Genomic DNA, 144,179 nt, shown 5'->3' on the forward strand with positions numbered 1-144,179 from the left:
TGTAATTTTGCTGTTTGTAAAGACATCAACATGCACTGAAAGCACACATGGTGATAAGGAAGTAACCCTTTCTCTATGTATAAGGGGCTATGAAATGGAAATATCTCTGCTATAAGGGGAAAACATTATTAGTATCTTCTACATAAAATTAATAGCTCCTACAAAACGTCCTCAATAGATTATGACACAATCTTTTAAAAAATCATTTAACCATTGCTGGCTAGCTGAATTCAACTTTGTTGATACTCAATCTGGTGTTTTGTTTTGTTTTTCTAATATTCTTGGAGCAAGCTGGGAGAATCTATCACAGCTGAATTTGTGAGCATAGTCTTTCAGAAATAAACAGGCGGGCAAAGTAATCTTTCTTTGCAAATCCAACCTATACCAGACACATGAAATAGTGTAGTAGTTTTCTAATGGGTAGGTTAAAAATTATTTCATAATTTGAAGGTTTACTTAATAGCTTGATTTAACTAGTTATTATTTAATTATTAAAACAATAATAATCCATTCGCTTATGTATTAAATATGTTTGAGGACAATTATATAGAAATGAAATAATCAATGTATAATAATCACTTATCCTGGTCCCAACAGAGTTTACAAAAGAATAAGAAATTTGCCAATACACATCAATCACCATAGCATAAGCTGGAATCATTAGAGATGATGTGCAGCAGAGGGAGGGGTCACTTGGTCAATGGTGAGTAGGGAGTACTTGCTGTGGGAAGTGACATTTACACTGTGTCTTATAGGATAAACAGGTTCTCTAGGCAAAAATAGAAGGGAATGCAGGGAATGTCATTTAAAAAAAAGACGGACTGAGAAGATGAGACATCATAACACATTTTTGAAGATTGTTCAGCATAATATAGTCTGACCCATTCTTCATGAAGTAATAAATGTAGTTTTATATAATACCATTATGCAATAATTTATTAAATCTATGATTTACCTTAAAAAATAATAAATTTTTTGGCAGGTTTCACTAACTTAAACTGATACCTTTTCCCAACATTTTTATGAGCAGGGTAATTACCTCTGTACCTAAAAAAAAGTAATTATAATTTTAATTCCAGCGTTTTACTAAAATATTATGTGGATCACTGTTGATGCTGTGTGTATAAGCAATCAATGTGTCAAATCACTGTCTTTCTACTAGTTCTGCACTCCTGAAAAAGTATTTTCAAACTTTGAAAGCTTCCAATTTTCTTATAAATGTGCTCAAATTAGAAGTATTTAAAAGAAAGCGGCAATCTTATCAAGGTTAAATGAATATGAATCAAGATGCACTCTATCTTTAATATCCGCTAACCAAATATTTATCTTGATTACAAAGAACCAAACTGTATACCCATTTTTATGGTGAAAATAAATATTCATATTAGAATTTGACATTATAGGGGAAAAAATATCAGGGACCATTTTTAGGCATACAAGTGCACATAAACTAGTTTAGGTATGAAACCTTGTGCAATTCCTTTGGTAACTTATGACACTGAAGGGTCTGGTAGGTTGTAGCACTGAATCCCACCCATCCTCCTTTACATCAAATTCATGAAGCTGGACTCCCTACCTCAATACTCAACATTCCCCCATTATACTCTCTCGCCCTTTCTCTACTAGAAGAAAATGGTAATGAGGACTATCATACAGCCTTCACTCTCCTGAATTACTCAGTCTAAATAAAAATGACTTAGGCCTCAAGCTCAACTCTTCATGCATTATACCCCTTAGGCATTCTGATGAAGTCCATGAACCTCTTCCCAGAATAATGTTTTCCTATGCACAAAATATGACTCAGAGTATTAAAAGAGAGCTATTTATTTTGAAATTCTATTATTACAATAAAAATTCAGTATAATAATGTTTCCTTATTAACCTCTCAAATGGCAATATCTAGCCTGGCCAGTGTGGTTCAGTGGCTGAACATTGACCTATGAATCAGAAGGTCATGGTTCAATTCCTGGTCAGGTTACATGCCCGGGTTTTGACTCAATCTACAGTAGGGGGGTGTGCAGGAATTAATAAGGAAGATTCATTCAGGTATTTCTGGTTTTGGTGAACTCTTTCCCTATGTGCAATCAATGATTCTCTCTCATCATTGATGTATTTTTCTCCCTCTTCCTCTCTAAAAGCAATCCTATCTAATAAAGAGGGAATATGCTAATTGACCCTCACACCATAGCAAAGATGGTGGCACCCACAGCTAATAAGGAGGGAATATGCTGACTGCCCCACCCTCAAAGATGGAGGTGCCCACAGCCAATAAAGAAGGGATATGCTAATTGACTGCCCTGCCCTCAAATATGGCGGCTTCCACAGCCAATAAGAAGGGAATATGCTAATTGATTGCCCTGCCCTCAAAGATGCTCCTTGAGGAGAGTTAGTAATTGTGCAATATACAAGCTCCTCAATGCATAGCAAGGTACTTTACACATAGTATTTCTTGAGGATGAATTGAATGAATGGGTGAATGGATGAATGAGGAGAGAGGATTTTGCAGCATTACATATTCTCTGTGTGTACTTAAATGTTTGATTAATGAGCACTAGATTGCTGGGTGAGCAGGGGCCAAGTAATTCATATGCCAGTCATATGGTCAATATGATCTTCTCAGTGAAATTGCCTTTTAAATTATTATATTTAAATGGTAAATATGTACACAGAGCTATTAGGGGAAATAATGAAGATGTAAAATCATACTAAACCCCCATAATACAAAGAATCTAAATAGAATTGCCTGGTTTCTGATGCAGTATGACAAAGTGATTAAGTACATGGGATTTACAATAAAGCAAGCCCCGGTGCAAATCCTGGCCTGTCACATCCAAGCCAGGTAACTTTGACAAATTACTTACATTCATTTTTCTCACCAGTAAAATAGTTATTAAATAAGAGGTATTGTGAGAATTGAAAGAGAGATAGTATCTATAAAGCTCCTGGCTTACTTAACATAATGTTTGCTTCATAATCAGTAAATATAATAAGCTACTTACAATAATGCTGTGTCTGTTATTATTAAAAAAAAAGCAACAATAACTAAACCACTTGATGTTGAGGAATGTGCTGGGCACTAATCTAAGATTTCTTCAGCTTCAACAGCAGAATTAGTTAACTCTTCTGGTAATTTTTGAAGTCAAATGCAATTTTGTAATTGTCCCCATTCCAATTATTTTTAGCTGTGTTCAAGAGGTACAAATTAAGCCATATGAGACATCTGTAGTTCAATGAGATCATAGGGGAAAAAAATTCCAGTATGTTATTAGAAAAAAGAAGTTGTCAAATCAGTTCTACTGTAATCCCACCCATGGCACACTTTTACATATTTTATTCTAAATTGTGAGGGAGAACTGGTGGTACATACAGTTCATGATAGTTTTTATCGCTTCCCATCAGGAAAATGTAGTATAGACAAGTTATTTCAAAGATTCATTTAACTATCTTAAAATTGTACCCCAAAAATGTGGAAACGCTTGAGACTATTTTGTTAAAAGGATTGAGTTCATTGAATAGGATGCTGTCCAAAAACTAGAGCTGGCTTTCAGCATTGCTGTGTCAATTTTAAGTTGGAACAACCATCTTTTCTTTTTTAGTGTTTGTGATTGCCCGAGCCTGGTGATTAGTTTTTGTGGGACCGATTGTGGTGTAATTTCTCCCTTTGTACTGAAGGCCTTATCAACAATTGTGTGGACATTTTAGCTCCACATAAACTCTGAGTACTGTGAGAAATAGAACTTCATCAAAGGGCAAACAAGATCCCATGCTGTTCTCTCTCCCCACATTTATGGGTAATCAATGTCCATTTAGTTGTGTTCTCTAATGCATGGTGTTTGCCCTATTACATAAAATGAATATTTTGTATGCATGTTAATAGCATTTATTGAGCTGTTTCTAGTTTCATAAAACTAGAAAGACAATATTTTTTAAGTAACTCTTGTGATTGTTTTATTGCAGGAAGTGAGGAGCCACGAAGGCCTAACACATGTGTGTTGCGTGTTGCTCCTTAGCCACCCAAGACATTCCAGCTCTTGGGTCCCTTCCCCCCTCCAGGGGCACGTACACATCTCCATCCTTTCAGGACAACCCACTACATAGCCCGTGTGTCAGGCCCCCTTTCATTCATCCACCTGGGTACCACTACTGAGCAGAAGTGAAAGACCAAAGAGAAGACATTTCTAATTGCTAATACATATAATTCTTTTCCTGTCAAGAACATACAAAGCTTATATTCCTAAATAAATGCAGCCTAAGGGTATCAGTCCCCAGGAAGTCTCTGTTTCAGAGTTGAGGTGCAGAGGAGATGAAAGGTGGGAAAGACTGCATTTGGAAGGGACATGAAAACCTCTGTAGGCAGTCAGCTCCTCCCTGTCAATAGTACATCTCCGGGGAGGGACTGCTATGTTTTCCTTTTCTTTGTTGGAACAACCTTTAAGTTGATTCTTTTCTAGCCTGATAGAGGTCCCCACATCCAATTCAAGAGTAGAGAGATCCAGAACAGGAGTTGAGGGTTGGACTACAGAGAATGTGGGAAGAAATTTGCCTTATGACTGAAATGGGAAGAAACTGATCCTCTGTCCTGGCAGGTGGACAGGTGAGAAGTAAAAGAGGGTAAGAAGTAATGTGTTCACACCTCCCTCCACAAGCTCCTCTACTAAGTATTCATGTTTTCATGCAAACAAACAAGAGACAGCAAGTGGAAAACAGGTGAAGCTGTATGGCCACACATTAACATAAGGTTATCTCAGTTACCAATAGAGTTTTATATCTATTAAGGAAAAAATGCATCATATTACCACGGTTTATCAATAGACATAAATATTTTTTTCTGAGGACAGTCCAGAATAATTTCCCCTGGAGTATGAATATTTGCTAAAATTAAATCTCGTTTGGTGTTGACAGAGTTCCTATCCACCCCATTCCCATACTGCCTCTGTAAAAATGATGTATTTAAATATTTAAATGAGGTCCTTAGGGACTAGGGAGTGCAGAGCATTGATGAATTCAGGGAATAGACTGAGATTTGTTTGAAATAGGCTTGGTTTCAAACATTCAATTCTATAGTTACCCCATGAATTTCAACTGGCAAAATACAGTCAATTGAATGAGGCAAAGACACAGAAATGAGCAAAGGTGGGAGTGGGTAGGGGCAAGAATAGGCAAATAATTTACTTATTGTTTCAATTTTCCTCTCTGCTAGATTCTTCATTTGCTAGCCCCCCTCCTCTCCTTTCTCAATCTGAGGAGTTCCTATGTGTGTTGTGTTTGTTTGTTTTTTAAATCCATGCTGTTTACAGGTTTTCTCCATTGTGAGCCTGTCCTAAAAAAACCCATCCCACTCTAAAGGAAAATTGTTTCTTTGTTTATGAACACAGAGAATTTTGTTCCTGTCCTGAACACTTAATATTTGTATGCAAATATTTGTGCTTATACCCATCTGACCTTCCCTGGGTCTTTACACACCTGGTACTTAGCATAGTCGCTCAATAAATAATCGTTAAATGGAACGAAGTAAAAGCAGTGGAGAACTTGTGGCTGAGCGAGCACTCTTCACCCACTCGCCATGGTTCTTTCCCATTCCACTCTCACTCACCTCCCCTTTCTCCACTCTTAGTCCTTTCTTCCTTTCCTCTGGTATCTTTTCATTGTTGTTGTTCCTTATCGCCTGTCATTTTCTTCTTTCTGTTCTTTTCTGTTTTTCATTAAAATTGTTCATTTTTTATGAGACATAAGAAATCTGAGTTTTAAATTTACTGTTAAAAACATTTTATATTAAAAAGTCTAAGGTTTTATTTATGTAGGAGAATTTGATCTTAACATTTTAAGGAATATAAAGACATGAATACTTTACATTTCTTTGCCTCTATTCCCATTTTCCCTGATCCAGTCCATCCTCCCAATATTTATTCACAATGAAATCCAACTAAAGGTATTTTGTTTTTAAATGCAACCAATTTATATCTATGAAGAAGTAGCCACACACAAAAATCCACAAACCAAAAATCCACCAGGTTTCTTCTGCTTGGTGTGCAAGAATGCTTATTTTGGGGATCTACACATGCTCTTAATTAATTTGAGGGTTTCGCCTTCTTTGTAGATTAACTGTATCCCTGTACAGAAGAATTTACCAGGACCCTACCATAATCCTGAATTTTTATCTTATGCCAAATGGAAGATTGTTGATTGGCACTTTTTATTTTAACTTAATTCAAAATTGAAATCAAATAGGCTTATGTAAAAAACTCTGCAAGTTTTTTGTTTTTTTCTGATAGGCTAATGAACCTTTTAATCAGCCTTTACATTCGAATGCATTTCAAAATAAATCATTTTTTAAAAATTTGATATAGAGCATGTTCCCTCACCTTAATAAAAATTACTTACATGTCAAACCAAATGTGGGGTATATTTCTGCAGTTTGGTACTTAATGTAACAACCTATTTTCTTTGAGAAATAGACTTGTTTTATGGAGGATGCATTGTTCAAACCAAAGGATAACTTACAATACCTGCTCATACCATACACTTTGTTTTAATTTATTGGAGTGAATTGGTTAATAAAATTGCATAGGTTCCAGGTATAAAATTACATAATACATCATCTGTATTGTGTATTCACCATCCCAAGTCAAGTCTCCTATCACATTTCTTCCCTTTATCCTCTTCTGGTAATCACCATACTGTTGTGTCTATGAGGGTTTATTTTTCTTTCTTGCTTATTCTCTTCACCTTTTTCATCCAGCCCTCAAACTTCCCTCAAAATGTTCTCTGCATTTATGAGTCTGTTTCTATTTTGTTAGTTAGTTTATTTTGTTCATTAGATTTCGCATATGGGTGAAATCATATAGTACTTGTCTTTCTCTGACTGGCTTATTTCACTTAGCATAATACTCTCCAGATCCCTCCATGCTGTTTCCACATCTATACATATTGACACATTTAGTGTTCACAATAATCCTGGACAGAAGTATTAATAATATCACTCCCATTTTACAGATGGGGACACCTGGGCACAGAAAGATTAAATTACTTGCTCAGTGTCTTAATCTAGTGAAAAACAGAGCTGGGATTTGAACCATGGCTTCCTGCTTGCAGAGTTCTAGTTTCAAACCACTCTGCTACTTTGCAAGCCTAAAACCATCAGTGACCAACTCCTACAAAAAAAAAAGTATGCTCTTTTTTTATAATGGTATATGATGAGGCCAAAGCTCAAAGAGGTTTAGAAAAATAGAGTAATGATGATATAAGATAGAGATAACGTTAAGGCCATTATTTAGGCTCTTAATGCTGTTGACCCTATACCTGGCTCCATCTCTAATTTTCCCAGCTATATGAATCAATGAATATCCTATTATTTATCCTGATTTGAGATGGCTTTTCATTTTTTAAAAAAATGTGTCCACTGAGTTTCCAAAAAAAATAAGGGAGCTTTAATACCATCATTTAGTGATCTAAGCTTTATTTAAGAAAGGTCCTAGAAAAGTGTGTGGTACTATGGCTATGTTTGACTCCGTAGGAAGAAGATGTTCAGGCATCTTTATCTATAACAACATTTAGTGCTAAAGCTTTTCAGAAGGTTAAACTTTTTGTGTCATGCATTGGAATATATTAGATAGTACAGAGAATCCAAACATTGGTGATTGGTTTTTAAAATACAGATACACATCATTATTTTAAATTACCATTAAAGATGATATTTAGTTTCAGCCCAGTTTTTTCTCTGATCACCATTCTCAGCTAGTTTTTGAAATAGTTCATCAACAGAGTTTAAATTGTAACACTACAGGGCATCATATTATACTTACAAACATACTTCCAGTGCTCTAGCTTGGGAAAAACCCACAATGAGGGGAGAATTTATCATTTTTTGCATATTTGAAATATCTGTTTTACTAATGCTTGAGTGACTCCAACCACAGAAATCTATTTAGAAGTTTAAATTTATTTCCAAAAATAAAAGTTGGAGGACTTCAGAGGTGGGTGTAGGGAAGTACAAGAGAAGAATTTGGATGATCCTGCAGGTAATTAACACAATAAGTAATGCCTTCTTTGCATGAGTTCTCTATTCCCCACAGAGCCAAAATCAAAGTCTTTTCATCTTTTATTGCACTCCATTTTCTAAGGGAATTTTCCTTTATGCTTCCCTAAAAAGTCCTTTATTTCTCATTAGTGCTTTCAGTGCAAAGCTAGTTCTAGTGATGATATAATTTTTAAGTCTAAATTGGGTTTCATACAGAGCATTATAAAGTCAAAAGGCAGAACTCGTGCTGTTCTGTTATTTTACTTAGTGATTATATGAATGAAGAAACATGGAGTTTCAGAAGTTTGTTTTTCTTTTCTAAAATTTAATTTTGTAGTTGACTTAGCATTTGTTAGACTAAATATAGCAGAAGTGGTCAATTTTGATTATTCCTATCATTAGAACTTTTACACTTGCCCAATTTGAAAAGGTTACATAGAGTTTCATTCAACTGAGAGTATAACCAAGGAAGGAACCATATAAATTTTGGTACACATTTTCTGTGTATTTGCATCATATGTGGTTTTATCAAACTTACTGATGTGATTAAAATCAGTTTTTATTGGTTTCTTGCTTTCATGATATTTTGATTAATCTGAATTATCTCATTACTGATACAAAACTTGGCCAAACACTGAAATGCTCATCAAAAATTTAAATCAGTTAATTTGTATTTTCTGTGTTTTAAAATTCTAGCTATTCATAAGCAAGCATGTATTAAATATTTGTTTGGAAACAACATTACATTAAGCACAATTAAGGATACAAACATATCCTCTCAATAAATGTCAATTAATAATGAAGATAATATACACTAAACACACCCACACACCCACAGTCTTTCTTTCTCTCCTTTGTCTATCTATCTAGAGGCTAGAGGCCCGGTGCACAAAAATTTTTGCACTGGCGGGGGGGGGGGGGTCCCTCAGCCCAACCTGTGCCCTCTCACAGTCTGGGACCCCTCGGGAGATAACCACCTGCTGGCTTAGGCCCACTCTCCAGGTGGCAGATGGCAGGCCCAGATCCCGTGCTGGATCACAGAAGGCAGGCCCAGATGGCGGCGGGGTGGGCGGCGGATCACGCTGTCCTACCCCGCCACCCCGGGCCGCACATGGGAGGCCCAGATGGTGGTGGGGCGGGCGGTGGATCGTGCTGTCCCGCCCCGCCTACAGTATGCAAATTTAACGGCCATCTTTGTTGGGTTAATTTGCATACTCTTCTGATTGGCCGGTGGGTGTAGCGAAGGTATGGTCAATTAGCATATTTGTCTTTTATTAGTGTAGATATATATCATATCAACTTAGCATGTGAACTCTTGGTTTCATATATATATATCTATACTAATAAAAGGGTAATATGCTAATTAGACTGGACGTCTTCCAGATGACCTTCCAGACAACCTTCCAGATGTCCTTCCAGGCAAAGCCATGGTGGTAGGGCCGAGGCAGAGGTGGTTAGGGGCAATCAGGCCAGCAGGGGAGAGCAGTTACGGCAATCAGGCTGGCAGGGGAGAGCAGTTAGGGTTACCAGGCTGGCAGGCAGGTGAGCAGTTAGGAGCCAGCAGTCCCAGATTGTGGGATTGCGTCAAACGGGCAGTTGGACCTCCCCCAAGGGGTCCCGGATTGGAGAGGGTGCAGGCCGGGCTGAGGGACCCCCCCACCCCATTTATGAATTTTGTGCACCAGGCCTCTAGTATATATATATATATATATATATATATATATATATATATATATATATATATATATATATATATATATATATATATATAAATCAAGGCACACATGTATATATTTTTTAGTATTTTTACAATACTTTTTTATATCTATTTTAATTGCCCATTTAATATTATGGGTAAATAATATTATTCAAGTCTTGGTAAACACAGTCATTTCCATTTCAAAAAAATACAGGGTGTCCCAAAAAATGTATATACACTATACACATTAACAGCAGATAGCTCAAATGATGTTTCTTTTTTTTCAGGTTTAACCCATTGGAATTAATAATTATTCAAAGTGTATACATTTTGGGGGACACCCTGTAGTTAACTAGGGATTCATCTCTTCCCTGAATGCTTTCTAGGAGGTAGCTAAGTCCTAGGATTTATTTAGCCTTAATTGGAGCATTGTGTGGTTGGGGAGAGGGCAGAAGGGTATTTGGACCTTGTCATCTACATCTGTTTATATGCGGACATGATGTTCATTCTCCTGTCTGGCCTCGGGCAAGATCATCCACCTGTCCACCGACATTCCGTCTCAATGTCAATCTCCAGTTCATTCCCATTTTGTGTAATTCATCCACACTTAGAGGCTACTCCTGCTATTTTGCTGTACCTGCCTGGTAAACGGGAGACTTCAGTGTTTCATATATTACTTTAGGGCTACGGAAGACTTAGGGTCATTTCAACTTAGCATGTGAATGCTTGGTTTCATCTTATTACCTGCTTTTCCTCATTCTTCCATATCTCAGTGAATGACCCCAGGATCAACCCAGTTGGTCAGGAGGAAAATTTAAAACTCTTCCTTAATTACAGACCTGAGTCCTCTTTCTTCCTACTTCTTTTCTTTTTTAAATATATTTTATTGATTTTTTACAGAGAGGAAGGGAGAGAAATAGAGAGTTAGAAACATCGATGAGAGATAAACATTGATCAGCTGCCTTCTGCACATCTCCTACTGGGGATGTGCCCGCAACCGAGGTACATGCCCTTGACCGGAATCGAACCTGGGACCCTTCAGTCCACAGGCCGATGCTCTATCCACTGAGCCAAACCGGTTTTGGCTCTTCCTACTTCTTATCTCCCAGCCTCAGTCCTGATCTGAGCCTCCATTATCTCTCACCTGAACTACTGCAATAGCTTGCTTAGTGGTTCTTTCCTAATCTTTAGCTCTCTCCAAACTATTTTGCACAGTTACTCAATGGTTTCCCATTGCACGGAGAATAAAATCCAAGCTCCTTCCCATGGCCTCCACATGGATCTGTCCTCTGCTACTTCTACAAAAATACCTCAGTCCATCCCCCAATCACATTTGCCCCACCCCACTATCCTCTGGAGAGTTTATTCTTCTTCCAGCTGTATAATCAAGAATATCCCACCGAAACCGGTTTGGCTCAGTGGATAGAGCGTCAGCCTATGGACTGAAAGGTCCCAGGTTCGATTCCGGTCAAGGGCATGTACCTGGGTTGCGGGCACATCCCCAGTAGGAGATGTGCAGGAGGCAGCTGATCAATGTTTCTAGCTCTCTAGCTCTCTATCTCTCTCCCTTCCTCTCTGTAAACAATCAATAAAATATATTTAAAAAAAAAAAAAGAATATCCCTGCCTCCTCTTTGCATAGGATACTTCCTTTTTAAAAAAACAAACAAACATATTTTATTGATTTTTTACAGAGAGGGATAGAGAGTTAGAAACATCGATGAGAGAGAAACATCAGTCAGCTGCCTCTTGCACACCTCCTACTGGGGATGTGCCCGCAACCAAGGTACGTACCCTTGACCAGAATCGAACCTGGGACCTTTCAGTCCACAGGCGGACACTCTATCCACTGAGCCAAACCGGTTAGGGCTATCTAAACTCTTTGAGATAACTTCTCCCTCCTGGACTTCCAGAAAGCATCATTATCTGCCTCCTAGGCCTTACTTTCCTACTTTTTTCTGGCCTATTCCTACTTTTCCTTCAGGAATCAACCTAAACATTCCTCCTGAAGAGGCCTTCACCAACACTCTCAATTATACCAATTCCTTCCTCAACATCTTCCAGGGATGTGAAATTTTCCATCATAATATCTCTCATAATTTATTGTAATTCTTTGCTTCTCTATATAACATGCCAGACTAAAAATTATATGAAAGTAGGGCCTAAATTTGATCTTTTGCCCTAAATAGCTTCAGTACCTAGCAAGCACTCAATAAATATCTATTTAAATAACTTCCAAACTTAGACATGAGACTCCGACCTTCACAGTTCCAAAAAGAACGCATGTGCAACTAGGCATAAATGTGTGCACAAATGTGTGTACAAGTGTGTGCATGCATGTGTGTTCTCACCAAAGAAGCCATCAGATAATTAAAACCATTGGCAGCAAATGAATGATTGGACCCTGTTCCCAACAAGCTCTGAGAATCCTGGAAGAGGGACACTTCCATTTCCATCTCCTAAAATGAGATCATAAGTATTTATTTCCAGATTCGATCTGCCAGTGGGAACCCTCCTTTTCCTCCCCCTGCCCCTGGCAGTCCTTGGAGAAGAACTTGAAAACATGAGAAGAATTTCTTTTATTTAGAGGCCTTTCTGCACCCAGCATCCATGGGGCCTAGTTTTTCCAGAGAAGTCATAACATCACACAGAATGCCTCACAGCCTTTCTAAGTGCACTTGCAGAATTCCAGCCAGGCATTCTGATGTTGCTTCAGAAAATGTGGACATTGGCCTGACACAGAACCATTCTGAGAGCAGGCTGCTTCCTCTGAGCCACTTTTAGAACTGGATCATTGGGAGAGAGAACAGCTTCTATGACTTGTTTCAAGTTCTGTGTTCCTTTCTCTCTGCCTTCACTACACCTGGCATCGGGTGTGGATGGGGAGAAAGCTGGTCTTGCATTAAAGGAGCCATACTGCTGTCCCTTAAATTCTACCTTCTACAGCTGCATGCTCCACTTCAGGTATTAAGTGAAAGACTGCATAACAAGCACTCATCATATCACTCTATACTTAGTAAACCTCTATAAATGTAAGTACGATTAATATATTAATTTAGTTGAATAAACAATAGAGGTTTAGTAACTTCCCACAGGTCTTAATGCCACTTTACCTGATCATTTAATATCCGTAAGGAGAACTGAGACATACTTTTACTGGATTTCACAGGTTTCTTTCAACACTATATTAAACTAGGAAAAATGAAATTCTTATTACTTCAATTATGCCATCTTAGTCATTCTATAATCCTTTAATCACTGTTCATATGCATGTCAATATGCAAAATACTAATTCTTACAAATAATCAAAATGGGGCTTTTTTACTATGGAGTAGTTTCAATTTTAAATTAATATTTATTTCTGAGGAAAGATACTCATGCCATGTTAATGCATGAATCAAAAGCATAAATTAGACAGAGTTGATTAAATGCTACATATATTATAAATGGTAACTGTAATGATAAGAATAGGCTTACTGCCTTTCTCTTTTCTTTACTGGGAATGTACCTGTGAATTCAACATACCAAATACTAACATACCTTAAAGAGAATATATAACAAACTACAAAATTTGAAATAGATTTTTAACTGCCCAAATCATTTATATCTTGGGTGAAATTTTTTGCTATTTTCTTTTCTTTGTCTCTGTAGAAAACTAGAGGGCTAAAAAAGAAATGATCTGTACCTTTTAGTTCTTGAAAAAGAGAATGTTAAAGAACTAACATTTAACTGCCTGGCCACAGGGAGCAACTCTCCCTTGAAACATGGGTTATGAATTTTCTAATTTCAAATATGTATTAGTGACCTAAATGACTAAAACATGTTTCCTGCAACACAAAGTACATCAGTCCAGCCAGTTATCAAATCACATAGTTGGCATATTATGCTACTATATTATTTCTACACTGTACTTGTAAACATTGTACTTGAATAGAGCTGATCTAAGAAAGCACAGTAGTTCTTGCTTATCCTTGGTTTCAATCTCCTCAGTTTCAGTTACCCACAGTCAACCACAGTCTGAAAATATTAAATGAAAAATTCCAGAAATACACAATTCATAGTTTTTAAATTGTATACCATTCTGAGTAGCCTGATAAATCCCATGCCCTCCTGATCCATCCTGCCCAGGACATAAATCATCCCTTTGCCCAGAGTCTCCATACTGTATGCACTACCCACCTGTTAGTTGCTTAGTACCCGTCTCGGTTATCACATCAACTGTAGAGGTATCATAGTGCTTGTAATCAAGTAACCCTTATTTTACTTAATAATGACCCAAAAGGCAAGGGTAGTGCTGCTGGCAATTTGGATATGCCAAAGAGAAGCCATAACATAAAGTGCTTGCTTCCTTTTAAGTAAAAAGTATGAGTGTGTGTGTGTGTGTGTGTGTGTTTGTGTGTGTGTATACTAGTATATATATATGAAGAAACATAGTTTATATAGTACCTATCTATTCCCTGCATCAATGAGTTTCTCTGTTTTTTAGATTTCATATGTGAGATTATACAGTATTTGTCTCTCTTTGCTTGACTTATTTCACTTAGCATAATGCTCTCAAGGTCCATTCATGTTGTCGCAAACAGAATTTCCTTCTTTCTCATGGCTGAATAATATATACCAGTAAATTATTCATTTCGAACAGAGGTGGGGAATGTGTGTGTGTGTGTGGGGGGGGGGGGGGTGGATGAAAGTGGTCAAAAGGTACAAACTTCCAGGTATAATATCAATAAGTTCTGACTATAGTCATTAATACTATTAGTATATTGTATTTTGAAGTTGCTAAGAGAGTAGATTTTAAACGTTCTCATCACAAGGAAAAAAATATTTAACTACGTAACATGATGAATGTTAACTAAACTTATTATGGTAATCATTTCATAACATATACATATACCAAATCAATAGTTGTACACCATAAATTATTACAGTGTTATATGACAATTATATCTCAATAAAATTAGAAAAAAACAAACACGTATACAAGGTTTGGAACCATCCGAAGTTCCAGACATTCATGGGGGTCTTGAATAGACCTCCTCCGAATCAAATTGGACTACTGGGCATGAGAAATAAAATATATTAGAATCAACACAACTTTTCTTCAGTTTTGACTATTTAGGAAATCTTTTCTTTTAAAACATTTAAGTAATTACAATTATAGTGAGTTAAAGGAAACAATCATTATACTGAGAAACATCATTTAGAGGGTACCCTACATAAATGCTTAAATTAGAACAAAAAAAAAGCTCAAAATTAACAAGCTACGGATACAATTTAAGCAGTTAGAAAAATATCAGAATAAATTCAAAGAAATTAGAAAGAAGTAAATAATTAAGATGAGAGTAGTTATTAATTAAAGAGAAAACAAAAGTATAATAGAGAATAAAAATAAAATCAAAATTTTCTTCTTTGAAAGGAAAATGAAATAGACAAATCTCTGGTCACCTTTCTGAAGAAAGTAAAACAGAAAAGCATAAATTAAAAATAAATAATATTAAGAAGAAAAAGTGATAAATACTAGTAAATGCAGATTCAGAACGATTAAACTAAAACATTAGTAATAAAATGAATAATATATATTTTAATCATGATAATAAATGAAATGAGCAAATTTATATATATCTTGCTATATCTTGCTATATATGCTACAAATATTTTCTTCTCATTTGCCCTATAAGTTCACTTTTCTTATTGAGTTTTTTGATGAGCAATGTTCTAAATTCCATGTAGCAAAATTTAGCAACCATTTGTTTCATAGTTAATGCTTTCTATGTCTTACTATCTATTTATTATTGGGTCACTTTACATATATATAATCTATACCAGGGGTGGGCAAACTTTTTTGACTCGAGGGCCACAATGGGTTCTTAAACTGGACTCAGAAGAAGGAGCTGTGGCCGTGTTTCCCAACGTTGCCATGCTAACACTGCTGCTGGTGAAGGAGTGGAGGGGAGAGCAAGAGAACCCTCCGCTCTTTCGGCTCCGTGGGCCAGATAGAACAGCCGAACGGGCCGGATCCGGCCCACGGGCCATAGTTTGCCCATGGCTGATCTATACTAATAAAAGGGTAATATGCTAATTAGACCAGATAGACTGGATGTCTTCTGGACATCCTTCCAGACAAAGCCAAGGTGGCAGGGGCAGTTAGGGGCAATCAGGCAGGCAGGCAGAGTGGTTAAGGGCAATCAGGCCTGCAGGGGAGAGCAGTTAGGGGTGATCAGGCCAGCAGGGGAGCAGTTAGGGGCATCAGGCAGGCAGTCAGAGGGGTTGGGTGATCAGGCAGGCAGACAGAGTTGTTAGGGGCAATCAGGCCTGCAGGGGAGAGCAGTTAGGGGTGATCAGGCAGGCAGGCAGGCAGGCAGAGTGGATAGGAGGCAGCGGTCTCAGATTGTGAAAGGGATGTCCTAGATTGAAGAGGTTGCAGGCTGGACTGAGGGACCCCACACATGCCCATGCATGAATTTTGTGCACCAGGCCTCTAGTTTGTATATAATTATATATATTTATGTTTCATAGAATTTATATAATTATATTATACTAGTGACCCAGTGCATGAATTTGTGCACATTGAAAGGAAATTAATTAGAAGGTGGCCGGCGGACAGGGCTGTGTGAAATGGGCCAGGCACACACTGGAGCCAACCTCTTGTGGTCCTTCCCCGGTGTTTGCGGAGTGAGTGGGGTCCCTCCGGCAGGTGGGGTCCCTCGGCCTGGCCTGCGAGGATTGGGCCAAAACCGGCTCTCCAACATCCTCTGAGGAGTCCTGGAGTTCAAGAAGGCACTCTGCAACGTTGCTGTCATATAGGGTGTAGAATGCAAATGCAAGTGTGCAGTAAACCAGATTCAGGGCAAACAGTGCCCCAGCAACAACATAATGCATGGCTGAAGGTGGAATCGTGCAGCCCCACAAGAAATCAGGCTCCCTCCTCTCTGGTTTCTGGGTGCATCACCTAAGAACCGCCCCTACCAAGTCACTGCAGCTCAGCAGCTCCCGCATTGAGCATCTGACTTCTGGTGGTCAGTGTGCATCATAGCGACCAGTTGGATGGTCAGACACTTAGCACATTATCCTTTCATAAATATAGATATTATATATTTTATAAATAACATATTTACATATTATACTAATGTGAATATAAACATGGAAAATATATAAATTGTATATACAGTACACAAAGACACAATAAGGAAAGTGGACAAGGCAATTAATTCAATAAACTGAGTAAATAGGAACTAAATTCCACTAATTTCAAATAGCTTCTCTACATTTGACTTCAGCAAATCATTTGTGGCTCATGACATGAAAGCTATACACTACCAAAGAGAAAAACATTAATGTCGTATTTTGTAATTAAAAAAAAGCTTCCTCACTCTGGCCTGTGTGACTCAGTGAGCCTGCTGTGGGGGTAACTGTCATTTCTATACTGAAAGAAAGCCACTTACTGATGCTCACCTATAAAATGGGGTGATGGAGGAATAACTGCCCTAAAGGAAAAGGGACCAGTGTAGAAAGATGACAGCCCTTAGCCATTAATCAAAAGTTGTATATAACTTATACAACCAAGGATTGGAATTATTGGTAGCTTAGCCACATGACAAGAATCTTTCCAACATTATGATCATGAAGGCAGTGATGATACTGGTGATAATAATAGCTGTCATCTATTGACAGCTTACTTCTTGCCAAGAATCATGTAAAAATTTTGCATACTCCCAATTGTTACTGATCATAGTAAGGGTTATAAGTATTTATAACTCTAATTTACAGATTCCAAAACTGAGCATTATGATTATAATTTCTTGACATGAAACTTCTAGTAGCCATTTTCTTGCCACATACAGAAAATGTACCTGGAAAGAGGCCATATGGCGTCAAAAAGAACTGAGATCTTGAGAAAAAGTCATTGAACTGATGAAATCGTTTAACCCCTGAACCAGCCATGCTTAAAGCTAGATCCCCTTTTTGATCCCTCCTAATTTATAGGTCAATGTCATTCCTTTCTAGGTTAAGCTAGTTTGTCTTGGGGCTCTGCACTATACTATCAAATGAGTCCTATTATGAATGGTTGGACACTCACAAAATTCTTGAGATGTATCCTTCACAGATGATAATATTTGTCCTTCACAGAGTAAGTTTAGAATGTCTTTGAAATAAGAATCACTAAAACCTTGGGCTCTCTTTAAAACACACTTCACTGAAGCATTAAAGCACAGTACCCTCGCATACTTTAATGCCACTCATACACAACAGTCTGAGACTTCGTACCCCAGGGCACCATCTTAAGACTCTTAAGACTGGCTCCAGAGACATCCAGCCTGTGGCTGAATTCTGAGAGTGGCACCAAAGTCAATTTTGTACAAAAAGATAAATGTTCCCTGCAATATCAGAAGTCAGAGGTTAGGGCATGCCAATTTCTCCCTAAGAACTTATTATGGGCCTTATTATTCAAAACTGTATCTAGGTCAGTATCTTCCAAAGTGTGTTTTACAAAAGAATAATTTGTGAGATAAGACAAGGCAAGCACTGTCTCTCCTATGGGTCCCCTTGCTATTTACCCAGTACCTAGCACAATGGCTAAGTGACATAATAAATACTAAATAGATAATATGTGCTTTAATGGGATTTTTTAAGAGATAATGGTCTTTGGTCATATGTGGACCCATCCGATATAATAAAAGGCTAATGTGAAAATTGACCAAATGGCCAAATGACCAGTCACTATCATGTGCACTGACCACCAGGGGGCAGACGTTCAATGCAGGAGCTCCTCCCTGGTGGTTAGTGCACTCTCACAGGGGGCGTGCCACTCAGCCAGAAGCCCTGAGTCGGGCTTATGGCTGGCAAGAGCAGTGGCTGTGGTGGGAGCCTCTCCCGCCTCATTGGCGGTCATATATTCCCCGAGGGCCCTTGGGCTGGGAGAGGGAGCAGGCCAGGCTGAGGGACCCCTCCAAGTGCATGAATTTCGTGCACCAGGCCTCTAGTTGTATATAATTGTACTTGTTGATCACCGCAAAATAGTACCTGCTTAAGGTGAGTGAGGTCTGAGATCCAGGAAGTGCTTTGCTGAACTTTATTGCAGGACTTCTCAGCAGCCTGTGAATTGTGGATATTTTAAATGGTGGTTGTCATACCAGATAGATCTTAAATTCTATTTAACTAGACACCTTTTCCCTTATAACCTCAGAAGAAACAGAATTAGCAGCTAGCCTCACAGGTCGTAGAAGTGACAGTTCTTTGCCAATTCTTTTTCTAACTAATGAGATTCTTAGTGATGGTGTCTCTGAGGAGAAAGTATATCCACTGTGCTGGATATAGCTGTCAATAATTTTTAAGCATGTCTATCAGATATGGTAGCAAAATGATGTGCAGTAGTGTTCATGGCTGAGGATGGAGCTTTCCCCTTCATTCAATCACTTCACTTTGATGGTGTTAGAGTCTTCCCTCCTTCATTGACTTCTCGGAAAGAAGGCTGTGAGTTTTTCAGAGGAGTGTTTTCACATACAATAGTATCTGATGAATTGATGTTTTTTCTCTCTTAAAACATTCTATAAAACAGTTGTTTGTGACATACTGCCATCTTTTTCATCCTTTTCTCTTTTTAAATAGAATCAACTTTCATCCCCCCCACAAAAAAAACCCATAAAAGTCCTGAGATCAGATCATCACAATCTTTTTGATAGACAATGGTGGTAAAACATCAGAGTCTTTAGAAATGACTGTGAATAAAGTGTAAAAATGTCTTTTTCTATGTAAAGTATAATGTATTCTCCATAGATCAAAAGATTTTAACACCCTCCCCAAAACAATGCAGTTTACTAACCCATGGACTGAGTTCATGAGCTAATCAATCATTGAGAAACTATTCATTTACATAAGCTTAATTTCCAATATCTATATGGGATGAATAAAAAATTCATTTTCAATGTGTTTCCTCTTATTTATTCCTTCTCCCTATCCTATTCTCCTTTCTATCAGATAAAGGGTGGGAACTGACCACAACAGCTTAATTTCATAACCTCCTGAATCCGGGTCATTCAGCAGATCAGCCAAAGAGAGGCATTGATGAGAGTTTGTAAGGCATGAGGAAAAGGGAAGCCTCAATGTCTCTGTCCCTTCAGTCCCCAGATGAGTACGTCTTCTTACTATTGCTTATCTCTGGACTGACTGACTACCCTCTGTTGCCTTCTCTGCTCCTCCATCACCCAAGTAACCAATTCCTTTCACTACAGTCTTTCTTTTGAAAACACATAAAACAGTATTCTTTTTTTATTTATTTACTAAATACCAACTGACTTAATTCTAAAGTATGCATTTTGAAGAGACTTTATAACGATGCATTGTAAAACCTGGGGAATCCTTTTCATTGGTTAGAATAGAATGAGAAAGACTAACATTGGGAAGCAGGAAAGGGCACCAGCCCTATCTTCAAGGTCTTTCCTGTTCCTTCCTTATGTACATTCCCTAAAGACACCCAAAGAAAGAAGCATTTTTCAAGGGAGGGGAGGTGTCAAGCTGTGATTCAATGAGCTACATTGGGACTATTTTCTCTTTCTCCAGAAAAAAAACTACATACAATAACCAGTTTAAACTGGAACCCATCAAAAGCACATAAAAGGCACATGCTTCTGATTGAGAAAAAAAGAAAACCAGATCTCAGTGCTTACTGTATTACCCAATTTCAGATACATGTTCCTGGCTGGGCTAGATGATCTTTATGGACATTTTTTTCTTGTATATTCTTAACACAAAGTACTAAAACTACATACATGCAAACAGAGACAGGAACTCTTAAATCATACGCACCAGATGTAACTAAGAAAAGCCACAGTAGTGAAACATGGGTTCATTGTACAGACTTCTTCTTGTGGGTTCTTGTCCAATGAAAATGAAGAATAAATTTGTAGACTAACAGATTTCTTTAATAAAAATGCAGAAGTTTATTGGAAGCATATACAAACTCCATCTTTGCAGGGGTTACCCCAAAGGGGACCCCCTGGGGAGAAGTCCCCAAATGGGAAAGGCCTGGTCTTTCTCTAACGGGAAAAATTTTAAAAATCCTGCCTTGTGTCCCTTTGTCTTGGTTTATATATGCTGCAGTTCTTTGTTTGAACCTGACCCTTTCTAATTGGACCTTTCATTAATTTAGGACCCCCATGCTCTCTTCATTGATTATTTTGTTACATAGTATCAGTTTCAAAAGCCAAAGTTCATGTGATGCCCCCCATCTCACTTTATAACATTCCTCTATTCTCTGTGAAAATATGTTTCCTTCTTTCCATTATCCTGTGACTTTTCTTTAACCTGTGAATGTATGTCTGCCTTCCCCCCCACCCCCACCTTTATCCTATGGCCTTTTTCTATCCTTTGTATAAGTAAGACAAGCATTTTGGTGTCTCCAAGCTGCTCAGGGCAGGGCTGCTTTTGATCTATGTTATAATTGCTTTAATTGCTCAGGCCAGAGATAGCGCTGTCCTTCACATATGCATTCCTTCCCCATGGACCCTCTTTACTCTCTAAACCAGCCTATTTTGTCACTAGAATTCCTTTCAGTTGTATATTCTTAACACAAAATACTAAAACTACATACATGCAAACAGAGACAGGAACTCTAAAGATATACACACCAGATGTAACTAAGAAAAGCCACAGTAGGAAGAGACCATCTAGTCATCAGTTAAATCAATTCTACAAATAGTGACTTAGTCCCTAGAGTGGGCAAAGGAATAGGCCAATTAGTATTTTTGAAGGTTGACAACTCAGGGCCTTTGGATAGTAAATAGAACCAAACATGCTCTTTAAAGCTGTAAAAATAAAAAGCAACATCATTCAAAGGAAGACACTGACTCACATAATTTTCTTATTCCCTTATACTTCTGTCCCAACTGGTCTCTGTCTCTCTTTTAGCTCTTAGTCCATAATTGCTGAATTAACATATCTTGTACCTTCCCATGGGGCTTACTATTATTATATTTTTTCTTTTCTTTTTTCCTCAAATCATTTGGATCAGTTTCTTCACCAGTTGGGAGAGTTAGAAGGGTAGGGAATTTTAAAACAGTAGAATCTAAGTCTACAATCTAGAATCTCACACCACAATGTGAAAATGAAGTCCAACAACTCTTGTCCATTTACATAAGAAGGACAGGTTGGGTCAACCTAATCTCATTAAGTGTTTTTAAACGAAATGTTAGTCATCTAACATTTTAGTACATTATTATCTATTACTTCTTCAGTCTTCAGCATCTAAGGAAGGTTCCGAAAGTGTTTTAACACCTTTAGCAGAGACACTGCTGGTGTCTTGCCCATGTCACCTCACCTGTGCAATTTCAGTGGACATCAACCTGATATCCAAATCCCAGAACCTGCTTTTCTTTGGCTGTGGCTCTTTTTCTTGACACTGGAACCTGCTTTTCCCGACAGTATGCCAGATCAGAACAGCCAGGGAATTCATGGACCCCAGGAACAGCTCTCAACCAATGAACTTCTTTGTCCTGTGGCATATACCTGAGGAATGTATCAACAGTCTAATCCCCAACAGAGGGATTAGAACTAGTCACCTCTGGTGGTGCTTTGTTGTTAATGCACCTTTACTGTCCATCTTCACTGCCCTGTATCACTGCCCCCTCCCTTCTCAGTGTTCCCTTCACCCACAATTTGCATTCAAAATCTTTTCTCAGGGGCTGCATCTAAAGAAACCCAAACTGAAATAAAACCAAACCATTTCTCATCTCTCTGGGGGGTCATCAGCCAGTCTCAATAAAGTGAATCAGCCTCGTGTATTTTTTCCAGGAAGGAACCATGTGAATAAAGCTGCAGCGATTGATGGAGAAAACAAGAGTTACGGCAACACTCCACCTTTCCGTGCTCCGCTTCCTCCCACGCTCAGCACACCTGGCTTATGTAATCAGGGCGTCTTTGGGCACAATGACATAGAAAACCCCATGCTGAAAATGAAGATGAAAAGTACCCAGAAACAAAGACCACGCATCTCCCACCACTGTGGTTATAACCGGCCATGCTCACTGACTGATCAGCTTTGCTTCTTCATCTATTAGTTTGCCATTTAAGATGCCGGTGGATTATGAAAACATACTATCCTTTCCCGACCATTATTTTTGGCTTTCTGTCTATAGAAAACTAAAAGTTAGATGCAAATTAGTGCCAACTTAGCTGACTTTAGAATCTCAAGCAGTGAATTATGAAAGGATTGTGATAAAGTGCCTTTATTCCATCTGACTCATGGCATCATGTTGTTGTTTGGGGGGAGGTAAATATGTTACCTTTCCAAACACAGTCTTGCAGCTGATTTTTATTGCCTCTACACAAAGTGCATTGGCTTCCAAAAATAGGGGTGTCTATGTGTCAAGACTGCACTTCTATTGTTGGCCTCTAAGGTTTTCCATTACTCACCATCTTTTCCACATTATGTGCTATTAAATAGAACCACAAAGAGTAGTTATTTGCTGTGGAGAGTTACTTTACTTTTGTGTTCAGATTGAAAATTAGTTTTAGACAAATGAAAAGAAACAAAACGTTAGCTTATTGAGAGAAACAATAATCTATTTCCATTGCTTTTGACTAAACATAAACAAGCTCTGAATTAAGGAGGAATTATTTGGTTGAAAAAAAATTGGAAAGATGCTAAATTGGCATTTCCATTGCTTTTGTTGTCTAAAGTCCTCATTGGTCCTAGAGAGAAACCATTTTGTTTACAAACAAATGCAATGGACTTTTCGGACAAGTGCCATCACACTGTGAACTATCAAAGTCAAAAAGAACATGGTTATGAGATAAAAGTAATGACAAGCAGGGAACTTGAAAGGCATGTGGCCACTCTCCTGTTCCCTCTGTTTTCATCTGCTTGGGAATGTAAAGAAAGCAGGAGCAGAGAGCCTGGGATAAAACAAGAAAGCAGGCTGATCACAATAACAAGGTGAAGAGTGCGCTGTCACAGAGAACCTCGCGCCACTTAATTTCAATTTAAGGGGTTACTGCAATGCATGGCCTATGGAAATTTAATGATACGTTATGGTTCATCTGAACTTGTCAGCTGGCCCCATGCTGCGATAATCAACTTTTCAATGTCAGACTCATTTACTCCTCGAAGAATCCTGAAATAGCCGTTCTCTCCCCATGACTTTCCCCAGGAATTGGCAGCAATCTGCACAAAAACAACAACAACAAAATGAAAAAGTTGAGTATCACACTTTGATATTTTTAAATCCTGCCTGTAAAAACAAAGGGAACTCATAGATAGCTTTACATATCTTTAGACTTATTATAAATTGTAATTATTAAAAACCTAAATATTTTCTAAATAATAATAAAATGGTTATACCATTCATCAGTTAGATGACTATACATGCACATTTATGTTGGCAACAGCCAGAATTGGTGGCCTCAGGGGACATACAAGCTACAGTTATCTACTATGTGACTGGCCCAGTGCTAGGCATGTGAGCAAAGATAAATTATGCATTATGCTGTGTTTAGGGAGCTTATATTCTAATGAAATGCAATCAACAGAAGGCAAGTGCTGAGGTAGAAAGGTGCAGATGTGCTCTGGAAGTCAGCAGAGGGGCATCTCGCCTATCTGGATGGTTCAGGGACGTTGTCATGCGGAACATGCCACATGAGATGCAGGTTAGAGCTTGAGCATAAATTAGCCAGATATAAAGAGAAGGAGGGAGATTCAGGTAAAAGGAAAAAGGAAGAGCAGAAACACCTAAGCATGAAGCAGCATGAAACTGAAATTAAGCAATGGAATTGTTATAAAATTAGATCATAAAACACAAGCAGGTGGTAGGCTATGAGGCTGGCATGTGAGGTAAAGAATTCCATACTGAGAAAATAATAGTGAAGATAATGTCAAGTATTTTAGTTGCTTCCAGCATGAGAGCAAGCTGGATTAAAATTTTCCTTGCAATATTTTGTAGGAAATGAGATGGATGAATTTAAGAAGGTAGACACAAGAGGAAGGGAAACTAGCTAGTAAACTTGTCATGATTAAGTTGGAAGGCTTAGCAGAGGCAGGAAAAATAGGAAGAGAAAGAGAGATGTTCAGAAAGTGAAGCCATTAAGAATTAAAAATGTTTTTTTTTTTTTAATTTTTAAAATATGAGTATGTTAGCAAAGGGGTTGGGATAGGTCCAGAATGACTCTTGGGTTTAGAGCTTGAGGGAGTACGTGCATAGGAAAGCAAAGCACATCAACGCGGTGTATAAAGAACAACATGAAGGCCAAAAGGGCACACAGAAGGGAGTCAGCTGACCACAACTGAATGCAACTGAAAAGCCCAGTCGGATAATAGCTGCAATTGTTCATGGGCTGGTAAATTAGAGATTTCACAACAAGAGCCTCTACACTTGCCTCACATTCACCCTACACTGAGCCTGAGATGGAAAATTGTCTTGGATGTGATCTACAGTGATATTCTCAAGGCATATATTGTTGCAGTGAGTTTTTTACTGTTTACTACCATGTAAGAGAGGGCAGGTTTACTCAGCATCAAAATTGTCGGCTTTAAAAAAAAATCTGATTTTCATAATTTCTTTTAAGATTGGACTCTTTTGCCTGGACTCTTTTGTATGAATTTTAGGATTGTTTTATCAGTTTCCGTAGAAAATATCTAAGTATCCACAGAGCCTAAGTATCTTTTTATACTATTGTCATAGGACTTTTTGGTGTCTCTTTTTTAGATAGTTTGTTCTTAATGTGTAGAAATGCAACTGATTTTTGTGTTTATTTTGTATCCTGCAACTTTACTGAATTTATGTATTAGTTCTAATAGATTTCAATGAAGTCTTTAGGGTTTCCTATATATAAGATCATATTATTTGCAAACAGAGACAGCTTCCCTTCTTCCTTTCGAATTTGGATGCTTTTAATTTCTTTTCCTTGGCTGATTGCTCTGTTAGGACTTCCAGCCCTATATTGACTAGAAGTAAGAGCAGACATCCTTGCTTTGCTCCTGATCTTAGCATGAAAGCTTCCAACCTTTCATCATTGAATCCAATGTTTACTGTGGGTTTGTCACATATGGGCTTCATTATGTGAAGGTATGTTTTTTCTAGTCCCAATTTTCTGAGTATTTTTATCATAAAGAATGTTTGTTGAATTTTGTCGAATGCTTTGTTGTACCAAATGAAATGATCATATGAACTTATATGAATTTTATCTTTTGTTTTGTTAGTATGGTGTATTACATTCATTGATTTGCATTTGAACTATCTTTGTATTTCACAGATAAATCTAACTTGATCATGACAGATGATCCTTTTAATGTACTGGTGAAGTCAATTGGCTAGTATTTTGCTGATAGTTTTTACATCTATGTTCATCAGGGATGATGGCCTACAGTTGTCTTTTTTTTATAGTATTCTTATCTAGCCTTGTATCAGGGTAATGCCGGCCTCATAAAAGAAATTTTGGAGTGTGCCCGGCTCTTCAATTTTGGGGGGAGAATTTGAGAAGAGTTGGCATTAATTATTCACTTAATGTTTGCGGTAGAATTTACCAGTGAAACCGTTTCAACTCGGGCTTTTCTTTATTAGGAAGCTTTCGAATACCGACTCAAGTTCTTATTCACTGTTCTGTTAAGATTTTCTATTTCTTCGCGATTCAGGGTTGCCATGTTGTATGTTTCTAGGAGCTTATCTATTTCATCTAGCTTATCCGATTTGTTGGGGAAATGTTAGTCAAGAGGTACAAACTTCTAGTTATAAGATGAATAAATTCTGAGGATTTAATATACAGCATGATTATAGTTAAAAGTAATGAAATGAAACCTTGAAAGACGGCAAGAGAATGTATCTTAAATCATCTCACCATACACACAAAAAATAATAACTATATAAGGTGATGGATGTGTTAGCAAACCTTATTTTGGTAAGCTTTTCCAATACTTAATGTATATAAAATCGTCACTGTATGCACATTAAACTTACTTCAAACTTAGTCTCCTGACACACAAATTATACATATGACATAAAGATGGGTGATGTTTACTTTCAGAAATACTTTATATTCACATACACTGAGCATTAGACTGTAGACATTTGTCTAGGTAAGTGATCTGATCCCAAAGGATAATAAAATTTCTTTTATCTCCCCTAGAGAGCCAACATGTTAGAGACCAGACAAGGTCCTAAATTAAGAGCCAGGGTGCCAAGAGTATTGGAACATTATCTCCCTTGGTGTTTACCTGTCAAAAAGGATGAAACCCATCTTTTGAAGACATTATCTGGTATTTATCTGGCCCTTGAAAAGACACATTTATATTCCTAAGGGCAAAGGTAAGAACAAGGTACTTTTTTCAGCTCATCTTAATGGAATAAAAGGATATGTGTGTGTGTGTGTGTGTGTTTCCTTTCCTCCTAGGGAAGGAGGAGGTTGCTTGTCTCTCTCCTCTATATAAATGGAGAAAATCCATTGTTTTCTATCGTTCATTTATGGAGTGTAAACTGCTACCTCTATAGAAAAACCCCATTGGCTCTTAGGCTCTGTCACACACAGCACCTGCAAGACTCAAGGGTGGGGAACTAATGCTGTGACATCTGGCTGCTGATTTTATTGTACCAATAGGAACTCTTTTCTTCTGACCCAAATGCCTAATACCACTAGGACATCTCAGGCTCTTCACAATTCTTGACAAAACAGTTCAACAGTACTTAAATATGTTATAGCTTAATTAAAGCAATGTTAAATTTTATGCAAAAGTAAATCATTTCAGTGACTTGATTGAATGCATAGATTAATGTTATTCATTCACTCATTAAACAAATATTGTTTATGTTCCTACTATGTACTAGTAACTTTGCTTTGTTTTTTGGATACATTGGTAAATAAGGCAGGTATGATTCTGGCCCAAAATAAATATATATACAGTTTAGTAGAGGAAAAAGTCAGAGCATTTTTAATAAAACAAAATATGATAAATTTTCAGTCTGATTCTTGTATCCTTACAACTTATGTTAAACAATTTATCCCAAAGAATCATATTAAAAGGAAATCCTGCCCTTATCCCCATGGAATAAACTTTTCTTTAAAAATTTTTTGATAAGTAGTAAGTTCAGAATTGGTAGTAACAACAACAAAAGAAGTTTAAAAGGATAGTGTACATGTTTTGAATATATGAGTGTGAGTGAGTGTGTATGCATTGTGTGTGTGTGTGTGTGTGTGTGTGTGTGTGTGTGTACTACCCATGGGGCTCTAGGATGGAAATGATGAGGTTAAAGATAAGAGAATCACAGTTTTCCTTTGCACTTAACATTCATATTCATATTTACTCAACAAATTGCTATCAGACGCTATATGCTAAGAACTGTTGTGAGATAAATATATTAATCAAAATACTTGCTTTTTCTTTAAATACTATATTATTGTACAATTGAATAGCTATTCAAATTCACTTAATAAAAATCTCATTCAGAAACTTAATAGTAGATATTCAAATAACATAGCAAATTAATTTTAACTCTTTAACATTAATATTATTGGCTACTTCAAACTTTATTTTAATGAGAAAAATGATATTTAAGAACGCTAATTATGTACAAAGATGCATCATTCTACTTTAAGCTCCCATATATGAAGACAGATACAGATACATTCTTGGGTGGTTGATTTTGTGAGTAATTTGTGGAGAAACCTAAATAACATGTAACTCTGGTAAGTACAAGTCCTAATACATAGTGTTTTATAAGTTATAATAAGCCCTCTATTGTATGCATTCAAGCAAATATTATCACCTTTTATACTATTTCTAAAAAAACCAAAAAGTGTATCAGGACTTGAGACAATTCATCATAGTTTATTGGAATCAACTGAATATTTTAGATAATATATTTTAATATTTTAAAACTGTTTCTTATATGTAACTTTCTATTATTTTTCACACTAGACATCTTCTCTTTTTCCATAAAGAAACCTGTGTATGTTATAATTGGCAAAAACAAAATCAAAGCACTTTACCCCTATATATAAATAATTGATGCAAATGTTACAAAAGCATAATACATAGCAAAAATTCTGTAAGAAGACAAAATTGATTGACATATATGAGAGAAGTCTAACCATTCCTTTACTTTTAATAGAGATGATAATAGAAAAAAATTTTCTGATTCTCATTTTGAAATCTTTTTTTACAATTTGAAATAATAGTCATTTAGGAAAACTATCACTATAACATTAATTATTGCAATGAGTTTTGCATTGGAGAAAAATACCAGTATTACAAACAATAATTTGGTGACTTAAGATGTGATGAAATAATACAAAGCAGGGGATAGAGACACAGATGATTCTAAAATGTTCACTTCACAGCAGAAATTCAAGTAGAGTTACATACCCAAAATTTTTCTTTTCGCCCCTGGGCTCCTCTCAGTGTGCCCCATCTACAAATAATAATAATGGTAATAATAATAATAATAATAATAATAATAATAATATTGGCATACAAAAATATGCTTGTATAGTTTTTTTAACTATATCATTATTTACTTGCTCAGAATATGTTCATCTATAGCCAAAAGTTTGAAATCAAACTCACTGACTAAAGGAGGTAAGTTTTAAGACAACTGGGTTATGGAGGTTTATTTTTTGTTTCTATTTTATTTATTAATGTTTATTAAAGTACACTTGGCATAAAATAGTATGTCAATTTCAGATTTAAAACAGGGATTTGGTAGATAAATGGATAAAGAATATGTGGTGCATATATACAATAAATATTATTCAGCCATAGAAAAAGCTCACCATTTGTGACAACATGGATAAATCTAAACAGTATTATGCTAGAGAAATAAATCATACAGAGAAAGACAAATGCTCTATAATTTCATGGAGGTTTTAATGTATTTAAAGATTCCTCCTTTCTTTATATCTAGCCCTCTGAAACTCTACATAATAGCATAAATTACAAATCTCCAAGACTAATGATAAAAAACAATGTAAATATGGATCATTGTTATACATAAAAGAATTTATGTAAAAGTATTCATATGTATATAGTATTTTATACATCTAATGTGGAGTTTCTCTATACATGTGTATGTATGGAAATAAAATCCTATATTCCCAGTAATGGCCCATTTTCAGTATAACAGTTCATAAAGAACTCAAACCTACAATATCTCATTTTTTTCTCTTGACGAAAACCAGTGAGGCAAATGTTACTAATATGTTCTATTTCCCAATAAAATAACAACAAGACTTGTCCAAGATCCTAGAGTGAGAAATGTTGAACCAGGACCTCTAATCCCATGCTCTTTTTAATAAGCTGCTTTTCTTATAGATTCCCCAACTGCAATGTGTCCTGAACAGCATCAGTTTCCTGTTGAGAAACCATACTGACTATGACTTTCATGGGACTTAATAGATTGTGAGAACACAGTTCTGCCCACATATCACCCCATCAACCCATCCCTAATCACCCAGATCTCAACATCAGAGCTCCTTTGAGCTAAATCGTGGCATGCCATAACATAACGAACATTCCTGGAAGAGACACACATTTCTTGTTCAAATATTTTCAACATGTCAGTTTGCAGAAAGTTATTTTTCGTAGGGTACAGAATAGAATAATGGGGCCAAGGCACATTAAAGATGACAGGCTTATGGCAGAGATCTTGAGGCATTTAGGAAAATATACTAATGCAATTGGTTCCTTTGGCATGAGAATGAAAGGATAAAGGTGATTTGGGATAGAAAAACACTAAAGAACAATGTTTCTTTCTCTTGTTCCTGACAGAGGCTAAGAGTGCAATTACACTGATTGTCATCTCTCTTTTAGTTCTCTGCTGCACAAAAGGGGACACTTTAAGGTTTCAAATATCTGGGCAGTGTAATGGGTAAGTTTAAACTAGTTCAATTTCCAAAATCATTTTTGTACTTTTGCAATTGCATTTACATCCTTTTCATTTTTCTAAAATGCCGTCATTATTGATAAAAATGAACAGTCCTATATGTGTGTCCAAATCTTTAAAGGACATTTTGTACTTCAAGGAGTAGATCGTATCTGAAACTTCGTCACTCATTTCTACTCTCTTTTTTATCATGGCTATCAAAACAATTTCAGAAGTTTTACCACTCAATCAAACTTGCTTTTAGATGCTTTGGCTACTAGTTACCTAACATAAAATACATTTATATTTTCTCTAAACATCACTATTTATGCTCTTCTTTCCTCCATTTATATCTCTTCCTTATAAGACTAGCATTTATTTAGACAGACTGAAACCTTAATCTTACTCTTCTCTGATTGCATCTTTAAACTTGCTGCTCTAAAGCAAGTTGTACAATAGGTTCATGAGCTTGAGAGATCTTAATAGTGGCTTTTTTAGCTTCAAGTGACTGTACTTCATGTGAAGTTTATACTGCTCTTTTGAACATTTTTCTACCTCATTAAATTGTTTCAATTATTTGTTAAGATCCTTTAATGCTTATTTTCTCTTAAAATTTAGTGACATCCAGGTAAATGCCAATGTTTTTTAAAAATCTGGGCAAGTCTTAGCTCATGTAACATATTTCCCAAGGATGTCTGAGAACTGAAGGTTCCCTACATTGAGTTTACTCTCACTTCAAGCACATGATCATTTAATCTCTTCCTTCTGTATTCATTTTATATGCTCACTTTTAGATAGTTCTGGAAATACCTTTTTGCATAATATCAAAGGTCTTAGTGGAGAAACCATAAATTCTGTAGAATAAATCCTGAAAACTCATTAAAAAATAAGGTAAGATTTTATATTGCTAAGGTTATGAATATTTTTTAAAATTTTGTTGATTTTATTGGGATGACATTGGTTAATGAAGTTATATAAGTTTCAGGTGTACAATTCTATAAAACATAATCTGTATATTGTATTGTGTGTTCATCATCCCAATTCAAGTCTCCTTCCATTACCATTTATCCCCCTTTAACCCTCTTTTTCCTCCCCCTATCCTTCTTTCCTTCTGATAATCACCAAACAGGTTATAAATATCTTTGTACATGTTCCATTTTAAAAGAATGTTGTTCTTTTCAGATCACCATGATAAACAATACTATATTTCTTAAAACCCTATTTTAAACTATGTCTAGATAGTAAAATTATTGGAACCAAATAACTACTTTGCATAAGATTTTAAGTGATAACTTTTTCCTCACTTGGTTTTGATTTTCCCAAATGAGTTCAATATATTCAGTGATTATCATATTTGACATGGTAAAAAACGAAAATTAAGGTAAGCCTTTCTTAAAGTAATATTCATACTCCCATTAATATCTCGTTTTTAAAGGAGAGCACAGAATAAATACTCCATTTATCTCTGATTTTATTCAGCAAACTACTGTTTAGTATAAAGAAGATATATCTTTTGTCTTCAGAAGCTGACAATCTAATAGGAGTGATGTTGGGAAATGAAAAACAACGCATAAAATAAATTGAATTCTTTAGTTGCTACTTTTATAAAAGCATGTTTTAAATATGTCTATAGGTTACAGATGAAGAAATTAACTGTCTGTGGAAGGCAAAGACAACTTCCTTCACGTAACTGAGCTGAAATTCTTCAGCTAGAAACAGGAGTATGGAATGTTAGGCCCAATCAATTAGTGCAAAGTCAAAAGAGAGCCAGGAAAAGCTTATCTCTGCCTCATCTAAGAGCAGCCCTTGGTCCAGTGTGACTGGAGGACAGCGATGGGAGACAGGAAATCAAGTGGGGAAAGCAGATTTGGCTGTCAAGAGTGTACAAGCCTAGCAAGCTTGGCATTCACAAAGCTGGTGAGAGACATTTGACTACAGGAGGTGACATAATCCAGTTTTTCCTTCAGAGAGACAACTCTGGTGTTCCTGTGACGGATAGATTCCAGGGGCAGGAGGCTGAAGACATGAGATGAGTGCTAGAGTTAAAGCAAGAAATAATGAAATCCTGAGTAAGAATGTAAGACCCACAAAGCAAATATTGTTTATTTGTTTAACAGCTGAATCTCCAACACCTAGAACTGAGACTATTGCATAGTCAACCCTAATTAGATATTTGCTGAGCAAGGGCACTGAAGTACACTTGCAGTGGGCATGGACAGAAGGGCACAGATTTGAGATCTACTTTGGATATAAAGGTAATGGAATTTCTGGGCCAATTTATACCGACAGAAAGGGAGAAGACAGAGTCAAGGTTAACTCCGGGATTTCAAGGTTGAATGAGTAGGCATATCAAATGTGTCATTACTTGAGGTGCACTGCACGCTGCACAGAGATGTGTTCCCGACGATCAAGTTGATTTATCATTACCAAAGACAGTAATAACAGAGGGGCTTCATCTTCTTTGAGTTCTCTCTACTGATAGTGGTTCTGCACTAAATTCATGGCTTTTCAGGGTTTCTGACAGTTAAAACACTGTTAGAACCAAGGAAAGCTGATTATTAAAAGAAATTGTGGAAGAGCCTATCTGCACAGCTAGGAAGTCTTCTGTGATGAGAGTAATTATTTCCTAACTCATGTGTCAAGGTCCCAGGGGCTTAGGAATCAAGTTCCTTAAAGCAGGTCTCACATCCATCAAAGAATCTGGAGTTACAAGAACAATATCATGTTTAGTTTATACTGATGGTAGGCACATTGCACTGTAGCAGAATCGACTGGGCTCAAAAGCTGTGATGCTTCTGATGATTTACTGCTTCTCAGGTCCCCGCATGTGCCCCATAGACTTGAGGATAGGAATTCTAACTCCTGTTTTCTGGGCAGACCAATTCTCTGTTAGTGAATATAGATCCAGACAGATAAAAACAAAGTTTCTAAAAAAAAATGTATGTAGTACAGCCGACTAGAACAGGAAATTTCAAAGGAAAACAAAGTACAAATGCATAAGAAAGTCTGATACAGAACTCCTAACTTTCTTATGAAGGAAATGAAAGTCAGATAGGATACAAGCATAAAGAAATCACCAGATAAGCCTCCAGTCAATAATAATGATATGACTACTCTGGGCATAGGATTTTGTGTTCAAAGGTGACGGCAGATACATTCTCAGCTCTCTTTACACAAAAATTTGAAAAATAACTGCAGTAACAGTGAGGCAAAGATATGCAGGTTGTGGCTGCTTTATGAAAGTTCTACCAGGGACACTTAGTAACGTCATAAAAAAAATAGATACTCACACCTGGTGAGTGTGGTGATATTGAATATAATTGAGAGCTATCAGAATGTGTGAATTAATAGATCAAAGGTGAATGAAAATAGACTGCCTAGGAAAGCACCATAAAATGAGAGCATTCTCCCCTCCCATTTCATTTTTTTAAAAAAAGATTTTTAAATTGATTTTTAGAGAGAGGAAGGGAGAGGAAAAGAGAAAGAGAAATATGTGCACGGGACGACACCCAGCCAACTGAGCCACACCGGCCAGGGCTAAGATCAGGTACTTTTATTGATATGTTCTGCATAGGAACTACAAATTTTATCAAAGATTGGAGAAGCAGAGGGAGATTTCCAAAAGATGATTTTTGTATGACAATGTCAGAGGTAATTGTGTACTCCTAACATAAATTAATCATCTAATCAATGATACTTATTGAGTTGCTGACATATCTCTAATCCTACTGTATCCTAAAATTCAGGAAGCAAATATATTATAAGTATAATATCCCATGTAATTTGACCAATAAATAAAGTATGGAGGAAATTGACAACAAGGTTGTACCCAGTTTATGCTCTAGTCAAAATGATCTGCTGTTGAACTGCATTTACTATATTGACAGAACATACATTCCACAACCATGGGAAATGTACAGGGGAAAGAGGGCAAGGCTAAAACCAGTCATTATCATCAATGACAATTAATGGGGTAATATCTATGAGGCTATACTTTGAGGAAAACCTTCAGTTCTTCGATGTTAGAAATAGAAATGGCTTTTTACTGTCTCATAAAATCTTAGCATTGGAAGGAAACTCAGAGATTATAGTATACTCCAGGGGTTGGCCAACTATGACTCACAGGCAAAATTTGGCCCACTGCCTGATTTTGTAAATTAAGTTTTATGAAACAGTCAGGCTCATTCATTTCTGCATCACCTATGTCTTCTAATGGCAGAGTTGAACAGCCAAGACCATATGGTTCCCATAATTAATCGAACTCTTATCCAATTTCTTTGCTTCATACATAAGACAACTGAGGCTAAAAGAGGCTAAGTAACATTTCAAAATTTATGGTAAGTGGACAAATTGTCACAAGTGTCTAAGGAGCAATTAATAACAAAAGTGCTAAAAAGTGAGAGAAGGAGGAGGCAGAAATGGAGAGGCATGGTGGGCCTTGAATGATTTGTAGTCATCCCAAGAGGAAATGAGGACATACCTGAGAGAAGAGCATGACCTAATGCCAGGAGTCAGCCTTTGTGCATTCATAGAGAAATCATGAAAGTTTGGAGGGAGTAGAACTGTAGGCAGCCATAGAAAAATTAATCTGGTAATGGTTAACAAGAGGAACTAAAATGGAAAAGTATGAGGTTGGAGGCAGGAAGAACAGCTTGGTCATTATAGCAATATTCCAACTAGGGTTGCATTCATTCAACCATCTCATTTGTAAAATAATGAACATAATTATTACAGTGATGGTATTAGCAAGAATAATATTAAGTGCATCAATATCACAAATAGTACTGATCCATCATCTGCAAAATTTGTTTCCCTGCAACCGTTCCCTTTTTATTGCAACATAAACTTGACCTGACCTTCTCTTTGATCTTATTGAAGTAGTCAGTAATATTCTACATGCTTTTTGTTCAGGGAAGACATTATAAATAGCCATAGCCACACAGGCCTTTTAAAATTTCCCGGTTCATTCATTCATCAGAATTGTCATACATGTCACATTCCTGGAATACAGGATAATATCCCAATACAAGATTCTGAAATGGTAAGCTTGTATCATATGCTTTTAAAAATGTACAGTGATTACCCTGAAAGCACGCTCTCTTGTCACACTTCATTTGACAGAATGAAGTCAGAAGCTACTATATGGTACTTCCTACTCCTGAGGACCCCTCCCCCAATCAACATCTCTGGAAAGTCATAAACATACATTTTATCTGATCTCCATGTCAATTCTATCATATTTGGCATTTTGAGAGCAACATCTACCATAGAAGCTATTAGATTACAAAATAAAACCTCCAGAAAGAATTTATTAAGCTAATTTGGAAGGTAGCACCGTATCAGGAGATATTAAAACTTCATCACACAGGCCCCCGAAATATGAAATATCCACAGACATTACAACTCATCTCAGCAAGAGGTAAAGTATACTTTCTCAGTAAAAGTATATTTCTCAATAAAAATATACTTTCTCAGTTCTCAGCCTTACTAGAACCCATTGCTCTCTCTATATAAATCTAAGGGATTTGCCTACACTCGCTGTCTTCAATTGGACCATTTGTTGATGTACCACATCCTTCCTTGATGTTTATCAACTAGGAAATTGTTATTTCCAACCCACTTATTTCACACAATGGGCTAGAGTAAAAGACCAAACTCCTATGACTTACGTAGCTTTCTTGGTAAAAGTAGAATCATTATCTAATTTCATGAAAATTTTGTCACATTTACCAAAGAAATTAATCATTTCCTCCTACAGTCACATTTCTCCTTTCCTTTTCATCCTAACTCATCTACTTGTGTTCTCAGAGTAAGTTGGATGAAAAAAATATTAAATAACAATAAATTGGAATAATATGTATATTATATCATAGATAGTATTCATTAATGCCATAATTAGAATCAGCTCCAAGTTATACTTACAAAAATAATTCTGAAAGGAGATTCAGAGTGATAAAGAAAAAAATGTTAAGTATGAATTTTTGTAAAATTAAAGGAAGTGTAAAGCAAGTAGCCTACTAGGTGGCAGTACACTGTTTCATTTTATCCTCACAAATCAGTGAGGAAACCATTTATTATGCCAATGTAATAAATGAGAAAACAGATAGAGAGGGATTAAATAGCCTTCCTGAGATCACACAGGGAGAAGGGCAGAACTAGCATCTGAACTTGAGTTTGACTCCAAAACTCATGTTCTTCATGCTCCACAGCATGACCTCCAAACCAAGGTGAGTCCTGCACTGTCTGGAAGCAAAACAATCTTAGAGACCTTTGTGTGTGTACACATATGTACATGTTTTATACATGTTATAAGCATGTTTATAAGCCACGTTTTTATGAATGTTAAGATTTTCTAAGAATTCTTTTTAAAAGAACATGTGCACCATGACTTCACTTAAAGAAAAATAAAGCTTTTCTTTTTTGCCATTGTTGCTCTGTTTTCTATGAATGGCAATTACAGGGTAGAACGGACCTGGTCAGTGTTTGAAATGACAAATCAATGAAAGACCAATGTCAAACAAGAGAAGACAAATGGAGCACAAAGTGTCCTGTCAATATGATTCAGTGCTGACAGAGAAGGCAACACAATTCAATCAGCACTGAGAATACAGGAAAAATAAAAGCCATTTATCAGTTTCACTGTCCCCAGGTCCCTCTCCACCTCCACTCTCTGTCAATGAGTTCAGGTCAAAGGATCCCAAAAGTCTCTAGAACCTCCCAGTGGCTTACTGGATGACAGATTAATAGCTTTCCATCGTTGTGCCAAACCAGTGACCCCTATTTTATTTTATTTGTAAAGACTCTCCATGTTATTCATCTCAGTAACTCCAGCACCTAGCAAGGTGCCTAGTACATGATTATTGCTCAATAAAATTTGTTTGAAAGTTTGAGTTGAGAGTAAATTTGGGGAGCATCTATGTCAACTGAATAATTGCATTGTTCACTTTCTAATTAAGGTTCAAATATTTTTGGAAGTCATCCTATATAATAAAAGCCCAGCGATCGAATGGTGGAATGACTAGAATGACTGGTTAACCAGTCACTATGATGTGTACTGACCACCAGGGGGCAGATGCTCAATGCAGGAGCTGCCCCATGGTGGTCAGTGTGCTCCCACAGTGGGAGCACCACTCAGTTGACTAGGATAAGCGCTGCTGCTGCAGTGGGAGCAGCTGCTTAAAGGGCAGGTCCACAGCCGCTTGGCTGACCGGGATGAGTGGCTGCTCCTGCAGCAGGCAGATCCTCGCAAGCCACACCCACCACCAGGCACAAATCCTGTGCACTGGGCCACTAGTTCAGTATAATAGCCAAAGGATTTTCTTAGCCTTCATATAATCATAATGACTTTGGAAAATTTTTCATCAAATTTAATACATACACAATATGAAAATATATGAATGGCACATAAGAGAAATAAAATTCAACAGGACTTAAGATGAAGATAAAAGAATATTCTAAAGTAATTTGCACCTACAATTATAATAACTGATACAAACACAAAGACTGAGCAAGAAGAAACAACTTCCTATTAGTCTTTCTTTTTCTACAGACTGGGATATGTGTTTTATGTGACCTCTAAGCAACATTTCACACTAACCATTACCACTTCTTGGAACCCTCTCTCTTCCAGGTCTGTGTGACACCAAGGCTGGTTCTCCCTCTCTCACCAATTTTTGTTCCCTTTACTATTCTCTCCTTCATATTTGATCTTTAAATGTTGGGGTTCTTCAGGTTTCAGTCTGTAATCTTCCTATCTACTCCCATGGCTTTAGCCCATCTAAGTGATAATCATTTTCAGTGGCTTCTCTTTGGACTTACAAAATTCTATGGTTTCGCTCCGTAAATGTGTGTGTGTGTGTGTGTGTGTGTGTGTGTGTGTGTGTGTGTATTTTACATTTCCATTGGGAAGTCTCCAGAAATCTCAAACTCAATATATCTAGATTAAACTCTTGCTTTCCCTTATACCTCCATCTGCACCTCTTCCATTGTTCTCCAACTGTACAATGTGTTACTCAGAGCATCTGTGTAATGTGTTACTCAGAAAAGATACTTAGTACCTACCCTTGACGCCTGTTCAATATGTTACTCAGAAAAGATATGTGGAACCTACCCTTGACACCTTCCTCTCCAATGACTATCCCTTCCAACAAATTACCAAATCCTGTCAATTCTACCAAAAAGTATACCTCATGCTTGTTTATTCATATTCAAAACGTGCAACCTAGTCCCAGCTACTATTATTTTTTTTATTAGGACCTCCCACATTACTTTCCTAATTGTTCTTCCCCTTCCTCTTTCATCTCCATAATTTCATTCTCTAAGGATCACATAAAGTGATCTTTTTAAAAAATGCAAAATAGGCAATTTTTCTGCTGAAATTCCTTGAAAATAACTTCCCTAACACTTGGGGTGAGGTTCAAAGCCCTAACTGTAACTAAGAAGTCCCTGCAAGCTTTGTCCTGTGCCTACTTCATTTCTTGGTTTTCAACCACATTATTCATACCTGTTTCTCAGCTTTCCAATAACTCCCAGAAAACACCAAAACAGTACCTGAGAGGCAAGAATGAAGCATAATATTTGGGGCAACATAACTGTTCTAAGAAGAGTGTAATAATTTACTGTGGAATAGGAATATTTGTCCAGTAATGACGAATGCTGATTGGCACTTGGCATCACGGGCCTATCTCAGTGCAGCAGAGCTTGAGTGAAACAGTCAATATATCAAGGTAATGGAGCCAGCAGCTGTACACATCATTGTGAACTTGAATTCAAAATGTAGGCTGGGGGTTGTACCAGAGACCAAGGAGATAATAGGTGATGCTAAGAACAATCTACAACACTGTCTCTTGACAACTACAAAGTCTGGATAGATTTCTTTCTGTTCATGGAGGAGATAAAAGAGGGAACCACTTTTTAATTTGATTTTTGGTAAGAATATTTATGCATCAGAAAACCGTTACATCTGTTATTACAATAATAGTAAATATGCCAAGTATTTTAATATTACCTAACTTAATATTCTCAAAGTAAAAAAGGAAATACAAAAACATTATTATCTTGCAATGCAAGATGAACACTTTTATATATTGTATTTTTATCCCTTCTACATTCCCACACACAACTTTGTAAAAAACAATACACATGAAAAGGAAAATGGGGGGGTGGGGCTTGCAACCTAGTTTAGCATCTGGTGAAAACTGTAGTCTTACTTCCCTACTCTGATTTGGGCGGAGTTGTGGAGCCTAACGCCAGGGTCCTGCCAGCTGACTTGGAAGGAGCTGAGGAGCATGCCCCAAAAGCTCCACCAAAACTGACTTGGGCGGAGCTGTGGGGTCCCTCAGGGGCCCGCCACAGGAGGAGATATATAGGTCAGAGCCTCCCCACAAGTTCAGTTCAGGCTTTGAATCCAGAATTCCCCTGGACTAGCAGATATGAGAAATAAAGGTTAAACTTTCCTCCCTCAGAGTGCTGGCTGATCGTGCCCCCCGCACATTCTGCCACAACACCACACATACATAGAATAATATCCACATATGTATTATATAATTAAATATATATATATATACATATATATATATATAAATGGATATCATCCTCAGTTTTTTATTTAAAACATCAGAAGCCTTTTGTTAAAATGCTTTTTAAAATTTATGCACTTTAAAGAATATCCTATCAGGAATAGGAGTATGATATTGAGTTCATGGATGTGAAGCACTTAAAATAGCGCCAAGCAATTTAAACACTATACAGAGGAGTTAGCAACAATTGCTACTACTTTTCCCGTCATCATCCTGGTTCATGGGTCAGTGCTCAACCACTGAGTGACATCAGCCAGGAGACCTCACTTATTTCTTACAAACACCCTTCCATGTCCAACTTACAAAAGGCTAAACACAGCTAACTAAATAGTAGCAATAGGTTTTTGATATAGATGTGTCTGACTTCAGTACACATATTCTTAACGCTGTGTTGTGTTCCAGTGGTTTTACAAAAAAGATTAGTGGTGAAGTGCCTTGAGCTGAGTATTGATTCTACAACTAACCAGTGTGTAATCTTAATCTCTGGAAAAACTCTATGCCTGTGTTATCTTTTATAGTAGGTTACTGGGTTGATAAAATCCATGGTCCTTTTTTAGATCTTAGATAATAAAATATTTCAAGTTTGGAAAATGGTAAATTTTTAGACATTGAATCAAATTATTATTTTAATGCTTCTTTTATATTTAATATTATTTACTATCAAAATACTTAAAACTGGTAACAAAAGTGAAATAAAATAGTTTAGCATTCAAATAGCTTCAACTTTGAAAGTTGCGTTTCAGAAAGATATAAAGATCTGAGGGTATAGAGAAGAGGGGGGAAAGGATTACAAAAGTAGAATCCTTAAAAAATAAGTACAGGCTACTAAATAATAATCTTCAAAAGGCTAAAAAGGTTATTTTATCTTTTATAAAAAAAACATACTGACTCCAATTTAAGTTATTTTCTGACTCTTTTTAGTATTACTGGGAAAATAAATAGTAAAAATAATTGGATAAACAGTGAAAAAATGAAAGCAATGAAGCAATGTAAACACCATCTAGCATTAAGATAAAGTGGTAGAAATTGAATAATAGATTGAGACTATTTTGAACAATACACACCAGAATCAAGAAATTAAGAATTTAATAAGCCACAAAAATGTATTATAAAGAGTAAGGAAAGGGTGGATTATCCCATTATGTGACCCTGGTGCTTTTAAGCTCAGAGTTTGGAGGAAAAATTAGGTAGTCACTATACATCATTCACCCAAATATCTTTCAGGTAGATTGTTGACCTAATTATTTTAAAAATAGAACATAAAACCTCCATTAAAAGTTAAAATATTGTTCAGGTCAAAATCATTAAAGATAAATTTATAAAAGCCAATCACAAACGGGGATTTAGTCAATATTATAAAAGGGCTAATGCTTCCAATGCATTATGAGCTCATAGACATCCAAAATTTAAAAACTGAGACTCTATTAGGAGAATGAATAAGAGAAAAGAATAAAGAGTTTACAGTAGAAAAAAAATGCAAAGAAATAATTGAAAATTCAGCTTTTTTTTTCTAGGGTCATATCCTTCTCTACTCCCCACTTATTTAATCTCTAATGCACCAATACACTCTTAGGTGAGGTTCCCCTTCTCTCTGCCTCTATACACTTTCACCTTATTCATTCCCAAACCACTGACTTACATTATATGTTTAAGAGGATGTCTCTCCTACCACTGCATTTTAAACCCTTCAAGTGGAGGCAAGTATTTGTATGTATTTCTCAGAGCTCAGACCTGCCAATGTGTCAGGGGAAGAAAGATTCTTTTTCCATTTTGAAAGTCATTTAGTTTCTGCTACTTGCCTTGTAGCAGAAAATGAATTTCAGTTTATTGAAATCCCATTTCTTTTTTTTATGACAATTTCTGATTTCAGATATGTCTCATCTGAAAATAGAAGGATTCAGAACTAGGATGCTGAACTGAACTGTGTGAAAATGTGAAAGATTATTTGGTCTCTTTATTGGGAACATCACTTCACAGGATGAGAGGTAGAGGGGTGTCACACAGACACTTCCTGGTACTCTCACTGTAAAGCAAATTATGTTGAAGCAAAGACGCACAAATTGATCTAGAGATAACAGAGGGATGTTAAGCAACTCAGAGACAGTGAAATAGTCAGAGTTAGGCTAATCTCCAGGATAAGTCATTCAATAGAAGAATGCCCCGCTGACTTGGCCTACTTCTTAGATTCATTTTTCATTAGACTCTTCCTTCTATACTCAATCCATATTAAGTTCCTTCCAATTCCTTAAGGATGCCATATTCTCTCTCACTGTGAGATTTTGCATTTGCTGCCCATTCTTCCTGCAGTATGCTTTTCTCTTTCCAGAGACCTTCTATAATTCCTACTTGCTAAACTAAACTACAAAACATGTGCCACCTCTTTCCAGTCTTCTCTGGCCCCAGAACTGGGGTCATGTGCCTTCCTATATGAAGTACATCCTCACTAGTCAGTATAAATTCCTGTCCTATTTCCATCTCCATACTTAAGACACTGTTTATTAGCATCTGCTTCTTTCTCTTTCCAGCCTCCTCCCTGCCCTCCTTGTTTGAGAACAGGAGAAGTATATTATTATATTATTGGCATTTGTATTCTTAACATTTAGCACAACACTTCATACCTATTATGTATTTAAAGTTTCTTTTTGAAAAATTAAGCAAAAGTCTTTTTTAAAATACATGTTTATTGAATTTTAGAGAGGAAGCAAGAGGAATATATAGAGAGAAACCTAGAGAAGAAAAAAACATTATCAATAGTTTGCCTCCTTCTCACCCCCTACTGATCAAGCTCACAACTCAGGCATCTGTCCTGACCAGGAATTGAAACTGAGACCTTTTGATTCCTGGCTTGACAATCAACCACTGAGCCACAGCAGTCAGGCACAAAAGTCTTTATATAAAGATTAAAGATGTACGGTCAAAGCAAGTGAGAATAGAATTTTAGATAGAATACAAGAATGTTTATTTCTTCCCTAAGAAAATCTTTATAAAAAGAAGAAATATAGCAATTGCTTGAGAAAATCTATGTAGTAAACAGACACTGAGTGGACTATGACACTGACCTTCCTTTTTTACATAATGTGAATGTAGAATTGGAAGAATATCAATTTTGAAGTCAGAAGGATTTGAAAAGTTTTCTAAAACACTCTCAGTTTCTTATATCTGGTAAAATAGAATAATTTCCATTACATAAGGATTTTACCTGGTAAAAATGAGGACTGTAGTGCTACCTCAGTGTCTATGGATGTTAGTTATTACAAAATATATTTATTAATTTAATCAATCTCATAGAGCAGTAATTCTCAAAATTTCTCTAAAAGCGGAACACACAATCACAGAGGGCCTGGGAAATGTCAACCAAGTCAGCATTTCACAAATTTGAGTCTTTGGTTCTTTTCCGATAAATTTATATATGCAAATTTGAAATTCTACCCCACTATTTAGCTCTGTTTGTTCTGATATTAATTTAAAATGTTCTTGCCAAATCGTTTACATTTCCCTGTCACCTTTGCAACTGGGCCAGAGCCATGTGAATGGGTTCTAGCCAAAGGAATGTGAATGGAGTGAGAAGAACCATTTCTGAGTGAAGGCTTTAAAAGAAGTGAGTGTAAGAAACCCTCTTCCTTGCCCTAGCTGGTTTGGCTCAATGAATAGAGCAAGGGTCCTGGCTTCAATCGGAGTCAAGGGCACATGCCTGGGTTACAGCCTCAATCCCCAGTGTGGGGAGTGCAGGAGACAGCCAGCCAGTGATTCTCTCCCATCATTGATGTTTCTATCTCTCTCTGCCTCTGCCTTCCTCTCTGAATCAATAAAAAAATATATTTTAAAAAATAAAAATAAAAGCACTACATTAAAAGAAACCCTCCTCATGATCCTCTTCATTTTCAATAGGCTGAATGAGGTCACAATATGTAATCCTAAAAGGTGGCAGATCAACACAATAGAAAAATTTTGAGGTCCCTGAAACCATATGAAGAAGAACTACCCTAAAACTAGAATCACCCACCTTGAACTATTATGTAAACAAGAAATAAACTTCTATTAATATATTTGAAGTATTAATTATTTTGAATCTATCTGTTATCACAGCTACTCAAACCAGGGCACCCACATCACCCCCAAAAAAGAAAAAGCTAAACATTGTGCAGTTGAAACATCTCCCAAGACCCAAATTAAATGTTTTTGTATTACTTATACCAATTATCACACATTTATTTTCATTTTATAAGTAAGTGTAGTTGAAATGTTTATTAAACTGTCTTAGACCTTGTCATGCATTCAAAACCTCTAATTAAAACATCTGCTTGGAATTGATCAATTTGCCAGGGGTTAAACTTAACATAGCATGAAAACTCAGGCTTAACATTCAGTGGTTATTCAGAAAGAAAGAGGGGGGAATAAAGATGAACGAGAAAATACAAGTGATGACCCCAATAAAGCTTTGTCAATAGCACTACATAAGAATCTGTGCTCCTGGAATCCTTGATACTTATGGTAATGTATAGAAAATATAGGAAAGATGTATTAGAAATTTAACTCTGAAGCATTATTTTTATATTCTCCTAGAGGAAAAGTACCTTCACATAGGTATAGATAGGTAGATGAATATCAAAGATTTATGACTATAAAGTAGAAAATCAGTTGTTAATATAATTAGGCATTAATATAGAAAATTATGGTTCTATAACACTGTATTTATAATATTTAAAATATCAGTTCACATAATATCATTATTACATGATTAATTTTTTCTCAATAAAAAAATCTGAAAGGTAAAAATAAATTAGAGAATCATAAAATCACTGAGATTAGAATTAGCACAGCCTCTACTCCAATAATTTTTCTCCAAATCCATCAGTCCTCTTTTCATCACTCTTATTAAAGCTTTCTGTCATTCAGCAATACTTACATTAATATTCATATCCTAAACCTTTTGTTTTTCTGACTCTTCATTGCACCCATCTGGAAAACTCAGTTGGGTAAATTCAACTACCCAATGCTCTTTGTGTACACACAAGCAACTAACTACTACACACAGGAGGGCAGAATGGTAGCATTAGCAATGCATGGCAATCTCTTTGGGTTCCTCTGGGCAGCTCTCTCTCCTAAACATCTAGAGAACCATTGCAAACCATCTCTATTCTCCTCTAATTTCTGATAATGCATCCCTCCTACCATCTTTTCCCTCTACAGATAACCTTACCTTCTACTATCTGAAGATAAAAAATGAAGGTATCTGGTAGGACTTTTCCTCAACTTACCACTATCTTAAATGTTAAAACAAATTCATTGAAACTTGTCCTCTCTGCCTTTTCTCCTGATACAATAGAGTTGACAATCTCTCTCTAAGACCAATCCTCAATCCTTCCAACTTTCTGAAAAATCTTACAATAGCAACTTTTAAAGTAAAATCTCCTGGCCTCTTCTCTCTTTTTGTAGGCTCATCGTTTTTTTAGCCAATCTTTAAATATTGGATTTTTTTTCATGGCTTAGTCTCAATCAATCTTTCTGTTTTTCTTACTCTGCTCAGTCCTATCCATCTTCAGCACTTATCTCTTATGACCTTGAGGTCAGTATATCTATCTTCTCTGACACCTATCTGCAATCTTATGTCTTAAAGACACCTCAAAAATCATCACGCCCAATATTGAACTTTCCTGTCTCATTGTCCATGCGCTATTCCAAATCCACATCATGTCTGCCAGCTTTTCTCCTTCAATATTTTTGATCCATTCATGTCTCCCCAACTCTCCCACCATCTTACCAAGTCTAGACTGTTATCTTTTACTTAGGTACTACAATTTGCCTTTTTACATAACATTTTTATAGTAAAACAATCTCTCAGAGATCATGCCACCTTTCTATTTAAAAAAACTTCAGTGAGCCTGGCTGCGGTGGCTCAGTGGTTGAGCATTGACCTAGGATGTCACAGTTAGATTCCCAGTCAGGGCATATGCCTAAATTGCGGGCTCAATGCCCAATCAGGCAGAAAGCAATTGATCACTGATTCTCTCTCATCACTGATGTTTCTATTTCTCTCTCCTTCTCCCTTCCTCTCTGAAATCAATAAAGACATATTGAAAAAAAGAAAAATAAATAAATAACTTCAGTGACTTCCCTTTGCTCTTAAAATGCTTAACTAAATGCGTAACATGCTTCACTGTATTCTGTAAAATGGCCTACAAGTCTCTGCCATCTGAGGTTCAGCAATCATAGCACTGTGTTCATACAATGTTTTGTATCCTTCTGACCATAGGTTTTTTTTTACGCAAGCTGTTCCCTTTGCCTGTTCTTAAACAACCCATAAATCTCAGCTCAGATTTTTCTTCCTCAGGGACATTTCTCAGATTGTAAAGTCTAGATCAAGTATTGTATACCCTCTTACCACTTTCAACCCTGCTTTTGTAAAATGTATAATAACTTTACATTTGTTATGTGTTTTTGTTTGATATCTAGTTGCATTGGGAAGTCAAGGACTATTGTTTTATTTTTCACACATTGCCTATTACCACAGCTCTAGGAACAACATGAGTTCTATTTTTGTTGAAAACACAGAAAAAAACAAACTTAGAAATCATTCTATCTGTGCCCAAATTTAAGTCATCATGATAGATATGCACCAAGGTTTACAGAAATCTCTTCCTTGATTTTTGGATGGTTCACTAAAGCAGATGCCTTCACAGTCACTTATTGGAAACTTGTTTAATTTCTATAATTTTGCAGCATTTTAAAATGTATTTTGGGGTGTTCAATTTAATTTTAAAAACTGGCATTCTCTATCATTCATTGTGTATTTGAAAAACATCTTTGTTATTTTGTAATTGGTTCTTCCTGGATTCTTTTCATGTTTGCTTTCCTTTCAGCTTCCATTTCACAATGGTCTGTCTTCTGTCTGAGTCACTACACAATATTTATATAATGTGAAAAAGTTGATACTGTTGACATGGGGCACAGACACAAAAATTAGCACCCAAGCTCGGGTCCTTTATATAACACAATTTTAATTGTGCAGCTATGCATCAATTAGTAGAATATAAGTTTAATGAGGACCAGGATCTGTGTCTATTTTGTTCACTGAGACATCTCCGGTACCTAAAACAGCACCTGGCACTTATAGGTACTCTATGAAAACTTGTTAAATAAATAAACTTTCACATAAAATACTATTAAACAATGGAAAAATATGTCCTGAAATTATTATTCTCTTTTGACTATTTCATCAGTAAAATGCTGTCCCATAAGCAGGGGTAACAATATGAAGAAAATTCAATGTTTACCCCAATTATTTATTTTAATTGTCTAAATTTTTTTAAAAAAATATATTTTTATTGATTTCAGAGAGGGATGGAGAGGGATAGAGAGATAGCAACATTAATGATGAGACAGAATTATTGATTAGCTGCCTCCTGCATGCCCCACCCTGACCAGGAATCGAACAGTGATCTCCTGGTTCAAATGTCGACCCTCAACCACAGAGTCACACTGACTGGGCAAGTTTCCAAAATTTATACTTGATAGATTTTTTTATTCAAGACTTTTTATTCATATGATTTGCATATTAAAATCATATGCAAAAAGTAAATGGCATTAATGCACTACATTCTCAACTTCTGACTTAAATTTTTAAAAAACTCAGAACCCTTTCTGAACAGGGACACTGGATAAACTGTAATAGATATGGAGAGAGATACTTATGGAATAGAACCACATAGTATAGAGAACATTGACCGGGATAAATATCTCAAATACCAACCATATTGTGTTTATTTCAATATACTTTTTTTCTGCATATTTTAATATCTCTAAAATTGAGAACCATCTAAAAATCAACGGAGTTTCTTAGTTTAATGGGTAATATTTCCTTATTATTGTTGTGTAAAATAATGCCAGTCTCATAATATGACATTTTTTATTCAATTAAATGCTTTTATAAGTCTAGTATCCATAATGGGGATAAACAGACGTTTTAGAAGGAGAAGAGGGAGGACTAAAATAAAATTATTTACTAGGAGCAAAGAAATCTTTGTTTTTATAAGTTGTTATCTACCTATCACAATCCTGTCCTTTATATATATGGGAATATATAGCATGTATTACCTTATGCTGGTGTCAGTTGTGAATGTGTCTGCCTCATTCCCTAAAGTCCTTAAGAGTAGGACTATGTAGTTATCCTCTTTCTGTTTCCCAGTGCTTGGCATGTGGTAGAACTTTAAATTCATTTGTTCAAGTAAGTGCAGTCTAACAGCGTTGTTTTCTACAGAAAGAGCAGCAGATAGATGTATGTATTGCAATAAATTTGTAAGGTACTTGATAGGAGTATATTCAGTTCTCTGATAAGAAACATTAACTTACTTGGGCTATTTGATTACTCTCTAATTCACTGATGCATTAATTTTCTGCATGTAGTAATTACCAAATCAGGAATTACTAATGAAGACATGAATTAAAATCTACTTCTCCAGGGTCCCTAACAATGCCCAGGGGACCTAAAATATTTCTGAAAAATAAACATGTGCTCCAAGAGTAATTTGTGAGAATTAGTCTTGTTAATTGTCACACATGTGATATATATTTATAAAGGTCTCAATTTTCTAAATGTTTATAAAAACGAACACACTACTGCAACTGACACATTGAACATGGAAAACAGATGGTTTCAGAGTGATTAAATGTAAACACTTCCATATCTTGTACAACGCCAGCATGAACAAATTTAGGAGTAGACTGAAGGTAACACAACCAGCATGGCTAAGTAGGTGATAGAGATGATAAATGATCAGGTCTAATAAATGAAGAAAGAAAGACTCCACATCAATGTTGGCACTTTCAGTGTTCTCTGAATGATAGAAAAATTTATTTCAATCATCAAGAATGTGGTGGAAAAAAATTTCCAATCAAGGACATCACTAGAGAAGACAAAAACTGATCCTGAAATATACATAAGAAGGAGAGGTTTAGAAGGAATTGGACTTTCAAAGTGAAGGAAGATAAAAAAGAGATGAATTTCCAGTTACAGTGGCAGCATAAAAGCATATTTGTTCCATTCATCTTCCTGAAAAGTAACTAAACTATTAAAAATTTAAGAAATAGCCCTAACCGGTTTGGCTCGGTGGCTAGAGCGTCGGCCTGCAGACTGAAAGGTCCCAGGTTCGATTCCGGTCAAGGGCATGTACCTGGGTTGTGGGCACATCCCCAGTAGGAGATGTGCAGGAGGCAGCTGATTGATGTTTCTCTCTCATTGATGTTTCTAACGCTCTATCCCTCTCTCTTCCTCTCTGTAAAAAATCAATAAAATATATTAAAAAAAGAATTTAAAAAATAAAAACCCAAATGTAAAACCTCAATACTTTCTATCATTAGTAAACGAAGCAAACAGCTGTAATCCCAAATAACAACGGAGGAATAACAGAAAAATACAGTTTGTTCTCTACCAAAGCAAGAGTAGATGCTGAGAAACAACAGTAAAATCCTTCCCCTCTATCTCCAACCTGAATAGGAGAAGTTTGCCCTTAAAAGTATATGACAGTCCAGGAATATCCCCTAATGAGGGCCAATAGCAGGTACACAGCAATCAAACTATGTCGGTCTGTTCCCACACAACCCATCGGAGTTCTGCTGAGGAAGAAATCACACTGGAAGTCCACTAGACTGCCAGAGTCCTGGCCAACCATCCGGGGGCAATGGTTGAAAGATAAAGCAAGGTGAAGCAGAGAAGAAAGGCAAAGAATCGCACATGACAGCAAAGATACCTTCAAGGGCTGTATTATGAGTCCTACCAAATGCTCCAGCTATGCACGAAGGGAAGAGTTGATTTGGCCAGAATGGGTCCAAGAATTGCACACTTCAATCAAAGCTGAGGAGTGCTTCAGCTCTCTCCTCCAACTTCTGCTTACTCTATTTTTCACCAAAAAGCTGACCCATTTAAAGAAGAGTACCAAATGAGAACTAGCATAGAACATGTGCTAAAAAGTTTTTCTGACTAGAGAAAGCAGTAAGTATTTTATAGATCAGCATTGTGTTAGGTGGTGTGGCTACATCAGTGAATATTACAGATGCCTGCTCTCATGGAGCTTCAATCTAGTAGGGAGAAAAGACAATATACTATTAACATACTACAAAGATAATAAATTAAGCATGTGTTAGAAAGTAACAATTGTTATAAAAATTAATAGATCATGTAAGAGGGATCAGACATGCTGGAAGAGAGAATAGTTAGCCGTATTAAATAAGACAGTCAGGGTAGCTACACTGAACAGATTAGATCTGAATAAATACTCAATGAAAGCACAGAAACTAAGAAATCAGATGTCTGAAAAAGCATTTTAACTACAGAGAAAGACCCAGATGTGTGGGTTCCTGAAGCATTAAAGGAACTAAAGCAGGAAGAACAGGCACAGATGAACAGAAATTGAGATCAGAAAATTGCTGAGGGTGCAGGTAGGCAGGTGGGGGAGTCCTCAGATCATGCAGGCCTTTGTAGGCCATTGTAAAGACTTTGGGTTTTGCTCCCATGGAACTGGGGAAGTAGTGCATGGTTCTGAGTAAAGAAGTAACAAGATCTGACTAGTGTTATAAAAGGAACACTCTCGTTTCTCTGTTGGGAATAGACTTTTGAGGGCAAATATAAATGAAGGAAGACCAGTTAGAAGCTACTTAAGCAGTCCACATACATAATATTGGGTAATGGTAGGTCAGGCAAGAGTTGTGGTAGTTTGAACAGTAAAAAATGGTTAGATTCTGGATATAAGTTGAAATTACAGTTTCTCACACATTGAAAGTGAGTTTCAAGGAAAGGAATTTTGAGGATAATTTTCAGGTTTTCAGCCAGAGCATATGGAAGGATGTTGTCATCAACTAAGATGGAGAAAGTTGGCATTGTTCAGCAGGTATAAAGGCAGGAATCAGGAGCTGAGTTTGGAAGTGCTGAATTTGATTCATTTATTAGGTACCTACATGGGGATGTCAAGAAGGCCATGGGATGCATAAGTCTAGAGTTCAGGAGAGAGATCTAGGCGGCAGATAAACTAGTAAATCCAGTTTGTGTCAGGTTTAGATGGTTCTCAAAGCTGAGATGAGTTCAGAGACTGATGAGTTCATCAGAGAATGAGTGAGAATAGAAGGGAGAAAAGACCTAAAACTGAATATGGACACTCTAACATTAAGAAGTATACAAGTACAGGGAGGGGAAAAAACTAGCAAAGAACACTGAAAAGTCACAGCCAGAAAAGAAAGACCAGCAGGAAATGATGGGCAGGTGTGCATTCTGACAGATGACTATTGCAATGTGGAGGTCATTAATAACCTTGAAATAAATATTTTCATGAACAGGAGCAGGGAAATAAAAGTGTTTGGAGAGGTTTAAGAAAAAATGGGTGGAAAACATTGAAGAAAGTAAGGACAGACAAATCATGCGAGGAGTTTGCTGTAAGAAAAGACCATGAATGGAGTGTGGAGAAGCAGAGTCAAGGGAAAGTTTTTATCATCATAATATCTGAGATATAATGGCATGCATGTATGTTGGTAGAAAAGGTTGATTATAAAGTAGAGAAAGGGAAATTGCTTCTGCACATTCTTAAATAGTGAAGAAGGTTGGTGTCCACACTACAGAAGGGAAGATTTAGGTAGGAGCATGGTGCTTCACATATGTAACAAGTAGAAGGAAGAATATCAGAGAGTTCATGCTGCGAGGTGGTATGAATGATACTTGGAGTTATTTCTGATGGCTTTAAATTATTTTGGTGAAATAGGATTCAAGATTATCAACTAAGAGCAAGGGGGTAGAGGTATTGGGGATTCAAGACAAAAGAAAAGGTTTTGAGATAATCACCTGGAATGGGACAGTAAACAGAATAAAAATCCAGAATAAAATTGCCTGGCAGTATTAAGCAACTACTTGAAATTTCTGGTTATAAATAAAAGTGGAACCAGCACACTTATTACTTTTTCTGGCTGTGTTCAGATGCACAACTACAGGTACGAAACAGGCTGATTTTAATTTAACCAGATTTGAGATTTTGCTAAGCCAATATGATGAATCAAGCAAGGGCAGAGGAGTCCAGGGCGTGTGTAAGTGATTATAATGAATCACCACAGATTTTTAACTAAATAACAAAGGGAGTGGCCATCAAGCAGAAGAGAGACAGTTAAGTGGTGGTCAGATTGAATGGAATGATTTATTGAAAGTATGTATGTGACTTAAGGACAGTTGAGGTCAAAGTAGTAGAGGGAGTGGACTGGAAGGAGGAAGTGATAGAGAGTAAAATGCAGATTAGAAATTAAATTTCTTTTTATGTTTTTCAATCCTCATTGGAGGATATTTTTCCATTGATTTTTAGAGAGAATGGAAGAGAAAGGGAAAGACAGGGAGAAATATAGATGTGAGAGAAATACTTCAATTGGTTGCCTCCTGCACATGCTCAGACCAGGAGCCTGCAACCTAGGTACATGCCCTTGACCAAAATTGAACCTGGGGCCCTTAGGTCCCCAGGCCAATGCTCTATCCACTGAGCAAAACCCACTAGGGCAGCAGTTCTCAACCTGTAGGTCGCCAACCTGTGGGTCGCGACCCCTTTGGGGTCGAACAACACTTTCACAGGGGTTGCCTAAGACCATTGGAAAACACACATAATTACATATTTTTTTGTGATTAATCACTATGCTTTAATTATGTTCAATTTGTAACAATGAAAATGCATCCTGCATATCAGATATTTATATTACGATTCATAACAGTAGCAAAATTACAGTTATGAAGTAGCAACGAAAATAATTTTATGGTTGGACGTCACCACAACATGAGGAACTGTATTAAAGGGTCGTGGCATTAGGAAGGTTGAGAACCACTGCACTAGGGTAAAAGTGTTTTGTTTTGTTTTGTTTTTAAAGTCAGGCAAAAGACACATGAATACTATACAGCTCAAAAGGAACTATTCAGGGAAACTGGAGAAGTCAGACATAGACTCAAAGAAGACCTTAAAAGACAACCAAAAGAAAGGGAAAAGAAAAAATGTAAAAAAAAAAAAACATTTCAGAGGCAAAAGCCCTTTGGAGAATGAATGCCAAATACTACAATAAATATTCAGAGATAGATGGGACCACGTAGAGAAAATCATACACAATGAAATAATAAAGAATTATAAGTAATATTAAAATATTAAAGCAGATATAGATGATCCAGCATATGTATAATATATACTTTTTTTAAAAAAAAAGTGAATAAAGCTAATTCAAGAAAAAAGAAAGATTAATATATGTATTTGAGTAGAAAAGATTATGTCACTTATAAGGAGACAAAACATCTGGATGGCCAGAGATTTTTCTGCAGGAAAACTCAATGCCAGAAACTCTGGAGCACTATTTAGAAAGTTTTAAAGGTTCTAAAATCCCAGGATTTTATACTTATTAAAGTTATTCCTGAATAAAAATAAAACAAATACTTTCACAAATGTGTAAGAAATTAGGCACCACAGGCATAAGATCCTGTCTTGATTAAAAATAAAATAAATAATGAAAATTAAATTCAAGAACAGAAAAGTGAGCATCAGTATTTGCTTATCATTGACTTTATTAATATATAAGAAATTATAAACTATGTATATTATGGTTTCAGAGAAGAATGCAAATTTTGTAATCCTTTGATATATAAAAATAATATTACTAACACATATAAGGTATATGAGAGGAGGTAAGGTAGAAAAAGTGGAAGAATGAGGAATTTCTTCATCTTGGCTGTTAATAAATCAATATAACCTGAAATTGAAATATGAAGTTAAAAATGGATTATTACTCCAACCACTAATTTTTACTATAATTTTTCTCTTAAGAATAAAATGTTCTTTTAGAAACTAGCATCTCTTGTCTTAAATTCAAGTAAAATAAATCTGAATATTAGTATTTTAAAATGCCACTATCCCATATTATCTTTCTATTTTTTATTTGTCTCTCTAACTTTTCAGGAGGAGAGAGAGAGAGAAAGAGAGAGAGAGGGAGACTTACATGATATGATTTCACCACCGGTTAATAATGATTTCGGGGGAATTTAATATGACTTAAAGTAAAAGTAAAATATCCAGTGATTAAAAGAATATTGAAAAATTGGTATTCTTATATACTGCTGATGAAAAATTTAGCAAACTTTTTGTTGTCATAAAATTTTAAATACTTTAGTATCTCATTTTCCTGTTAAATACATCTAGTGATTTATCTAGCCATCTTTCTCTACAGCTATATAATTAGGAGACATATAAAATTACTCCAAATTCTTGAGCCATGTTATCACTGAATAGTGAAATTACCTATTCTACATTAACTTGAAATGTATTTCAATTTTAAGATGCACATATTTTCACATCCATGAAATCAAGAAAATCCATAATCAGTAGTTTCTTACATTCAATAAAATGTAATTTTATAGTGGAAATACCAGAGTATTTCAAATAAGGGAGGTATGATGTTTAAAGAGACATCATAGAGGATAACTGTTCTACATACCTTGGAATTGACTAAGAGAGTTCCAAAGATCAGTAAGGAGAAAGTAATGATTTGGTTGTAGCAGAGGTTGCTTGTGTGTGGGTTCAATCAGATGAGAAAAGTGAGGGTTTGGGATGGAAACAAAACAAAATAATTCCCAAAATCTTATCAGTAGCATTTCATTTGAATTGGAGTGAGACATTATGAGAACAGACTTGCAATAATATATCTCCCTTGCCCTTGGAACAGATTCTTAAGACACACTGCTAATAGGTTAGAGACAGGAAATGGCCATTTTATTTTTTAACAGAATTTTAAGTTACCTTTTCACTGAATTTTAAAATAGTAACTGAGGATTATTAAGGCTTAGATAATTTTTAATTTATATCAGACTGTCTCAATACAAAGCAGAATTTTGGTACCAAAATGCACTACAAACACTTTCTTTTAGTTTCGTTTTTTAAAAGTGTTAAATAAAGATTTTTAAGAATTGCCTTACCCAGTGAGCTTGACTGCATGTGTCCGAAGCTTTCGATATTTTTCTGATTCTTCATTTGCATTGGTCACATGTCTATATATCCCCGACTTATAATGGAAGAAGTCCTCATGGACTTGCATTATGGCTAAAATAAAACCCAATAGGAAAAAATGACACAGTTAAAAACATTAACTTTATAAACCTCCAGAAATTCTCACAAAACAACCAATGGGTAAATTGCCAGGAATAGAATTTAAGAAGCAATCTTGTAATACAGACTAATTTTGATTCCTGCTTAATTTAATTGGTTGCAATATATTTTTTTGTTATTGTTGAACTTATTGGGATGACATTGGTTAATAAAATTATATAGGTTTCAGGTGCACAATTCCATAATATGTCATCTGTGTATTGTACTGTGTGTTCACCAACCCAATTCAAGTCTCCCTCCATCACCATTTATCCTCCTTTTACCCTAATTTGCCTCCCCGCAACTCCCTTTCCTTCTGGTATCACCATTCTGTGGACTGTCCATGAGTTTGGTTTTTAGTTTGTTTGCTCATTTTGTTTTATTGCTTAATCCCTTCACCTTTTTCACGAGGCAACCCTCCCCGCCTCCCCTCTGACAGTAGTTAGTCTGTTCTCTGTATCTATGAGTCTGTTTCTATTGTGTTTGTTAGTTAATCTGGAGAATATTATGGGAAGTGAAATAAGCCAGAGAAAGACGAGTGCCCTATGATTTCACTTACGTGTGGCTGCAATATTTTCTTCTTCTAAGAACAACTTTTAGCTGTTTGAGTGTTACTTAAATTCACATTATACCTTTAAAACACCAGGTATTCTTAATTGACAGAGACACTATTACGAGGAATTGAGTCTTTGCAGTGGAGGACCTTGGCACTTGGCTAGTGATTTGCGATTTCTCCATTAACCTTATGCTTCACCACAAGCCTCTTAAAACTCTAATTAAGCTAGCAGCACCGAGTGAGCCCAGCAAACCGGGCTTAAAGTAATTGTCCTTAATCCTTAGAAATAAATACAAATCTTTCCTTGGTGAGCTTGAATAGAAAGCAAACCCTTGGCAAAAGAATATTCTGACAAGATCCCAGCCTCCCAGCTCTGGAGAGCTGAGCCAATGTTGTATTCTTTAGAAAGTGAGAGCTTATGCTTTATAAAGCTCTCCTTCATTTCCTCACCTAGATTACTTCTTTTCTGTATTGTGGGCTTTGTTGAAGGGCTTGGGAAATTCAGAATGAAGACTTTAAACTTCTAGAAGATGTGAACTGAAAATATTTTTAGTTGGGGAAGATTGGTAAGCCCCTTCATAACTATGTACCCTGCTTGTCTATCTTAGTTTGACATGCATTTTACATAACATAAGCATTTGATAGCTACTAACATGAAGCTTCTATTCCAAGGTCAAATATCACTTTTTAATGTTCCATTTTTATTTTATTTTTAATGTTCCATGCCTTTTCTGATGCCATTCAAATATTCTCAAAAGATGTTAAATTTTCTTTATCGACTTTATAAAACATTCCCATAAGTTTTTAAGAATTTATATAACTGTGCTCTATACAGATCTTTGCTTTTCTATTTCCATAACCTAAACTTATTTTTCATTCTACATATTGTAGAAAAATGCACACAGTGTTATTTAGTCAGCATTCTGTTGCCTTTTCTATCCTGTTTTATTGAGACTGGGGGGAAATGCAACAATGGGTAGACATCACTTTGCATCTATAGCAAGATGAGTCAATCAGCATTTATAAAAATGGGAAGATAGTGTAAACTTTTTTTTCCTTTTTTATAGAACCACTAGAGGCCCAGTGTACGGATTTGTGCACATTGGAAGGAAATTAATTAGAAGAAATATTTTAGAGGCCGGGGAGGGACCGTGGGAGATTGGCCAGCTGGGAAGGGACTGTGGGAGGGCACCAGGGCGTATCAGGCTCATCTTGCCTAGTCTCAATCTGCCAGACCTCAGCAGCAAGCTAACCTACCAGTCAGAGCATCTGCCCCCTGGTGGTCAGTGCACATCATAGCAACTGGTTGAAAGGTTGAACATTTAGCATATTAGGTTTTTATTATATAGGATATAGGATTAGCTTCTGTAGCTTTTCTAAACTCTGTTAACCATCATGAATAAAATATTCTTCATTGCAGAAAAAACACAGCCAACTAAAGAAAGCCATCAAAATGAACATGGAGGCAGCTCCTTTCTTCCATTCCTGACACCAAAACAGATTTGATGAACCCACAAACATCTAACTATATAAGCTACTGTAGTACAATTTTATTTTGAACCTGCAGAAAACTTATGCAGAATTATCATATGCTTGAGGGCAGGATGAAGCTCACCTTCACTGTGCTCTTTCACTCCCGGCTCAGGCTGGCAGGAGATAGCTTCTCAACAAACATTTGTTCAATGGGGGTTGAATACTTTGCCTTTCAATTTTATTATTTTGAAATTTTACCTCTTTACCTTTGATTTGTTGTGTGAAATTTATGAACATTTAACTGTATGACCATATAAGAAACCTAAGGTGTTCTGTTTTAAATAATTATGATCCCAATTTTTTTTTTGACATAGAGAACTTATGACGGTAACTAGATCTGAAGATTCAGAGATGGTTAAGTAACTTGCCTAAGGTCATTTAAGTAGCCAATGTCAAAGTTTTATTTTTAAATTCATCCTTGATTTTAAATGCCTCTGCTCTTCAAATTTGTCACACAAACTCCACTTACTTAATATATTTAAATTATACATGCATTGCCCTTCTCTTAGAAGAGCCAACCAAAATGACACAATTGTAAAGAAAAAAATTTTTTCTATTCATTTGTTTCAGGTTTTGCTTAAGGCTCAAGGATTTTAAAAACTAAAACATGTCCCAGGATATGTTTAGTGGAAGCTTCAGTTTCTCAATAAGTAGTAAGTGATGATAACAATCAATACATTACTCCAACATAATTTTAAAATCCATGGTGCCTGCTAGATATTGAATCAATACTAATCAGGTCACCATTAACAAAAACAAGAACTGGCCAATAGTTCCCTAGGTGTATATCAAATATTTTAAATTTAAGCTTTGGTTTAATGTATTTGGTTCATCCCAGTACATTGATAATATATTTTGGGCCTTTTATTGTTCACAACCTATATTTCCACTTCAGATCTCACTAGATATGTTCTTCATGCCTTTCAAAGAAATTTATTTCAGAGAATATACACTGTGACTGTATCTTTAGCTATGCCATTGGCGAAAAATAAAACTCAATAGGTAAGCAGAGAAACTATGTATCAGAGATGATATCTTAGAACCAAAGTCAATGTACAGTAATTTTATTTACTGCGTACTATCTGTAACACAAATTGATCAAAATAGAAAGCCTTTTATAAAACACAAAATCCTACTGGCTTATTTGATTTGTTTTGAGTTTATAGAAAAATAAGTGTATCTACTTTATTTCTACTGCTAAACCTTGATTTTTTTAATCCATTTCCTGACCCATTTAAGCTGAAGGTGAGAAAATTTCTAACACTATGTATGAATTTTAAATAGGACTGAACAATTGAATGAGCTCCATTACTTAGCATTTTATGTTTGACTGTCTGCTTGGTTTATAATCATGTTGGAAAGATTTATCAGACTTTCATCAAATGTGTCATTAATATTTAAGAATTAAATTTATGGATGAATCTATTTTTTAAATAAAATGACAACTAATGAAGTTATTATATGAGCATATTTCCCATGATTGCCCTGACCTTAGAACTGATGAACCCTTATGAACACTCTAAAAGTAAAAATTTTCTTCCTTTTATTAAGCTCTTTTTGCATGAGCTAAACTGTAATGTTCTTTATTAAAGGAATAAATAACACACAGCCATATTTCATCCAAGCATACCTTGAACTGGTCCATTGTGTATGATTTCTTTCATTATTTCAGTTTCCTAGAAGGAGAATTATCAATGAGCATTGTTATTGTTATCAGAGCATTCTATCCCCATTGTCTGGTATATAATGTCAGGCGTTGTACAATCAATCTAGGAGTTATACAATCCAATGTGCCTTGACCACCTGCCATTAATCAGGCTTTGAAACACTCACATGTGAGATGCCCCATTGATAAAGTTGCTAAAAACAACATGCACCCATTTATTTCATTGACTGTAACACTGACAATAATGTTGGAATAGAGAGAAAATAATTATTTTTTATGGTCACAAAAATTAAGTTAAAAACCATGTTTAATCATTGGCTTTTAATGCTATTTCCATTCTTTTGATCATAGGAGCGATTCCAGATGCATGTTCAGTGGAGTTCCTCAGTGCAGATTTAACATACAAATCTTGCTACCCACTGTGTAATGCAGCCCTCAGTAAAGAGCCAGGTTATTCATTCATCCGTTGATCTATTCACAAATATCACAGAGCACATAGCACCAAAACCCAGGATAAAAACAAATATTGTCCCTGAATCTATCCTCAATGCATTTACATTTTGGTAGATGAGACAGACAGCAACATAAATGATAAGTTCTGTTACAGAGAAAAGCTCAAAGTGCTATAGATGCAAACAAGAAAGGGAAATTAATCCTACCTAGGAGTCAAGAAAACCTCACAGAGAAGGTAAAGTTTTGACCTGGACCTTGACACATACCTAGTATGTGGGATTTTACCAAATGGAAATAGGTGGGAAAACCATTTGAGTAAGAGGAATAACCACTTGGCTAAGTAGAGGAGCATAAGTGAGCATGGTGTATCTAGGGTATCTAGGAAGCAGACAGTAGACCTTATATCAGGAGCAGAATGAGTGGGTGGAGGGGTAGATGCTGGCCAGACAAAAGGCTGTAAAAGCAGCAGGTCAGAACCAAATCATGAAAGCCTATATGTTGTGGTAAAAATATTAGACTGTATTTCACAGGTAACTGAAAGACAGTGAAGGTGAGATATTCTGAAAGTGAGAAGGTCTGGATAACACTGATACAATAGAATAAAATTTGCCAGTGCTATTATCAGGAAAACTAGAATCCAAGGGCATCTTTTGCCCATTACAGCTATGTCTACTTTAATTATTTTGTGGAGTAAGGCAAAGAATTGATAAAATGAGCTATGACTATAAATAAAAAGTCAGTAATAAAGGTTTAATTTAGTTTTTGCTTGTCACGTATATTAAGTAATTAAAACATAATTTAAAAACTCTATTTCCATGGGCATTTTTAAATGTAAGTCAATCATCTATACTGCTCACATTATAAAGATCAGAAATCATACCCAAACTGGAAATTTTTAATGGTCACCTTAAGAATATCAGAAATTATACCTGAAAACATAACATTATCTTAAAATGTATAGGTTTAAATAGTTTTTAAATAGCTTTAATAACAGTAGAGCTATATATATTTTTTGAGCAAGTAAACCACTGTTAATTCTTGACATTCAGACTTACATTAGAAGAGACTCTGTATGGAGGAGAACATTGGTAGATCCTATTAGATTTCTCAATGTTGTTGGGACATGGCTTTGTGGCATGCCGTTTTCCCCGCCCATCAGACCTACTTGCCATGGCACAGGCATTATTGGTAGCATTTTGGTCCTTGAAAAGCGGATAGCATGCATGGGATACCAGTCTATTAGGAACAAGCAAAGAAGTAAACGTAATACTTAGAAAAATGCCGTAACACCCTACCTATGTGCAACTTTACTGAAATAAACATTCTGATGCTTACATGTGTAACTTTCAAAATGTTGACTGATTCTAAAAGAGCAGTTCACTGACATTACACTCTCCCCTGCACCCTTTTTTCTTCATTATACTTTTTAAAATCTTGCTTCAAACCACTTTAATAAATAACTCTATCTACATTATAGAATTTCCCAAGGATGAAAAGTGACTGTCAATAAAATCTGTGGTGATATTAATAGGGGAATTACTTCATTCGGCATCTATAATTATAATGCAAAAGAGCCAAGTTTAATGTAAAACAGACAATAAGTTTTATTATATTTAGATGGGGTAGTCTGATAAAGTATATGTTTATGTAAGGGTATTTTTACATTTTTATTAAGTTATAGGTAACTTCTCATAAGACGTCAACTACTATTTGTGGCTCATGATACTTTGAAGAAATACTATATGCTAATATAATTTTTAAAGTTAATAAAGTAGAAAGTTATCTGAATTACACAAAAGATAAAGAAAACAATTTTAATCATCTCTAATTTTGAAACTGAACATAAAAAAGCACAAATTATTTGGCTCCAAATCTAACATAATTCATTGATTAGAGAAACAGATGGTAAGAAAAATAAAACAATTGATTTTATAGATATTCAATGTTGAATTGGCCATATAAGTATAAATTGGTTTAGTTCAAGAAAATTCAATAGTGTTCAATAGATTAAGGAAATATGGGCAAAGAGAGTGATGAAAGCAAAGCCATTAAAAACTTAACCACTTCAGCCAAGACCGGTTTGGCTCAGTGGATAGAGCGTTGGCTTGCGGACTGAAAGGTCCCGGGTTCGATTCCGGTCAAGGGCATGTACCTGGGTTGCAGGCACATTCCCAGTAGGAGATGTGCAGGAGGCAGCTGATCGATGTTTCTCTCTCATCGATGTTTCTAACTCTCTATCTCTCTCCCTTCCTCTCTGTAAAAAATCAATAAAATATATTTTAAAAAAAAAACTTAACCACTTCAAAAAGACAACTTGTATTAAATGGGATAATGAGTGCAATCCACTGAATTGTGTTCCCCCAAATTCACCTATTAAAGCCCTAATCCCCAATTTGATGGTATTTGGAGATGGGACCTTCCATATATAATCAGCTATAAAAGAGGTGAACAGAGTGGGGTTCATAATGGGATTAGTGTTTATATAAGAAGAGGAGCAGACAGGAGAACTCTTTCTCTCTCTCTCTCTGCCCTTTGAAAACATAGTGAGAAGGTAAGCCAGGAGGAGGGCTCTCTCCAAAAACTGAATTGGCTACACTTTGATCTTGGGCTTCTCAGTCTCCAGAACTCTGAGAAATTAATGCTTATTGTCTAAGATACCCAGTCTATGGTATTTTGTTATGTTAACCTAAGCAGACTAACACAATGAGATTTAATTGGATCTCAATGATCATTTATATTTTTAACCCCCTAAAAGACTGTAATTTTTATTATAATACAAAACAGAAGCCAAACAAGCACTCATACATCAGACGAGTACCAGCCCAAGTAGTCCATTAGTCCATTCTAAGCACTATCTTATTAGGCAAAACATGTGAAAAGAAATTTTTAAAAGAAATTTTTTGCCACTCCTCAATATCTGACCCCCACTCTCTCAGAGCATATATTGTATATGTTGTATAGCAGGTCCAGAGTACTCAGTGAATGAGGGAAAAAAAGGTGAGCAGTACATATGTCTACTACTAGCTATCACCTGCAGTTTACGTAGCCAAATAATTCAGCTCTTAAGTAGATGAGCTCTCAAAGTAGGTTATCAGGGTACATGAGAGTAAAAATGCAAACTGTCTTTCTTCAGCAAATGGAATGGAGACAATTAATGATATTGATGAATAGAGGCAATTGTAAAATGCTTCTTTATTTTATTCATCTGATTCTAAATCTGATTTATCTGACATCTATTCATCTACCTTGGTAACTGAAAGGTTCAACAGATGTATCAGTGATATCAATTACTCTCTCTCTCCATTTGGCTCAGAGCAACAAAGAAGGCAATGCTTATTTGAGTCTTTCTACTAATTTAGCTAGATAGCATACATTCTTCAAATAATTGTTTCTAATAGTTTATAAACTCAGCAGATACCAAATATAGCATACATTTATATAGATGTATCATATATATTTGTACATTTTGGGTAAAAATTTGAACCATAATTTTTTTCTTATTCTAACCTTAAGTAGCCCTCATAAGAATTCTAGAAATATATGTTGGGCAGCTATTTACCCACGTTTTCTCAGGTACCACCAAGCCCTATCGATGCTTCCACTGTTGCATCCATGGCGATTCTTGGGACAGCAAGAAATCAAATTCTGAGGAGACAGATTGGCTGTGTATCGACCCTTAGACTGAATTGCTATTCGGTCAGCAGCCACACCTGTTTCAAATAAAACATTGATTAATATTCAAATGGCACATGGAATTTCTAATAATTTACATACCCTTTTTAAGTTGAAGACTAAACTAGTCTTCTAAAATTTATGTAATTTAAAATTAAGGCAAAATTGTATTAATATATTTATGGATTCCAATAAGTTCACTGTGTCATAATTTCAGCCATAAGTTTTATGTGATTTTGGTATTGCCCCATTGTCTTATCAACTTCAAAGACTTTTCTAGTTCCTTGTTTCTTGCATGTTCTATATACTTCTGAATTCTTCATTAAGAAATCTGTCAAATGAAACTCCTCATGGACCAAGGCTGTATGTTACTGACATTTGTATACCCTGCACCTAGAACAGTATCTTAAATATAGTTATGGATAATTATATATTTTTTGAAATGAATGTAACTAAACTAAGGAAATCAGAAAAACTGATTATAGAAATATTAATTGGAAATTCACCTATGTTAATCTGATATAGTGGAATAAATCAAATTTCTGGGTTTTTTAACTGGTATCTAGTTTAACTGCCTGTAAGACCATTCTTAAATTAATCCAGACTAATATGACTCTATCTGATAAAATATCTAAAAGTTACACAGCACACTTTTATGCTTATAATATTCTCAAAAATCATGATCCTAATCTTATTTCAGTAGATGTGGAATTCATATATATATATATACATGAATTCATTTATATATATATATATATATATATATGTGAATTCATTTATATATATACACATATATATATACTTATATATATAAATGCCTTTTATTATTGAAACTTACAGTCTTCTGTTTAAATAATTTCCTAGCTTGGCCATCATGAATCAATTTATCCCTTTTCCCAATACATATTTATTGACCACCTACTAAATGACAGATGTAATATATGATAAGACACAAAGAGTCATAACTAGTTAACCAGTACCAGAAAACTATACATGTTTTCATTTTGATCATGCTACCATGATAAACTAATATAAGTAATGAGATCATGAAAATAATTGGGGAGGATGCCATTTTGGTACACATTGTTTGTTGTTGCCTGGTATAGTCTCAGTCTAGATGATTAATCTTTTACTTTTAATAGAAGGCAGCAGAGCCATACCCTTTCTTCTAACCATCTAATTTTCTCAGAAAAAGTTATCATTTCTGCTCATTAAAACTGTCTTGGTACTAGAACCCTTCAAAATGCTAACTTAGAATTATTCTAAAATAATTTATTTTGAAATGATTCATTTACATATGCATTTCTGTACATACATGGCTTTTATGTAACTACAGCATATGTACATCTCCATAGTAAAATTGCTGGCACATTTCAGTTGCTCAATATGTGTTCCCAACTATTATTGTGTTAGGATATATTTCATAGGAACAAATGACATTATACTACCTTCTCTGCTATCCTCAAGAAAATAGTTCCCTACTTCATAAAAGAAAATAGAAATCCTTTGATGCTTTGACTTTCAGTACAAGGGTTCAGAATCAAATATAATTTTTTGAAATGTAGAGAAAAGAATATTCAAGGAGTCAGAAACTTGACTTCAATGGTAATTTTGCTTGGCTTTCGGCTCTGGGTGAATCACTTTATCTATATGCGCCTCTTATCAAACCAAAGACTTAAAAAAGTTGACCTATAAGATTCCTTCTAGCCCCATGAATCTGGAGATTTCAACTAAAGGACAAATATTTTAAATTCATATGGTATGCAATATGTTGCTCTTATGTAGACATTTCTGAATCTCAGTGAAGGTTTAATCCAAATTCACTAGAAATACTTAGAAAAGGTCAGAAGATTAAAGAATGACTCAGTTCAACAAATTGTTTTTCACTCTGTTTGAAGACTTTTATTGGGCTTTACCTTTGAGACACACACTATTATTTTCTCTACTTATTTTATTCTGTCTCCAAATTTGACTTGTATCATCCCCACCATTTCCAACTCTTTCACATCTTCAGCCTCTGACATCTTGCTAGAATTTTATTTGACTAAATAACTACTGATTTATATATGTAAATATTTTAATGTCTTATTTATTCCATTTTACAGCCTCTTTTAAACACAATTTTTGTCATTTTAACTACTACTTTCTGATAGAATTTTTTAGATCTTCACAAGAACCTAGTTTCTTCTTTTCTTTTCTTAACACATTAAAAAAATTATATCATCAGCCTGGTTTTCCATGCGGAACACACAGGACACAAAACTGTGTCCTCTAAAATCCAGAATGTGTTGAAAACCCTCTCTCCATTGTTTTGGGGACAAATGCAGACTTAGTCCTGTACTGAGGCCTTCTGTGGGTCTGTGGCCTAGGGACCCCAAAACACACTGTCTAAATCAGCCGAGCACGTTTACTCTCAGCATTTCACCACCAACATCTGTCCTAAGGCATCTTCAGAAATACTGGTCTAACCTAAAGTTAAAGTAGAATGCTTAGATATCACCTAGGAGGTGTACTACATTAACCACATGAACACAAAATGACAAATGATTTATCTGATTAAATCTCTCCCATCCATCTGGAATAGGGCTTAAAGAGATCCCCATGTGGATCCCTACTGCAGTGAGGACCAACATCAGATAGTCAGGGAGCTAGTAGGCAGTAGCATAAACAAAGGGAGCCACTCCAGAGGTGCCCTTGGCTACTGGCATTATTTCTAGAACAAACTAGCTGATACCTACACAATGAAGCAATGTTATTCCCACAAAAATATCAGCACTTTCCTGTCCTAAAAAAATGCCCCGCTTCAGAGCTGGCTCCTCTAAGAGCCTAGGTACTTATTTCACAATGCTCTCGGTGCTTAGCCTGCTTTCGAGAACTCTTTTGTAATTACCTTTAAAGCTTAGAACATAGTTTCTTGATAGCAGCCAGTAAGTATTATGTTAGTGTATTTAATTGCTGGAGTACAGCAAACACTCCTTTGAGGATAATTTGGACACCAAATCTTGGCATTAACTTGAGTGTTGATTTACTGGACTTCTGAGCTTATAGGAAACTCACTACAAAAGATGTATTGTTACACTTTTGAATGATCAGCAACACTAATTTGAGAGTTATTCTTATTAAAAGACCAGTTATATTACTTTGGACTCAGAACCTATATATTTGTTTTTATCTAAAATGAAATCAAACTCATCCAATCCACTATCAGTTCATTCTGTTCTTGCTTTATATCAAATTAGTTTACCAATTTAATATATTTTTGAAAATATTTTTAAAAGAATTTTAAAATGATAAGGATATGCACATATATATAAATATATTAGTATTATATTATGAATGAAAAGGAACCTTACACTCCTCTTACTATCTGTCCTTAAATCAAAGGACAAACAAATAGGCAACTTTTTTTCGTTGCTCTTTTGATTTACTCTCTATTTAAGATAAACCCTACAGACCAATTTTCAGAGTAAAATGGACTTTTATATAATGTTCAGGATGCTTTCTCTGAAGAATAAGATTTTATTTTAATTCACCAAATATTAATATTTAAGCATTCTAAATTTTAAAACCTTTTAATTACTGTCCCAGGATCTAGAGTCAAAGGGAGAATTTATAAGGAATTAATTAAAATGACTTCATTACTTGCAGTGGAAAAAGCCCATGATGCAGCACAATTTTTTTGATCCAATGGGCCATGAGTCCATCCAGGCCATTTGTAAGAAGCAACAAAAAACTCTGGAAGATCCGTTATTGCCGCTAAGGGAGCCTAGGGAAGAAGAAGAGGCAGAAGTGTCAGGCTGTTTCAAATGTACCCCGGTAATCATTATAATAAAATTCCATGTCCTTTTATAACATTTGTTATTGTATTTATTTTGTACATTCAAGTTTTCTCAATAACATCCCTGAAAAGCATTAGTTATGTACAATTTCTAATCCACATATGTTTAAAATGGAAATTCCATGTGGGGAATCATAACAGTACAAAATCCTAACAATAATACACAGAATGCTTTTTCTGGGTTACCACACAGTACAATAATTATGTTTGTCATCTTAAATCAGAGCTTTGGTCATCCTTGTGAAAAATTGCATGGTGCTATTTAAATTTGAGCTCATGAATTATGTTTTATGTCTCTCCTATGTTGGAGAATGTGTATGATTCTACATGAAATTAATTTTGAAACAATGAATTTGTGGCAACTATTCATTAACACGCTTGGAACCCAAAGGAACATGATTTTTACACCAGTTATTAAGAAACAAAAGTGGGACAAATTGGTTGACATTTATAAAACCTTTGAAGATTCAAAGGACTTTGGGAAGTGTGTAATGCCAAACATACAGTACCATTATGTCTTAAGAGCACATGTTAAAGTCCTGACAGAGTCAATTTTCAGCTGCTACCTTTCCAAGAAAGCAAATTAAATTTTATAGACCTTGCTCTGTTCATGTCATTCAAAGAAAATCTAAAGCACGATGCCCTGTTCTTTGCCAAACTTTTCTAAAGAGTGAGGTTTCGCTTCCATAAATAATCAGAACTCAATCCAAATAAGGATTTGTCTATTATTTTTCATCAGTTATGCATACACACATAAGTACTGTCCCAAGATCCAGAGTCAATGATGCAGACTCATGCATCATTTTTGAGACTGCTTTAAATTTTTTAAAGTATTTTAATACTCAATGTTTTCTTTTGTCTTCTCATTAGCTCTAACAGCAGAGCAAATATTATTCATTCTATTTCATGAATGAGGAAATATATTTTTAAAAATTAAATGCCATGCTAAGGCCTCTCAGTTAAAGAAGAGATAACCCTGCCCTAACTGGTTTGGCTTAGTGGATAGAGTGTCGGCCTGCGGACTGAAGGGTCCCAGGTTCGATTCCAGTCAAGGGCATGTACCTTGGTTGTGGGCACATTCCCAGTAGGAGGTGTGGGGATGTGCAGGAGGCAGCTGATCGATGTTCTCTCTCATCGTTGTTTCTAACTCTCTATCCCTCTCCCTTCCTCTCTGTAAAAAACCAATAAAATATTTGTTTTAAAAAAAGAGATAACCCTGAAACTAGACCCAGGTTCTAGAATTCTTAACACTATGCCCCATCTAGCATTTCCCTACTATATTAGGAATACACAGAAACTTTGCAAAGACGTAAAATGTCTGTATTTAAACGTTTTGTAATTGTGCATTGATCCAACATCTTGCAAACAAAATTACTTCTGATAAGTATATAATACCTTTACAGACTACAGTAGTCCTAGCCAGTTTGGCTCAATGGATAGAGCACCGGCCTGCGAACTGAAAGGTTCCCATGTTCGATTCCTGGTCAAGGGCACATGCCAGGGTTGCAGGCTGAATCCCCAGTAGGGGGCGTGCAGGCAGCAATCTATGATTCTCTCTCATCATTGGTGATTCTCTCTCTCTCTCTCTGCCTCTCTCTCTCTCTCTCTCTCCCTTCCTCTCTGAAATCAATAATATATTTTTTAAAAGACTACAGTAAAATTGAAAATGCACATGTCTGCTTAAAAATGTATCCCACAAAATATTTATAAATGTAAAATTTAATGAGAAAGTTCAGTTTTTATTTAAAGAATTGTTATTACCTGATAAAAAGAGTTATTAAATATTGATTTCCATTACTATAAACACTGCTGTTTAGATGATGGAAGAAAAGGACAGAAAACATTGAACAGATCACAGTGGAGTGCCTGCATAGTAACTAGAAGAGCAGTATCACAGATATCCAGCTGATTTTAGCATACTAAGCCAGTAGATTAACCACACTGCAAAAACTTATAGTTTGAGAATAAATTTATTGCTTTGAGTAGATAGTTTCAGAGATATTGAACCACTCTCCAAGGGAGTCTTTTTATGGACAGAAATACAGTAGTCCATCCTTATCAGTTGTTTTGCTTTTTGCAATTCTGGTCACCCAAGGTCAACCATGGTGGGAAAATATTACATGGAAAATTCCAGAAATAAACAACTCATAAGTTTTAAATTGCATGCTGTTCTGAGTAGAGCCATGAAATCCTGCATTGTCCTGCTCCATTCTAACTGTGCTGTGTATCACCCCTTTATCTAGTATATCCATGCTGTATACTTGCCCCTCCCATTAGTCACTTAGTAGCTATCTTGGTAATCAGATCAGTTATTAGTGATAGAGAGACGACAGTCACATAACTTTTATTAGAGTACTAGAGGCCCGGTGCACAAAAATTTGTGCACTCAGGGGAGTGGGTCCCTCAGCCCGGCCTGTGCCCTCTCACAGTCTGGGACCCCTGGGGGGATGTCCACCTGCTGGCTTAGGCCCGCTCCCTGGGGGATCGGGCCTAAGCTGGCAGTCAGACATCCCTCTGGCAGCCTGGGAGCCCTTGGGGCATGTCCACTTGCCAGCGGGGACCAGGCCTAAGCTGCAGTCAGACATCCTTAGTGTTGCTGAGGAGGCGGGAGAGGCTCCCGCCATCACTGCTGTGCTGGCAGCCGGCAGCCTGGCTTGTGGCTGAGCAGGGCTCCCTCTGTGGGAGCGCACTGACCACCAGGGGGCAGCTCCTGCATTGAACGTCTGCCCCCTGGTGGTCAGTGTGTGTCATAGTGACCAGTCATTCCCAGCTGTTCTGCTGTTAGGGTCAATTTGCATATTACTCTTTTATTATATGCCTGGTGCATGGGTGGAGGCTGGCTGGTTTGCCCTGAAGGGTGTCCCAGATTAGGGTGGGGGTCCCGCTGGGGTGCCTGGCCAGCCTGGGTGAGGGGCTGAGGGCCATTTTCAGACTGGCCACACCCCCTTCAGGGTTGGGGTTCCTACTGGAGTGCCTGGCCAGCCTGGGTGAGGGGCTGAGGGCCATTTTCAGGTTGGCCAGACCCCCTTCAGGGTGGGGATCCCTACTGGGGCACCTGGTCAGCCTGGGTGAGGGATTGAGGGCTGTTTTCAGGCTGGTCAAGCCCTCCAGCAGGGATCCTCACTTCTTCAGGGTGTGGCCAGCCTGGGTGAGGGGCTGAGGGCCATTTTCAGGTTGGCCAGACCCCCTTCAGGGTGGGGGTCCCCGAGGGTGCCTGGTCAGCCTAGGTGAGGGGCTGATGGCTATTTTCAGGCTGGCCACAGCCCCCAGCCACCCAAGCTCACAGCTTTCAGAAATCTGGGATTTATTTATCTTCTATAATTGAAACTTTGTTGCCTTCAGTGGAGGCCACAGGAGGGAAGCTTGGCTTCCTCCATCGCCGGGGCAACCAAGCCTTCTGCTTGCTCCAGCTCCGTGCCTGTCGACCACCATCTTGGTTGGGTTAATTTGCATATAGTCGCTCTGATTGGCTGGTGGGCATAGCTTGGGGGTGTAGCAAAGTTACAGTCAATTTGCATGTTTCTCTTTTATTAGATTGGATATTGTCATAAATTGTTCTATTTTATTGTTAGTTATTTTTGTTAATCTCTTGCTGTGCCTAATTTATAAATTATTGTTGGTATAGTTATAGTTTCAGGAATCCCCTGGGGGTCACAGAACATATTCCCCATGGATAAAGGGGGACTACTGTACACATTTCTTATTCAATCCTCATACCTCCCAATGCTATTATTGGCTTATAGTGGGCTTTTAAGCATTTACTAGCATAATACTATGTAGCCTCAAATTTACAAAAAATAGATGTCAGTTATTTTGATTTATCACTTTATAATCCCTATTTAATAACAGCTAGGATATTTCCCTTCTCTGCTGAAGCAATAAAAATATAAACATTACTTTAAACATACTTCAGCAGGATTGAGTCATTTAGAATTTGACTTTTACATTCTAAAGCCTATCAGAAAGCTTTGTGTATGGGATGTATTCCATACATACCTGGTAATAAGAAGAAGATACCCACCTATCTATCTAATAGATTTCATCCCTTTAAAAAAATCAGTTTTCTTCTGTGGGCACATTAATAATAATAATAAACCAGATGCATTTTTTTGGTTTTATTAATTATTGTTCAAAAATAAAAATAAATCTAAATGACTAACCCTTCTCAATACACTAAGCAATAGAGAAACAATAAGCAAAATAACATTTTTATTTAAAACATTTTTACCAACCCACTAAGCCAGATCGACTTATCAGGATCACCTATTAGATCTTTGAAGATTTTTTACTACTTATTTAATATTTCTTTTCCTAAAATATAAGCCCATACAATTTGAGGCCCAATAGGCATATATTACCTTACATTGTTATTTGCCTTATGATATCAGAAAACCTATGTATAAAAGGCTAATATGCTAAGTGTCCATCCAACCAGTAGCTATGCCATGCACTGACCACCAGGGGGCAGGTGCTCAACACAGGAGCTGCTTAAGCTGCAGTGACTTGGTAGCTGTGGTTCTCGGGTAATGCACCCTGAAACCAGACAGGAGGGAGCCCCGATTCCTCGCGGAGCTGCCTGATTTCATCTTCAGCAGTGGGTTATGTTGTTGCTGGGGCACTGTGGGCCCTGAATCTGGTTTACTACACAATTACATTTGTGTTCCACATCCTGTACAACAGCAACTTTGCTGAGTGCCCTCTTGCACTCTCGGAACCCCTGGAGGGACCCCGCTCAATCCACAGATGCCCTTCGAGCCATGGCGCCACCCTAGGTGCAGCCGGTTGGGGAGGGACCACAGGAGGTTGGCTCTAGGGTGATGGCGAACCTTTTGAGCTCGCATGCCAGCATTTTGAAAAACCCTAACTTAACTCTGGTGCCGTGTCACATATAGAAATTTTTTGATATTTGCAACCATAGTAAAACAAAGATTTATATTTTTGATATTTATTTTATATATTTAAATGCCATTTAACAAAGAAAAATCAACCAAAAAAATGAGTTCACGTGTCACCTCTGACACATGTGTTATAGGTTCGCCATCACTGCTCTAGGGTATGTCCGGCCCATCTCACCCAGTCCCACCCTGCCAGCCACCTTCTAATTAATTTCCTTTCAATGTGCATGAATCCTTGCATTGGGTCTATCATCTGATATAATGAACACAGAGAAAATTTTATATCTCATTATATAATTGCTATGTTTACATTAAATTATTACATAATTTCTCTGCAAAGTGAATCATTTTAAGACCTTATAAATAAAGGTAAGTGTTACAGAATAACAGCTTTCAGGTATTGGTAATAGAGGTCTAGCTTCAATGAATGATATGTTTGTTTTTTGTCAAAGGATAGAATCAAGAGATTCAGCTAGGAGTGAAACAAATTCCAAAATGACAGTAGTATAAATAGATAATATATTTTAACAAGACTCACACTATTACATATGGGCATTTTAATTCTTTTAATTATAATGTTGAAAAAAATTCAGTCATAATCTAATTATATTTCCAATTGAACAGTAGTCAAATTTAAGTCTAAATTTGAACAGTCTCCCTACTTCAATATTTCCATTTAGAAATTAGTGATTAAAGATATTGTGAACAAATATAAGAGCTAAATTCAATGGTTAACACTGGAGAACTTTTTTACAGTAGTTCCTGCATTTAATTCAATCAAAATCTCTGAAAGAATAATGGAAACAGTCACAGAGCAGCCTGAGAGCAAACTAATCAAATTCAGGACATTCCAGAAGCTCTTACTATGAGCCCATATCTACACAGTATTGACTATGTGAATCATTCCCTGTAGCTTTAGTTGCACTTTCCCCCACTGAAATTTGGATAATCAGAGTGGCCCGAGAATCAAAAGAAGGAAACAGGGAATATCATTCTGTTCTGACCTTCACAATCCAAAGCCATGCATACCAAGACATTTCTTCTAAACTATTTGATGTTGGAGAGGAAAGGGCTAATATTCTGGCTGCTAATGGCAAAATGAAGTTTTCATCTTTAACAATAGTTGCCTTCTGAAAGAGTTGTGCTTTGATATTTCTCTAGTTTCTATTTGTAGAGTGGTTTTTAAATGATCTACTTCTTATAAATATCGATATTTAGGGATCACACTGTAGCAGGTAGTGCTAGTTCCCCAGTCCTCCCCGCTTCATAGGTTTTCCTTTCATTCAGAGCAATAACAATTTTATCTCCACGCATGAAAGCTTAGAAAAATTACTCCATTCTCTAGCCCCCCTTGGCTACTAGGTGTGGCCACATTACTAACTTCTGGCCTAAGGGTTGTAACACCAAGTGCCACTGGAAGTGTCTGAGAACTTTCCTTAACAGACATCTGGCACTTTACTTTTACACCTTTTTATTTATCTTAACTGATAAATAACTTATGTGAAAGCTGCCAGGACAATGCTATATTCACTGAATCCAGGACATCCTCAAATGTAAGACACATCCCAATTTCAGAGGGTAAAAGTGAAGAAAATATTCATTTAGAAATTGATGAACAATGATATTCCCTAAAATTTGTTTCTTAGAATACTAGTGTTGAGTTATTGTAACCAATAATTCAAAAATAAGGAGTTAATTAATCCAACAGTTCTGAGAAACACTGATTTTAAAATTAAATAAATTGAAAATTAAATAAATTTTGTCTTCACTATAATATGTTTTTTTTAAAAAAATATTTTTATTGATTTCAGAGAGAAAGAGAGAGGGGAAGAGACATAGAAACATCCATGATGAGAGAGAATTGTGGATCAGCTGCCTCCTGCCTGCCCCCCATTGAGAATTGCCCCTGACCAGGAATCGAATCTGGGACCTTTTAGTCCACAGGCTGACAATCTATCCACTGAGCCAAACCATCTAGGGCTATAATATGTTTTATAAACTAAGATTTGTGAGGCTAAAAGAAATGAAATGTTTATGATTGTAAATGTTTGTGATCCAATGCAAAGTATTCTTATTGTGAAGCAGATCAAAGGATTAGTATTTTATGGAATAAACTTTGAGAAGAACTATAGTATGGACTAGAGAGACCAAGGTTTGGGGAGGACAGAGAGTAGGCCCCTGTAATATCAACACAACAAATCAGCTCTGGAGTCTACTTTTTAATAGCTCCAAATATTTGTTGCTAGAGAGGGAAAATACAATTTTCACCCTTTTTTAAAATGTATCTTGTGGTGACCAATTCAGCCCTTGGTGTTGCTCATGTCATGTTCAATTATACTACAGTGTTATGCATCAGACTGTGACTAATATAGAAAAGTAAAACTGACAACTCAGAAACTGATTTGAGAGATAAGACATTCATTCTGCCACATGTTCAGCTGAATAACAAGTGAGGCTGGGGATATATTTTGTAAAATTTACTGAAGGATTTGGGCTTCCATTCTGAGAAGGAAGGAAAGAAAGAGAAGACAGAGATTTGAGAAGACATAAGTAATCCTTTGATGCTCTTTGAATTACGACAAGAACTGACATCCTACTGTGTCTCTCACCCTTTGCCTACACAGGTGAGATGATTCTGAGATGAGCTGACAGAAATACATACTCTAAGAGGCTCCACCATGACATCTGTCCATACCTTTGAACTGCAGCATTATGGGCACCTACTGTACTTTATAAAACTATTATAAAAGCTTTATGTCATTTGCCTCATTTATGTGGGAACTAAACATCAATTTTATTCAATATTTGTGTTCAATATTACATAAAAAATGTAACAATATAATTGTGTTTTCTTTTCTTTCAGTGTTCTAGTTTCTACACAGGCTTTTGTTTACATAGGTGACAAACATTATTAGAATCAAGTGGAAGATGTTTGTTCAGGCAGGGTTATTCCTAATCAAATTAAAATTTCAATATCCAATGAAGGGTGAAAACTAAACTTGGTAATAATTTACTTTGACTTTTTCCAAAGGTGCTTCTCATCCCTCGGTTTTTGCTGTCATTGAAATGTATTTGAAAAAGGTAAAAACAGATTTTCCTGTGAAAACTAAAACTAGAGAAATAAATACAGTCAATCAAATACGACATGCTATCTAGACAATGATAACATATCCAGCTTATTGAATAAATTTTTATTTCTAACTTCAATGCTCAATGGCTTCAAAAGTTATTATATAATACATAAAATACGATTTTACTTTAACTTCCAACAAACTATTTAAAATATATTATTTTTCTTTTGTTAGTAATGTCAACTAACACACACTAAAGTCCTTTATATTGAGTGAGGGAGAAAAGATATACCAGTAAGCTATGAGGTTAACAAATGATTTTAGAACATTTTTACATAGATCAACCTCATACTATATAATGAAGTAGAGCTACAGGTTTTAATAGTATCCAGATAGCTTCTTAATGTTTTAATAGTGTCAAAATCACTTATCTGTAATAGCTTTTGTTAATTTTTATTGTTCTCTCTGGGGAATCAGCAACAATAAAACTATTTAAAATTTTTTTTAGCAGCTGAGTATAAAAATAAACTCTTAATTTCCCCATTTCTGTTGGAAAATAGTATTTTTCATTCAAATATTCATAATATTTATAACAGAATATAACACAGTGAAGCTTTTTGAAGTTATTTCCCAAATTCAAAAACACTTGAACCCTGGCTGGTGTGGCTCAGTTGGTTAGGTATCATCCCATGCACCAAAAGGTTGCTAGTTCAATTCCCAGTAGGGAGCATACAGGAGGCAGCTGATGGATGTTTCACTCTCATATCAATTCTTCTCTCTCTCCTCCCCCCTCTGTCTCTCTCTCCCTTCTTCTCTCTCTCTAAAATTTAATAATTAAAAAAGCACTTGAATATTGTCTGCAAAAACAATCATACTCAAATTGATTAGATTTGCTTTGATATGATTTGATTTGATTTGATTTGATTTGGAGGCATAGAACTTCAGGTTTACCAGAAATATGTAAACTCCATCAGGGCCAATAAATACAGATATACACCTTTCTTTATGAAATAAAATGTTCCAAATGATGAAACTGTGGATCATTTAATCCTTAGAGAATTGACCTATTTCAGAACCCTGTATTCTTCTCAGGTTAATCCAAGAAAGAAAGAACTATTTATATATTATATAATATTTCCTTAGTGCTTTACTATTAAGTACTGTGCTGAGCACTTCTCATTCAGTGTTTCATGGAATTCTTACTATCATAATAGTTAGGAACTACTGCTATCACCATTTCACATAGGAGGAACCTGAGGCAGTAAGTGGAGGAGCCAGACTGAGACCCAAGCACATTGGCTGTACAGTATATGGAATGGTGCCATACAGGTATACGCACTGGCCTATGCCTGCCTATTAACCTACTTCAACTATGATATGTCTGCTGGCTCAAGAAGACATCCATCAATGCCAGTTTTGCATATAGCTATAATAATTAGTTGACTCAATTCTTTTATTTCTGAAACACAGAGAGTATCCTATTTTATATGAATACACTTCTGCTCCCTCCAGCATTCTGATTTCAATATTTTAGTTTAAATGAGCATTTCCTAAAGTGTGTGCTATGGAGACAAAACCTTGGGGAATATTAATAATTATTATGAACAAACCAAACAGAAAAAAAAACGGTTCCCTGATCTCATGAATTTAGAAAACACTAGATAAAAAAAAATGTTGGAATAAGGGTTCTCAGTGTGTTCAACATACTAATGAATAGTGTGACTCTTCAGAAGGAAGATATAGTGGTAAACCTGCTTTGTACCATAAGGAGACAAAAGGCTCAGTGAGCAGAATTTCAAGTTCTTCTGAGGAGCTATCCTTCTTCTGAAGGCCTGCTCCCAGTCAATCCCTATGTGAGTCTATCCATTCAACAATCAAAGTTTCAATGGACTGGCATAGAATGCTGATTCGTTCCATTGTTCTTAACATTCATAGTGTAGACAATGTCAAACAGAGCTGTACAATCAAGCCATGAATTTGAACAATCTCAAGATAACGCTTTTAGGAAAAATTTAACCAGGAATTGATCAGCCAGGATTTATTGACCTGACATGAGACATAATCCTAAAGTGGGTGAAGGGATCCTCTGTACACGGCAAGAAACTATGTGGTCTAGGTCAGGTCCCTCTAGGGCAGCTGTTCTCAACCTTCCTAATGCCGCGACCCTTTAATACAGTTCCTCCTGTTGTGGTGACCCCCAACCATAAAATTATTTTTGTTGCTACTTCATAACTGTAATGTTGCTACTGTTATGAATCATAATATAAATATCTGATATGCAGGACGTATTTTCATTGTTACAAATTGAACATAATTAAAGCATAGTGATTAATCACAAAAACAATATGTAATTATATATGTGTTTTCTGATGGTCTTAGGCGACCCACAGGTTGAGAACTGCTGCTCTAGGGCTTCTTTCTTTCCCTTTTTCTACTTTCTTTCATCCACTCTGCTTCCATCCAGAGAAAATAGGAAGTCTATGTTGCCTTTTATCTGCCCTCATTTAGGAACACCACCCAGGAAAGGCTTCCCCAAATCCTTAAATTACCTGTTTCTGATCCACTACAATCAATATATTTCTATTCCTCATTATTACTAATCACACTCTACAAAAATTCATTTCAATTCAACTAATTCCTATAGATTAAACAGACTTTCCATATGTATATGATTGTGAAACTCTTTGTACATCTATTGGTATTCCTCTTACTCATCTTCAGCAAACACATTCTGGGAATAGTGACATAAGCCAAGGAATGAATCCAGGAAACCAGGCAGGAAACAGAAGAGCTTTCACAGGAACCAGGGCTGACTCATGGCTTATCTTTCCCACCGGCATAAAAAGAGAATTAAATGAAACACAACTTGCATCTATGTAATATGGTCAAGGAAAGGGAGATGTTTTAGGGTGAGGATGCAAAGGAGTTTCTTGGCAAAATCATTACCACTGTTATCAACCGCTTACCCTAACTATACATATAGACCCTCTTATGTTGAAAGTGGTATAAAAATTTGGAGAAAAGTTAGGGGTGGAGGGAAATTATCCAAAACCATACAAAAAAATAATTCACTTTCAATTTACTCAGAGGCAATTTGATATATTAAGGATATTTTTCATTTAGTCACCAAGCTAAGAATTAACCAATTTTTTTAGCTCTTCCTATAGTTACCAGTGTTCTTCAGTTCATATTAACCTCATGTTCTTCCTAGGAGTTCTTATTATATTTCTAATCATCTTATATTTGACCAGATATCAGGACACTGCCAACCCTTAAAACTTTTGAAAGGCCCTCAGTCTTCAAACTACTGTGCCCTAGAAATGAAAAGCTACTTCCTTACCTTACATCATAAGCGGGAAATGGAAATCTTACAGACCATTCAAATTTTCCTTATTGCTTTCCTGGAATTACTAGGCCACTGTATTACATTAATTCACAGCATTAGGTAATTTACATTCTCCCAAACTACTAATCATTAAGGTTTTGCACTTAAATATCACCACAGTTATATGCATAACCCAGGGACACAGACAACAGTGTGGTGAAGGCCTGGTGGGGGCGTAGGGCATGGGGTAGAGGGAGTCAACAATAAAGATAAATTAAAAAATGTATGTATCACCACAGTGACTTTTATGCAAACAAATCTCTGCAGCTAATAATGATTTAGAGTTAAATTTCTTTTTCTATGCTATGGTGAGAGGCAACTTAGGAAAGAAATGGACTTCATTTTCTCTAGAATATAAAATATTCCAAGTTGCAAAAATTAACACTTAAAAAAGGAAATGTTAGAAATAATACAGAGAAATGTACATAGATACCCAGTGTGTGGCTGCCTGGGGACCTCAATAAAAGCAGGGGAAAGAGCAATCCTTATAAAGATAGAAATTTATTATTTTCCTAAATGATTCTGCTTCTTTTTTTTCCTGATGAGGGTAAAAATGAAAAGAAATAAAAGAGCCGGGGGGGAGGGGGGCGGCGGAGAATACCTCTTATAATCCATGACACTGTTAGGTCACTAAAATTAATGAATCTGAGACACATCTCTAAAGATTTGATACCTTACCAGTTACAGGAAAAATCCAAAAATACACCTAAGCTGACCATTGCATAAAGTTAGTGCTGGATCGAAGATTTAAAGGCTTTTTGCTAGTTTGAACTTCAATGGGCCAAAGCTTACAGATTCTACTGGAACTCTACGGACAATTTTGAGGGCAGATCTTTTAAGATGCCTTGGTTCTGTAATTTAAGTAATTTTTCGGTGGCTTTTCACTTCTCTCAATCTCAGTGTGACTTAACCACTCTCAATCTCAATTTTCTTGTCTTTACAATGTGGGTAATTATAGTACCCACTACATCAAGCTGCTGAGGAAATTAGATGAGATGATGTGTGAAAGTGCTTATAAGAGTGCTTAACACACAACTATTCAATAAATGGCAGCTATTACTATCTTTTCTGATACTAGTTATAATTTAGAAGGCCCTGCTAGTGGAATTTGAATTGAAATAACAACTCAGGGGATTACATCTCTCAAAAGCAAAGCATATTAAATGTTTAATGAGAAACCTGTGGATTTACAATTTATCCAACAGCAAACAGCAGTCTCTGAGATGCTGAGAGTTTCCAGGCAACCAGGGCCTGGTACTTTTACTGCTGAGTGAGGAGGCTGCAGTCCAGCAGCCTGGGAGCCCAACGCTGTCCTGGGCAGTTGTCCAGGGGCCTTTAATACAATCAACATCTCAGCAGCAAAGTGTATGTGCCTGAAAGACATCCCATATCTTGGGGTGGTAAAACTATAGTTCTGGGAGTTAGAAATCTGTGACAAATATAGAGGTGGAAGCATATTTATGCAAGATACCCATTATCAGATGATAACACCTCTTAAAGATGTAAGGGAAGATCAATACAATAGTACAAAACATAAGAGTGTTAGGAAAAGCAGAAATCTCAAGAAGTTTGCCAGGCATCAGGAAAAATTTGAAGATGTGTTTTCAAGGGAAATGTTAAGGATTTTTGAGGCTAAACCTTTATTAATCATCATAGCATACATGTCTGCTGTTATTGGCACTTATTTATCCGCATGTGATAATGGATAGTTCAAGAGACAAATCCACAAAATAACTATGTTTGTTTTTAAAAAGGAAATAAGGACAACTAATGCCTTTCTTAAGCACTGAATCACTGAGCAGCCAATAATCAGAAACATGACTTTCTGTGAAATCATTAGCAATGCAAATGAATGCACAGTTGCTCTTGAAGATAGGAGACTATATCTAATTGATATTAGTAAACTTTAAATGAGATTTTGAGGAATGTAACAACCATTCCATTTGGGGAAAGGTTTTTTGTTTTTATGACCAAATTATAACTGAAAGCTCAGAACTCACTATTTTTATTATTTAAAATAGCTTTAAATGCACATACAAATGCACCTGCACACACACACACACACACACACACACACACACACACACACACACACACCAAGAGAGTTAACACTTACTGTCACTTCATTCATGCTCAGAAGCTTGGGGCTGGGTGGGAAGGTGCCAAGACGATATTTGAAACCTTCTTCTAAAGTCATTCCCCAGAATTGACTATAGTTCTGGGCTGTCCATCTGCCTTACAAATGAAAGAGAATAATATGTACAGGTTATATCATAACACTCTTATAAGTACATGTTCATTTATATTTCAGAAATTATATAAATGCAAAGCTCACAAAGTTGCAACTATTATTGCAAGCTAGATTTATTTTTATATAAGTGATGCAATATTGCTTACTCTAGTAGTGAAGTATTTGCTACACTCTTCCTAAATTAGGCATATTTCAATATGAGAAACCTAAGGCTATAACAATATAGACTAAATTTAAGAATATAAAATATTTATAAACTGTATATGGATTAAGTGGTAATAAGGCCAATATGTGCAGTTTTGAAAAAATGTCTTTAAGTGTATTTTAAATAGAAGTTTGAATGTGTAAAAAATATAGATTAAATGCAGCAATCTATTTTATTTATAATTTAGACTTGAAAAGAAGTTGAACACATAAAAAGTAGTACCCATAAAAATTGATAAAATAGGTATTCTTTAAAAGATTACATCAATGTTAGTTTTATTGAAATATTTTATTTAAATATTAAGATACTCTATCATGTTGAGTTAATTTGTGTTAAGTGCTCAATATTAGTTATTATTAGTAATTAATATTTATAATATAAATTCAATTGGTGTGAAATTAAATAACAAGAGAAGTGAATCTCTTTCTAGAGACGTATTTGGTGCCCTTACATAGAAAAAGAAGCTTTGTTTTTAAGTTCTAATATTGATATTTGAAGACAACAAAAATTCCTGAATGTTAGGAGATGAAAAATGAGAGAGATTTAAGTAATTTAATCATTGCTTGTTTGAATAATCTGAAAATTGAGGGCAATATATTTTCAGTACTTAAATCTAAACTTTTTCTGTTGTGTTTATTACCAAATTGTTTATAATGTGATAGGCTATTATGAATGATTGAAGATAAAACTCAATTTTCAATAATATGCTTAGCAAGTTAATGCTTTTCTTTTATAAGATCTGCTAGTTCATAAAACCTTAAACAACTTTAAACCATAATTGTGAAGTGCAATCTCCATCACCCAAGGAATTTCAATAAGAAACCCTCTGACTATATTAGGTATTGCAGCATTATTTAAGAGACTAACAGAACAAGCCTTAGGCAAAATCACAACATCAGTAAGTATGTTTTTGGTGCCCCACACTAGTAGTTTCTATACATTCAGAGACATTGTGGGCCATTTATTTAATTCCTAAGTTTCGTGAGCAGGGATCAGTATTTTAAAAAATAAAATAGAACAACGGAGAAATAATAGGAATTATTAGAATTTACTGCACACAATGACTCTACTGGTTAAATACTGTTTATAAACATCTAGGTGTGTGTGCGTGTGCGTGCGTGTGTGTGTGTGTGTACTAGGTCACTGAGTTAAATGTATGTTTTGATGTGACTTAAGCTCAAAAAATATGTGAAACACGACTGTCCTATACGATCCTCTTTTGACCTTGACTCCTCCATTCCTTCTCATTCACTTCAGCATTTATTGAGCATTCTTCATTTATCTATCGGATTCCCCCATAAACACTGGCAATATTAAAATAGGTAAATGCATGTACCCTTAGGGAGTGCATCCCTAAAAGACAACAAAGACAGAAATGATTTCAGTATCTGTCATTTCAATAGCAGTAGTGAAAGTGTGACCAGAGTAGAGGATTCATGAGATAGCTCAGCCTGAAGGAGTAGGTACAGTTTTTACAGGAAGTGGATCTAGTGCTCAGTCCGCAAGGCAGCGAATAAGTTTGGTGGCCGGATGTGAAAGAAGAGAGCATTTATTCTGATAGAAGCAACTCCGGAACACAGCATGTGGATTTGAAATTGGGTGGGACATTTATGGAACAGCAGATAAATTAAATGCTTAAATTATGAGAAAGACTAGGGAGACAGGCCGGAAAAAGTATAAAAGGTGATGCAGTAAAGAAGCATTTGGCTCATACGGCTATTTGTACTAAGGAGTATAATTCTATTTTATAAGCAATGGAGTGTCATTGAGGATTTTTAGAATGTGAACAGCAAACATTTGTTTTAGAAGGATAACCATGAAAGTATCAGGGATTGGTTGGTGTTTGGTCAGCCTAAAATTAGGGTCATTTCAAACTAGGTTTCATAAACAAATGCACTAGAATATAGCAAAGGAATAGAGAAATAAATATTAATAGGTATGTGGGAATTATAAGAGTCTGGTGACTGAGAGTGAAGAGGAAAGAAGAATCAAACTAACTTCAAATTTTCTGGGTTGGTTAACAAGGTACTGGAGGATCCCAATAATTAAGAAGAGACCAAAGAGGCTAATCTTTTAAGTTTGGAGTAAGCTGGTTTTGAAAAAAAAAAGGAGAAAAATCAAGGCCAACTTATCCAACAGACTAGACCAGTGATGGCGAACCTTTTGAGCTCGGTGTGTCAGCATTTTGAAAAACTCTAACTTAACTCTGGTGCCGTGTCACATATAGAAATTTTTTGATATTTGCAACCATAGTAAAACAAAGACTTACATTTTTGATACTGATTTTATATATTTAAATGCCACTTAACAAATAAAAATCAACCAAAAAAATGAGTTCGCGTGTCACCTCTGACACGTGTGTCATAGGTTCGCCATCACTGGACTAGACTTTGAATTCATAAAAAGATCAAGTTTAGAGACCTGATAAATTTAAAATGGCCACAAAGTTTTTGCAGCTCTTTCCATTAAGAGGTAGAGCCTATTTTCCCAACCTTTGAATATGGGCTTGTTTAGTGCTTGCTTTGTCCACTATTGATTCTCTTCAAAATTCAAGCTTACGACTCAAAAGAGAGCCTTGGCTTCTCCCATTCATGTCTTATTAGAAGACTGTCATTTTAAAAAAATCTAAAGCTAGCCTGCTGCAGACATGTGGGTCTGCCACCAACCACTACCCACCCCCAGATGGAGGAGTGAGGCCAGCTTAGCCAATTCAGTCTCAGATGAGGTCCCAGCTGTCTGTAGATAGATGAGTAAACCCAGGAGAAGCCAGCAAAGAGCCTCAGCTGAGTCCACCCAAATTGCTGATGTGGATTAATGAAAAGCTTGTGGTTTTCAGCTGCTAAATTCTGTAGGGTTTTATTTGTTTGTTTTTGTGTGTGTACGCACGCGTGTGTGTGTGTGTGTAGCAACAGGCAACTGGAACAGTTATCAATATCCATTTGTTCCACTAACATGGTAATTATTACTTGTGCCACTAAACTGTCACTTATATACTGCCCTATCACTAGAAATCCTTCTGCAAAATATGGCATGTTGGCTCCTCAGCTAGCTTGTAAATTTCTTTAAGACAGAAATACTTTATTTGTATCCTTAGCAGTGCCACAAAAGAAATATATTATGTTAATATTAATTGATTGCATTAAAAATAATACATGGAATACATAAGCACTGAAGTAGGTTATGTAGAATGAATAAAGACTTGGATCCAATATACTACTATGATGCAAGAAATAAATATTTTAAGGAAAAGGTTGTGTATATTTGTATGTAAAGCATTTAATAAATCATGAATGATATATAATGCAATTTTTTTTAAACCTAGAGTACATGCCCTTGACCAGAATCAAACCTGGGACCCTTCAGTCTGCAGGCCGACGCTCAATCCACTGAGCCAAACCGGTCAGGGCTATAATGCAATTTTCACACTTGAAATAATTTGGACATAAGGAACAGAAAATTAGAACTTTCCTTTAAATTCAGAGACTTCCTTCACCCTGCCTCCCGATTCCCCCCAGTAATTAGTTTTACTCCTTTTCTTCACAGTTTGTTGTTGTTTTTTTTAATTGTTTAAAGTATACATATGTCTCCTTTTTCCCCAATTGATGACCCCTCCGGCCACTCCTGCCCCCAGGGCAAACCCCCACCCCTCCAGTGTCCGTGTCCATTGGATATGCTTATATGCATGCATACAAGTTCTTTGGTTGATCTCTTATCCCCTTCCCCTTCCCAACCTTCTCTTTGAGGTAGGATGGTCTGTTCAGTGTTACCTTGTCTCTGGATCTATTTTTGTTTATCAGTTTATGTTGTTCATTATCTCCCACATATGACTGAGCTCATGTGATATTTATCTTTCTCTGACTGGATTATTTCACTTAGCATAATGCTCTCCAGGCCCATTAATGCTGTTGCAAATGGTAAAAGTTCTTACTTTTTTTTATAGCAGCATAGTATTCCATTGTGTAGATGTACCACAGTTTTTTAATCCACTCATCAGCTGATGGGCACTTAGGCTGTTTCCAAATCATAGCTATTATAAATTGTGCTGCTATGAACATAGGGGTGCATATATCCTTTCTGATTGGTGTTTCTGGTTTCTTGGGATATATTCCTAGAAGTGGGATCACTGGGTCAAATGGGAGTTCCATTTTTAGTTTTTTGAGGAAACTCCATACTGTTCTCCACAGTGGCTGCACCAGACTGCATTCCCACCAGCAGTGCATGAAGGTTTCTTTGTCTCCGCATCCTCTCCAGCACTTGTTGTTTATTGATTTGTTGATGACAACCATTCTGACAGGTGTGAGATGGTATCTCATTGTTGTTTTGATTTGCATCTCTCAGATGATTAGTGATTTTGAGCATGTTTTCGTAAGTCTCTCGGCCTTCTGTATGTCCTCTTTCTAAAAGTGTCTATTTAGGTCCTTTGCCCATTTTTTGATTGGATTATCTTCCTTTTGTTAAGTTGTATGAGTTCCCTGTCAATTTTGGATATTAAACCCTTATCTGAGATAGCATTGGCAAATATGTTCTCCCATGCAGTGGGCTTTCTTGTTGTTTTGTTGATGGTTTCTTTTGCTGTGCAAAAGCTTTTTATTTTGATGTAGTCTCATTTGTTTATTTTCTCCTTAGTTTCCATTGACCTAGAAGCTGTATTGGTAAAGATATTGCTATAACAAATGTCTGCTATTTTGGTGCCTATGGAGTCTTCTAAGATTTTTATAGTTTCACATGTTATATTTAAGTCCTTTAAACATTTTTAGTTTATTTTTAAGTATGGTTGTAAGTTGGTGATCTAGTTTCATTTTTTGCACATATCTGACCAATTTTCCAGCACCATTTATTGAAGAGACTGTCTTGACTCCACTGTATACTCTTGGGTTGATTTCTGAGTTCTGTTCCATTGTCAATATGTCTGTTCTTGTGCCAGTACCAGGCAGTTTTGAGAACAGTGGCTTTGTAATATAGCTTGCTATCTGGTATTGTGATCCCTCCAACTTTGTTCTTCTTTCTCAGGATTGCTGTGGCTATTCGAGGTCTTTTTTTATATAAGGTAAATTTTTGGAGAGTTTGTTCTATGTCTGTGAAATATGCCATTGGTATTTTAATGGGGATTGCATTGAATCTACAAATTGCTTTGGGTAGTATGGACATTTTAATGATGTTGAGTCTACCAACCCATGAAAACAGTATATTCTTCCATTTGTTTATGTCTTCCTCTATCTCTTTTTTCAATGTCCTGTAGTTTTCTGAGTATTGTGTCTTTTGCTTAACTTCCCTTCCCATCTTTGGTCTGTGTATATTTCCTTTTGCTCTAATCACTTCATTTTTTATTCTTTTAAAGTCATCTATGTTTACTACTAAAAGGCAAAATCCATGTCACTTAAACAGTCCTTGAGTACTCTGTTAATAAACAAATGCTGAAAAGAAAATTGTTCCTTCTAAAGAAGGCAGCGTTCCCAACACCATCTGTACTGCTGTGTATATTTTCTGCATTGCCTGAGATGCAGTTTCTCATGGGCCTATTGAAAGATGGGGTGCTAATTATGCTTCTTGGAACTGTGTGCTTGTAGGCTAAGCATATGAGTCCTTTTAGAAATCCAATTCAGATCATGTTTCATGATGGCACATACTCTTACATTCTCTTAATGATTTGAATGTAATTCAGCCACAGAAAATTATGAGTCTTCCCTAGAAATGTTTAAAATATATTACCACCAAAAGTATTGATTAAACACAGGCACACACACACATACACAGAGGAATTGAGAATGATTTAAGATTATTAATGTCAACAAATGTGACTTTCTATAGTTCATGTCTTCCAAGAAAATATTTTGGGTACATTGAAATAACATTGCTATTGTGCTGACAAACAAGTCTTGTGTGTGGAAGAAAATGATATTGCTAATTTTAAAAAATACATTTCAGGGTTACTTCACTTTCAAGGTTGCTTGATAATAAATCATCTTATGTGAAATCTTTTCCAAAACATCTAAAACGTTATCAGGGGAATATAAAGATTTCATCAGTGGCAGTGGAGAAATCCTGAGACAGACACCAACCAACCTATCCCTTTTCCTTTCAGTTCAATAGAGAAAGCCGATGTTAGCACCTACTTCTTAATTTCCTCTTTGTAAGTGGAGAAGCCACCTAATTTATTAATCTTTTGAAGAGCATCAGTTATTTCCTATGTTTAAGTGTCAGTCAGCCCTATCTTTCATTTTAGTAAAAAGGCTCAATCTGTCTTTTCACTCAACTGTAAGTGAAATTAACTAGATATCAGCCATGTCAGTGAAATTGTATATATGGATTGATTATTTGGGGATCATCAAGATATAGCCCCGGCCCGTGTGGTTTAGTGGTTAGAGCCCCCCCCACACAGTGGTCTCAGGTTCAATTCCTGGTCAAAGGCGTGCACCTGGGTTGCAAGTTTGATCCCCAGCTCCAGTTAGGGATTGTGCAGAAGGCAACCAATAGATGTGTCTCTCACACACTGATTTTTTTCTCTCTCCATTTCCCCCTCTCCTCCTCTCTTTTCCCTCCACTCTCTAAAAGCAATGGAAAAAAAGTATTCTCAGGTGAGGATTAAAAACAAAAAAGATATAATGCTGCCTTCATAAGGCTAGACTTCCCAGGAGAGCTGAGCATGTGATAGATGGGACAGGGCAGCAGCCTAGGGAAAGATGATATCATGAATAAATTATGCCTACTTCCTGATTTTGCCTGAATACTTAACCAAACTAAAGCTCTCCCTACACTCCTCACTCATACCCTGACACTGCTCCTTTCTACACAATTTAAAACCATGCTCTATACTTCTTTTTTGTGCATTTTTATTTTTAATTACTTAATATTCACCTCTGTGCATCCCAATTTTACATGCCTTTCCACCTCTCTTCCCATTTCTTTCTCATGAAATGACTATTTTTAAAGTAAATAATAGGAAATACATTGTCTGCAACCTGAAAGGTAACTGGGAGTGCCAAAAGCCTATAAAACAATATTTCACTCACCCATAGTCTCCATGATTGACATGTTCAATTAATTCTGGTTCAATGAGGCATACATGCTGGGAACATTTCCATTGCTGTCCTGAGCATGTGCTGCAAAGACATAAAAATTACAAAGGTGGTCTGACCTTAATGGAATCCGTTTATAAAATTAGTAAGCAGGGTTGTCCATTTTTAAGGCATAAAACATATTTTGATTAGTCATATGCCTATTTGAATTTTGCAAATATATATGTATATACATATTATGTATATATATATATGTGTGTGTATATATATATATATATATATATATATATATATATCTCCATATATCATATGCATTAGCTACTACTCAATATGTTCTCATCTTCTATTCCAGGCAATTGGTACATAAAGTGACCACACAGTCACTGAAGTTTAAAAACACAAATCCAATTAGACAGTAGATTCAATATATTTGTAATTGGAAGCTTTCTACAGGATAATCCCATCAAGGAAACCTGTTTTTATATACAGTTACTGTGTTCAAAGAAGCACAGTTTATCCATAGTATATTAGAATGTTTATAATTAAGAGGTATATGTAGTGCAGGCCTGCTGTATTATGAAGGCCCACTGTCACGTACATCAAACTCAAGCAATACAAAATATATTCATGATTAAATTTTTTAACATTCATTAAAATTAAATATGCTTATACAAACTATGGTAGATATGTGGTATCTTTTTACTTATGATTCTTTCTAGATAGAATGTATGCTTTGTTTCACAGATGTTCCTTTTATTTGAAGAAAACGCACAGTAGAATTCAGTTCAGTGCCACTTAAATCCATTACCAGGAGTTGCAGTTTTCTTTAATTACTGATCCTTCTTCATAATGTTCACCATCTCTGAGGCAACCTGTCAATATAATGTAAACAAATGAAAATTCTAAATTGAGCAATAAGGTGCCTCCACACAACAGGTAATCTACAATTGTGTTTAGTTTTTCAATTATGCAAAAATATGTGGTGCCAACCTGATGGAAATTCACATCTGGTTTGTGTCAAGTTTTATGTATCAAATTCTTCTGGGCTCACTCCAGGAGCTTTTATCTTTACACAGCATATTATATTCCAACAGAGGGGATTTGTGAAGCTTGAAAACTAGATTATCAAGGAACTAATCACTAACCACACTAAAAAAAAAAAATACAAAAAAACTTGTGTCTTAATAGGTAAGCAATAAAAGTGCTTAAATAAACTTATGTCATTTCTTATTTTTAAAGATCTAAGTCTCATTTGAATATGACTAAATACGTGTGACTAGAGTAAGGAGCTCAACGTTTTGGACAAAATGTAAAACTATTTTATTGAATTCACCTGACCAAAAAATTTTTTTCTTTTTTCTTTAGGATTTAGATCAGGAGAAAAATTCATGAAACCAATAAGAGTGCTGCTATTTATGTTTCAAATCCAATTTTTTTCAACTATTTGCTAGTTGTTAGCTAGTTTACTAGAATATATAAACTACTCAAAAGAGATCAATGGCAAAATATAATCATATAAAAACCACCAGTAAGATATGAAAATAGTACCCTGGTTATATATTAAATCCCTTTTGAGAAAATCCCATATAATAAAAGCCTAATATGCAAATCGACTGAACAGAGGAATGACCAGTGGAACGACCAGTTCCTATGAAATGCACTGACCACCAGGGGCAGACACTTAATGCAGGAGCTGCCCCAAGCCCGCAGGCCCCAGACCAGCCAGGGCGGGTGCCAGCAGGGGCCCCCCTGTTGCCCCACCAGGCACCCTGCAGAGGGAGGCAACTGGTGGCAGAAAGGCAATCAGGGGGCGGGGCCGGCGAGTGGGTGGCGCCAGGCCGGCGAGTGGGTGCCAGTGGGGCCCCCCAATCGCCCCACTGGTTGCCCCACAGCTCAGCCCTAATCGCCGGCCAGGGACCTTACCTGTGCATGAATTTTGTGCACCGGGCCTCTAGTAATTTATACAAATTTAAAATTCATGCTTTCTTAGCAAAGCAGCAAAATCAACTACTTCATCACATGAAAACTTTTTTGACAGAAACATGTAATTAATAGATCACATCAATGGCCCCTAATTAAACAAAATAAATTTTAACTTTTTAGTCATTCAATCTTAGGGGAAAATACATGTTTAGAAAACATTTTAAGGTCTGGTGTAACTACCAACCATAATATCACCAAAGCCACTTATGGAATTAACTATCCCCTAATTTTTTTTTCAAAAAATTGTTTTGTAGGAAACTATACAACTGCCCCTTGTCAGCATATAGTGTTTTCTCAGCCCAATATTTTGCTTAAGGAATGAATCTAAAATCTCTATGTAAAGACATCTATTCACTTCCTTCTCATGGATTTTCAACATTGCATAATACAGGGAAAGGGAAGGAAATCACTTCTGTCCTGGTTTCTTGATATAGCAAAGAAGAGGATAAATATTCAAGTTTAAATCAAATTCAAAGTTTTAATTGTTACCCACGATCACACACTTTTAATACATGAATGTACACTATGTTTGTAACTTAAAAGGATCCTAAAACTTTCTATTATCTAGGAGCAACAGAAAATTCATGCAGTGATTCACATTAATTCAAAGCCAAGGGAAGTACTTCTCTGATAAGTTTTATAGGGAGAGAGGGTGGTTAAATTAAAGCTGATCTTTAACCATCCCCCAGGAATCTTGCTTGTTTCTCATACCAGTTACGTAGAAAAAGGGAACAGAACTCATAAAGGTCCTAAGGGGAAAAGACTGTCCCTTCTCTGACCTGTACTCCATCAATTTAGAATAAAGCCAAATTTTTACAGTGACTTATAAGACCCCACCCAAATGGCTCTCCCCTCCTTACTCCCTTGCACTGGCTGGGGTTGGGTTCCCAGAAATGGAAGGATTTGCATGATAGTAGAATGGAGAGAAGTAAAGGGACATAATTTGGAGGTAAAGCAAATGGGACATGGGTTGAGTTTGGGAATGATGAAAAAGAGGAATCAAGGGTGTTCCACTAGGATTTTGGCTTCAGCAAGACAGGGACAGTGAAGCTGTTACTGAAGTAAGGAACAGGCTTGTGGCAAGAAATCAGAGTTCCGCTTTGCCAGTTTTAGGTTTGAATTAAATCAAAGTTAGACATCCTATTGGAGAATGTCGAGTAGTTCATGAAAATGCAGAGTACAGTCGAGACTGAAGCATGAGATACAACAACATACATATTTTTAAAGCCTTAAGATTAAATAATAGCCCATTTGAAAGATTGTATATAGGTAAGAGAAAGAGGTCCAGAACCGATGAAACACTCCAGCCAACAATCATTCAGAAAAGGAAACTGGGAAGGAGTGGCCTATGAGGAGGTAGCAAATTCAGGAGAGTTGAAACTTGGAAAGCAAGAGAAGAAAGTATCTCATACAAGCATAAGTGGTCAACTGTGTAGCATAGTGTGAGGAGGTCAAGAAAATGATACTAGACATCTGAATATCGCATTTAGTAATCTGAAAGGAGTCAATTACCTTGCCAAGAGAGGTTTCATTGAAGTAGCAGGAAATAAAATCTTGTAGGAAAGGCTTGATAAGAGACTTAGAAGTCAGGAAGCAAAATGTTTTGTTTGTTGTTGTTATTGTTTCATTTATTTTGCCATTAAAGGAAAAAGGAAATGGGAGAGTAGCTGATTAAGGAAATGGAATGAAAGGGTTTTTTGGTGTTTTTTTTACAAAGTTGGGAGATACAAAGCCATATTTTTTTTAATATATTTTATTGATTTTTTTTACAGAGAGGAAGGGAGAGGGATAGAGAGTTAGAAACATCGATGAGAGAGAAACATCGATCAGCTGCCTCCTGCATACTCCCTACTGGGGATGTACCCGCAACAAAGGTATGTGTCCTTGACCAGAATCGAACCTGGGACCCTTCAGTCCACAGGCCGACACTCTATCCACTGAGCCATATTTTAGGGCAAGACATATTTTTTAAGTTGATAATTGATCAGGATGGAAGGGGGAAAATAATGCTTTGTTAGAGAAGGGGGGACAGAAGGGAGAGATATAGAGAAGGAGGGGGAGGATGGGAGAGAGACAATTGCAAGGGTGAAGATCTTGAAAACCCTAGAGTATGGGATTCAGAGGTCAAGAGGAGAAATCAACTCAAGGTGAGCAGTAACCCAGATGGAAGTATGTTGGAAATTATGATGATGGAAAGATAAGACAATTCCTGGTGGCATTATTTTCACAGTGAAATATGTATGAAACACCACATAGTGAGTTAATTTAATTGGTTACACATATAGCATCTTGACACAAAAAAATAAAGACTACTGAAATTAAGGGAGCTTTGCAACTTTAACAGTCACTAATATAAAATATTTGGCGAGTGAGAGAGTTGTTCTATTCACTTGAGAAAAGATGATAATAAGATGTCTGTAATCTATTTTAAAATACTTCATCAGCCCTAACCGGTTTGGCTCAGTGGATAGAGTGTCGGCCTGCGGACTTAAGGGTGCCAGGTTCGATTCCGGTCAAGGGCATGTACCTTGGTTGCAGGCACATCCCCAGTGGGGAGTGTGCAGGAGGCAGCTGATTGATGTTTCTCTCTCATCGATGTTTCTAACTCTCTATCCCTCTCCCTTCCTCTCTGTAAAATATCAATAAAATATATTAAATAAATAAATAAAATAAAATAAAATACTTCATCATAATGTGTTATAATGTCTGTGCAGGTCTAAACTTCCCATTAGGGAAGGCAGTTACTGCTCTAATCGGGATTCCACACCCCAGCAGTGGTCATTCTGAAAGCCCGATTACAGGGCAGCTGCTACAAGTGCCTCCATTACCCATCTTTTGATGAATACTAGAGCATCAGTATAATGAATGTCAGAAATGGGCTTTCATTGGTAAAACTAGTGGCTCGTTAATCAGCATAATGGATATAAATAATCAGCTCTTACTGGTTAAATTAATAGCATTCAATTTATGTAGATTACATCAAATATATTAAAGTTACATTCTACTCTTATACCGCATAATTTATATGTATCTCATAAGGTCAAAAGCCTGTACTCTTGGACCTGGTTCCCTGGAATTGATCTCTAAAAGGTTGTTTCCAGCTACTGGTAGGATTTCTCATTCCCTGACACCCACTGTAAGGGTAACAGAGTCCTACCTCTGTAATATTATCACATGTCCAGCCAATTTTCACGCAAGGTAGATGTCAGAACATCTTAAAGGACAGCAACTCATGTAGCTTACAGAGGTTGTATGTCTCCTTACCAACATATATTTTTGTGCCCTAGCCAGTTAGTCTCAGTGTTAGAGTATCACTGGTGGTTGGTCAGGGTGAGTGCAGGAGGCAACCAATCCATGTCTATCTCTCACATCAATATTTCTCTCTCTCTCTCTCCCTTCCTTTCACTCTCTCTAAAAATCCATGGGGAAAAAATGTTCTCCAATGAGCATTAACAACAAAAAAACGTATATTTTTGTAAATATCAGTATGTATGTCAGCATTTCATCTGTGACTTTTCATCATTGTAATGTGGTTAAGGAGGTTGTGAAGGAGTAAATAACCCTCATCCAATTCAAATGTGTCAGTGACTTACACACGTTTTTTTACCAACGTGAACATGAGTTGGGCGTAATCAAATTAGCTTCGGTCTGTTCACAACAGATGGTATACTAGACTCTTTCCTGAAGACCTGCTACACCAAAAGATTCTGTCTGCAAAATCCACTCTGGTTCTATTTCAAACTCTATCACTTGTTTTCTGTAGTTGACATTTGAAATCCTCCAATTACTGGAAGTTACCATCAGAGATGAGGAAAAAAACACAGAAGGAAGATATTTATGGATATGCCCTACTTCCAGTTTATACAAAAGCAATGTGATTTTTTTAAAAAACACTCAAAACAATGTACATAGTTTTAAGTCACTGGTTTAAAAAGAGCTCCTGGGATAGGTATGGTACAAAGAACTAGACAATGCCATTTTACTAGACAACTGAAAGACAATATTTAATAGATCAGCGAATTAACAGCACATCTCAGAGGGAAGTGACTGTATACATGCAAAATAATATAAATAATATACCATTGCCTTTTCATTTTAGTTAATTTTGCACAATTTTTTAATATTGTGTAGGAGTATTTTCTTTCAACCAGTTACTTCCATAAGCAAGATAAAACAAAAGAAAAAAATTACCTTCATGAGAGCAATCATAGTCTAATGTGAATTTTTTGCTACTAAATAAAGTGATTAATTGCTTCCCTCCAAAATGAATGCAATAAAAACTATACCTACATAAATTCTACCTAAAACATGATCTTAAATTAAAGTCTTAGCAAAATTCTAGCTCTCAAGCAAAAATGAACATTGAAGAAGTTGTAATTACTTTTCTAAAGAGTCTCTATGTCCCAAATAAGAAAAGCTCAAAAGTACTGCAGTAAATATATATAATATTTACGCACAGCACCCATGAAGCCAACCCTATTCCTACTTAACATCTTTCCCTGAGTTCTCTCAGAACAGAATAAATTCTTAAGACCTTAATATGACCTATAAATGCTGTCATAATCTGACCTCAACTCACCTCTCTAACCCCATTTCATGTCACTCTCAACCCTTCAGTAATCATTACTTCCCAGAAATTATGGTCTCCTTTCAGTTCCTGAACAAAGCTCTTGAGTCTCAGATCTGAAATAGCCCTCAGATCTTCGGGTCAGATCCCTTCTCCTCACTCCTTGAGTCTCAACTTAAATGTCTTCCTTTGTTGCCCCCTCCCACAGGCTAAATGTACATATAATTTTATATATTATATTCTGATATACATTCTCACAGCACTCTGTTTCCTTCAGAGACATTATCACCATTTGCAATTGGGAAGTAACTTTGTTAAATAGTTTATACACACACACACCCCAACTTGACTGATACTTCAACGAGAATAAGATCTTGCCTTTTTTCTTCCCCATTGTTGCTCCAGAACTAAGTGTCATTGCTGGCACAGTGGGGATATTCAATGAATAATTTTTGATGTATAACTTAGTCTCCTATTCCTAGTAGAGTATCTGCCACTTTTTAGGGTTAAATAAATGTTTGCTGAACTGTTTGCTGATAAAGGCAAAGGCTTGGGGTAAATGACAATTTTGTGGAAATTTTAACATAATGCAGATGTTTTTAAGGAGTATTTCCTCAATTTTTAGAAACAACATAACATGGAGAGTGAAGCCCACAGCATCTTGATTCTAAAGGATACCAAATTCTAGTTGATACTACATTTTCTTCTAGTTTCTAGCCACCATAACCATTCATAGTAATAGAACAGAACTCTGATTAAACCTGCATTCCTGCTGAGATCTGACAAGATGAGTGACAGAGAAATAGCACTTCATATATGTCTCATAGTAGACATTTTGGATTTTGTTGCAAACTTTGAATATATTGGTTGTTCAAAATCTATAGGCATTCTCTTATAATTAGACCAATAGAGCAAATACCATCATTCTCATTATGAATTATGTATATTTATCCATTCAATCTTAGACTGTTACAATTACCTTATATGTAGCCTTCATTGGTTTTTAATAGTTTAAAAGTCCCAGATTGACAAAACAAAAATATACATGAACAATTGACAAACAAAAATATACATGAACAATCTACTTGGTATTAGGAAGTGTGGGTGGCTAACTTTATTTTGCTTTTGTACTGGTTTTAAAGGCAATGAAATACCACAGATTCTAATGGTAGGAGGTCCATTAATCCCATAAAATAGTAAGTAAAATAGTACATGAATCTGCAGATGATTATGTGACTTTCATGAGATTCTCTAAGAGGTTACCTTCAAGAAATCTTGAGAGTCCTGTTGAAAATACATTTTACAAAGAAAGAAAAAAGAGTTTGCAATAACTCTTATATAAGTTGAATGTGTGTTCAAACAGGATTCAGACTAGCATTCATGACCGTCACACCAGAAACTTTCTTGAAGGTGTTAGTATGGTTCATATACCCCACATATAAACCAAAACATTTTAACAATCCAAAGAAACTTATTCTGGTGATCACAATATTCATTTCTATTTTATCTTAAAGAAGGAAAGAAGGGAGGGAAGGAAGGAGGGAGGAGAAGAGAAAGAGACAGTTTGACAGATCTTGTTACGAACTAGTAGAATGCTTAAACATATTACCAAAGCCTACCTTCTGGATACCAAGGCTTTGTGTGAGGAGGCCATTCTTTCTCTTCATGGCAAAATGACTTGTAATCAGGACAGCAATCAGAAGTGTCCCTTTCACAGAATTTATCACAGTAACACAGTGCATTCGCCTCATAGAACTGAGTGACACAGTCGTCATCTCTGTCTTCACAACAACCAAAACTTCTACAGTACTGCCCTTTGAAAATGGCTCTTTTGAATCGAGTACCTTCCAAAACGGTGTGATTCCTTGTGAAATCTGCTCCTGGGTCCACTTGTCTTTGAGATACGTACTGTTTCTCCATCCAAATTTCTGTAAGAAGAGAAGAGACGATTAAGATCCTATACCCGGTCCACATTCTCCACAGGTCAGGTAGGGCTCCCACTTTCTGTTATATCCAGTATACAACTTCTTGGGGTTTCTCCTTGGAGCCTGAATTCTCATAAAGACAACTCAGCCTGAATCCTGGTACTGATCCTTCACTTGAACTGAGTATACTTCTTGTAGTTAAACATTAATCAAGAATTTAAATGTTTACCCAAGATAATGTGTTAGAAACAGACCATTGTAATTCCTCTAAAGTTAAAAATTTATATTTCATATCATGTAAAAAATGTTCATCACCAAAAAAATAAATACATAGATGAAATATTGACTATTGCTTGTTTTCCAAAAAAGCTAAATTCCTAAATCAAAGACCTCTCTAGAATATGCATGGCCCAAATTATGGCTGCAATAACCACTGTCAAGATGTAGAAAATTTCAAAAGTCAAAAACACAATTATTCATTTTACCTACTTGCACTGCAATGAAAAATCAGGCTCTCAGGAGGTTGCCCGCTAGGATCTGTCATATCAATAACAGTTGCTCTAAATCATGCCCAGTCACACACTGGTTTGATTTCCCATCTGTGCTCCATTTACCTACCAGAAACATTTTGATTTCAAGGCTTAGTGGAACCTAATTCAGCTAGAAATTCCCTGAGGGTGACAGTTCTCTCCACCGGAGTCCCTACTTGGCATCAATATGGGAACCTGCAGTATCTGGAAGGCAGTTATAGTTACGGAAAGTCAGTACTCTGTCCTAAGGAGCTGCAGGGGGAGGGAATTGTGAAGAAAACTCAAAGGTCAAGATGTCCTTAGTGCTTCTGTAGAGCTGCTCATGTACAGTGGGTTTTGCTACTCTGCATTTATTCATTAACTACAATAACTCCTTTTGGATTGGGGATAAGTAACCAGCAGACGATGATTCAGCAAGAGTGGTTGGATGGTCTAGTGGAAAGGGCTTGTCTTGACAATCAGAAAACTTGGACTCTGGTCCCCGAGCCACTGTTTAATTGGCTTTATGACTCGGGATTCACAATTTGCTTCCCTGTCCTCAGTTATTTTCCTATAAAACCAGGGTTTTCCCCTTCAAGGCTAATTCATAATTCCAACTCTTCAAACTTGTTCCCTGACTTTGTTTCATAAATTATTGGGCTCACACTTTTATCTTAATTGCTGTACTTTCTTCTGGCACTTTCCTTTTTTATCTTTTTTTGTTGTTTTAATTTTACATCATCTTGGTGTCACTTTCCATAGTCGCCCTGTCTCTCCAAAAGCTGTTGCCTCCACTTCCTTGTCATGCACTGGGAATCACTAAACTACAGCAAAGTGCTATTTACATTCCCACCTACATTCGCCAATGACCTCTCAACACCCAGTTCCCATAAGCATGTGTCCATCTTTATCATACATGGATCTTGTGCAGCACTTAGTCTGCATAACAACTGGTTAAGAACAGGAGCCTAAATTAGACTAATGGAGTTCAAATCCTCATTTTACCACTGGAAGTGGCTCAGTCACTCTAGGCCTCAATTTTCTCATCTACAAAATTTGGAGAATACATTTATTACCACATCAGGTGAATGAAGTTAAAATGAAATCATTTACACGGCACTTACAGCATATCCCGCATACTAGATAACTGACAGTTATCATTAGTATGTACATTGTCCACCTAGAAATGTTTTCCTCCTTTGCCTTCTATGCTTTCATTCATTCCTGATTCTCTTCCCTTCCTTGATAAGGCTCCCAAATATCTGTTTATTCTTGGACCCTTTTTCTTCCCATCTCAATGGTCATTTAAAATATGTTTTCACCAACATTCTCAGTCCATTCCCTCCCTACTTCTCACACCTCATCTTCCCTCAAATTTACCTAGCACTGAAGCAACCTAAAAGCTATGGGCCACAAGACCTTATACAAAGTGGACCTCCAACCTTGTTATCTCCCTGACCTTAATTTAAACCACTTTAGCCCTTACCCATATTGCCACTAGTCTTCTTTCCATTCCTCAACACGTCAGGCACATGCCTGTCTTAAGACCTTTGCGCTTGCTGTGCCCTATGCCTGGATCACGCATCCCAGATATCCACATGGTTCAATATCTCTTTCAAGTGTTATTTTAAACTACACCTTCTCAGAGAGGTCGTGCCTATACTCCCTATCTACAATGACACCCCTCTCCAGCTCCAGCACTCCCTACCCCATTCTCTGCGCTTATGACTAATATACTATAACTAAAGGCCCAATGCACGAAATTCATGCAAGGGCCCTGGCCCCGACCCCCACCCACCACCGAAGCCAAGGGCCTCTGCTGCCTCTGCTGTGGCCCCTGCCTGCAGTGGCTTTGTCCGGAAGGAAGGATTTCTGGTTTAATTAGCATATTACCCTTTTATTGTTATAGATTTTATTCATTGATCTTATTTACTTTTTCCCTCCAGAATGTAAGGTCTACAAATCATAGAATTATGTCTATTTAAAGTTTGTCTGTTTTATTTCTGCAGCACGCAGAGCCTGAGGCATATTTATCATTCAGTACACATTAATCCAATCAATGGATGAATTTGCAATTTTCACTTCCTGCCCCGGTATTACATCTACTGAGTACTGTTGATGACCCACCAGCCCACAGATTTGGTGCCACCACACATTTTTGGATTTTTATCTCAATTAAGCTCTTAAATGCTACTTGTCTCCCATTTTCCTTATGACTGTTACAGACTTTGCTTTCCTAAGTAACTAGAGATCATCACTTTCTAGGGATGACCTTCTTTCAGAGGTTACAAAGAAAACAAAGAAGCCATAAACCTATCTATATTTGCAGCCTCCTTCTAGGCTCAGAAGATGAGGCGTCATCCTGCTTTTAAGCAATTCTTCCACTTAGGATGCTTAGTCTGTGACCATTTATGCTATTCTGTTGCTTGTCTCTTGGTTCTTATTCATCTTCAAACTCTCTCATGCAAGTCCTTTAGTTTGATAGTAGGATTATAGCAGACACCATTGTCACCCTGCCCATATTCCCACCATCCTTACTATTTTCGAACAAAGCTAGCTAAAATTCCAACTTTATGAGTGATTGAGCAGAGCCCAGTTCTCGCCCCACCCCACTACATAACAAACTAGAAGTGCTAAAGAATTAACACCCTCCCTCTAGGCCAGAAGCAGCCTTTATAAGATGCCTGGAGGAAGAGGTGTATAAGTACCGCCACTCTTCAGACCCTGAGATGAGTGAGTTATCTCTGATATCCTCACATAGGTAGCCCTCATTCTGAGGTAAGAGTAGGAGTTCCATAAGGCAGAGGAATTACTAGTGGTGCCCTAATTTATTTGTTTACAGCCCACAGTTAAATACTGCAATTTATCATTGTCTGCTATGTGTTATCTACTGATTACAATACCCCACTTTACCTAATACCTCTTCTCTAAATTGACAAAAGCTTTAAAATACTCCTGCAAAGGAACTTCACATTGAAAGTGACATATTGACACAAGTATTTCTACTAATGTATTCCTTTAGACCAGTGCTTTTCAACAGCGGAGATTTTTGCATCCCAGGAGAAGTTTAGCAATGTCTGGAGATAGTTTTTACTGTGCTAACTACAGAGGTTCCATGAGCTTCTGGTACATAGAGGCTAGGGATGCTGCTAAACATCTCAGAATGTGCAGGGCACAACCCACAACAAAGAATTATCTGGCCAAAATTGTTAATGACACTGTTGATAAACTCTTATTTACACTTGTTACAAAATTTTTTAAAGAAGAGAAAATCAGAAACAAATGAAAATAACACATTTACTTGCAATTGGATTTAAATAAAGTTTGATCACATGGACTTCCATTAAATTTTTGCTTTGAGATGTCAACCAATGACAATAGTAGATATAAACTAAGGGTGACCTTTTAAAAATTTGGGGTGGAGTGTATGTATGACTCAAAGGTTAGAGTCCACCATGCCACACCTTGATTCTCTTTGGATGAGGTGCATTTTAGATGAGAAGAAAAGTTTCACATTCCTTCTTCTTGGGATTTTTACAACCTCTATCTCACAAAAAAACAACAACACATAAACAACAACAAAACAGTGCAGGCAATCAGCAGCTTTCTGGGCTTTGCGGGGGTGGGGAGAGTGAAGTCAATCAAATAATTTCCTTACACTATTTAGCTAGACGCTACAAAAATTACTGCACACTAGAAATTTTAATCATGTTTATAATTGAAAGTTTAAATAGGCAAAATATAAACTTGAAAAGGAAGAGGGACCATAGAGAGACATAACAAAAATGTGGGCTTAAGAAACATTTTATCTTATTGGCTTAAGTTCTGTCATTGGAGATTTATTCCTCTGAATTATGGAGTTTATTCCTATGGTAGTAAGTGGTATTTGGTGAACTGAAGTAATATTATCTCACCTTTCAGGGTTCAGGGCTTGATATCTTTACTTTGATAGGAAGTCTAGGATGCCCCATGAGTGATGAGGACTGGTGAAGACTGGTAAGGATGGTAAGAAAAGTACAAGGGAGACTTGCCAAAAATGAAATGCTCTTTCTTCACACATTGGGGCATCAAGAAATTATACAAACCTACCTTCTTATTACTACTCGACGGGATTAATTCAAATCTTAGAATAAGGGATTTCAATAAGATATAAAGAAAACTTCTGACTACAAGGTGCAGTTGTCTTTGGATTAAGCTGCTGAGGGAGACTGGAGGATTTTGCACATTATAATTAGTGTATATATATACATATATACATAGCAATACAATACACAATACATATTGTGTGTTAAAGTGTAATAATCTCTTTTGATCCTTGCAATAGTCTATGATGACAAAATTATTATTGTCCCTGTTTTAGTTTTTACAGATGCAGGGCTGAGACTCAAATGACTATGCAAGGTCACACAGCCAGTAACTGAATGTGTGATTCCAAGCATGGTGCACATTTCCCTGCCCCATCCTGCTTTCTGTATAAATGTCCACCTGGTTCTATTGACTAAAGCCTGGATTTAGCCATGATGTGAATACTCTCTCCAGATCCCTTTCCAACCCAGTGATTCCAAGGTGGAGAGAAATTAGAAGGAGGTGGAGATTTAGGTCAGGATCACAGGGTTGTACATGGATTGTTTGTGAAATTTTTTAAACATTCAAGTGAAACTCCACTTTTCTGTAGAAGCTTACCAGTTTATGCATATTTGGCCTCTAATTAGTCATTGCTGAGAAAATTGGAAAAAAAATTAAGAACATAGCCAATCCATAAAATGATAAAGAGGACCTTACAATAGCTCCTCAACTGACAATAGCTCAGGATGCTGGGCTCAGGTCCAGGCTTTCAGCAACTTTGCACGGTAATTAAACAAGTACTTTGGATTTACTTTCCCCTTGTTTTTTTCCCTTTTTTGCAATGGCAATGTTAACAACTTTTTCCATTTTTTTCTCCAGTATAGAATTGTGGGGCACAGTGATTTATGCACTGTGCATTTGCAGATTAAAACGCCCAGAGGGAATATTTGGTTTAAACCACCAAACACTAAAGAAAACCTCTAATGGCCCAAGAGAGTGTATGCATTTAAACCTGAAAGGAAGAGAGACACAGAGAGAGAAACCCTGACAAAGGTCTCATTTTCCTTCCCATTGGGCCTCTATTTTGGTTCAAAGGCCTCCTACAGAAGCTATGTTTCCAATTATTTGCCTTGTTGTAGACAGGGGAAGGGCTTTCAAGCCTCATAATGATAAGACCCAAAAAGAAACTCTCCTACCCACAGAAAAAAAGAAAAGAAAATATAAAGGAGCATAAGTGAAGGCCAAGGGCACATATAGTAAAAGATTGCATTAGAGAAAAAGCTAACAGAAATAGTTTTTATAAGAAAAAGTTGTCCTTCTAAGTTAGAATATAGTTTCTTTCACATCAAACTTCTGATTTCAATGTATTTAAACAGGAGACAATGAGAAATGCAAAAAACTACCTCTAGAGCAGTGGTTCTCAACCTTCCTAAAGCCGTGACCCTTTAATACAGTTCCTCATGTTGTGGTGACCCCCAACCATAAAATTATTTTCATTGCTACTTCATAACTATAATTTTGCTACTGTTATGAATTGTAATGTAAATATCTGATATGCTATATGTGTTTTCCGATAGTCGCGACCCACAGGTTGAGAACTGCTGCTAGAGGTAATAAAAATTTTAATTAATACTTTATTTCACAAGAAGTGCTTGAAAATAAGAAATAGGCCTGACATCTCATTCTCTTTGTGCATTTCTAACAGTTTTTTACTCAAAGTAAATATATGTTGAACTTCAAATGTATTCTAGGCACTACTACTATATTCAGTGGATGCACAGGTTAATAAACCTATATAAGTGCTTAAAAAACAACCCAGTTTAACCAGGGAAGCCAACTTGTAAGGAAATCAGTTATTACAGGGACAGGTAGGGGATTTAATGAGGGCATAAAGGACGTAGTGGCCAATCTTTCCTGGTGGAATTAGGAAAGGCAATGTTAAGAAATGACATTTCCATTGGGTCTTAAAGAATACTTAGGTTTTTGCCATGTAAAGTAGACAGAATTTCTAGACTGAGAACAGAGAGAGGCCATATTATTTTTGGAACTTGAGTGACAAGGACATTTAAATAAAGACTATAAATTCTAAAATAAATATGAGTCAGTTGTTGGTTTGCTCACCCAACAATTTTTGTTTTAAGTAACAGCATAAACTTTCCTTTGGGGATCTGCTCTTCTCCCATCATGTTGAGAATAGGGGTTGCCTAGGGTGAGTTCCAGATTACTTACAAGTGACTAAATAGTAGACTTAGCTACATAGGAGAAGCAGTTTAGGAAAAAGTTTAGCTCAATCTATAATCTCTTGTTTGGTTTTCTGGTGGGTATCCAGTTGGAAATGACTAATGAGAAGTTGGTTTCCATCTTTGATAGAGTGTGGGTATGAATGTCAACACACAGTTAATAGTAAAAACCATGGGAGTGAATGATACTACCCATCACCATCCATGGCTGAAGCATGACTCTTTAAGATATTTGAATAGTCTAAATGTGTTTGCAAAGAATGTTATTTTAGCCCTAGCTGGTTTGGCTCAGCGAATAGAGTGTCAGCCTGCAAACTAAAAGGTCCCAGTTTCGATTCTGGTCAAGGCCACATGCTCGGGTTGTGGGCTTGAACCTCAGTGGGGTACTTGCAGAAGGCAGCCAATCCATGATTCTCTCTCATCATGGATGTTTCTATCTCTCTCTTCCTCTTCCTTCCTCTCTGAAATCAATAAAAATATTTAAAAAAATTTTTTAAAAAGAATGTTATTTTAGATCCTCATTGACCCTGAGGTTTATTAACTGAAAGTTTATTATTTTTTCTATAAAGTACATCTGTCCCTCGTATATTTGTTTTATGAGAGATGTTATGATACATGATAATTATTTTTAGCTTTAGATTCAAATCAAAATCAGATTGAAATTCCTTACTGTGGCATTGGTCAGCTTATCTTCTTATAGGCTTAGTTAACTCAAATATCAAAATAGAAAATATAACACCAACTTTATAGAGTTGCTTTGAGGATTAAATAAAATAATCTATGAGAAAGTACTGGAACCACACAGAAGTTTCTTTACTTGCAAAGGATTCGTTTGCAAAAGGATTATCAACGTCAATGTGTTTAAAATCCAAAGGAACTCCAAGGTCTTAGCTTGTGGTCCTAGGCGCATTTTCCCTTAAGTGACTTAAAACTAAAGAGAATCTTATCCTCTCTGCTGATTTAGATTTAAGTAGTGGTCTTTTCCAAAATATGACTATTTTATCTATATAAAAATGTGTGAATGAGACAGCCACTTTCTCAATGATCTCTACAAAAGGGGAAAGGGAACTCAGCACATGACAATAGCATTTACTATTTTATCACTGTTTTTAATGTGCAAAAATTTTAAGGGGTTTTGAGCCTGTGGAATCTCCACGAGAGTGGGGCAACCATCCTAAATCCACAGCACCAACACACTCAATGTTTAAAAGTTCTTTCAGTTACAAACCCACAGTCTCACTTCTGAACTCCTAACCCAGTGGTTCACACACTGGCTATAGATCAGAAGAACCTGGGAATTAAAAATTATAAAAAAATAAAAGCAAGCCAGTTTGCAAGTCTTACCCATCAAAATTATTTCATTGGTACTGTATGCAAGAGAGTCAGGCTAAATACAACTGCTGGAACCACACACTCAAAAACTATTTCATTTTTTATAATCACTTTTTCTCACCTCTTGCCCATTAATTTCAATGATACAGACACAGGGCTTTCAAGTATTTCATGATTTGTGATAGGTCCTTTGGATTATTCGTACCAAAAAAAAATGAGTCATACCTTCTACTTATGTAATACTCATTCATTTCTTTATCACTCTTAAATTATAAAAATTATCTCTACTTTCCATCTCATTATGTATTTCCTTTTTAGCACATTTTTTGCACTTACCTACTATGATGGAGTTAATGATGACCATAAATTAGCTCAAAAGTAACACATGGATGGATGTCTTCCTGTCTATGACTCAAGAAACATAATGACTAAAATGACCTAATTTTACTCCATCTTTTGGTGGTGGGCTCTTTTAATTGAAGTATAACCTTGTTCACATAGTTACAGCCCATAAACTGAAAATTTAAAAGTAGAAAAACTTCTGTCTCTGATATAATAAGCACTAAATATATATTAGTTTCTCTCTAATTTCTTTCCTTGCATTGTTTCTCCCTTTCCTACCTCACCTTTGGATAATAAATGCATTATTAAGATCTTGTCTAACCTTAAATTCTAATCTCTAGTGGACTATTAATATTCAGCAATCATATTTCTTCCCTTTGTAGAATAAGAGAGAGTTTGTATTCATTCATGGGGATCCTCAGGGTAGTCAGATCCCATTTACGAACAGAGATGGTGATAATAACCCATTCAAAAAAGATGCTGTTGAATCAGAATAAAATGAGGAAATGAGATGAAACACTGGGTGAGAAGGATGCATGTGTTTTGAGGGAGGGATGGTGGTTACAGACAAGGACAGGCTTCCTTGCTTCTCATCACAAATAGGCACTTTCTGATGCATTATTACAAGGTGGTATGTGGCGGGTCCTTTCCTCCCCACCATGAGGCAGGAACTGCAGCTGACTGGAAAAGCTGAGTGATTTTCAGCAGCTGCTCTAGTGAACACCAGAAGACAGACAGTGGAAATGTTCCCATTATCACAAACAAAGAAAAGGGAAATGAAGACTAACAACTCTTTCTAAAATGTTTCAAAGCTCTAAGGTGAAGGAAGGAAGGAAGGAAGGAAGGAAGGAAGGAAGGAAGGAAGGAAGGAAGGAAGGAAGGAAGGAAGGAAAGGAGGGAGGGAGAGAGGGAGGGAGGGAGGAAGGAAGAAAGAAAGTAAAAAAGAGAGGTACACATCCCTGCTTACACAATATAGAGAGATATAAAACACACCTGAAATTATGTCACTTAAAACAGTGATGTCAATAAAAGAAAGTACGGCATACCACAGAGATATCATGGGCTCAGTTCCAAACCACCTAATGAAACCATTATTATAATAAAGCGAGTCATAATCTTTTTGCTGGTGAAAGGTCTTGCTTTCAATTTGTAGAAAACACAACACCTGTGAAGTTTAATAAAGCAAAGGGCAAAACACAAGGTACGCCTGTATGGGAGGTGGGATCAGAGAGAACCAAACTTGGGCTCTGTCTTTGATCCTTTTGTTTTTGGTGTATTCCTTTTACCCGCAGAGGTCGCAAACTTTCCATGACTTAGTTTATAAGTGAAATGGTAATAAATATACCAGTTTGGCCTATTTTCTTACATGCAGGTTTCTATGTGAAGGATGTCAACAGCTTAGACCTCGTTTCTGCCTCTCTTGTGACATGGTGTAAATCTCATGCCTGTATATTTTGGCTGCTAAACTCAGGGTCAGTTTAGGCATTAACGACCACAAACACACATCTGAAGGAGAAATAGGCAACAGTGCAGTTCAAACACAGTGCAGGCTGAATTCATGTCAGATCCCGTGTTTGGTGCTATTCCTGTCACCCAAAGCAATACAATCTGCAGCATTACATCAATGATATAAACTTTACCTTAGCAAATAGCTCTCAGAGCTTCTGTGTCAAAGTGCCAACATTCAGAATACTTTATAACTGTCAACAATAATGTTTTGGTATTTATTTTACATTTTTGTAACCAAACGTTCCCTTTAAGGTTTCAAAACAACTCTTAGTTTAAGTCTGAGACTTTACTTCAAGGGATATAGAAACAGGTTGTGGAGTTTTTGTAATAATTGTTTGACTTATCTGCTCTTCTCTGAGGTTGAGGTTGGCACTTCTACCTGCATTCAAGCAGGGCACCCTGTGCCCACAGTTTCGTGAAGTAGGGAAAGGGGAGAATAGGTTTAATGTATGGTGATATTGAGATTAACCTATTTGTAAATGCAATTTTAAAAGAAAAGAGCAAAGCTTTCTGGAATTCTACCGCTTTCTAAAGTGTACCCAGAAAGACCATTACCAGGAAAATAATATGCTCAGGTCACTTTAGATCAGAGTGTTTAGAAATCTCATCCCTCACATGGCTTCATTTATTGGCTACAATGCCTTTCAAAATCTATATCCTCAATCTAGAGTCTGCTTCAAATTCCTCACCCACATTTTAACTGTGTACTGAACGTCTCCACTTAAATCTCTCTCAGTCACCTTGAGCTAAACATTTCTAAAACCAAGTTCACATTCTGCCTTCCCACTCCCCTCTCTTTTTGCCTCCAGCCACACATACACACCACAATTTTTTTCTATGTCAGGGTAGGCTAGCCTTATTCTGTGAGAACAAACAGCCCCCAAGTCTCAAAGCATAAAATATAAAGTTTAGGATCAGCTCACACACAGTCCTCCCCTCGACTGGGCAATGATCTAAAGCTCCTGTGCTCCAGCGTGACACGTGGCGCTCAGCTGTTTGCATTCTGCAGCTCTATTATCTCAAAGTGTGGCCACCCTGCTACTTGCCAAAGAGGAAGAAAAAGACTAGTGCCGTGGTCGGCAAACTGCGGCTCGTGAGCCACATGCGGCTTTTTGGCCTCTTGAGTGTGGCTCTTCCACAAAATACCACCTGCGGGTGCACGTACAGTGCGATTGAAACTTCGTGGCCCATGCGCAGAAGTCGGTTTTCGGCCTGGGCGAGTCTATTTTGAAGAAGTATGTTGATAGTTGGCTCTGTTGACTAATGAGTTTGCCGACCATTTTTAAAATCCTGATTTCTGGGCCTCATCCTCCGGAAATTCTGTTTCTTCATTACTAATGTTGCTGCCCCACCCCATAACAAAGAAACAGAATTTCTGGAGGATGAGGCCCAGAAATCAGGATTTTAAAAAGATTCCCAGGTGATTCTAATGTGCAGCCAAGGTTGAGAACCACTGGACTAGAGAACGGCACTGAGGTTTCCATTGCTTTGTCCCAGAATTAACGCACGTGACTTTCATTTACATTTGTTGTTTAAAGGAACAGTGGTATATTCATATACAATGAAATACTATGCAGCTGTAAAAAAGAATGAAATCCCACCATTTGCAACAACATGGATGGACCTAGAGGACGTCACCTAAGTGAAATAAGCCAGTCACAGAAAGACGAAAACCATACCGCTTTACTCATATGTGGAATCCAAAGAACAAAATAATCGAACAAACGAAACCGAAACAGACTCATAGATACAGAGAAGAAATTGAGAGTTGCCTGGTGGGAGGGGCTTGAAAAGCTGGGTGAAATAGTTACATGCTCTCCCCTGGGCAAGTGTGACGCCAAGTCCAACTGTCCAAGTGCCAGAAAGAAGAGCTAGGAAGTGAAAACTACATAACCTTCTCTTTGTCCCAATTTCCAATTTTTCAGATTCTCAGGCCAAAACTGTGGCTTCACCCATCTTTCTCTGACACCCCACGTTCGATCAGTTAATAAGGAGATACCGTTAATCCTGCTTTCTCTGTGTGTGTGTAATCAATTCACTTTTTTATTCCCACCTCCACTTAAATGCAAACTCCATCAGATGTCTTCAATGGCAGCAATGATTTTCTCACAGGTCTCCCTGTTGCCAGGATCCTCTCAAATCAATGCTCTGCACGGCAGCCATAGTGATGTTTCTAAAATACAAACACGATTGTATTGATTTAACCTCCGGTTTAAAACCCTTCAGTAGCTCCCCATGGCTGTTTTGTTTCAAATGCCCAAACCTGTAAATATGATTTACAAGACCCTGTATTATCTGGTATGTGCTTACTTCTCTAACTTCAACCTTCCAACGTGCACCTTGTAGTGGAAGCTGTGTCTTGCCACCCAGATCCTCCTTCAAGTCTGAGGCACTTGTTTGTTGTCCAGCCAGCGAACTGCTTATAGCTGATAGCTCACAGCTGAAACCCTTTTCCAGGAATCGCCTCCAAGCAAAGGAAGCTGCCTCAGCCATGGCTGTTCTTTCACCCCTGGGGCCACATTTATCCAAGGTCAGGAGAGAACACAAAAACCCTCTCCTTGTTTCAATTTGTGACCAATGTAAACAACATCCCAGTTCCAGCACAGTCAGCCTGGGATGTGCAGCACAGTCATGCCCTGACAGATGTTGTCACAGCTCCATAACCTCCTACATGGACATCTGTGTCCTAGAGTCTGTTTCCTGGGGAATCTGTAATAGTCCTCAAACTCCATGCTGCCGGGATTTGAAACACTCCCAGCACTCACTCCAAATTGTCCTTTCTTCAATCTAGACCTTTACTCAGATGGTGTCTGCGGCCTGGATTGCAATCCCACCTCCCTAATTTTGCCTGAGTAATTCTTACTTATCCTTAGGGACTTGAACAGCTCATCATGTAAACAAAGAACAGCAAATCTACAAAGAAGCCCTCTCATCAAGTCTGCAACAGGTACTCCAAATAGACCCTCCCTCCTGCAAAATTTATCAGACTCAGAGCAATGTAATCTTATTATCCAACTGCATTACAATCCCCTGCAAAGTGCGGCATGAGTACTCTCAGAATTGCAATGAAAATATATTTGGGGTGACAAGAGGGACCTATCATAAAAACATGTGGTCTCACCCAGCCAGTGTTGCTCAGTGGTTGAGTGTCGACCCATAAACCTAAAGGTCACAGTTCTATTCCCAATCAGGGCACATTCCAGGATTGTGGACTGGATACTCAGGAGGGGGCGTGCAGGAGGCAGCCAGCTGATTGATGATTCTCTCACATCATTGGTATTTCTATCTCTCTCTCTCCTTTTCCGTTCCTCTCTCTGAAATAAATAAAAACATATTTAAAAAACAAAAATGTGTGATCCCAATTATTTCACCCTGGGTCAAAACCCAGAATACAGTGTTGTTGTTTTTGTTTGTTTTATTATTCTGAACATAGCCCTTACTATATGTCTGGAGTTAATAGAACCTCCTGTTGATCTGGGAACCTCTCCACAGCCACCCAATCACTTATGTACCATTTGATGTAGCAATAAGCTGAAGGCTAGGATTCTTCCAGGGATCTTCAGCTTCCACCATGCTACATCTGTCTTTCTTCTTTACTCACCAACTTCAAGGCAACAGCCAGCATTCTACACCTTCCCCAATATCCTGAGATCTTTCTGGTATAGTCTACGCCTCAGTCTTTCACTTATCTTTTGATATGCTGAAGAAGGAAAAAAACAAGTAAGAAAATGATTTTCTCGCTCACCTCCTTCAGAGCTACTGACCTCTTAGAAATGTCAAGAAAGTCAGCTTTAACATTTAAGACTAATAAGTGGCCTCTTTTCTAAGCAATGTCTTTCTTCTCCTTGCCTGGAGCCAGAAGCTGGTGGCTCAGCTTGAGTTGAGAGAGAGCTGCAAGGAAACACATTTAAGAAGGATATGACAATGTGTGGGTTTCATATTTGCAAAGAATTGTCCCCCATGACATTTATTCATGAATCTGCCTCTGCAGAGTGTAAGTTTCCTGTCAGTAATAAGAATTTCTTTTCGTCTTTGCAAATTCAGCGACAAATATAGTGCATAGCACATGGCAGGTGATCCAACATTTTTTTGTTGGAAGACAGGGTATCTTTACCTCCTACTTGAGATCTACCAGTACTATGATGCTGCTCCTATCCTGACAGGCCCCATCTGTTTATCTCTTTAAACTCTTGCCTCTACTCTCTTTTAATTTCAGCTGAAATTCATTCTCTCGAATACTAGTATCCTTCATTTTCACCAGTAATTCACATATTTTAGTATATAGGGCCAGAAAAATAGGCTAGACTCTTGTACCTATAGAAAATATACTGTGATTTTTAGCATTAACTTGCACTTGTGGTATATATGCCATGTACTTATTTTTTATGTTTATTATTTTTTTTCATCTTCAACTATTGTACCAGACTTTAAACTCCTAAAGATAAAAATTTAAATTAGTATGATTTATTTATTTTTCTTTATTTACTTTAATTAAATATTGTTTAAAGTATTACATATGTCCTCTTCCCCCCTCCCCCCATTGACCCCTTCTAGTCTGTCCCCATCCTCTGTTCCAGGCCTTTGCTACCCTATTGTCTGTGTCCATGGGTTATGCATATATGCATACAAGTTCTTTGGTTGATCTCTTCCAACCCACCCACCCACCCTCCTCAGCCTTCCCTCTGAGATTCCACAGACTGTTCCATGTCTCTGGATCTATTTTATTCAGCAGTTTATTTTGTTCATTAGATTCCACATTTGAGTGAGATCATGTGATACTTGTCTTTCTATGACTAGCTTATTTCACTTAGCATGATACTCTCCAGGTCCCTCCATGCTGTCTAACAGGGTAATTTTTTTAGATTACCTGATATAATTTTAAAAACAATGTTAATAGCATACAGAAATATATAAGTAAATCAATTAAACTTTGAATTATAAATAACTTCCCGGTAGTGATTCTAATTAGGGACTGAGGCACATAAGAATTTCTAAACATGGCTGAGGCTATATAGCTGCAATAAAAATAATAGCTAGCATGTTTTGGGCTATTACTGTGAGCCAGACTACTTCAGACTGTTTACATATACTACTTCACAGCATCTTAGAAGATTACTAATGTAAATGTTCCCATTTTAGAGTGAGTTTAAGTAAATTGTCCAAAGTCACAGTTGCTAAGTTGCAAAATTGTAAATCAACTTATGACAACTTAGTCTAGAATTCATGCCTTTACTGTGGTACAACACTGGTTTCCTTCTGCATATCTGTGATTTTTTGGTTATTACTGTGAAACTGTGTACATACTAACTAGTTCTTTAACATGATGAAAGCATTATGGTTTTTACACACTGAAGTTGCTTAAATAGATCCTAAGGATATAGTACATAAACCCTATTTAGAGTTCTCTGCTTTAAACCCAGATTTTTCTTAAGGTACACTTTATCAGAAGTTTCCACAAAATATTCCAACTCACTCTAATGAACCTAATAAACCTAATGACCCACGCTCTTTTAAAAATCCAAGTTAAGCTAAAAGTGCATTGGAACACCTGTACCTGAACATCATCTGAACATTGACATACTTATTAGGAGTAAAGAGTGCTGCTGGCTATCTCTGTGCAATAAAATCTTTGGGAAAGGTTCATTTGTATCAAAGTGCTGTAGTGGCTACCCAGACTAGCAGGATATGAGTTTTAATATCAGTGTCAGTCAGTTCAACTTCTGTTGGTTACAAATAACAGAATTGAACTAGAACTAGATTAAGCAAAAACAGATGCATTCATTGGGAGAGTTCGTGGAGAGCGTATGTAGGCAGGGAGGCAGGTGGCCCTTGGGAATCAATGGAACCAGGGGCTGCAAGGCTAGAAGGACTTCAGATTAGTCCCTCTCATCACTCTTTCCCTTCATGCATTACCTTCTTTTGACTCTCACTTTTTCAAGTCACATTTTCATTTTTACCTATATCCACTGTGAAAAATATCTCTGAAAGCGTTATTTTCAATATCCAGCCACCTATACAGGAGATGGAATTAATGCTCTAAAGTCAAAACCCAAATTTCTGGGGAAGAAGTTTATTGGTCCATATACTCATACTGGTCCATGATACTTATACTCATCATGACCAATTAAATGTGTATTGAGCCAGGCTCTTGAGCTAGGGTTTCACTTCTGTATGATTTAATTGTGACCCGGGAGCATCACTGTAACAGTTGTATGTACATCACAACTCCCCCCATGACTGTGTAGATGGTGGGTCCGTGTGTAGGTAGAAGGGCTGGAGAATTCACATAAATGAGAGTATGAAATAAATTAATATGTGTTCAGCACAAACAGGGAAGAGAAAATCACAGCTATAATTCTCAAACATGCATTGGTATGTCATAGATATTGGAGGCATAAAGAACAGTTTTCTAAGTCACAACCTCAAATACCCAGTTCTGCTGAACAGGAATGAGCATGTGCATGGGGAACCTCTTCCTTCTCTTGGGCTACTCTTGACGCAGCATTTGGCTGAGTATGAGAAAAGGGATAAGGCATTTATTGGAGCTTGTTCTAGGTCAGTGATGGCGAACCTATGACACGCATGTCAGAGGTGACACGCGAACTCATTTTTTTGGTTGATTTTTCTTTGTTAAATGGCATTTAAATATATAAAATAAATATCAAAAATATAAGTCTTTGTTTTACTATGGTTGCAAATATCAAAAAATTTCTATATGTGACACGGCACGAGAGTTAAGTTAGGGTTTTTCAAAATGCTGACACGCCGAGCTCAAAAGGTTTGCCATCACTGTTCTAGGTAGTACTAAGTAAGGCAGAGAAAACTAATCTTTATTGTGTAGAGTACTATTTCAGCTCTTTCCATTTTTACCACATTTCATCCTCATAGCAACACTATGAATTATTCTATAGCATCAATTTTCAACAGGTGTGCTGCAAGAATTTTTAAAACATGAGATACCTGACTATTCAGTCAGGGACACGGACCTCTTTTCCCTTAGATTGTAATAATAATAATAATAATAATAATAATAATAATAAATAACAGCCAACTGGTGTGAATGAATCAATATGATACCTATTTTTTGTCAAATAGGCAAAAAAACATATTTTTGATATGCCATAGAATGTTAGTAATTAGTTTATGTATGCCATGTGATGGAAAAGGTTGAAAATCACTGTTCTATAATATCTCCATTTAGCAGATTTAAAAACAGAGACTCAGAGAGACCCTTTTTCCAAAATCAATTCTAATGACTACAAAAAGATAATTTATACAAGTCTTTGTCTAGAAACTGTGCTCTTTTTTTTTGTCCCAAGAATGCATTTTATATATAATCTTATTAACCAATGTCACTCCAATAAATTTAAATAAATAGGTTAATATATATATGAAACAAGACCTCAAGCTCTGAATAAGCTCTGAGAGAGGGAAATGAGGCTATCGAGTATGGGGAGACGAGCCTGAGGCAGGGCTCATGTGTCCCCAATAGAGGACACACCAGTGCCAGCAGGGGCTGGGCCCCTGGGCCTGTGTCCCTCCCTGTGGTCAGAGAGGAAGGACTTTCTTTAATCAGCTACTCTGAGTTTAAGCGAGTTATCAAAACACAGCTCAGAGCCTCCAGATATAACAAAATAGTTGTGTTCAACTGTTGTTCACTTCTGAGAACAGTCTAATGTTCTCATTTTAGGAAAATGAGTTGGAGAGACACTTGCAGTTCACCAAGGCCGATCTCCTCCTCAACACAGGGGTTGTTGCCATATAGTGATCTAGTCTCTCCAACGCTTCTGGAAACCTGTTACTCCTCTTCTCTCAAGCTTTAAACAACACAATACAAACACGATGCCATGAACTCCATCACTCTGGCACTAATCTAGCCCCTTCTGGCTGCACACCAAACAAGCCTGGATATACTAGTAGTTTAGTTCCAGTTCAGGTTGGTTCAGAGCCTCCTACCTACTCTTTCTTAATGTATTAACTCGTTTGTAACTCAATTAAAATAAGAGACAGAGAGAATGAAATTTTCATTCATTGTGAGTTCATCTCATTCCTGGTTCACTTTAGATGCAAATGTTTGGTTTGAGCTTTGGCTTGGTTTTGCTTTTCTAAGGTCACTAGTCCTTAAATAGCAACTGCATGGAAAGAGCTAAAGTTTAAATACCAGGAAAGCTTGGGAACCCTTTCCACAGTCTCTGGAATATATCCCCTTTGTCTGTGGCCCCCAGTGCCTTTCTACCTAGATCTCTCCTAAGAGTTCCGCCCTCCATGGCCTGGCCAGCTGTACTTCATCCTTCCGTATCAGTTTAGCTCTCCATTCCTCAACAAAGCCACGCCCTTCCCACAGCTAAACACTCAGTGGTACCTTCTGTCTCTACTGCAAGTCTGCAAACAACATGAGACTGAGAGTGATGACCCCATGTGCCCGTGCAGCCCAGCCCCTGGTACAGTGCCTGATACAGTGCCTGGCACAAGGCAGATACTCACCAAAAAATTGTGATTCTGGTTGTTTTATTGAGCAGGGTGATTTGCTTTCTCCGGGTTCTTGTGCCAATGGATTTGAAGAATGAAGCCACGGGCAAACGGTGACATGTGAAAAGTACAGAAGCTTTATTGCAAGCAGACATTATCTCTAAAACTTAATTCTAAATTCTAAGCCTAAGACTCTGTCCCTCCTGACAGACAGAGGGTCCCCTGAGAAGGTGACTGCTGCTTTCTTTGTCTTGAGGCATTAAATAGGCTGGAGAACCCCCCTTTTCTAGAGTGGGACCTTAGCCTTGTACTCAGCTTTCACGACCCCCACACCTGCACTTTCCTCCTTTGGGTATTTGTTTAGGTTGCAGTCACTTTTGATTTATTTTATAGCTCTCCTAGTTGTGTTGGCAGAGAAAGCCTTATCTTATACCCCTCCCAGTTGCTCAGGTCAGGTCTACTTTTGGTCTAACTTATGGCCACTTTAATTGCCTCAGGCCAGAGATACCCCTGTCTGTCCTTGGTTTATGGCTGTCTTAATTGCTTAGGATGGATATATTTCTACTTACCTGTGGCGTTTCTCTATCCTCTGTACAAGTAAGATAAACATCCGGGTGTCTTCAAGTCTCTATTATGTATACATTCCCATGGATCAGTTTCATTCCTAAAACTCCCTAAACCTGCCTACTTTACCCCTAAAATTCCTTTCAATTGTGAAACGATTGAATAAAGCAATTAATTAATAAACACCAAATCCATCTTCTTTTAAGGCTGCTTTTGCTCCTGGAGTTAGCCAGAAGTCGTTCTCTCAGTAAAGAACATTAACTCCAGGGAGGCTTAGTAACTATATGGACTTAGTCATGTTAATGAGCATCTTTGTACCTTAGTTTTCATTTGTAAAGTGGAAATTGCAATAGTAAATAGTGACATAATACATGTAAATAAATGACTTAAGAGTAATGCTTGGCACTGAATAAGAATTTATTTAAATTTAATTATTATTATTATGGTGATGGTGGTATGTGGATGGGTGATATACTTAGAATGGGTGAATTATGGATTATGGATGGATGCTATATTTAAGATTTACAAATATATGCTTAGCATTTTTTAATTTTTTTTCAACTTACTGGATTATTATAAGGTGACTATCTTTATAACCACGCAAGTCAAAAAACAGAACCTTGACAGCCACCCTCCAATCACAGCATCTTCTCTGCTTCCCAGATTTGATTCTTATTAACCAATATCACCCCAATAAATATAAAAAATAAATGAATAAATAAATAAAAATGTCAAAAATTAAAAGGTATATATAAAAGAAAAAAACCTTCAAGCTCTGAATAATTTTGGTAGCAAAATATAAAGTACAAACACATAATCATGTAAATCATATAAATAAAGAAAATATTGTAGCATCAGAGCAAAGGAGAAAAGGGGGAAAGCCCTGGGTAATAAGAAGTAGGAATGCAAAAGTAAGACTGACATGAAGGTGCCAAAGAGCTCAGGCTATTTGTCTGATAGTTTCTTTTCTATAGTTTGGATTGTGTCAAGTGCACCATCATAGCATCATTTAACACATTCTTCCATCCTCTTTGTGGCCTGGAAATTGGCAGATGGATGGTGAGGCTTGATCAGATCAGCTTCAGTCCATTTGACAGAATGTAGATAGTGACATATTCTTTCATCAGGAGGCACATATGTCACGTTTTTCCTCTTTTTTGATGTTTGCATCATTAATTCTCAGTTCCTAGATTCAAAAATCCATCTCAGGTTACAAAATACTATTATTCTATCATTTTATTTTCACGTATTAGCTGGAATAACTTTATGAGGAGGTGCTTCCCTTCATTTACCACTTAATTACCCAGTGCTACCACTCACATAGCAAAGCCAGGATAAACCTTCATTCTTTCCTTTTATTTACTCAGTTTTAGTAAAGATGACGAATTAGATTCCTGTCATATTCTGACATGATGAATTTATTTTTTTTAATCCTATATAATAAAAGGGTAATATGCAAATTGGCCCCAATGGTGGAACAACTGGGAATGACCGGTCACTATGACGTGCACTGACCACCAGGGGACAGATGCTCAACGCAGAAACTGCCCCCTGATGGTCAGTGTGCTCCCACAGGGGGACACCACTCAGCCAGAAGCCGGGCTTACAGGTAGCCAGTGCAGCATTGGTGGCGGGAGCCTCTCCCGCCTCTGCAGCAGTGCTAAGGCTGTCCAACTAATGGCTTAGGCCTGCTCCCCATTAGTTGTAAATCCCCCAAGGGCTCCCAGGCTGCCAGAGGGATGTCTGACTTCCAGCTTAGGCCTGATTACCTGGGGGGTCCCAGAGTGCAAGAGGGCGCAGGCTGGGCTGAGAGACCCCCCATCCCTGAGTACATGAATTTTCATGCAAAAGTCCTCTAGTAATATTATAAAGTCACTAGAGGCCCGGTGCACAAAAATTTGTGCACTCGGGGGAGAAGGGGGGTCCCTCAGCCCGGCCTGTGCCCTCTCACAGTCTGGGACCCCTCGGGAGATAATGATCTGCTGGCTTAGGCCTGCTCCCGGGTGGCAGAGGGCAGGCCCAATCCCTAGGTGCAGCCCCTGGTTGGGCTCAGAGCAGGGCCAATTGGAGAATTGGGGCGCCGCCCCCTGTCATGCACAGAGCAGGGCAGATTGGGAGGTTGCAATGCCACACTCAGTCAGTCTCAGCATAGGTCCAATTGGGGGGTTGGGGCACTGCCCCCTGTCACACTCAAGGCAGGGTCGATGGGGAGGTTGTGGCGCCACCCCCTGTCACGCACAGAGCTGGGCCAATCAGGGGGTTGGGGAGCTCCCCCCTGTGATGCACAGAGCAGGGCATATCAGGGGGTTGGGGCGCCGCCCTCTATCACCCACAGAGCAGGGCTGATCAGGGGGTTGGGGCGCTGCCACTGTCACACTCAGGGCAGGGCCGATGGGGAGGTTATGGCTCTACCCTGTCACACACACAGCAGGGCCCGTGGGGTGGGGGGGTTGGGGCACCGCACCCTGTCACACACAGAGCCGCAGGGCGATCAGGAGGTTGGGGAGCTCCCCCCTATCAGGCACAGAGCAGGGCCCATCAGGGGGTTGGGGCGCCTTCCCCTGTCAGGAACAGAGCAGGGCCAATAGGGAGGTTGTGGCCCCGCCCCCTGTCACACACAGAGCCACAGGGCAATCAGGGGGTTTGGGCGCTGCCCCCTGTCATGCTGATCCCGGTGCCGGGAGACCTTGCAGCTCTGCTGATCCCGGTGCTGGGAGGCATATTACCCTTTTATTATATAGACTAGAGGCCTGGTGCATGGGTGGGGGCTGGCTGGTTTGCCCTGAAGGGTGTCCCGGATCAGGGTGGGGGTCCCCACTGGGGTGCATGGCCAGCCTGGATGAGGGGATGATGGCTGTTTGCAGCTGGTCACACACCCTTCAGGGTGGGGGTCCCCACTGGAGTGCCTGGCCAGTCTGGGTGAGGGGCTGAGAGCTGTTTTCAGGCTGGACTGAAGCTCCCAACCGCTCCTTTTTTTCTTTTTTTTTTTTTATTCTGAGCCAGCTTTAGCTCTGAGGCTCCAGCTCTTAGGCCTCTGCTCCTGAAAGCAGGTATCTGGTTTGTTTAGGTTCTACAATCGAAACTCTGTATCAACTCCAGGTCTGAGATCCCGGCTAGCTGAAAGCTGGTTTCTGGGGTTTTGTTTAGCTTCTATTTTTTAACTATGTTTCAAACTGCCAGCTCAGAGGCCTGCAGTGGCAGGCGGGGAATGTTGGAGTTCTCCGTCACTGAAGCAAGCAAGCCTCATGTTAGTTTCAAGCTGCCTGACTGCCGGCCACCATCTTGGCTGGCAGTTAATTTGCATATCGCCCTGATTAGCCAATGGGAAGGGTAGCGGTCGTACACCAATTACCATGTTTCTCTTTTATTAGATAGGAGATGGGGTTTTGGTCGATTTCAATTTTATTTTTATTGAAACCTAAATTTTTCCATCTTTGGTCAGTGAGAATCCCTTCAAGTTTGCTCCTGAGTCCTTCCAACATGATTGCAGTGGTCTGCTGTAGCTTTCCGGCTCATCCTGGATATCTCCTGCTCCAGAATGTAAGTCAGCTGTCAGTCCGAGAAGCCAACGTTTTTCTTGATGTGATATAGTATGTGAAAACAAGAACCAGGTTGCTAGACATTGACATTGAGCCAATCATTGCTTCTAGGCATCCTCAGTGGACAGAGCTAGAAGTTTTTACTAATGCGTGTTTCAACTCAAAAGCAGATTGCAGGGTGCTTCGTTTTCTCCCCTGCTAAGAATCTCATTCTCAAAGATCCAGAGCTAATAGAAAGGGACTATTCCTCACTTACCCATTGGCTTTATTTCACATTCCGCACACAATAGTTTCAGGCTGACAATGCCAATAATATTCTGCTCAATATGATTAGTAAAAACAGTTAAATAATAAAACTACAACAATCAATACCATTATTAAAAACAGCTAAAAGGGTTCTGGTTCCAATTCCAAAGTGGGGAGGATTTCTCATACCATCAAGCAATTCTCTAGACACCAGCTATGTGTTCTACAATTCACCTCAATTCTGATACTGTCTACAGAGAGACACCACTAGATTCCACAGGTAAAACTGTCCCTGCTCATGCACACACACTTAAGCTCTAATGCAAGCCCAGCTTATTACTTGTGCTTTTGACTGACTGACCATAAATCAGAGGTTCCCATGACCCCCTCCTTAGATTTGATTAATTTGCTAGAGTGATGCACAAAACTGAGAGAGATAGTTTTCTTACTAGGTTACCAGTTTATTATAAAAGGATATAATTCATAAACAGACAAAAAGAAGAGATGCATAAGGCAAGGTAAAGGGAGAGGGCACAGAGCTCCTATACCCTCTGTAGGTGCACCACTCTCCCAGCAAGTACCTCCACCATGTGTTCACCAACTCAGAAGCTCTCTGAATCCATTCCTTTTAGGTTTTGTCGGCGGCTTCATCACATAGACAAGAATGATCAAATCATTGTCCATTCGTAATTGAACTTCATCTCTAGCCCCTCTCTCTTCCCTGGAAGTTCAGGTGGGACTGGAAGTTTCAACCTTCTAATCCCATGGTTGGTTGTACTGCCAACCAGTCCTCATCTTTAGATTCTTTCCAAAAATCACCTTATTAACATAACAAAACACATCTTTAACACTCTCAACACCAGAAATTTCAAGAGTTTTGGAAGGTGTTAGCCAGGATAAAGACCAAATATATATTTCTTATTATAAATCACAATATCACGCATACATTACCCATTCTCCTATCATTTTTTAAAATTACTTACTATAGCTACACTATCAAAACATATATATATATATATATATATATATATATATATATATATATATTGTATTCTTTCACTTTTAGCTTTAGCTGGCCTTAACTGTTCAAGAAGCTATGTATCTACTACTTACCCCTTACTTCCGTGTCTTTAATCCCATGTCTCTCTAGTTATTTCTTGTTGTATAAAGCTCATTCACTAGTACATTTCTTTTTTAACGAGGCTCCGAGCAGCAATGTCCCCTGAGTTCTTTCATGTTGGCCAGTTGGCCAGTGTCATTAAGACTTGAAGGACATTTTACTGAATATAAAATTATTGATCACATTTCCAACTTTTTTTTGAATTCTGGAATTTTCAACATTAGTATCCAAAACTCAGCTAATAATATAAATTTCTTTTTCTCATAAGGCATGTACTGTCCTTGCCTAAAAAAGCAAAAGAAAATTTTGGTGAGCATTTTTTCCCTTGAATTATTTTTATTTCTTTCTTCATTTCTTTTTTTCTCATTACAGCTCTATTAAGATATAATTCACATAAAATAAAATTTACCCCTAAAATGAATGATTCTGTGGGTTTTTACTATATCCACAAAGTTGCACAACCATTATAACTACCTAATATTTGGATATGTTCATCATCCCTCAAAAAACTTCATACCCATTAGCACTCCACTCTCCCCAGCCCCTGGCAATAACTAATGAGTCTATAGATTTATCTATTGTGTACATTTTATATAAATGGAATCATACAATATCAGCATTTTATGACTTTTTCATTTAAAAATATTTTCATGGTTCATTAGTGCTTTAGCACATATCAGTACTTTATTCCTTTCTATATTTTGTTTACATATTAATCAGTTGATGACATTTAGGTTGTTTTCATTTGGGGGCTATTCTGAAAAATGCTACTATTAACATTCATGTACAAGCTTTTTGTTGACATATGTTTTGTCTTTTTTTTGGGGGGGGGATCTATACCTAGGAGTGGAATTGCTGAGTCATATATTAGCTCTATGCTTCATATTTTGTCTTTACTTATTTTTATTTTTAGGTTATTTTTTCCAATTCATTTAAGAATTTCCCTGTGAGGTCACTCCCATTTGCTAAGGACAACTCTTCACAAATGGTATATTTATAAAACTGAGTTTGGTGGTAAGTAACATAAACCCAACATAAAATGGCTTTACTAATAAAAGCTATGCTGTCTCTAGGATTGCTTAATTGAGCTACTCAAAGGCATTATCAATAATCAAAGTTCTCTCTACATTCTACTATGTCATTACTCCTTAATATTGTAAAATTACTGCAATACCTCAGGTATCTCCTCCTATCAATGTAAAAAGTCATAAACAGAAACTTTTCATTAAAATTGTGATAAAAGCACATAACATGAGATCCCATTAGTCCCTTAGACCCTTCACTCTTTTTTATTCTTTTGTTTTTGCCCCTCTTATCAGATAATTTCAAATGGTTGTCTTTGAGTTCACTGATTCTTTTTTCTGCTTGATAAAATCTGGGTTGAACCCCTCTATTTAATTTTTCATTTCAGTTATGGCTTTATTCAGCTCCCAAATTTCTGCTTGTCTATTTTTGTATTCTTTCTTTGTTGAAATTCTCATTTTGTTCATGCATTGCACTCCTGAGCTAATTGGCATATTTTTAATGGTTATTGTGAGTTTTTTCTCAGATTGTTCAAATACCTCCATTTATTTAGGGTTAGTTTCTGGAGATTTACTTTGTTCCTTTATTTGGTCCCCTCCCCCCTTTTTTTTTCTGTTTCTCATGTTTCTTGTGACTTTGTGTTGGTATCCCCATATTTAAAAAAAACCACCACCTCTCCCATTCTTGATTAACTGCCTTCATACAGAACAATTACTCTGGCTAGAGATTTCAGAGACCTCTCCAACCTTTTCTGTGGGCGTGCCTTCCTGGGATTTGTATGTAGGTTCCTAATTTGAAGGATTTGCTGGTTTCTTCTTTTCTGGAGCTCATAATCTCTTGCTCCCTCTGGTGTCTGTCGATTGTACCATGAAGCAGCAGCACACCACCCAGATCCTTTTTGTTCTCAGAAGCCCACGGGCATTTAGATTATGTGAGTTCCCACGCATGTTCTGAGACAAGTAAGAAATAAACCAATTCTTTGAGCAGCCCCCCAAAATTCAGAATGTTGGATATAAGGTCCAGTCTTCTCTTTCCCTCCCCAGGTAGAACCCAGGAGCTGAGTGTTTCCTCCAGAGTGTGTCACACTAAACCAAGAAGAGGGACAATGTTCAGAAGGTCTCATGAATTTTCTACCAGTTTTGATGCAGCTGGTGTCATGCTTACCCAGAGTAGAGGAGACTCTTAACTAGCTTCTGATTTCTCCCAAAGGGATATGGTCCATGTATTGCTGTTTAATTGAATCTCCATGGGAGTAAGAGGGAATGAGGCTTTCTATTCCACAATTTTGCTGACTTCTCTCTCGTATTGTGTGTCTTTTTAATAGCTAAGGAATCCTTACTATAATATACCAAGTAGACTTCTTTAAATCTCATTGACCAGAATAGGTCCATGCCCCTTTTTAAGCCATCTGAAGCAATAGGATACTAGGAACCAGGACAAGTACATTTGCATTTTGGAAGCAAAATATTGGAAGAAGAGTATTTTTTCTGCAATTAAAAAAGTAGGGTTTTTAAGAAACAGGTAGGAAGAAAAAATGCAGAGAACACAAATCATGTTAATATATTGCAGACAGACTATGTTTTGTGAAGCCTCTGTCTTTATAAGCTATTTGAATCAGCAAAAAATCAGCATGTCAGCACAATGTAGAGGCCTAGTCTTGCATGATTCTGTGAAAGAAATAATATATAGGGCATGCATTATACTCCTGAGTAATCCAATCACCAGACCACTCTCCTATATCTGGAGTCTAGCCACAGGACCATTGGACAACCTTCTAGGCACAGTCTCTGGGCATCTTAGTATACCTGTTTGATTCAAGCATAAGATAGAAGGTCAAGGTACTCTAAATGGGATAAACAGGGCCCATGAAATTCACTGTCCAAACTTGGAATGGCTCATTTGGATGGTATTATCAACTTATTTTATTCAGCAACCAAAGAGTAGTTTAGACATTTTGAAGGAAGTTCCTCTAAAGCTCAGGGCTTCCTGAAGTACAAAGCCCAGGGAATGGACCCCACTTGCTCATGGAAAAGGGGAACACTGGGGATCTGAATGATTTAGAAAACAGAGAGAATGGGCTTGGAGAGCAGAAAGAAGTGCACAGAGGAAAGAGTTGTCAAAGGACTAAGTTGTGACACTTTAGGGCAGAGATGATAACAAGTTTCATCTTGAACATAAACTACAGCCTTTTGATTATGGCTGCCTGGAACTCTGTGTGGAGGATTCTGAAGCCAAGCCTAGATTCCATGGCTCAAGACCATAATCAAAAAACAATTCTGCTATTAGTGCAGAATAAGTGATTGATGTCAGATATTTGCCATTCTAACTGGATAGAGTTGTCTCAAACCTCTCCATATAAAGGCTTACATCAGCGGTTCTCAACCTGTGGGTCGCGACCCCTTTGGGGGTCGAACGACCCTTTCACAGGGGTCGCCTAAGACCATCGGAAAACACATATATAATTACATATTGTTTTTGTGATTAATCACTATGCTTTAATTATGTTCAATTTGTAACAATGAAATTGGGGGTCACCACAACATGAGGAACTGTATTAAAGGGTCGTGGCATTAGGAAGATTGAGAACTACTGGCTTACATATATAATCTCACTGGTATTCATTCATCTGTATTTAAATATTCAAAAGGAGGTTTAGAATATTTTAGAGCCATAAGCTGTTAGTGATGAAGTACAAGAGTACGCCTACTTATATGAGTGTGTATGTATGTGTGTGTGTGAGAGAGAGAGAGGGGCGGGGAAGGAGGGAGTGGGGAAGTAAGGAATGTGACTGGAATAAAAATGAAAGATTGATTTGACAACCCATCTGCTTTTGTTCCCTTGCCCACCCAACTCCCATCCATGAATCTGGCGAAGGGGCTAACAGGTTCTGACACTGCCAACACCAAAGGCCTGAGATGACTGCCTAATCAGCTTTCATACCCCGAGAGCTGACTGAGAAATGTTTATCAGGAAAAACTTCACTGAGATTGTGCCTGCGCTGGCCCTGCCAGAGAAGGGAAGTTCTCTTTGTAGGAAACATCCGAAACCCATTATTGTCCCAGGCAATTCAGCAAAGCAGGAGCTTATCAAGTGTACAAAGCATACTTTCTGAGTTATGTCTGGCTCTAGGCATAAATAGAAGTAGGATGCAAGCTAAAAGGACCATTCAGTCAGAGTCAGATTCCATTTAGATTTTTTTTTATTAATTGCAGAGATAAAGCACTTACTAAGAAAATGATCTGACATGTAATATTTTTAATAAACCTAAAAAGGTATCTTATGAAACAAAAATGACTTTGGGCTTCAGAGTTAATATACACCCTTAGACTCATATATTCTGCTTCATTTAAATCCTCTAAGCACAACACTGACATAACTAGTCAATAGAAACTGAAAATTTTCTGGGCATTTTTCCAGAAAGTCAAGTATATTTTTAATTAACAGCCTTTTTTGCTGTTTCTCCCAATACTACTATCTATATCTAAGATAAAGTGGAAAGCATAAGTCACCTTCACCATAGCTTATTATTCAACACATAGCCACCAACTGAGAATCCTAAATGGTTCATCCCTTTCCTGTATAGGTTGACCCTGGGCCTGAGATCTCCATGGCTGCATCAATCTTGAATATGGTGAATTTCCTAGAATATAGGTCCACAGAGTCAGGAATCAGCACTGCAGGGAAGTGTCAGATCAGAGCTAAAGATGTTCAAACTCAAGTTGCAAATCTGAAGAGATCTTAGCAATGTGGAAGGGCCTGGACATGTTGGTGACCAAGAGGAGCTGAGAGGGTGGAAGGTTTGAGTAAGTGAAAGATACCAAAGAACAACCTGTCACAGAAGCTCTGTATCTAGTTACTGCTACCTAGGGGCGGGAAAAGATCTGAGAAAGAGATATTAAAAAAGAGTTGCATAAAAATTAAGAAACATAGAATTGAGCAAAGGAGACAGAAGATGGGAGAAGCTGAAAGATAGTAGGTAGAAACTAAAGACACCAATTAGGCATAAATGCTTCATTCCCTTTTAAGAACAGAAAAATCTAAAATCCAATTTGATACCATACTATAATTCTGTGTCTCCCCCATCCCTCACCTTTATCCACAAATCACCAGTAAATGTCTATTCAACACCTTATTGGAGGGACCCTGAGGTTAGGATTACCATGTTAACAGGTGTGACCCACACTGAGGACAGAAGCAAGATGAAAAGTGGAACAAGAATATTCCATAGGAGCTAGGAATTTGTTCTAGAGGAAGTCAGGAGAAATATGTTTTGAGAATTCACAGACATCTTGGAGAAGACATTGCATTTTTCTTAGCAAAAAGGTGTGTGTTCAAGATAGTCTTCACTAGGGGTAGCGTAGCATTCTATATATACTTTGAGAGTGATATAACCAATGTGTTCTGAGATGGTGAATAAATCACACCGGGCTTTCAGGACTTTTCAGGAAGCAGCATCCAAGTGTAAAGCACTCAGAGAAAGGGGTGAAGGACAGTTGGCATACCATTTGAAATGCATAGTCTCTCTAAATCCTCTTTTATCATGATGGAGGGCTGAGTAAGACACAATTTATTTTAAAATATATATATATATATATATATATATATATATATATATATATAGTCCTTCTTCATAGTTTAAGAAACAAGTCACCTTGAGGCGGATTTTGTTAAATTGGGAAGAATTGCTTGAGCAGTATGGGGCCCATCAAGATTGGCTGAGACAAATAGGACCTGGATTCCCAAAAGGGAGTTCAGCTCACGTTAAAGGATCTTTGGGCAAGGGGAACCAGAGCACAATGTCAAGACGTGATCATTCAGATTTACTTTTCATAGGTAAGTGGAGACTGAGCTATTAATTTGAAAAGTAAAATAGTTTAAGGTATTTGCAGCCCAAGCTGGTGGAGCGGTTCTCACCTGTTATGACCTCTATTCAGTGGCCCTTAGCGACATGCCCTTACAGAAGGAGATGTATGTTTCTAACAGAGTGTTATCTGTTTGGAATGTGGGGGGGGGGGGAAGGAAAAATACTTACAGTGTATAAAGAACTTTGGAGCACAAAAGACCAAAATTCAAATCCAATCTTGCTATATCCTAGCCGTGGGATATAGTATCTCTTGGCTTCAGTTTACTGCCTATAATACTGAAGCAATAATGGCCACCTGGTTTAACTTTGGGAAGAATAAAATAAAATGAGTTAACATATGTAGATGCTAACTTATTGGGCCTTTCAGGGGTTCATAATAGATGCTAGTTCTTTCATTCCTTAGTTCCAATTGGTGTATGCAATGAAAATAAAAGAAAAAATATAAATTGTTCCCTTAATAATTCCTATTTTCTGTTATGTGTATTTGAGTTTATATTCCTTCTGAATTTTTAATATTTACAACCAAAGCAATGATGAGTCTTTTTCCGTTCTGAAAAATTCAGTAGTATATTGCCAACTCTAGATTACTTATTATTTCTATCATATACTTAGCATAACTGTATTCATTATAATTACATCATCTGCTTTTATTTGATAGATGAAAAATAATTTACTATGGGTTCTCTGTTATTTCCTCCCACCACCAGTAAAATAAACAATGCCATAAGTATTTAATAGGTTAAATACTTATCTTAACCACAAAGAAGAACATCCCTATTTTTCCCATTTATCTACCATACTGATCTAAGGATCTGCGGTTTTCAAAAGTTTGTCTGCATAATAATCACCCAGAGATCTTATTTAAAAGCATACTTTCAGGCCCCACTTCATATGTTCTGATTCAATAGTCATGGGAAAGGACCAGAAAATGACTTTTAATAAAGTATCTTCACTCATTCTGAAACTTGGTCTTGGTCACTCTGAAAGATATAGCCAGGACTATAAGAGACCCATAGAGCTGAAACACAATCCCATTTTCCAAAAATTATGCTGCTCCTCAATTTCAAAATTCTGAGTTAAATTCCCTAAAACTGAGCAACAAATTTACAAATTTACACACTTACTTTAATTGAAAGGAAATCAAGGGAAGAAAAATCTAGTCGACACATATTTTGCAGGGGAAAAAACTGAGCCTCATAAAGGCAAACTAACAAGTGCCCAAGTAGTCACAAATAGTTTATCCTGGAAGTTTTTATCCTAAAATGGCTCCATTTTCTTTCCTCCATGAGCACGGCATCTTGACATCCAGGTCTGCCATAGGAGTAACTACACATGTGCCTTGTGTGGGTAGTTGTTAGAAATGGAATCTTTCCCTAGACAAGTATAAAACATGAAAAATAATTAAACACTAACAATTTAAACTGTAGTCTAATAATATAAAAATGTCCTGCTCTGAGCTAAATGTAGCTTTCAAATGATTTATTTCACATGCATGTTCATTGTTTTATCAACATGACAAAGTTAAATTGGGGGAAAAACTTATTGAAGAAAAGATGAAAACCAGATGGAGCTGTGATTTCCAACTTTTATTTTTAGAAACACTAAACGAGCACTCTGTTCATCCTGCTTCAGGGAAGGCCCTTGAACAAAAATCACAGTAGCAGTTCGATGCATTTCTAAGAGATTTGACTCTTTTTCTTCAAGTAAAATTTTTGATTAGCAATAGGATTGGAAGTCACAGGAAAACATACATATTTGAATTTTCTCCCTCTTAAGAAGATGTCCTCAGTTATGTGCAAAAAGAAATGATGGAAAGGAAATTTTCTTCCTAGGATTACCAACCTAGATTATAATAATTAACAAAAGCCTGTGGTGTGTTTTCCCAAATTCTGTTAAACCTACCTGAAGTTTTTATAACTGTTGAACATTTTTTTTTTTTTTGCAATTCAGGGCACGGCCTACCACATATTGTTCAAAATCTACTACTTTTTATAATCTTATATAATTCTAGTAAAAAGTTTCCCATATACTTACCTGTTCATTAGGAAAAAACAACAACTTATGTTGCTATTGTTAATTTTTCCACAATTTCTACAATTTTTACCTAAACTAGTGTTGGTTAAAAACAAACACACACACACACACACACACACACACACACACACACACACACAAACTGAACTGTGACCCAAAATAAGGTTGGTAAAATCACTGGAGTTCTTACTGCCTTGAGTGACTTAATTCAGCTCAAATTTATTTGAAAATGCCTCCAAAGCCCTGTGAGAAATATTTTGCAGTCCCATTTGCATTATAGCCCATTGTTTTACCTCTCTATTAGAATTTCAGAAATAATACTGTTGGCTAAATATTACACAGTGATGTTTTCTTTCTTTGCAGGTGAATCCTCTACTATTTTTATTTTGGAAATTCTGATCAGTATTTCTGGCTTACCATCTGTAGACATCTGGATAATTTAGTCCTTTTTTTTTTGTTTTGCCTTATTTTGTTTTGTTTTTACATTATTTACTTCCTCTGCCTGTTTCGTAGTTCCATTTTTAAAAATTTATCCCCAGAGTGTTTAGTTATGAAAAATTTGGAATCAGGAACTTAAGTGATGCAAAAAAAAATGTTTTAAGTCCATTAGAAAACCCTTATAAGATGAAACTAAAGTGTGTTCATTAAAGTACAAATAAATAAAAATTGAATTCTAGTCAAATAAATTGAGAATAATATGTTCTAAAACATGAAGGGAACATGTTTACTGGTAATGTTACAGCATACCACAAAAATATGTGGAAAATGTAATATATATTTGAAACAAATTCAGTAATATTTCCTAATTACAATTTAATTATTTTAAGGCATCTAGACTTGCTCTAAACAAAACAATCTTTCCTTCTTAAAAACCAAGTTATCCTCTCACACTGTTGATTTAATGTCTAATAGATGAAGGTTGTTTCAAATATGGACATCCATAGCAGTCTAGTTAAAGAAGCATTTTTTGTTCCCATCACTAATTGCAGAATCTTCTGCTTATCCAATAAATAAAATTTTGGAAATATTGCCTTATTATGTAAGCTTTTAATTAACTCTTGCTTCCTGAACCTCATTTCACAGACTATAGAAAACAATATTCAATAAACTTCCATGTTTTTCCAAATTATAATTCACAAGAAAATAATGGGTCTTATTGGGTAGTCATAATGAAAAGTCAAAAATTTTTTTAAAAAGCTATAAAAAGAGAAAAGTTATTATTAGGTAAATGTTGACAGTCAAACTATAGAAAAACTACCCCTGTCTTCTTTCTTCTAAATGGGATGAACTCTGAGATATGTTCAACCTTATGTCCTAGAACTCCCCAGTGGAATGAGCTCCAGTAGCTCATTACTATAGCTGGCTTTGTAATGGATTCTTTATAGGTTCCTTGCCTAACTTATTCCCTCACTTCCTTCTTGTCTCAGAATCACCCCTCTTGTCTCAGAATCTGCTTCCCAGGGAATCCAACAGAAAGCACAGCCTCAAAATCTGTCTATTCCATATTACATGTTCCCACGCCCTTCCTCCTCACAAACATCAGTTGTGTTCCTAAGCTCCTCAGGCCACTTAAGTCTAATACCGACCAACTCTAAAAGCAGCAATTCTCCATGTTCTCCCCGCAACCAACACTTGTCCCTCCTGTAATTATGCTCTTAAGACTCCAATCTTTGCTGAGAAACTGAACAAATAGATTAGGCGGTGACGTTCAGACGCAGCTTGTTTTTCTGAAATAACATAATGGGAAAATCAAGAGATCTTATACAAGCTTTATAACTCACTACTTTGGTACTCTCATATGCCCTTTCAGGTTCAAGTTTTTCATCAATGAAATGAAGACAAACATACCAGACAACTGCAATTAGTTAAATGATATGAAAGTCTCTGAGAACTAGAAAATTTAGTGGGAATAGGATACCATATTCAAACAAATTTCCCATCTCAAAAGTTGCCTTTAATGATAGTATAGCCTAGCCTAGTGTTATAAAGCTCAGGTCTTCAAGGGTGAAAAGGAACACGGGGATACAAGAACCTATTGCATCGGTGGAAATAAAGATGGGTACATACATTCTAGAGAGAAGCAATCTGGGGGGATTTGGTCATTTAAAGAATCCTTGAGTATATATGCTGGGGAAATTCTCACCAAATTCCATGTGGGGCAGATGTAAGGACATATATCACAATTGCTCCTAGAGAAGGGAAGCAGCCTGAGACACCACCCCTGGGGCCGATGGGTTGGTGAAGGGTGATGAAGGTACACCATGCAGTTGTGAGGAAACACTCCATTGGACATTTGCAGAGAAATCTGGATAGACCTTAAAAACCATAGTGCTGGGAAAATGAAACATAAACAATAATACCATTTACATTTATTACATATACATGCAGATCTTCAAAACATATATAAGTAAAGACTATATATTAAACACATAAGAATATGTGCCCACAGCAGGGGAAGGTAAGATAGAAATTATTATAAAATATTCAATCCATCATCTAATCAAAGTATGGCCAAATTTATAATAGCAATCTGCCATGAGCTAAGAGTGTAATCAACTCAACTTTCTTTACCCAAAGTCAAAGAAATGAACGAATGAATGAATGAATGAATGGACAAAATCCAATAAAAGGCGTAGACTTGGAATCTGATTAGACTTGAATTCTGCCTAAACCACTTACTAGCTTGACTTAATCTTTTTGGGCCTGTTCTTATAAACATAAGATATGGATAATAATATTCATAGACTCATTGAGAATGTTAAAGTACCCACTTGGTGTGGTACCTGGCACATGATAAGAGCACAGGGAAAACTAGAAATTATTATCAGTAATCTAAAGTGTTGATTCACACCATTTAGCAAGTTGATGGAGAATATTTTATTTGGAGGAGGAGAGATCAGCAGAGAACTTTACTAAGGCTCCACTGGTCTTCACACACTAATTGAAGAGATGATGATAATTTTATATTTCCAGGTGCCAAATGATGACTGACAATGAAACACTCCAAAATGGTGGGTAGAGAATGGAGGCCAGTTCCTCTTCCCTGAGTGGGCTGATGGGCTGATGAAGCAGTGGTCTGAGAAAGCTCTGTGGCTTAGACAGAGTTGACGCTAAGAAACATGGGATATGTGCAAAGGGTTCCTCTACTACCAGGAGCTCACTATCAGAATTGCAATGGATTCTTCCTTGTCCTAGGCTGCCAGGCTGGGCAGAAGGCTGTAGAAGAAAACCACTTACAGAAGCCTAGGACAGACTACTAGGGTGATGACTGGGGAAAAAACTGAACATGGTCAGTATATGAGCATCAGGTGTGCTGGAGGGTGGGTTCCCAGGATTGTCATCACAGTGTGGGTTTGCTCTGCGGTCTTTGCAACTTGCAAGATTTTGAATGTGGACTGACTTTGAAATAGCCTTCCAGGAATCACGTGGCAATGTTGGAGACATTACAATGATGTGATACTCAACATCACTGGCCTGCCCCTGACTGGCAGCAGAGAACCCTAAAAGAACGGGAAAACAGTGTATGTTATACAAGATACCAACTTCCTCCTATCCAAGATCTCCCCAGTAAACACCTCATTAACATCTCTGGAAAGCAGGCAGAGACTTTTTTTTAAGTTGCTGTACTTTTTCTTTACATGTAAAAAAAAAAAAAAAAAAAAATGAAGCAGCACGACCAGTGTGACTCAATGGTTGAGCATAGACCTTTGAACCAGGAGGTCACTGTTCGATTCCCGGTCAGGTCACATGCCTGGGTTGTAGGCTCAATCCCCAGTGGGGGGTGTGCAGGAGGCAGCAGATCAATGATTCTCTCTCATAATTGATGTTTCTATCTCTGTCTCTTCATTTCTAAAATCAATAAAAAACATATTTTTAAATAAATGAAGCAAAGGGGAATAATATTTGATTTAATAAGTAATGTATGCATTAAATAAAACTGGTGTTAAAAAACAGTCACAACTATTTTTCTTTTTAAGACCCACATTTTTTCTTTATTTTGTTGCTAAATACAGGGGCATCTTAGTACTGCTGTCAGCTTAATAGAAGGTATTAAAGACTCTAACAGTGGTGGGAGAAGCTGTAGGTAGGTCTCTCCTACGCTGGGTACAATTGAGTACTGAGATGTTATATGCTTGCAATAATTTTTTTTTTTTAGTTCCACTGCTGCACTGCTAAAGGGAACACTAATAGTGGGGGGAAAAAATTAAATCTAGTAAATTATTGGCACCAGCACTCCAAAAATCTTTAGTACAGCCTGGGTTTTTAGCTTCTGCTCCAACTTCATTGCTGAAAAATAAGAAAAAATAGTAGTCAGGCGATGGAGATACTTTTTAAAACACATCCAAAAATGTATACATTAACATTTGGGCATAGCATTTCACATTTTTTTTTAAAAAAAAATGGTTTATCCTTAAAAAATTGTATTTTTCCCCCTCAGAAGCTGTTATACAATTAATGGCATAAAAAGGACTTGCAGCTTAGCTTCACATCAGACTGATCTCTTGAGAGCTCCGCAGAGCAGTTCTGGCCCCTGCAGAGGGTTACCATAGCTCTGAAAGGGCAACAGCCTTAAGGAGCAGCACTGCCACATCCCATCCACAACCCTCACCTTCCCATCACGTGGTTGCTGCCCTCCCTACCTTTTAGCACCAACCGCATCATTCCCTGAAATGTAAATTCTAAAACAAGGAGGTAAAGTGAACTGGGATTGAATTAAGCCCAGCATTTGCAAAATGGAACATTACAAAGGACAGAGACAGAGAATGGAATGCTTGCCTTTTTTTTTTTTTTCATATATTGATTCAATTGGCTTTATAATGTAGTTATGCAGTAGGGAGGTGATTCTAATAATTTATTTATCCATCCAAGCTCTATGTATTTCTATTTGATAGGGGTTAACTGTCTGGAACAGATAAGATAAATGTAACTGAATGGAGATGGGTATTAGCAGATCATAGAATTCAAGACAAAAGTATAAAAGAAAGTGTTGGATATGAGGCCAAAAGAGAAATTTAGTTCTAAAACCTTTCTCTGCTATATGCTTTCAAGAATGGGATAGAATGACAACAATGAAAGGAAATGAACTTAACTTTATCCCAGATGCCAACTCAGGGCCGACAATGGAGCCTTCCAAAGTGGTTGGTGGGGGGGGAGGGGGGGCTTGGGGGGGGGGGGTTAAGAGAGGTCAGTTGCTCTTCTGGAGGCCACTCTCCCTGCTTTGCCTTGGGCTGGATCATAGTGTGAGGAGGCAGTGCTCTGAGGGAGCCATGTACAGAGCTGGCTGCCAGAAGAACATGGACTATACGCAAGGGGGAAGTAAAGCAGACAGGAAACCTGACCAGAGCATGGCCATGGGGCTACCTAGGATTGTGAAACATGGATATATTCTGTATTATTTAGGGAGAAGCTGCATTTGTTAGACTAGAAAGAGGAGTTAGAGAAAGAGCGACTAAAACAAAGGGGTAGCTCCATTACTGCACTGATTTGTTCTGGCCAAAGAAAATCAACAGTCACAGCATAAGTGAGTTGTAGCTTTCACCATCTGGGATTCTCTGAAGCTTTAGAATGAAAGGAGGAAATGACTAACTTACATCTCCTCCTTCTCTTTCTAACAAATAAAAACTACCACTTATTTAGATTTTCCTGAAAGTACCAACATTTAGAAGCTAGTATTATAAGAGAGTTAAAGTAATCATGATGACTTGGCTAACAGTTATTAAGTGCTAGGTGTTTTAGATGCTAAGCACTTTATATGCATTAATGCAGATCTCCATCATAATCCTTTGATCTCACTTTAAAGAGAATTAAATCCAGGCTGAAAAAGATTAAGTATGCTCAAGACCACCGTATTTGAAATTAAGTCCTCGTCTTTCAATGTTTTCTATTTGTTTTTGTGGTTCCTGCAATCATTTGTTTGTCTTAGCCATACTTAAAACATATATTGTGTCTGACTTGTCACCAGAAGACTTTAAACAGAAGATATATAAGGAGATACTTGCAGACAGGATTACAACATTAAATAAAATATTGGATTAAATGCCTTCTAAATTCTCTTTCGGATATACCATTTTACATGAATAATTAAATCAGACTGAGGACAAATAGGTAGTGCATCCTCTGACATCATGCTGGCAAAGTCAGCACTGTTTCTCAGCCATCCACAACCCACTGGCAGAGCAAAGTGTCGTTTGGCGACACAATCCAGCAGCCGGCTTGAAATGCTGGCTTATGCTATGACAGGCAGAGTCATGGTTTTAGACATTTTGTGAATGTTTTACTTTCCTTTGCCAATCTCAAGATAAGTGAAGATCTAAATAACTTGAGAAAAACAAAGGTTGACAATTAAGAAAGATAAAAATCATTAATAAACATTAATAAATAAATTATTTTCAGGCTAGCATCCTGACAGTTAAGGCTCAGTAATCCTATATAATAAAGAGCTAATATGCTAATTAGACTGACAGTGGAACAACCTTCTGGAACAACCAGTGGGCAGGGGGCAGGGCTGTGGGGCTGTGAGGGCTGAGGCAGATGGGGCTGTGAGGGCTTACTCTTGCACGAATTTTGCGCATCGGGCCTCTATTTTATTATATTGTCAGTTGAGCAATACACTTTTTTTGGATATAAGAAAACATAAAGAAAAACTCAAGACATTTAGAAAATCATTAGTTTGAAGGGAGTCAAATTCCAAAAATAATTTTATTTAGAGTTTACTTTGGGTAATAAGTGATATAGTGTTGTAAAGTTTTAAGCCAATGTTACAGAAAGCATTTATTTTACTAAAGAATGGTGTATGTTCACTGATTTCCCATCCCCTTTTAATACAAAACCCTCTGTGCATACTCTTCTCTGACAAGTGAGAACAAATTTATCTACATATGTGTTCTTGTAAATATGAAGGCAGGCCTCATGCATGCAGAACAAAAGGCAATTTTCAGAAAAATGTACATCATATTATTAATTGCTACATATTTATTTTTCTCTTAAAAATGTACTTTTGGACATTTATATAACCACTAACTTCAGTGTAAAGACACAGATCTTGTGCTAAAATTGATTGTCCATAAGCCAGAAGCTATAAAACATTCAGTAATTAAGGTCCTATAAAGACAGCATGATTGATAGAGAATGCAGGTGTAATGGATTCTGGAGAGCATAGCATTGATTCTGGGGTCAAAAACATTAAATACCACTCTGGCCAGCTGCTTAGTGGTTAGAGCATGGGCCTGCAGACCCAAGGGTCTCAGATTCAATTCCCGATCAAAGGCATATGCCTCTGTTGTAGGTTCCCCATCCCAGGTAGGGACACGTGCCAGAGGCAACCAATCGATGTGTCTCCCTCACATAGATGTTTCTCTCTCTCCTCGCTCCCATCTCTCCCTTCCATTCTTTCTAAAAATCAATGGGAAAAATATCCTCAGGTGAGGATTAAAAAACACACCAAACAAACAAACAAACAACAAAAATTTAATACCAGGATGGCCTGAGCTCCAAACAGTTTTTAGCATAGATCTTACAGTGTTTATCTTGAAAAACTAGCAAACAGATGAATGTCAGTCATTCCAGTTCCCGCCTCTTGCTCAGCTTTGCCATGACTCACTACACTACAAACATCAATCTACTGAGATGACCCCAAAAATGGGGAGACCCCAAAATTGTCAACCACTTCTCTCTCCTACAGTAGATTCAACTAAGCCCTATAAGTGGGGCTTCTTTCTTCAGAGTAGGGCTCTCAAATTTCAGTTCTGCCCCTTGTCAACCAAATATAAGGACAGATTGAAATTAAAATAAGAGGCTAATTCTCCTGTTGAAAATAAGGGAAGACATAAACTGATGTGCAAAAATAGATACAGAGGCAGAGCAGCATTAAACAGACTGTCAAACTACAGCAGGAAGGCTGGGGAGGTTTGGAGGGGGAGGGGGTAAGAGATCAACCAAAGGACTTGTATGCAAGCATATAAGCATAACCAAGACACTGGGGGGTAGGGGAGCTGGGGGAAGGTCAAGGGGGAAAAAAAGGAGACAAATGTACTACTCTTTGTAATATTTTAAGCAATAAAAAATAAAAAAATAAAATAAGGGAAGAGATTTCTCATCCTCTGCTCTTAGAGCATTTGCTTTAGAAAACTTATCATTCTGAGTACATTCTCCATTCTTTAAAATGCACGTAAGTCCTTTTAAAAATGATTGGGGCATTTTGTCAGCTTTAAGAGCCAGGAAAGTCTTTCTCAAGGACTTGAGAACCAAGTAAATATCCACGTGAGATAGCACCCCTTTCTCCTAGTTTCTGAGAGGGGGCAAGAGCTAACTTTAGCCAATACCTGACTCCAAGTTGTAAAACTACCTCCTGTCATAAAGATATGAAAATCTTATTTTTTCCTTTGTGTAAAGCCAATTAACTGACAGATGGTCACCCCACTTACCAGGTGATAAAGAATAAACTATATGTAATAATACATAGTACTGTCAAGCCCTCTTACTTGAGGATGGATTGATTACCTATCTTGAAAACATGTATATATAGCTATATGAAGGGTGAGATTTTTTTTCTGATGTTGCAATCTCTTAGCAATTATGATGCATATCACATTCTGGTTTAATGCTTATTCAATAATAAAATGTTTTCTTTCTCTACTGCTTTTGTGAAGAGGACTTCTGAGTTGATAGAGTGTCTTGTTGGTATTGTTGTTATATTTCCCCCACACAGACTGGGGCTTACAACACAGGAAAGTCATTTTGACAGTGTCCTTGCTGGTAGCTGCATGGTGCTATCTATTTGGGTGCTCATATTAGGTGTCTTTATAAGACACATTTACCCTCTGTACAATTGTTTATCAAAACATATGAATCTTCTTTAAATAAAAATTTATTCCAATAGCCTTATTCCAAGTTCTTGCCTGAAATTACAACCTTGAACTCTTCAATCTGAGATTTATCAAAGCTTGATTTTGAAAAATAATATTTAGGACAATTGCCTAAAGGGAATGGAGTGAGCCCATTCTTCTTGATAATTTCAATTTTATCCTTTAATCAAACCAGAAAATGAGACTGGCTTCCATGGACAAGTCACTTAATTTCTTTTTTCTATATTGTCATCTGGAGAATAAAGATAGAGGAATGAGATGCTTGTCCCATTAGATTAGAACTTTAGATATCAGTGGAGATTCTGAAATTCACAATAAAATGAGCACAATAAAAAGTTTAGACACACCAAGGCAGCAAATCATTTATAGTCCCCTTCCTAGCAGAACAGTGATATTGCCAACCCTTAAATATTGATCAAAATTTGCAAAGAGAAGGAATAAGAAAACAGGAGATGAATTTGTCAGGTGTGTGTTTTATGGGCAGTTAGTAAATGATTAGCTCTCAAGTGGTGTTAATAAAAAGTAAATATGAAAGGTCAGAATCAAATGCATCTAATCATGTTTTTGGAAATCAATTGACCCTCAAGTTAAAAATAAAAGAGGCCGAGGGCCACATGTTCCAGTTGATATGAAAATGGTGGTTCTGTTTATATCTCATTCCCCAGTACGACTTTCACAATTAAACCTGTAGAAAGAGAAGTGGGTTACAGAGTAGTGGTAGATCAAAGACTTGCTGAATTCAGAAGACATGATAGATATAATCAGAAATAATTATTGCTACTAGAATGCATTTCCTTCTGAGTAACTCTACTAAAAAATCATTTATCTCAGGCAGGGAGTTAGCTTGAAATTAAATGGTGTTTAGCTATATACCTTCTTGCTGCATTGGTGTGAATAATTGAAATTTATGAAAGTGACCTTCTTTGAAAATTGATCAGTCAGCTGACCACAACAGTCAAATCAATTATTTTGGAATCTCATCTGCTTGTAGAAGGATTCATCAATGACCAAGTATTTTTTTAAGTGCCTCATAAAATGCTAAATAAAACATTCTTTGGAGCCTAGTGGCTCCCAGACTCAGCTTGCACCAAATGCTATGCCCAGCCTCAGCCTAAGTATTTTCCAAACCTGTATGGAATACATAGAAAACCAAAACAAAGTATTAGGTGTTACTAAATAAATTATAGTGAATCTCAACATAGGACAGATCTCTCAAAATTAATCCACACAGGTTAAAGCACAGGTTAAACATTTATGGCAGATCAGAACATGTGGCCCACGTTTTTATGAATTCAAAGCATTCCCTGAAACTAATTTTTATTTTTTTAAATTATATTTTATTGATTTTTTACAGAGAGGAAGGGAGAGGGATAGAGAGTTAGAAACATCGATGAGAGAGAAACACCAATCAGCTGCCTCCTGCACACTCCCTACTGGGGATGTGCCCACAACCAAGGTACATGCCCTTGACCGGAATCGAACCTGGGATCCTTGAGTCTGCAGGCCGACGCCCTATCCACTGAGCCAAGCCGGTTAGGGCATGTTTTATTTTTTTTAATATTGATTTCAGAGAGGAAGGGAGAGGGAAAGAGAGAGATAGAAACATCAATGAGAGAGAATCATCAATCAGCTGCCTCCTGCACACTGCCTACTAGAGATCCATCCCACAACCGGGGCCTGTGCCCTGACCAGGAATCGAACAGTGACCTCCTGGTTCATAGGTCAACACTCAACTACTGAGTCACTCCAGGAGGGCTGAGACTAATTTTAAAATAATTCTCCTGCTTTTACTTTCAAGTTTTCGTTTCCACAATTGATTTGATTGGCTTTCCCAAACCGCCAGTGAAGAAGCTTGAATTTGAGGATCTCAACTCTCATTGCACATTTGAATGACCAAGATTTGAAAACATAGCAACCAATGTCTTTGTCCACCTCCAGAGCTTCTTGGCTCAATTTGCCTGAAGTGGAACTGTGCTCCTGTGGTTTTTACAAAGGAGGTCCTTATATTCAGCCAGAGTTGACAACCACTGAACTACATGATAAGTGAAATGGTTTTGAGTTAATGCTTTTTCAATGTACTTTATAAATCATATGACTTATGAAAACAATGAACAAGTCAAATCCGATAAATCTGATGTCTGTTTGTTTTAAATGAATTACCAAGCTAATTTTAAAAAAACTAGAATCTTTAAACAGCATAATGAAATACAAGAAGTGTGAGTATGGTGGCAAGAAAAACAGATTGCTGTCTTTAGAAAATGGGAGACACACTAAGGGGTAAATTTTGAGATCTGATGAAGGATTTTTCCATAATTGTTTATTTGTACTGGGTTGGTAACTGGGATGCTTTACTTCTTAGGCCAGAATTGCTATGTAAAAAAGGATAATTTAGCAGATATTTAAATAACAAAGAGAGATTGGGGGCAGGGAACGGGGATCAATATTACAGTCTGCCCACATATCATAGGAAACTATAAAATTTGCTAATGTCCCAAATGTACCAATGTTATTAAGAAGTAAAACACTGAACAATAGAAACATAAAATATCCTTTTGTTTAATTATTTACATTTCTTTTAATACTATCTAACTTACTGTCTCACAATTGCTAAACTTCAAACTCTAGTTTCTTTTGTGGTGTTTTTCATATATTCCAAATATGAGCTTGAAACCACTTTTTGACAATCTTGCTCACTAGCTTAATTTTAAGTTTTGTCTCTAGGGTTATGATAATTGGTGCAAAAAATGTAAATATCACAATACTACCTCTACCTGTTGTTCTTGCAACAGTCTTTCAGCATTATCTAACATTCAGAAGTTCTTAATTCAGTATTTATTATCCCTTCTGAATGCTTCTGTTATTTAATCAACCAACTGACTTTCTATTATTGTGTAGAAACATTTTTATTTATATAGATATAGCCTATGTGAACTTCAGCCAATTATTGTTTGAGAGAAACAGAACACTGATTGTTATTTTTTATACATTCTCTTAGAATGTACAAAATTTATTCAAACTTTCTCCTCTTCTTGGACATATATAGTTGTCTGATTTTTTAGTCTCACACAATTTGCCACCATCACACTGAAAGGGCTAGCACATTTGACAAAGAATTAATGTCATTAATATTAATATATAAAGGGAGTTTACAATGCAGTAAGAAAAATATCACCATACCAGTAGATAAATGCATTACTTAATGCAAAAGCAAAATAGACAAAAATAACAGAAAATACAGGATTTTTAAAATGCAAATTAAGACAAAAGGTCATTTCTCTTATAAGTTGCAAATATTTTAAAGTATGATTTAAGAGGGAGACAGAATTAGATAATACAGATAGAAATGAAGAGAGCCAGATAGGGTACAGTAGAGGGCTTAAGAGCACAGGCTTCAGGCAGTCAGATCTGGATTCCTGATTGTGCAGACAGTTTCCAGCTATTTGGCTTTAGTTGACTTCCCTCAGCCTCAGTTTCCTCATCTGTAAGATGGGAATAATAATAGTACTTAACTTAAAATGTTTTGTGAAGATTAAATAAAATAATGCATAAAAAGTGTGTGGCATTTTAGCATATATTAAGCTCTAAATAAATTGGCAGTTATAATACAACTCAATACAGCAAGTGTACATGGAAACAGGTACCCCGACAGGTTCTTGGTAGGATTAATTGTTACAATTTTTCAGGAATGCAATTTGGCTATATATGTGTCAAAAGTCTTCCATATGTTCATATTCATTGAACCAATAATCCTACTTTTTAAAATCAGAGATCTGATCAAGGATATAAATCCACACCTATTCTTAAAAATCTCTTTTATATTTTAATAACTAATGTTATACAGAGAGGCACACTGGTCTTGTATAATAAAGCTTCTAAAATTTGCAGAAATAGGGATGTCAATTTATGAAAAGTGAGTGATATGCCCTAAATTGTGGAAGAGATACTTTGGGGAAAAATATTTAAATATTATATGGAATTTTATTCTTTCTACTTCTTTTGTACTATGATCCCCCAGCCCCCCCAAAAATATTGGAGGCTGCAAAATTGAGCATGGCTCATTTGTGAGGGTATCTGAAATGAATGAGTGAGCTCATTTATTTCTTAAAGATAACTTATTTTTTTAAAAGATAACTTTTTTTTTTATATTTACCACTTTGCCTGAGAGGATGTAGACAAAGAAAACATTGTTCAATTATTCTTGCTCTTGACTAACACAAAATTAAAAAAAAATACAGAATTTTTTTTTTTGGTACAACATTTATAAGAATAAAAAAGTTTTAAAAATATTTTTGTGGGTTTTTCTTTTTTGTCTTTCACCTCAAAGGTTGAAAGTGGCTAAACATCCACATGAAATTTAGAGGCTATATTTGAACTGGCATGCTTTAGTCTGTATGCTCCTGCCATAAGCAAAACTCACTTAGGGGTCTGGGGACCTAGATACAATGAGATACTGAGACTCAGGAGATACAATATAAGTATTACAAGGCATCTACTGTCCCTCTAAGAAGACTACAGTGGCTTCCCAATTAATCCAAAGAGGAAATCACACAGACAGTTAGGATAGAAGGAGTTAGTTTGTAATCCAAGTGCTACACACAGGTATCACCTTCTACACAGAAGCAGCAAAATGTTACTGATATAACTGCCAGATTCTTCTGAACAACACAAAGTGGGCCAGTTAATGCTTTTATAAAAAAACACCAACATTTTATTGATATTTTTAAATGAGATTGTTTATTCCTACAAACTAATATTACATAGATGTGAATAACTAGATCTCTAATTGTATCTTACATTTACCTCTTTGGAATCAAGAGTCTCATGTTCAGGAATAGTCACCATTGGATGACTCAGCTTCACAGAGAAGAGGCCCAAGATATGATGAGGGGTAGAAGTAAGGAGAAATAAATGATTAAATTTCATTTAAGTAGATAGTTAAATAATGGCTAAGTATACTGAAGACCATAGTAGATTCTATCAAGTGTAAACATTAAACTTTGATTGTTATTAAAAACAAAGAAAGAGATTCTTAACATAGAAAAAATGTTTACAGATGATGAATTCTTTGAGCACAGGACCACATCCTATTTGTTTTTCTATGCCATATAAACTCTAACAATGCTGGCATATAGATAGCATAGATAGTTATTAAATGTTTATTGAATTAATGAATTATTAAAACTCACTGACAGGAATCATAAAGAGAAAACAAAGTTGTATTTATGTGTCAACTCTCACAATAGATTCAAATTGAAAAATTCCAAAGCAAAAGAAAAAATCATGCTCAGACCCACGTTAAAGGCAGATGTATCTATAGATGTAAACGCTACTTGGAATGGAAAGCATTGTGCATTATTGTAAACATGAAAAATGTCAATACTTAGATACTTCATAACCATTGCAATCTTACCAGATGATGTTATTATAATGTCAAATACAACACTTTAACAGAAGGTAGGTTCTTCTACTTATATAAGAACTTTGATTATTGTATGTGTCTACTGAGCACGACACATACACTTAAACTTATTAATATAGAAGAAAGTTATAGACACACCAGAGAGACAGAGTCAGGGACACACACATACACACCAAGAGATGGGGAGAGCAATCATTTGTAATAAATCTACTTATTCCTTTTTTATTTTACCTTCTCTCCTTGCTCCAACTTTAAGGTAACCACAACACCTGTTTTGACAATAACATTCCCTGTTTCTGCTATTGTCCTGAGAAAATCAGGAAACAATTGCCCCACCTGCACTTTTAATAGAGTCCTTAACTGATCAAAAAATCAATGGAACAGTGACTACCTCCTAATCCTCCAGGGCAATTCAGAGATTCCCAGAAATTTAGCCTTTGCCCCAGGAGGATGCCAACTTGGCTGCTGGGGAGGCCAAGGAGGTCCCACCACACATTTCCTCAGACTCCCCTCTGTTCTAGCAGATGTTTAAGAATGCAGCCTGCCTTTATTTAAACTATAGCTTCACTAATTCCCAACCATTATACTCTGTTACCAACCATGAAATCCTCTGGGTAGCATAACATGAGGACTCCTTCTCACTGCCTGAGACCATTGCTTTAAATAGAAGTATAATCTGACTCCTGAGCCAACTAGAGGTCTAAACAGCATTCCAGAAATCATCTGAAAGCAACTATTTTCTCCTGTTCATCAGGATCCCCTGAGATTCTAAGACTGGCATAAGCTCAGACCCTCTGTACCTCTCCAAACCTCAAATCCAAGTAATTGGTCCTGGAGACAGTAGAATCTTTCGCATACGTAGGCTAAATGGTACAGTAATTACATGAGTTGTCTGATTTTGTACAATGTCAAGTTTTCATTCTCCTAGTCTCCTAAAATAGGATCAGATAAATATTCTGAAATTTGAAAATACTGGAACACTCCCAATAAAATACTTACTGAGATTAGAAAAGCAGTTGAGTAATTATGTGATATCTATCTCTATATCCTATACTTCTTTTTAATATAGGCATTTATTCATTTAAATTTGTTTCATTTTAATCTTGAATTTCAAAAATTGTGTTAATTATCCTAATCAACAAAAGAGAACAGAAAATGACTGATTCTAATCCATTGATAATCCTCAAATCATTTATATTTGGCTTTGTAATGCTTTTTTCTACTTACAATCTTTTGTCACAATAGGTTTGCCTTTTATTATCCTCAAACTGACCAAATACACTAAATAAAAAGTGATATTATTAATGGATTTAGTCGTAATCACTTATTATGTTCTCACATGATAAACTCATTATACATATTTGTTTATTTAGTTTTTATAACAGCGTAGTGAGGTGAGTACTAATTTTACCCTGTTTCACAGATGAGGAAACTAAAATTGAGAGGCAGAACAACGTATTGAAGATCCAGAACTAGCAAACGACATAATTAGAATCCAGGGGACAGTCCCCAGAGACTGCGCCTTCTAAGGGAGTGTGAAGTGGGAGTATGCTACTGGGAAGATACGCGGAAGACCAGAGAGAGGGAGACAGGGGAAGGGGGTGATGTGCACCATTGTGCAAAAGGAAACGCCACATACCAAAGGCAAGAGTGTCCCTTTCAGAGATAAAAGCATTTCATCAGTGGCTGGTCTAGCTCTGAATGGCCAGGTGAGAGACACCATACAGTGGAGCGTATATGTTGGATAAGGAGGCTGG

At 36.9% G+C, this 144,179-nt stretch overlaps 2 protein-coding genes across 11 annotated transcripts in view; both read right to left on the reverse strand.

The window, feature by feature from the left end:
• Positions 1-23,251: 23,251 nt before the first annotated feature.
• On the reverse strand, positions 23,252-96,437 carry TINAG (tubulointerstitial nephritis antigen). Of its 2 annotated transcripts, none has more exons than XM_036318363.1 (11): positions 96,203-96,437; positions 88,617-88,680; positions 87,803-87,892; positions 80,453-80,567; positions 66,790-66,913; positions 63,035-63,185; positions 60,531-60,711; positions 58,987-59,032; positions 55,099-55,222; positions 29,061-29,106; positions 23,252-23,873 (listed from the first exon to the last, which is right to left on the reverse strand). In XM_036318363.1, the coding sequence occupies exons 1-11, from the start codon at positions 96,330-96,332 to the stop codon at positions 23,739-23,741; spliced, it is 1,206 nt and encodes a 401-aa protein (XP_036174256.1). In that variant the 5' UTR covers positions 96,333-96,437; the 3' UTR covers positions 23,252-23,738. The 2 variants fall into 2 exon arrangements, with proteins under 2 accessions (XP_036174256.1, XP_036174255.1); XM_036318362.1 differs by having other exon boundaries at positions 95,978-96,437.
• Positions 96,438-132,108: 35,671 nt separating this feature from the next.
• The window catches only part of LOC118660411 (muscular LMNA interacting protein), a 239,608-nt gene continuing 227,537 nt past the window's right edge, over positions 132,109-144,179 (reverse strand). For 5 of the 9 annotated variants that reach the window (XM_036317804.1, XM_036317809.1, XM_036317805.1 and 2 more), the window contains 2 exons: positions 141,804-141,857; positions 139,973-140,482 (listed from right to left, as the gene is read on the reverse strand). In XM_036317804.1, the coding sequence (XP_036173697.1) occupies positions 140,450-140,482; positions 141,804-141,857 (87 nt within the window). In that variant the 3' untranslated portion in view covers positions 139,973-140,449. Of the gene's footprint in view, positions 132,427-139,972; positions 140,483-141,803; positions 141,858-144,179 lie in introns of those variants that run through there. The other 4 variants (XM_036317801.1, XM_036317806.1, XM_036317803.1 and 1 more) reach the window with 2 other exon arrangements.

Source organism: Myotis myotis, unplaced genomic scaffold, assembly GCF_014108235.1.
Source record: "Myotis myotis isolate mMyoMyo1 unplaced genomic scaffold, mMyoMyo1.p scaffold_m19_p_7, whole genome shotgun sequence".
Classification (NCBI taxonomy): Eukaryota; Metazoa; Chordata; class Mammalia; order Chiroptera; family Vespertilionidae; genus Myotis; species Myotis myotis.

Bases quoted from the DNA above. Each gene is read 5' to 3' on its own strand.
- TINAG (XM_036318362.1), bottom strand. From the start codon at position 96,332: ATGTGGACCGGGTATAGGATCTTAATCGTCTCTTCTCTTCTTACAGAA. The intron at 66,914-80,452 runs GTAAGTGTTAAC...CTTCTTCCCTAG, and splicing joins TGAGCATGAATGAAGTGACA to GCTCCCTTAGCGGCAATAAC. The intron at 60,712-63,034 runs GTAAATAGCTGC...TGTTCCTAATAG, and splicing joins TGGTACCTGAGAAAACGTGG to ACTGGTATCCCATGCATGCT.